The sequence below is a fragment of the Ranitomeya imitator genome, chromosome 5 (assembly GCF_032444005.1).
Source record: "Ranitomeya imitator isolate aRanImi1 chromosome 5, aRanImi1.pri, whole genome shotgun sequence".
NCBI classification, from domain to species: domain Eukaryota; kingdom Metazoa; phylum Chordata; class Amphibia; order Anura; family Dendrobatidae; genus Ranitomeya; species Ranitomeya imitator.
The window spans coordinates 57,300,344-57,444,522 of record NC_091286.1 but is presented as its reverse complement, the minus strand read 5'-3'; the positions used below and the strand labels follow the sequence as shown (position 1 = coordinate 57,444,522).

General features: G+C 42.7%; 1 protein-coding gene across 2 annotated transcripts; it reads left to right on the top strand.

The window, feature by feature from the left end:
* Positions 1-25,416: 25,416 nt before the first annotated feature.
* On the top strand, positions 25,417-111,564 carry SERTAD2 (SERTA domain containing 2). 2 transcript variants are annotated; one of them, XR_011321909.1, is made up of 3 exons: positions 25,428-25,618; positions 102,997-104,273; positions 104,486-111,564. XR_011321909.1 is itself a non-coding variant. In XM_069768712.1 (2 exons), exon 2 carries the CDS (start codon positions 103,001-103,003, stop codon positions 103,934-103,936), a length of 936 nt encoding a protein of 311 aa, XP_069624813.1. In that variant the 5' UTR covers positions 25,417-25,618; positions 102,997-103,000; the 3' UTR covers positions 103,937-111,564. The 2 variants fall into 2 exon arrangements, 1 of the variants encoding a protein (XP_069624813.1); XM_069768712.1 differs by having other exon boundaries at positions 25,417-25,618; positions 102,997-111,564.
* The last annotated feature ends 32,615 nt before the right edge of the window (positions 111,565-144,179 follow it).

Here is a 144,179-nt window from a genome sequence, read left to right as displayed (position 1 = left end):
AAGTGACAGATGCATTTTAAGATATTTACACATTTGAATAAATATGTCCAAACCTACCAATTTTAGTGGGATCTGCCGGCATTCTAATATGGATAGGGGCCTCATGAGTGTCCACCGACAGGTTACCGGAATGTTTGGAAGATTAGGACCAGGTAGTTTGAATTCAAATGTCCAATCCATTTGTTCTCCAGGCAGAACTCTGGCAACAGCATATTCCGCCCTCCCCTTAGAGAAATAGAGGAATCAAGAGTTAAGACTATATATATATATATATATATATATATATATATACACACACTTGGTCAAAATTGCTCGTACCCCTCATTCAATGACAGAAAAACCCATAATGGTAACAGAAATAACTATTAAAAATAAATAAATAAAACTCGTGAAACAGGCCTGGTCAGAAATTGTATATATATAATCTATGGGAATGGACACCTTAAATCCTTAGATCACCTGTCACCAATTTTTGGTGTAAATTATATTTAGTGTACTGGACTCTGGTTGAGCACATTTCCTCCCGCCGTAAAATAAGTGATGAAAACAATTTGAAACTAAAAATAATGTTAAATTCCCAATAAAATTAATAAATTACCGTAATTAATTTAAACATTTATGTTAGCGTATACAATCCATATGATTGAATTAAGAGTGTGCAATGTATACATACTTTTTATTATTATTTTTTTTTATAAGAAACTGGTTAAAGGGAATTTGTCCCCAGGTCTGCAGTAACCCATTTGAGAGTAGCATGCTGTAGGAACAGTGACCCTTATTCCAGCACTGTGTTGCTGCATTTTTTATAAAATCACCATTTTCCCTGCTGCAGATCTAGCAGTGCTCTGAATGTTGAGCTTTGTATAAGCCTACCCACACCACTGATTGGCAGCTTTCGGAAAAACTGTGCATACCACAGCAACTGTCTATATAGGACATTACTGTGCTGTGAGAAGTGATAATATGGTCATTGTATAGATTACATGACTTCAGAAAAACCCCACAACTGGGCACTCTACACTGACCCTTCTCATGTATTTAGCTAACGGTGGTTGTCCCTGGTAGATTTCATGCTTTTTACCCTTTGGACACTGTTGCTGCAAAAAAATATCTGGACGTTGAGTTGATCCAGTCAGTAAATCCCTGGTCTGGAACATACTATGATTATTATATAAGAACATGGCTGAAGGAATGGCATACATATCTGAGAGGGTGGTTAATTAAAGTGAAGGGTCTCATTATAGTGCTAGGCTTCACCCTCCAAGACAGAAGGGCGCCTGTTGTTCATATCAGTGGCGGACACGGACGGGAGAGGGCCCCATGGGCAAAAACAATATATGGGCTCCTCTTTGTGTCTGTGACGGGACCTGTTGGCTGATTTAAAGGTGAAAGTCGACCCTCTTATCTCGTGGGCCCTTGTGTGGTTGAACACGTTGCACCAATGTTATGTCCACCCCCAGTTTGTGTCCAACTCTGGAATCCCAATGAATTTTTTGACCGATTTTTGCACTTCTTCAAGACAGGGGTGTCCTGACCTGCACAGGATCATCCACCCAGTAGCAGACAGGATGGGAGTGATGGGAGCTGTTGTGTGCCCTTGGCCCATACTCGACATCTCTGAGCGCCTCTGACTTTATTCCTTGCATACTCTTCTACATGTCATACAAATCCCATCGAGGCACTATACAGTGGCACATATCCATTATACAAACTCCATACAGGCTACTGCCCACAGCATTGATGTGTTCATGGATCCGTAATACATTTTTGTGACCTTATGAGTCATAATGAATATCTCTGATTTAGGCCTTATTCACATTTTCATGTTTGTTTTCTGTCCCAAATTTTTTTTTACTTTTTTTATTTTGTGACGATCATTTTGTAATTTAGTTGCATTCTGATGTCCAATAATATTTTAATATTTTTACGTCATCTATTTTTAACTTACATTAAAAACAGGTCTTTCAATTGATGCCATGTTCATGCTGTCCATTTTTTTTTTCTGATGATCTAAAAACTAATGGGCTTATTTGATCCACAATTCAGAATACAGAGAACAAGTCTAGAACAGTTTTGTTTCATAAAGACTTTTGGCATCTTTATGCCAGTCTTGGCCAGCTCGGGAAACTTTTTGAAAAGTGGGCATGGCCTTACCTGGAGAAGGTAACATCATAGTTTAAACCAAAAAAAGTGGTGTCAATTACTGAAATTCATTAAAAGAAATTTAGCAACTAAAAAATACACTATTAACCTGCAGATATGGGATTAATCTGCAGGTTAATAGCGTTCTGAAATTGCCAAGCACCTGCACTGAGAGCCCCGCTGCCAGGAGGAAATTATCTTTATTCCCCGTCCCGACAGCTTTGGGGATTTCAGTCATAGGTGTCACCGGCGTGGCTTGACTCACCGCTCAGCGAATACTGACTGACAGCCTAATTTCGACCCTTGAAGAGGTTTCGGTATGTGCACACATATTCTGGTCTAGTGCGGATTTTTCTGCAGCGGATTTGATAAATCCGCAGTGCAAAACCCCTGCGGATTTATCGTGGATTTGCTGCAGTTTTTCTGCGGATTTCACTGCGGTTTTACAACTGCAGTTTTCCATAGGCGCAGCTGTAAAACCGCTGCGTAATCCGCAGAAAGAAGTGACATGCTGCGGAATGTAAACCGCTGCGTTTCCGCGCGGTTTTTAACGCAGCATGTGCACGGCGTTTTTTGTTTCCCATAGGTTTACATTGAACTGTAAACTCATGGGAAACTGCTGCGGACCTGCAGCGTTTTCCGCAGCGTGTGCACATACCCTAAAAGAAGTAAAGGGTGTGCACAGCAATGTCGTTTTTACATCGCTGTGCATTATGTTCACTTTTTGCTGTGATTTTGCTGTGCTTTTTTAGGTGGATTCTACCTTAAAGAGACCTAAATTCCCTAAACAGTGACCCTGGAAAAAATCTTTATGTACCCAAAAAGTGTAATCCTTGCTAATCTTTTAGTTTTTAAGGCTAAGAAGATTGTGAGGCCTTGTTTTTTCAAGGATAAGTTGTACATTTTTTTTGACCAATGATGTTTAGGTACAAATTCTATGATTTTTTTTATTTATTATATGGTTTCTTTTTTTAAAATTTATAATAGTTGAATTTCTCTCATCTTATTTTTCTATCAGAACATCCCTTGGTTTACCCTTCCAGATGTAATAAGTCTATTATTCTAGATAGTGAACATTTGTATTGTACTTATTTTTAGAGTCCATTGACTCTTATTTGATTAATTGTCTTACCTTTAAAATATCTTATTCCTTTTGTTTCACTTGTATATCACCATGCACTGTAATTTTTTTTTACCATAATGTAATTGCCATAAGTTACTATAAGCTGTTGTAGAGCTAGAAGTACACAATACTCCAAAAATATAGTGCCAAACGGCGGCACCACATGGAATCACATGGAACGCCTTCAGCCAAATGTAAAGGGAATCTTTCACCTTTGAAAACTCCTCAAACTATCAAAATAAGTGAATAGCCTAAAAGTCAAAAATTCAGAATAGGTTATATTTATTATTTTACTCTTATGCATTCCTCTCCTGAGAGTCTGGGGGGTGATTCATTAACAGAGTATCCCCATCTCCAAAAGCCTATTCCAATATGTAGTAGGTGTAATAATAACAATAATAGCAAATGCCTCCAATTAGAAATGTGGTAGGCTATGTGCACACGTGGCGGATTACTCTGCAGATTTTTCTGGACTGATTTTGGTAAATCCGCACTGCGGATTTCCTGCGGAATTACTACGGCTTTCACCTGCGGTTTTACATCTGCGGATTCCTATTATGGAGCAGGTGTAAACTGCTGCAGAATCCGCACAAAGAATTGACATGCTGCGGAATAAACGCTACGTTTCCACGCGTTTTTTTCCGCAGCATGTGCACTGCGGATTTTGTTTTCCATAGGTTTACATGGTACTGCAAACTCAGGGAAAACTGCTGCGAATCTGCGGCGGCTAATCCGCTGCGGATCAGCAGCAAAATCCACAGCGTGTGCACATAGCCGTATAGTTCTTCTGATTCGCTATGTTGCTTACCCCATGTGCTGGGCATTGCAGTAGCTTAGGTATCTGTGGCGCCCCTGGGGTCCAGTCACCACAGAGTTACTGCACCTCACCCAGAGGTGTGGTATCCCACTCTCAGGTAAGGAGGGAGCATCTGGGTGTACCCTTGGGGAGGAAAGCCTCATTCCAGACTGGATAGGAAAGGGTGTTGGGGAGTGGGTGGGGTAGGTAGAGTAGGGGAGGAGCTAATTAGGAGGGAAAGTTAGTCAGATTGTGAGAGGACAGGGAAGCAGTAACATGTGCTAAGAAGGAGCTCCCTGTCAGAGGGGGCGAGAGAGCGATTGTGAGAGAAGTGGAGCTGAGCAGACGTGAGGGTCTGCAGCTCCTGACAGCCTGAAGAGAGAACTGAGAGGGAGAGACAGAAGGAAGATCCCAGATGGACAGAAGGGGTCCTAGGGGCACAGGAAGTGAAGAAGATAACCGTGGGGCCCGTATCCAGATGTGGAGTGACCAGGTCGCAGAGGACCGGCCCCAACTTAGCGGAATACTTCAAGTTCAGCTAAGAAACCGGAGACTGTGGCTTTTGCAAGAAGCACAACCACATCCATCCATACTTCGCCAAAAAGGCAGCCGTATAGAATCCAGGGGACTCAGAGAACGTCGCCCGACAAAGTTCGTGGCTGCTGGCTTGGGACAATGTGGGTTAGGCGCTGGGCAGGAGAAGTGGAAGCCCAGCATAGTGAGATGGCCAGAGAAAGGCATATGAAAGGAGTTCTGGAAAGGTGCATCCCAAACTACCTGGGAGTTTGCTGGACCACTGACCTGGAGAACACAGCATCTGGCTAGTGTTTGTGGACTGGAGAACTGTGAGGAAAAGTGGAAACTGCACCTTACTGTGTTTTTGCATTATTTCTACAACACCTGCCCGGCCTACCACAACCACCAATCATCTCATCATTTATTCATACAGTTGCCCTGGGATGTAGCTCTACCTGTAGAGAGCTGTACCAACTCTGCTGCATCCGCATCAGCCCCAGCGGACTCTAAACAGCGTTGGCTAGCACCTTTATTGCCGAGTACCACAGGTGGTGTCATGAACATTATTCCATTCCCCCTTCCCATAAACTTTATTTCATCTTTAATGGATGCCCAGGGCAGTGGGGGTCACTGTTGCCGTGACCACATCCGCTTTAAGAACTGTACAACCAGGCCCGGGTACCCCACGGCCCTTGGGGGTGCTCCATATCCATGGTTATGACCACTCATAGTGATGGCTAATTAGTTGATTAGTTGGTTAGTGGTCATAACCATGGATACCTAAGCTACTGCAATGCCTGCACATGGGTTAAGTGTCATAACAAATCAGAAGAACTATACTACATTTCTAATTAGAGGTATTTGCTAATATTATTGTTATTACACCTACTACATATTGGGATAGGATCTTGGAGATAGGTATACCCCAAGTTTTTTTTGCCATATTTCTGGCAGAAAAAGCTTTGAAAAGTTGCAATTTTTGGCGCAATCGTGAGGTGGTTTTAAATAAAGCTGCTTTCTTTTTGATACATCCTGGTATTTGGCTTTGTCAAAACTTTATTGATCTAGTCATGTGCGGATTACATGTGTTTTTAGAGCTTTTTTTTAGAGCTTTAGCAATGGAAACACTTAAAAAAAACACAAATGCGTTATTTACCTGTGAAATTTCCACATCTAATGCAATCATATGGGGAAAAAAACTCATTGTGGGAACTTAACCATTTAAGGGCCAGGAAATTTTTCACTTTTCCACTCTCATTTTTTCCTCTCTTTCAAGAGCCATAACTTTCTTATTTTTCCACTGACATAGACGTGTGAGGACTTGTTTTTGCAGGACAAGTTGCAGTGCTGAATGGCATTTTACCAAATAATGTACTCAAACACAGTAAAAAAAATGGTGAAAAAAAATTAAATTCCGCCATTATTTTTAGGTCTGTTTTTTTTTTTTTTTACGGGGGTCATTGTGCAATAAAAATGACCTGATTGTCTATATCAATCTAATTACAGTGATTCTGAACCTGTATCGATGTTTTTTTATTTAAGTGATTAAAAAAACCCTGATGATATTGCTTTGTGTCGCTATGTTCTGAGACCCATAATATTTTACATTTTCTCTTGATGGGGCTGATTGAGGGCTTCTTTTTTTGCGTGTTGAACTGATGCTTAGCTTTAACCCAAGTTTTGTACATATGATGCTTTGATTGCTTGTTATTCCATTTTTTTATGAAGGGAGGTCACCAAAAAAAACGCAACTCTGGTGTTTTTTTGGTTCTTTTTTGTTGTCTTTTTGTCATTTATTGAAGGGATTAATTAGTTCATAGCTTAACAGATTTGATTTGACTTTTCTCTCTCTCTATATACAGTATATATTTATTTATATATACATATATATTTTGTTACTTATGTTTTTAATCCCTTCACCCCTGGGCAATTTTCCTCCCCTTCTTCCAAGAGCCATAACTTTTTTATTTTCCCAGCCATATAGCTATATGAGGGCTTGTTTTTTGCAGGATGAATTGTACTTTTAAATGATTCCATTCATTCTGCCACATAGTGTAATGGGAAAAAATTCAAAGTGTGGTGAAATAGCAAAAAAAAAGTTCAATTCCACAATGGTTTTTTTTGGGGGGGGGGGTTGATTTTACCATGTTCAATATATAGTAAAACTGATCAGGCAATATGATTCCCTTGGTCAGTACAAGTAAGCTGATACCAAACATGTAAGGTTTTTTTTTATTATTTAAATGGTAAAAAAAAAAAAGTGAACTTTTGTCAATATTTTTTTTTTTGCTTTTTTTGCCATTTCCAGGACCTGTAGCACTTTCATTTTTTGAAATCTGGGGCTGGGTTATTTCTTACACCCTGAGCTGAATTTTTTACTGATACCATTCTGGGGTTTTGATTTTTTTTTCATGTTACGCCATTTACCGATCAAATAAATTTATTTTACATTTGCCAAGGCAAACAGGATCATGGGGTGCATTAAAAGAGGTCTGGATACACGTGATGAGAGCATTATACTGCCTCTGTACAAATCCCTAGTTAGACCGCACATGGAGTACTGTGTCCAGTTTTGGGCACCGGTGCTCAGGAAGGATATAATGGAACTAGAGAGAGTACAAAGGAGGGCAACAAAATTAATAAAGGGGATGGGAGATCTACAATACCCAGATAGATTAGCGAAATTAGGATTATTTAGTCTAGAAAAAAGACGACTAATAACCATGTATAAGTATATAAGGGGACAATACAAATATCTCGCTGAGGATCTGTTTATACCAAGGAAGGTGACGGGCACAAGGGGGCATTCTTGGCGTCTGGAGGAGAGAAGGTTTTTCCACCAACATAGAAGAGGATTCTTTACTGTTAGGGCAGTGAGAATCTGGAATTGCTTGCCTGAGGAGGTGGTGATGGCGAACTCAGTCAAGGGGTTCAAGAGAGGCCTGGATGTCTTCCTGGAGCAGAACAATATTGTATCATACAATTATTAGGTTCTGTAGAAGGACGTAGATCTGGGGATTAATTATGATGGAATATAGGCTGAACTGGATGGACAAATGTCTTTTTTCGGCCTTACTAACTATGTTACTATGTTACTATGATAGAGCAGACATTTCTGAAAGCAGCAATACCAAATATGGGTATTTTTTTCTTGTTTTATTTTTAATGGACAAAAGGGGATGTTTTGAACTTTTGTGTTTTTTAAACTTTTTTTTTTGTTTACTGTATTTAATAGTCTTCTTAGGAGACTTGAAGCTGCCATCATCCGTTCGCCTGTGCTACACATTAGCACTGCTATGTATAGCAAAAATCCCAATCTTCAGCGGTCCCCTGAAAACCCATCAGCACCCCGCGACCACGTGATAGGCGTGCTGTTGGGCGGGATCAATTAAGCACTTCCTGTCCACGCATATTAACCCCTTAGTGAGAGAGCCAATTTTGTACTTAATGACCGAGCCAATTTTTACAATTCTGACCAATGTCACTTTATGAAGTTATAACTCTGGAACGCTTCAATGGATCCCACTGATTCTGAGTTTGTTTTTTTATGACATATTGTACTTCAAGATATTGGTAAAAATTTGTCGATATGACTTGCATTTATTTCTTTAAAAAACCCGGAAATTTGGCAAATATTTCGAAAATTGTTTAAACCTTTACTTTTTGTGCCCTTAAATCAGAGAGTCATGTCACACGAAATAGTTAATAACATTTCCCACATGTCTACTTTACATCAAAACTATTTTGGAAACAATTTTTTTTTTGTTAGCAGGACATTATAAGGGTTAAAAGTTGACCAGTGATTTGTAATTTTTCCAACAAAATTTACAAAACCATTTGAACCAACTCACATTTGAAGCGACTTTGAGGGGCGTATATGATAGAAAATAAAAAAAATGAGACCATTCTAAAAACTGCACCCCTCAAGGTGCTCAAAACCATATTCAAGAGGTTTATTAACCCTTCAGGAGCTTCGCAGGAATTTTTGGAATGTGGAAAGGAAAAATGAACATTTAACTTTTTTCACAAAAAATGTAATGTAGACCAAAACTTTTTTATTTTCACAAGGGTATCAGGAGAAAATTGACCTTAAAATTTGTTTTGCAATTTCTCCTGAGTACGCCGATACCTGGTATGTGTGGGGAAATCTACTGTTTGGGCGCATGGCAGTGCTCAGAAGGGAGGGAGCACCGTTTGACTTTTGGAACACAAAATTGGCTGGAATCAATGGAGGGCGTCATGTCGTGTTTGAAGACCCCCTGATGTACCTAAACAGTGGAAACCCCCCCAATTCTAACTCCAACCCTAACCCCAACACACCCCTAACCCCAATCCCAGCCCTAAACACAACCCAACCCTAACCACAACTCTAACCCCAACAGCACCATAACCCTAACACCACCATAACCCCAATACCACCCTAACCCCAACACCACAAATGTAAACCCAACACAACCCTAACCCCAACACTAGCCACAACCCAAACCTAGCCCAACCCTAAACCTAGCTTTAACCCAATGGAAAAACATTTTTTTTAAAATTATTTTTACCTAAGGTATGACAAAAAGGGGTTTGATTTACTATTTTTAAATTCTGATTGCTGTGAAAGGGTCGCCGCTAAAAGGCGTATCAGCGGTCATTAAGGGGTTAAATGCCTCTGTCAGTGAATTACAGAGGCAGTTAACTGATTAATAGCTGTAGGTGGATCTTGGATCTACCTGTGGTTGTTAGAGGCACTTGATGTCTGATTAAATCAGCCATCAAGTGCAGGGAAAGATGTGGGCTCAGAGCCAGAGCCTGTATCAAAGGCAAGGACACAGCCGATGATGTAATTATGCGTCATCAGTCATGAAGGGCTTAAAAACTTTTTTCTTTATTCTTTACAAAATCACTGATGAAACACTGATGGTAAAAGGTGACACACAAACTAAATACTGATGACATTTGGATACAAATACTGATGAACGATAGTCCGTTTTTTACGTACAATAAATATCACGTCTGAATGAGGCCATACATGCACTGTGCCATACTTTGATGTGGATTTTGTTGTGAATATCTACAGAAACAACAATACAAATGCACCAGATGTGAACATTACATAAGTAGAGTTTAATTTAAAGGGGTATTCCCAATACAGAATGTTATAAGATATCGCTAAGATATAATTCTAACAGATGTGTTCAGACCCCCTACAGATCCAGAGAACGAAGGTAAAAGCCCATTTAGGCTACGTTCCCATGATGCGTTTTTTTGATGAGTTTTTTATGTTGCATATTTTCAGAAAAATGCAAGTAACCTATTTTACTTAATAGGTGTAAAATGCTGTAAAAAATCTGCATCATCTAAAAATCACCAAAAGCTCTTAGTGGGAATGTAGGATCATCTATGGCCATGAAGGAGAGCTGATCGACTATAGGCAAATCGATTGGTGTTCATTATGGGCTGACGAAATAGTTTGCAGACAGAACGATCGTTAGTATGATCTCCATACAGCTTCATGTTCTCTACAGCACATCCTATGCCTTCCACGAGCAATGTGCTGCTGAGAATGATTTTTCAATAACCTGCATGAACTTTCGAAATTGCTGACTTAGTTCAGTCCCGGGCTGATCGGTGTTACTCGCCGGTGAAAGAAGAAGCCTGATGAATTTACCAATTATTGGCCAATGAAAATGGGCATTTACTGGGGTCTCCATAGCTTTTCTCCTACACAGCAGTTCTCCCCGCCACCTACATTTAATGTGGCCATGTTGTATGTCCCCTGCACAGCAGGTGTCTGATGGAGTCACTATGCAGGGAAACCTCATTGTAAAGGCACACATTCACAATAGACTAATGTCAGCTGAACCTGCCAATTCTGGCTGAGCATCTAATATGTATCGCAATCTCCTAACCTCATGTGTTGTGGGGAGAAAAAGACTTAGGAAGGCTCAGGCTGGCCCGTAGGGGAACAGGAGAATTGCCCTCTGGGCCCTTGTGCAGATCTGGGCCACCAACCCCACTGTATGGGCAGTACTTGGCATAATTCACTTAATTTACTCCGTACATAAAAAAGCAGCATCTAATTCCTTAACCAAACTACCCAGTTTATTATTATATAGAGACATATGAAAATTTGTGAACCAGGGTCATGTAAAACACTGTGTGCAGAATTATTAGGCAAGTTGTATTTTGATCACATGATACTTTTTATACATGTTGTCCTACTCCAAGCTGTTCAGGCTTGAGAGCCAACTACCAATTAAGTAAATCAGGTGATGTGCATCTCTGTAATGAGGAGGGGTGTTGTCTAATGACATCAAAACCCTATATAAGGTGTGCTTAATTATTAGGCAACTTCCTTTCATTTGGCAAAATGGGTCAGAAGAGAGATTTGACGGGTTCTGAAAAGTCCAAAATTGTGAGATGTCTTGCAGAGGGATGCAGCAGTCTCGAAATTGCCAAACTTTTGAAGCGTGATCACCGAACAATCAAGCGTTTCATGGCAAATAGCCAACAGGGTCGCAAGAAGCGTGTTGGGCAAAAAAGGCGCAAAATAACTGCCCATGAATTGAGGAAAATCAAGCGTGAAGCTGCCAAGATGCCATTTGCCACATTTCAGAGCTGCAATGTTACTGGAGTAACAAAAAGCACAAGGTGTGCGATACTCAGGGACATGGCCAAGGTAAGGAAGGCTGGAAAACGACCACCTTTGAACAAGAAACATAAGCTATAACATCAAGCAGGGTCGGACTGGGGCACCGGGACATCGGAGAATCCTCCGGTGGGCCCCGCCCCCAGCTCCTGCCTCCCTCATTTGTGCCTGCCCTGCATCATGCTCGTAGGGTGCACCAGCAGTGCGCACATTATATAGTCAGCAGAGCTGGCAGACTGCACAGGTGATGGGAAGTGCAGGCACAGCTCCTTCACATCACCTGCTGCCGCTGCCATTCCTCTGCCAGAAGAGCTGTGTGTGTGCGGACCCTCACTTCAGCCAGCACAGTCAGAGGAACAGCTGACTGTGAGGCTGAGAGGAGACCCGCACACAACAGCTGTGCCCCGCAGTCACCTGTTTCCTGTGCTGCCTATCTCTGCTCCTCCTCCACAATCCACAAAGCCCTGGACAGCAGTGTAAACGTTGATTGGCTGAATTGCAGCCAATCAGCGTTAGTTTTCTTTGTGTGAGCTCACAGCACAGCTCAGGCAAGGAGCTGTGCTGTGATTGGTCAGCAGTCCTACCCAAGCAGCAGTGGAGCAGAGGGAGTCTGATGGCTGCAGTCAGTGTGACTGTAAGTACATAACTCTATGATGCCGGCACCCTGAGTAGATCTCCGGCCACAGAGGCAGTTAGGGGAGGGGTCCCATGCATCCTAAAGGTGACATGGGGAGGGGGCCCACAGTGATATTCTAATTTTCTTGTGGGTCCCCTCCCCTATTGTGTCAACCACCTCTATTTTACTGTGGCTCCCCTTTCCCTCTCTGACTAGGCCCATAGGAAATCAGAGGTGACATAGTGGGGGAGGGGCCCACAGAATATTGGGTGACACAGTGGGGGAGGGGGCCCACAGGAAAATAGAGGTGACACAGTGGGGGAGGGGGCCCACAGGAAAATAGAGGTGACAGTGGGGGAGGGGGCCCACAGGAAAATAGAGGTGACAATGGGGGAGGGGGCCCACAGGAAAATAGGTGACACAGTGGGGGAGGGCGCCCACAGGAAAATAGAGGCGACACAGTGGGGGAGGGGGCCCACAGGAAAATAGAGGTGACACAGTGGGGGAGGGGGCCCACAGGAAAATAGAGGTGACACAGTGGGGGAGGGGGCCCACAGGAAAATAGAGGTGACGCAGTGGGGGAGGGGGCCCACAGGAAAATAGAGGTGACGCAGTGGGGGAGGGGGTCCACAGGAAAATAGAGGTGACGCAGTGGGGGAGGGGGCCCACAGGAAAATAGAGGTGACGCAGTGGGGGAGGGGGCCCACAGGAAAATAGAGGTGACACAGTGGGGGAGGGGGCCCACAGGAAAATAGAGATGACACAGTGGGGGAGGGGGCCCACAGGAAAATAGAGGTGACGCAGTGGGGGAGGGGGCCCACAGGAAAATAGAGGTGACAGTGGGGGAGGGGGCCCACAGGAAAATAGAGATAGCACAGTGGGGGAGGGGGCCCACAGGATATTGGGTGACACAGTGGGGGAGGGGGCCCACAGGAAAATAGAGGTGACGCAGTGGGGGAGGGGGCCCACAGGAAAATAGAGATAGCACAGTGGGGGAGGGGGCCCACAGGAAAATAGAGATAGCACAGTGGGGGAGGGGGCCCACAGGATATTGGGTGACACAGTGGTGACGGGGTCCTCAGGTAACACCTTTGCGACATCAGCCTTACATGTATGGCGCGTGTTAAATGCCAGTGTCAATCTCTGACAGCAGCATATAACACATGCCAACATGCGTGCGCATCATTCTCTCACCCATTGGCTCCCATGATGTGATCGTGGGTCGCCAATGGGTTGTCATGACAGCCTGGGGGTCTTCTTCCTGTGGCCAGGCGTTAAAGGAGACTGTGATTTCTGCTATCTGCAGTGATGCTGTGGCATCACTGTATTTAATGGCACATGCGATCGGATGATCGCATCCTCATGTCCTCTATGGGGGCTATCTGTACCAGTGAAAGGTAAAAACAAAATTTAAAAAATTCCTAAAAGTTCAAATCACCCCTTTTTATTCAATTGAAAATAAATATATTTCAAAAATAAAAAAACAACACATATTTGGTATTGCTGGGTTCAGAAAAGTCCGATCTATCAAAATATAAAAACAATTAACTCGATCAGTAAACACCGTAAACAGAAACAACTCAAGAATTCCAAATGTCCTTTTTTCGGGTCGCCACAATTCCACAAAAAAAGCTATAACAAGTGATGAAAAAAATCACATCTATACCAAAATCATACTAATAAAAACAATGTCTCGCCCCCAACAGAAACCTTCCCTGTGTGTAATAAAATACGCAGCAGTCGCCGTCTTCTGCCGCTGTGTCGTTGCTTCTGTCTTCATTGCAGTGGAATATGGACACCAGTAAGTATTTTACTACACACACTGGACCTACATTACTACTCTCCTGTGTAATGTAGTATATAGAGGATCTGTCAGCTCTCCCGTGTGGTGTAGTATATAGAGGATCTGTCAGCTCTCCTGTGTAATGTAGTATATAGAGGATCTGTCAGCTCTCCTGTGTGGTGTAGTATATAGAGGATCTGTCTGCTCTCCTGTGTAATGTAGTATATAGAGGATCTGTCAGCTCTCCTGTGTGGTGTAGTATATAGAGGATCTGTCAGCTCTCCCGTGTGGTGTAGTATATAGAGGATCTGTCAGCTCTCCTGTGTGGTGTAGTATATAGAGGATCTGTCAGCTCTCCCGTGTGGTGTAGTATATAGAGGATCTGTCAGCTCTCCTGTGTGGTGTAGTATATAGAGGATCTGTCAGCTCTCCTGTGTGGTGTAGTATATAGAGGATCTGTCAGCTCTCCCGTGTGGTGTAGTATTTAGAGGATCTGTCTGCTCTCCTGTGTAATGTAGTATATAGAGGATCTGTCAGCTCTCCTGTGTGGTGTAGTATATAGAGGATCTGTCAGCTCTCCTGTGTGGTGTAGTATATAGAGGATCTGTCAGCTCTCCCGTGTGGTGTAGTATATAGAGGATCTGTCAGCTCTCCCGTGTGGTGTAGTATATAGAGGATCTGTCAGCTCTCCTGTGTGGTGTAGTATATAGAGGATCTGTCAGCTCTCCCGTGTGGTGTAGTATATAGAGGATCTGTCAGCTCTCCCGTGTGGTGTAGTATATAGAGGATCTGTCAGCTCTCCTGTGTGGTGTAGTATATAGAGGATCTGTCAGCTCTCCCGTGTGGTGTAGTATATAGAGGATCTGTCAGCTCTCCCGTGTGGTGTAGTATATAGAGGATCTGTGAGCTCTCCTGTGTGGTGTAGTATATAGAGGATCTGTCAGTTCTCCCGTGTGGTGTAGTATATAGAGGATCTGTCAGCTCTCCCGTGTGGTGTAGTATATAGAGGATCTGTCAGCTCTCCCGTGTGGTGTAGTATATAGAGGATCTGTCAGCTCTCCTGTGTGGTGTAGTATATAGAGGATCTGTCAGCTCTCCTGTGTGGTGTAGTATATAGAGGATCTGTCAGCTCTCCCGTGTGGTGTAGTATATAGAGGATCTGTCAGCTCTCCCGTGTGGTGTAGTATTTAGAGGATCTGTCTGCTCTCCTGTGTGGTGTAGTATATAGAGGATCTGTGAGCTCTCCCGTGGGGTGTAGTATATAGAGGATCTGTCATCTCTCCTGTGTGGTGTAGTATATAGAGGATCTGTCAGTTCTCCCGTGTGGTGTAGTATATAGAGGATCTGTCAGCTCTCCCGTGTGATTTAGTATATAGAGGATCTGTCAGCTCTCCCGTGTGGTGTAGTATATAGAGGATCTGTCAGCTCTCCTGTGTGGTGTAGTATATAGAGGATCTATCCTGTGTGGTGTAGTATACAGAGGATCTGTCAGCTCTCGTGTGTGGGGTGGTATATAGAGGATCTGTCAGCTCTCGTGTGTGGTGTAGTATATAGAGGATCTGTCAGCTCTCCTGTGTGATGTAGTATATAGAGGATCTGTCAGCTCTCCTGTGTAGTATATAGAGGATCTGTCAGCTCTCCTGTGTGGTGTAGTATATAGAGGATCTGTCAGCTCTCCTGTGTGGTGTATTATATAGAGGATCTGTCAGCTCTCCTGTGTGGTGTAGTATATAGAGGATCTGTCAGCTCTCCCGTGTGGTGTAGTATATAGAGGATCTGTCAGCTCTCGTGTGTGGTGTAGTATATGGAGGATCTGTCAGCTCTCCTGTGTGGTGTAGTATATAGAGGATCTGTCAGCTCTCCTGTGTGGTGTATTATATAGAGGATCTGTCAGCTCTCCTGTGTGGTGTAGTATATAGAGGATCTGTCAGCTCTCCCGTGTGGTGTAGTATATAGAGGATCTGTCAGCTCTCGTGTGTGGTGTAGTATATAGAGGATCTGTCAGTTCTCCTGTGTGGTGTAGTATATAGAGGATCTGTCAGCTCTCCTGTGTGGTGTAGTATATAGAGGATATGTCAGCTCTCGTGTGTGGGGTGGTATATAGAGGATCTGTCAGCTCTCCTGTGTGGTGTAGTATATAGAGGATCTGTCAGCTCTCCTGTGTGGTGTAGTATATAGAGGATCTGTCAGCTCTCGTGTGTGGGGTGGTATATAGAGGATCTGTCAGCTCTCGTGTGTGGTGTAGTATATAGAGGATCTATCCTGTGTGGTGTAGTATATAGAGGATCTGTCAGCTCTCGTGTGTGGGGTGGTATATAGAGGATCTGTCAGCTCTCCTGTGTGGTGTAGTATACAGAGGATCTGTCAGCTCTCCCGTGTGGTGTAGTATATAGAGGATCTGTCAGCTCTCCTGTGTGGTGTAGTATATAGAGGATCTGTCAGCTCTCCTGTGTGGTGTAGTATACAGAGGATCTGTCAGCTCTCGTGTGTGGGGTGGTATATAGAGGATCTGTCAGCTCTCGTGTGTGGTGTAGTATATAGAGGATCTGTCAGCTCTCGTGTGTGGGGTGGTATATAGAGGATCTGTCAGCTCTCGTGTGTGGTGTAGTATATAGAGGATCTATCCTGTGTGGTGTAGTATATAGAGGATCTGTCAGCTCTCGTGTGTGGTGTAGTATATAGAGGATCTGTCAGTTCTCCTGTGTGGTGTAGTATATAGAGGATCTGTCAGCTCTCCTGTGTGGTGTAGTATATAGAGGATCTGTCAGCTCTCCTGTGTGGTGTAGTATATAGAGGATCTGTCAGCTCTCCTGTGTGGTGTAGTATACAGAGGATCTGTCAGCTCTCGTGTGTGGGGTGGTATATAGAGGATCTGTCAGCTCTCGTGTGTGGTGTAGTATATAGAGGATCTGTCAGCTCTCCTGTGTGGTGTAGTATATAGAGGATCTGTCAGCTCTCCTGTGTGGTGTATTATATAGAGGATCTGTCAGCTCTCCTGTGTGGTGTAGTATATAGAGGATCTGTCAGCTCTCCCGTGTGGTGTAGTATATAGAGGATCTGTCAGCTCTCGTGTGTGGTGTAGTATATGGAGGATCTGTCAGCTCTCCTGTGTGGTGTAGTATATAGAGGATCTGTCAGCTCTCCTGTGTGGTGTAGTATATAGAGGATCTGTCAGCTCTCCTGTGTGGTGTAGTATATAGAGGATCTGTCAGCTCTCCCGTGTGGTGTAGTATATAGAGGATCTGTCAGCTCTCGTGTGTGGTGTAGTATATAGAGGATCTGTCAGTTCTCCTGTGTGGTGTAGTATATAGAGGATCTGTCAGCTCTCCTGTGTGGTGTAGTATATAGAGGATATGTCAGCTCTCGTGTGTGGGGTGGTATATAGAGGATCTGTCAGCTCTCCTGTGTGGTGTAGTATATAGAGGATCTGTCAGCTCTCCTGTGTGGTGTAGTATATAGAGGATCTGTCAGCTCTCGTGTGTGGGGTGGTATATAGAGGATCTGTCAGCTCTCGTGTGTGGTGTAGTATATAGAGGATCTATCCTGTGTGGTGTAGTATATAGAGGATCTGTCAGCTCTCGTGTGTGGTGTAGTATATAGAGGATCTGTCAGCTCTCCTGTGTGGTGTATTATATAGAGGATCTGTCAGCTCTCCTGTGTGGTGTAGTATATAGAGGATCTGTCAGCTCTCCCGTGTGGTGTAGTATATAGAGGATCTGTCAGCTCTCGTGTGTGGTGTAGTATATGGAGGATCTGTCAGCTCTCCTGTGTGGTGTAGTATATAGAGGATCTGTCAGCTCTCCTGTGTGGTGTATTATATAGAGGATCTGTCAGCTCTCCTGTGTGGTGTAGTATATAGAGGATCTGTCAGCTCTCCCGTGTGGTGTAGTATATAGAGGATCTGTCAGCTCTCGTGTGTGGTGTAGTATATAGAGGATCTGTCAGTTCTCCTGTGTGGTGTAGTATATAGAGGATCTGTCAGCTCTCCTGTGTGGTGTAGTATATAGAGGATATGTCAGCTCTCGTGTGTGGGGTGGTATATAGAGGATCTGTCAGCTCTCCTGTGTGGTGTAGTATATAGAGGATCTGTCAGCTCTCCTGTGTGGTGTAGTATATAGAGGATCTGTCAGCTCTCGTGTGTGGGGTGGTATATAGAGGATCTGTCAGCTCTCGTGTGTGGTGTAGTATATAGAGGATCTATCCTGTGTGGTGTAGTATATAGAGGATCTGTCAGCTCTCGTGTGTGGGGTGGTATATAGAGGATCTGTCAGCTCTCCTGTGTGGTGTAGTATACAGAGGATCTATCCTGTGTGGTGTAGTATATAGAGGATCTATCCTGTGTGGTGTAGTATATAGAGGATCTGTCAGCTCTCCTGTGTGGTGTAGTATATAGAGGATCTGTCAGCTCTCCTGTGTGGTGTAGTATACAGAGGATCTGTCAGCTCTCCCGTGTGGTGTAGTATATAGAGGATCTGTCAGCTCTCCTGTGTGGTGTAGTATATAGAGGATCTGTCAGCTCTCGTGTGTGGGGTGGTATATAGAGGATCTGTCAGCTCTCGTGTGTGGTGTAGTATATAGAGGATCTATCCTGTGTGGTGTAGTATATAGAGGATCTGTCAGCTCTCCCGTGTGGTGTAGTATATAGAGGATCTGTCAGCTCTCCTGTGTGGTGTAGTATACAGAGGATCTGTCAGCTCTCCCGCGTGGTGTAGTATATAGAGGATCTGTCAGCTCTCGTGTGTGGGGTGGTATATAGAGAATCTGTCAGCTCTCCCATGTGGTGTAGTATATAGAGGATCTGTCAGCTCTCCTGTGTGGTGTAGTATACAGAGGATCTGTCAGCTCTCGTGTGTGGTGTAGTATATAGAGGATCTGTCCTGTGTGGTGTAGTATATAGAGGATCTGTCAGCTCTCCCGTGTGGTGTAGTATATAGAGGATCTGTCAGCTCTCGTGTGTGGTGTAGTATATAGAGGATCTGTCAGCTCTCCCGTGTGGTGTAGTATATAGAGGATCTGCCAGCTCTCCTGTGTGGTGTAGTATACAGAGGATCTGTCAGCTCTCCTGTGTGGTGTAGTATATAGAGGATCTGTCCTGTGTGGTGTAGTATATAGAGGATCTGTCAGCTCTCGTGTGTGGGGTGGTATATAGGATCTATCCTGTGTGGTATTTTTAAACGGCATGGTGGGCCCCAAGAATGATTTTTCTCTGGTGGGCCCAAGGTACTCCAGTCCGACGCTGACATCAAGACTGGGCCAAGAAATATCTTAAGACTGACTTTTCAAAGGTTTTATGGACTGATGAAATGAGAGTGACTCTTGATGGGCCAGATGGATGGGCCAGAGGCTGGATCAGTAAAGGGCAGAGAGCTCCACTCCAACTCAGATGCCAGCAAGGTGGGGTACTGGTATGGACTGGTATCATCAAAGATGAACTTGTGGGACCTTTTCGAATGAGGATGGAGTGAAGCTCAACTCCCAGACCTACTGCCAGCTTCTGGAAGACAACTTCTTCAAGCAGTGGTACAGGAAGAAGTCGGTATCATTCAAGAAAAACATGATTTTCATGAAGGACAATGCTCCATCACATGCCTCCAACTACTCCACATCGTGGCTGGCAGGTAAAAGGTCTCACAGAAGAAAAAATAATGACATAGCCCCCTTGTTCACCTGATCTGAAGCCCATAGAGAACCTGTGGTCCCTCATAAAATGTGAGATCTACAGGGAGGGAAAACAGTCCACCTCTCGGAACAGTGTCTGGAGGCTGTGGTGGCTGCTGCTCACAATGTTGGTCGTAAGCAGATCAAGCAACTGACAGAATCTATGCATGGAGGCTGCTGAGTGTCATCATAAAGAAAGGTGGCTATATTGGTCACTCATTTTTGTGGGTTTTGTTTTTTCATGTCAGAAATGTTTATTTCTACATTTTGTACAGTTATATTGGTTTACCTGGTGAAAATAAACAAGTGAGATGGGAATGTATTTGGTTTTTATTAAAGGGACACTGTCACCTGAATTTGGAGGGAACAATCTTCAGCCATGGAGGCGGGGTTTTTGTGTTTTTGATTCACCCTTTCATTACCAGCTGGCTGCATGCTGGCTGCAATATTGGATTGAAGTTCATTCTCTGTCCTCCGTAGTACATGCCTGCACAAGGCAATCTTACCTTGCGCAGGCGTGTACTATGGAGGACAGAGAATGAACTTCAATCCAATATTGCAGCCAGCGGGTAAGCAAAGGGTGAATCAAACACCCAAAAACCCGGCCTCCATGGCTGAAGATTGTTCCCTCCAAATTCAGGTGACAGTGTCCCTTTAAGTTGCCTAAAAATTCTGCACAGTAATAGTTACCTGCACAACCAGATATCCTCCTAAGATAGCCAAATCTAAAAAAAAACACTCCAACTTCCAAAAATATTAAGCTTTGATATTTATTAGTCTTTTGGGTTGATTGAGAACACAGTTGTTGATCAATAATAAAAATAATCCTCCAAAATACAACTTGCCTAATAATTCTGCACACAGTGTATTTATATGCAGTTGAAAAGTGCCCCCCCCAAAGTCAATGTTACTGGTGGGCCCTTGGCACCCCAGTCTGACACTGGACTTAGGCATAGTATTATTACTCTTTAGGCTTTTGTTTCTTTCAGAGATAAACTGACACCTGAGAGCAGCATAATGTAGAGACGGAGTTCTTGATTCCAGCGATGTGTCACATACTGGGATGTTTGCTGGAGTTTTGATAAAATCGCTGTTTTATCAGCAGGAAATTATCACTGAAGGACTAGTAAACCTGCTGCTATGTATTCTCCACATTCATGAAATCTGCATAACCCGGCTCCAACCATTCATTGGCAACTTTCTGCCTGTGTACACAGAAAACTTCCAATCAGTGGTGTGGGTGGGGTTCTACAGGGCTCAGCATTCAGAGAACTGCTAGATCTGCAGCAGAAAAAACAGTAATTTTATCAAAACTGCAGCAAGCAGCCCAATAAATGACACATTGTTGGAATCAGGGTCTCAGCCCCTACATCATGCTGCTCTCAAATAGGGAAGCAAAACCTTATGACAGATTCCTTTTAAGTGATGGTCTATCCAAGAAGCTAACTATGATAGGAATGCAACTTCAAACTTTTATAATGATGTCCTATCTTTAGGACAGGCCATCAATATCGGTGTGGGGGTGCTACACCGTGCTAATCAGCTGTACCTGATGCCGTTAAGATCAGTTGTGGCACTGGCGGGCACAGACAGAAAAAGGCCCCTGTGCAAACAGTTTGATGGCACACAGATAACCTACAGGTGTGTAATATGGCCCTATAGTCAGGTGCCCATGTGCTGCCCTATGGTGCCTCAGTAAACCTGTACATTAACGGCACACAGAACCTACAAGTGTGTAATATGGCCCTATAGATAGGTGCCCATGTTGTCTTTACATTAGTGGCACACAGACAGGCTACAAGTGTGTAATATGGCCCTTTAGACAGGTGCTCATGTGCCGCCCTATGGTGCCTCTGTAAACCTTTACATTAGTGGCACACAGACAGGCTACAGATGGGTAATATGGCCCTATAGTCAGGAGACCATGTGCTGTCCTATGGTGCCTCTGTAACCTTTTACATTAGAAGCACACAGGTAGCTTACAGGTGTAATATGGCCATAGAGACAGGGGCTCATGTGCCGCCCTATGGTGCCTCTGTAAACCTTTACATTAGTGGCACAGACAGGCTACAGATGTGTAATATGGTCCTATAGACAGGTGCCCATGTGCCGCCCTATGGTGCCTCGGTAAACCTTTACATTAGTGACACTCAGACAGGCTACTGATGTGTAATATGGCCTTATAGTCAAGTGCCTATGGTGCTTCTGTAAGTGGATCGCCCCGTCAGGGCAGCGGGGTACTCGGTACCAGGTCCTTCGGTTCACAGGGGGATGTCACGGTGGCTGACCCGGTCCGTGGCCCTGGGACGTCCGTGTAAAAGGGAAAGGTCTTTAAAGGGATAAAGTTTATGTTTGTGACGCCACCTGTGGTATTCGGTCAGGATGACCAACGCTGCTTTAAAAGGTCCGCTGGGGTGATGTTATGGCAGCTAGATGGTATACCTTCCCACAGGTGAAGTATGTTCCCGGTGTGTAGATGGTGAATGGTGAGAGGCGCACTGAAGAATGAGGACACAGGATTGCAGTCTCTTTACCCTTACTGAAGACTTCAGCATCCACAGTACAGAGCACCAGATCACAGGGCAGGCAGAGTCCGTCCGGTTTGAAGGCAAATCCAGAGTCCCCTTGTCCAGGTGGAAATCAGTAGCCTTCCTCTAGCGCCGTGGTGTTGTAGTTCCTTACTGCCTAAGGCTTCACATAAGGTCCTCAAAGATGTAATGTCTTTCTCTCTGTCCCCCATATAGGATAGGACAAACCCGTATGACTGGTGGCTTGAGGCGGTTTATAGGGACTCTATCATGCCCCAGCCTCTAAGGAGTGCCACCGTGCCTCCTGGGTTTAGGGCGGACAGGTAACGTGAAATTAGCTGTCCTGCCGGTCTCTAGAGCAAGGCATAAAGGTCTTTACTCCCTCAGTGTTCCGGCTACCGGGCTTCTGCGCCTCAGAAGGAGGCAGCCTGTGTAGGGCTGGTATCCTCTCCTTTGCTACGACTTCCTTGCATGCTCGCTGCAATACAGTTCTACCTTCAATGTCTCTTTCTAGGAGCTGCAGCTCTGAGGGCATGCACAGCTCTGTGTCCTTCTCCCTCGATCTCTGACAGGATCCCACCCCTGTCAGGGACCAACTACCTGAGGAAGCTCAGCCAGCAACTAACTTTCCCTACAGGTCACCAGTTTTACCAATGTGGGGAGTGACCCCTGGTGGCCTGGAGTGTGAAATGTGTTGCATGTTTGTGATACCTGGATGCAGTTATCCTTCTTTACCTCCAAACGTAGCATCACTCTTCCTGAGAGGAAAGTAATACCACGGCGACGACCAGGACCCTGGGGTGCCGCACTAGTCTTTACATTAGTGGCACACAGATAACTTACAGGTGTGTAATATGGCCCTGTAGTCAGGTGACGATATGCCGCCCTATGGTGCCTCTATAAACCTTTACATTAGTGACACACAGACAGGCTACAGATACAGTGGGGCAAAAAAGTATTTAGTCAGTCAGCAATAGTGCAAGTTCCACCACTTAAAAAGATGAGAGGCGTCTGTAATTTACATCATAGGTAGACCTCAACTATGGGAGACAAACTGAGAAAAAAAAATCCAGAAAATCACATTGTCTGTTTGTTTAACAATTTATTTGCATATTATGGTGGAAAATAAGTATATGGTCAGAAACAAACAATCAAGATTTCTGGCTCTCACAGACCTGTAACTTCTTCTTTAAGAGTCTCCTCTTTCCTCCACTCATTACCTGTAGTAATGGCACCTGTTTAAACTTGTTATCAGTATAAAAAGACACCTGTGCACACCCTCAAACAGTCTGACTCCAAACTCCACTATGGTGAAGACCAAAGAGCTGTCAAAGGACACCAGAAACAAAATTGTAGCCCTGCACCAGGCTGGGAAGACTGAATCTGCAATAGCCAACCAGCTTGGAGTGAAGAAATCAACAGTGGGAGCAATAATTAGAAAATGGAAGACATACAAGACCACTGATAATCTCCCTCGATCTGGGGCACCACGCAAAATCCCACCCCGTGGGGTCAGAATGATCACAAGAACGGTGAGCAAAAATCCCAGAACCACGAGGGGGGACCTAGTGAATGAACTGCAGAGAGCTGGGACCAATGTAACAAGGCCTACCATAAGTAACACACTACGCCACCATGGACTCAGATCCTGCAGTGCCAGACGTGTCCCACTGCTTAAGCCAGTATATGTCCGGGCCCGTCTGAAGTTTGCTAGAGAGCATTTGGATGATCCAGAGGAGTTTTGGGAGAATGTCCTATGGTCTGATGAAACCAAACTGGAACTGTTTGGTAGAAACACAACTTGTCGTGTTTGGAGGAAAAAGAATACTGAGTTGCATCCATCAAACACCATACCTACTGTAAAGCATGGTGGTGGAAACATCATGCTTTGGGGCTGTTTCTCTGCAAAGGGGCCAGGACGACTGATCCGGGTACATGAAAGAATGAATGGGGCCATGCATCGTGAGATTTTGAGTGCAAACCTCCTCCCATCAGCAAGGGCATTGAAGATGAAACGTGGCTGGGTCTTTCAACATGACAATGATCCAAAGCACACCGCCAGGGCAACGAAGGAGTGGCTTCGTAAGAAGCATTTCAAGGTCCTGGAGTGGCCTAGCCAGTCTCCAGATCTCAGCCCTATAGAAAACCTTTGGAGGGAGTTGAAAGTCCGTGTTGCCAAGCGAAAAGCCAAAAACATCACTGCTCTAGAGGAGATCTGCATGGAGGAATGGGCCAACATACCAACAACAGTGTGTGGCAACCTTGTGAAGACTTACAGAAAACGTTTGACCTCTGTTATTGCCAACAAAGGATATATTACAAAGTATTGAGATGAAATTTTGTTTCTGACCAAATACTTATTTTCCACCATAATATGCAAATAAAATGTTAAAAAAACAGACAATGTGATTTTCTGGATTTTTTTTTCTCAGTTTGTCTCCCATAGTTGAGGTCTACCTATGATGTAAATTACAGACGCCTCTCATCTTTTTAAGTGGTGGAACTTGCACTATTGCTGACTGACTAAATACCTTTTTGCCCCAATGTATGTAATATGGCCCTATAGATGGGTGCCCATGTGCCGCCCTATGGTGCCTCTGTAAACCTTTACATTAGTGACACACAGACAGGCTACAGATGTCTAATATGGCCCTATAGATGGGTGCCCATGTGCCGCCCTATGGTGCCTCTGTAAACCTTTACATTAGTGGCACAGAGATAGGCTACAGATGTCTAATATGGCCCTATAGTCAGGTGGCCATGTGCTGCCCTATGGGGCCTCTGTGCAAACCTTCACATTTGCTACTAGAAAACGCTTCTATCAATCGGAGACACAGGGACATCACACGGCCTGACAGAGGTCACCCCTGCAATACACCGCCCCGGTCAGGCTCGGACACATCTGGTAGCCTCTTGTTACAGCCATACAAGCCGTGACAGACACTTTTTTTTTTTTTACATCTCTCTGGGATTTAGATTTCAAACTCCCCACCTCCCAGATTTCTCATTAAATGGCCATTTTTTCCCCCAGCCTCTGACAGTGATGGGGTATAATGAGGACACAGTGTATTGGGTGAAGAACTGCACCTTTCCCATGAATAATGCAACAAAAATGAAGCTGCCTTCTCCTAAAATAACAGCAGTAGTGGACGAGGAGAAGTTGGTGAGGCAAAAATAAAGCTCTCCATTTTATTTGTAGGTTCTCCCCCCCCTCCCTCATACATTGCAGCAGATGAGGGAGATGTGACAGGTCAGCATGGCCACCTCTGTGTGCAGCCCTCACACTGCCTGCCAGCAGATTTGCATTAACATATCTTCATCTCTTGGGACAAAGACACATGTAAGTGATATGTGAGGCCTCCCCTCCGCCATTGGCCGGTGCCTCCGAGCGGGGCATGTGCTGGGCTGTGGCGGCGAGCTGCTACCTTCTAGCCTCCTAGTCTGGAGCTGCAGATCAGAGGCTGGAGGAGGAGGAGGAGGAGGAAAAAGAGGAGGGGGAGGGGAAGGGAGACAACACAGGAGGAGGGTGACGAGGGCTGTGAGGAGGGAGTTCTGCCAGGGACAGAGGAGGAGCCTTGACGTGAGCTACAGGGCAAGGAGCTTGCGAGAGCTTTTACTTCACGTCATATTGTTTCATGGCAAGTGCTGGGAGCACAGGCAGCCTCATAGCCAGTGGCTTCTTCTCCTCGCCGCCTCCAATGTATTATGCAGAAGGCACCGGCTCCATAACTGGGCAGCACCGAGGAGCCATGGAGCTGCTGCTGGAGTAGGGGACTTTGGCCATCCTGATGCTTTAGACCTCAGGTGCAACTGCATGTGGTAAGTGGCAGTGCTGTCATCCCTGCCCTGGGTTTATCATCTGGGAGCCAACTCTTGGCACAGGCTGGGTGGCACAGGCTGGGTAGCAGGAGAGCTGTAAAGTTCCAGCACTTGTAGTAATGGAGAGGTTTGGGGCTGAGTTGTTGCAGGAGCTTGTACATTGATTTGTGACAGGTCTTCTGCAAGTCTGGTGTGCTGTCCTCTCCTCTGTCTCTGCTGGGTGTAGTTGTACTTGTGTGCATGTTCCTAGTAGGAAATGTATCGCGTCTATTATTTATGGAGATAGGTGTGAACAAGGCGAAATGGGAAACATTGTGGTACAAATATTTACTTTCCACGATACATGATGAAAACTCCACCATGACTCCATCCAGGAGTGCAGGCAGTAGATGGCTACCAGGGCATGTGCCCAGAGTGCTAAAAGCCAGGGTGAGCCAACTAGCCACTTTGGTTTGGGTAGCAAACATAACCTTTGACCCTACACCTACAATTTTCTGTCTGTCCATATATCTATCCGTCCATCCATGAGTTGTAGCTGGGAGATGGCTACTGGGGCATCAGAGTGCTAAGAGCCACCAGGAGATAACAAGCCGCTTCGCCCTGACCGGGGTAGTAAAGTGAACCTTTGCCCCTGGTGAATGGAAGTATATCTATCGATTGATTGATTGATCGATCTATCCAGTAGTGTAGTTGGGAGGGGGCTATGGGCGCTTGTACCCACTGTACTAAGCCAGGGATGGCCACCAGGCCACTTTGCATTGGGTAGTAAAGTCAACCTTTCCCCCCACACTCTATCTATCTATCTATCTATCTATCTATTATCATCATCATCATATTTGCCATCCACCGTCCTGATGACCTGCTCTTCTGGGTGCCACATTCCTTAGGGAGACAATTCTCATTGAACGAAGCGAGAGGATTTTTGCAGTTGTCGTTGACAGACAAGACGTAGGAAAATGTCAGATGACACCGCCGGTGGTAGCTGTGTGACCGTGTCAGCTACTTTAGGCGCTTCCCTGGAGTTAGAGGACAGGGGTTGGCTCTCGGCAATTCCTCGGTTCAGCTACTACAGTCGGTTGTGAGATAGTTGTGACTGCTTGGGAACTTAGTTTCTCTTTCTGATCTTCCTCCTTGTTGAGTTCCATAGGTAATGACTGATGGGGTGTTTAATTAATTAATTTTTTAACGTGGCGTTTGTATCGCAGGCATGAAGAGTTAATGCGGCGTCATCTGTGCACTTTGTCGCTGTAGGTGGACGCAAGGGTTAATAAAGCCGAATGGCTAAACGCTGTGTATTTACATAGTCCTGAATTTTTAAAGTCTTTTTCAGTTTACAGATGAGGAAATAACCGTCCTGTGGATTTGTACAGAGCAGGAAAGGCCATTCTGGTGGTGGTGGTGTGTTTTCATGGAGGCGCAGGCGGACGAGCGCTGGGGATCTGCAGCTGTAGACAGATGGCCAGAAATCCACAATGTGTTCCTGGACCTTTTGTCTCCAGTTAGGATTCTCCAGACAATCACCAGCGTGTAGGCTTCACCAGTATGGCCCCGGCTTACTGCATTTTCTTCTGAGTATCTTCAGTATTTCCTAACTGTAGGGTCAGTCTCGGTAGATTTGTCAGAAGACGTTGCCATCACCCCAGTGACTACATGTTAGAAGACTATAAAACAGGTGGGAATGTTGTGAGTTTTTCCATAGTATGTTCCATATTGATACAATAGTGTATGTAATGTTACATTTTTATTTTTCCTGCTTTTGTTTCATTTACTTTTTTATTTTAATTTAAATATTTTTCTTTCTCCAACTTTGTAATGTAATCACAGCACAATGGAATTAGTTATCTCATTTTTTTTTGTTTTTTTTGTTACAGTGATGCAAAATACTAGTGTCCAACAGATACAGTATATACCGTACCTTATTATTGGGTCACAAAGCACCATCATCATTATCATGCACCCACGGTTATACGCAGTCAATATTTGGATACTGGGGAATTGATAAATAAATATTCAACGAGATTGGACAAGGAATTGTAATTGCCGTCATATCATAATATATTTTATGCAGTTTTACATAGGACTGCGAGCAAATCTATTACATCACTTTAGTGCAGACAGTATTCTTGATACTCAGCCCCCAAAAGTTAGACTGCAAGTTTTGCTGCGCTACTTCTGCACACATCACATTGGGGTTCCATTTTTAAGAAACTATATTCTATAGTCCGGAAACTGGAAAATAACTAAAAATGCAGTGTGTGGACTTAGAGTTTAGTTACATTAGGCAAATGTCGGAGACTTTATGGCTTTCTTTTCATCAAACAGTGCCATGTGCACTGTGAGTGGGCTGAAGCCCCCAGACCTGTAGGGAGCAGGTGGCCGACTATTCTCCCCTAGCAGCCATGCTTCTACAGATCACTGCTTCCACACTATGGCATATGATGGCACATCACACAATTTCTGTTTTCTCCTATATATTAATCCCTAATTTGTAAGAAAAAAAGACTCTGTATATGTGTAGGGAGTTAGTGGCGCATTAATGTACTATATGGGCATATATCAGGCCATCAGCGATGCAGCTTTAGGTGGTGCACAGGACACCGTTTCACCAAGACACTGGTACATGAGGGTCCCTCTGACTTATAAATCAATGGCAGTGTTAGGCCGGGATCACACATACGCGAGATACGGCCGAGTCTCGCAGGTGAAAACCCAGCTCTGGTGCCGGCACTCCAGAGTGGAGCGTGCAGCTCCATGTATTGCTGTGCGGTCGCACGCTCCGCTCCAGAGTGCCGGCGCCAGAGCTGGGCTTTCACCTGCGAGACTCACCCGTATCTCGCTGTGTGTGATCCCGGCCTTATGCATGGTACATTGTAGAGCGGGTTATAGATGTTACGGTTGGGGTTCTGGAAATTTAGGTCTCCATAGTAGAGAGCCATCACAGGAGACTGTGTTGTGCCTTAATGGTAGAATCCGAGTTGAGTCTGTGATGCCGACATATACAGCTGAAGTTTTTTTTTTTTTTTTTCATTGTGCTATGACGGTTGCAATTATGAGTTCATTGCTTTCGAGTGTCATGTGTCTTAAAGGGGTTGTTCAGTCTTAGGCCGGGGTCACACTTGCGAGAAACTCGCATCTCAATACCCGGCACTGTCGCCGGCACTCGGGACCGGAGCGCTCAGCTGCATAGAAATACATGCAGCCGCACACTCCGGTCCCGAGTGCCAGTTATTGAGATGCGAGACTCTTGCGAGTTTCTCGCAAGTGTGATCCCGGCCTTAGGCTACAAGTTTAGTCACTCTATGGGACTGAAGACTTGTGGATCCTCACATCGCCGCACTGCATGCATTCGCAAGGAGCAGGCGGTCAGTGTGACTTCCAAGTCTGCCGTTTGGATATTTCCGGTCACATGCCGACTAGACTGTATCAGGCCTTGCTCAAAACACTTGCATTGCAGACTTGTAGCTTAAGGCCACACAACTCCTGTAAGTCAGCCAAACACCTTCAATACTTGTCAGGTTATTACCATACTCATTTAGCCAACAGCTATTACTCCCGACCTCCCCATACACAGGCATACTCTATACGGCCACATGTGCATGTCTTCTCAATGGAAAGAGCGACATCATTTGCTTATCTGTCTTGAAAACATAGGACTGGGCATGTTGGAATTCAACATGTCCAATTTCTGTTCCCGTCACCTGCGGAAAGAATGTTGGTTGTACACCTAAGGCCGGGGTCACACTTGCGAGTGCAATGCGAGAAACTGTCATCAATACCCGACACTGCCGCCGGCGGTACGGACCAGAGCGTTCAGCTGTATAGAAATGCATACAGATGCACGCTCCGGTCCCGAGTGCCAGGTATTGATGGAGACACTCGCACAAGTTTCTTGCATTGCACTCGCAAGTGTGACCCCGGCCTAATATACATTATATCGTCGGCTGGCTCCTCCAAAATTAGTGGGTCTTGTTGTCTTTAAGACCCCCATACACATTATGCTAACGTCTTCAAAACCCATTGATATCATGATCGGCTAACAGTCTAATCTTAATGGGGGGTCTCCTGACTCTCCTTTGACAGTTGATGTTGGGGAACAGAAGGGTCTGTCACTAGTGATGAGTGAACATGCTGCGATAAGGTGTTATATGAGCATGCTCTTCTGCTAACTGAGTGACTTCGGCATGCTTAAAAATAATATATTCGAGTCCCTGTGGCTGTATGTCTAGCGGCTGTTCGACAGCCGCAACACATGGAGGGATTTCCTGTTGGTTAAGCAATCCCTGCATCCCTGTTGAAGAGCTATGAGACATGAAGCCGCGGGGAATCGAACATAATATTCAAGCACGCCAAAGTCACTCGGTTAGCACCCGAGCATGCTCGTACAACACCTTACCCGAGCACGTTCGCTCATCACGATCTGTCACGTTAGATTTTTCACCACTCGATCCTTTTGTTCTCTGCGTCTTAAGATGTTACCAGAGGTGTCCTGACCGCGGCTTTCGAGCGATCTGTTGTGTATGGGGGCTTTATTCTGATGGGGATGGTTACTTACCAATTATGGCTTCCAGTTTTGGCTCTCTGGAGAGTCCTTCGTTGATTTGAGGAGCGGAGACCAAGTATTCTGATTGCCTGTTGTGCTTGGAACTGTCTGACAACAAGACATCACAAAATATATTTTGGGAATGACTTACTCGTTTCCAAGTAACTTGTAGAGGAGCGGGCAGCTCACAATGCCCAAAGGGGTATTCTCCCATTTCCATCAGTGATGGCCCATGTGCCAGATATGACATAATGTGTGATAGACGAGGTCCAGTCTTGTGCACAGGATGGGGAGGTGGCGGTGCTTGCACGTCTCTCCATCTACTTCTATGGGAAGATCGCTAGTAGGCGCTCAGTATGCCGTAAACGCCCGTATGGATACGAAGCCTTTTCTGTTTCCAGACGGTGCATATTTTATTTCCCTCTGAGGTCTTGACTTTTTACTCCATAAATTGGGAATTGTTGTTTTGTTCATACAAAATAATCAATATGAAAATGTTATATGTCTTAAAGGGGTTGTTCGCGTTCAATTAAGTTTCTCCAATTAAAAAGAAACAAACCGTGCTGTACTCACCTTACCCAGGTTCGCCAAGCAAGTCTCCGATGCTGCTCCTGGTGTCTTTTATTAACTAGTGCTGTGGAGTTGGTAAGCCAAACCTCCGACTCCGAAATTACCATGGCACCGACTCCACCAAAATGGGCTCCGATTTTACGACTCTGACTCCACAGCCCTGGTATTGGCTGCAACGCTGACGTTACCTTGACGACTTGGCGGCCAAACAATGGATTAAGGTGTTTTGCCAGCGTAGATAGGACGCCCCTTTCTGCTCCGCTATGATCACTGATTGGCTGTCGCCAAGGCGTCAGTGCAGCAGCCAATACCATGTAGTGGGGATAGCAGCAGAGACTCATTGCTGGACCTGGGGAAGGTAAGTACAGCACCGTTTGCTATTTTGTAACAAACTGTGCTAAGATGGAAAACAAATTGAAAGGGAAGGACGCCTTTAAAGAAAAATACACGCCACTTCTGCTCTCTTCCTTTGTCAGCTTGTAATGGTGTATTTACAGGGGTCATATGCACAGCAAATTTTCAGTCCAGATTTTCTGGATGAAAAATTAACTACGGTACTTAGTACAGTAGCGGAATTTCCAAAATCTCATCCACATCCTGCAGAAAATATTTAATTGAGTGATGCTGTGTCTTTGACATTTACTGCTGATTTTACTCTTTGCAATTGCCTCTGTGGATTGCATAAAATCTTACAGTGGAAATGTCCCCTTTGGGCGTACCCTCAGGGTATGTTCACACTGTGTGGATTGGCGTGCAGACAGTCTACAGCAATACTATCGGCCCAATAGATGAAATGTCAGCAAATCTCGTGCACACATTGTGGAGAATTTTTACATGGAAAATGACATGTGCTGCAAACTTTCATATAAGCAGTGTCCGGTTTTTTTTTTCTGCAAAAATCAACAAATCCACTACAAAATCTGCAGATGCTAAAATAAACTCTATAAAAACATAAAAAAAAAAAGTGCCAAAAACTTTCCACATATGAAGAAATCTTGCGCTCTTTGAGGACGTCCAGCTGTCCGTCCGTATTTCAAAAGGTCTGGATGTTTTATATCGGCCTCGTTCTCTCTGCGAACTCCGCTGCTCATGAATATTTAGTAAATGCCATATTTGTGGCCTGTGAAAAAGTTGGAAAGTACTTCAAAAACAGCTGGCTTGGCAAAGAAAAGCCTTCATCATTCGTATAAGGCCTAGCAGTGAACATGTGTAACATTCCTGCACTCTCCATAGTCTGTAGTGTGAAATCGTCACAAACTTTTGTCAGAGTCTTTCGATATGGATTTTCAAGCAGATCCACCTTAAAATCTTCATAATAAAAACTCCATGTAAACCCCTAGGGGTCAGTTCACACTGTGACTTTTTCCAATGGTCAAAAAAGTTTTGTTTTTCAATAAAAGACCTTTTAGGAAAAACTCCTTTTTAGTGGTGTTTTGTAAACCTGAAGCTTTTTTTTTTTTTTTTTTTACCCTTTTACTGAGCATTTTTTCATAACTTTCCTTTTTGCTACCATTTTTCAGACTTTTTTTTTTCTTTCAAATCCATTAAACCTTGAAGGAAACATTGACGAAATGTTTAAAAAGACGCGTTTTTTTTTTTTTTTAACCTTCCCATTGACTTTATTGTAAACTATTGAGCGTCTTCACAGCAGAAAAACACCAGAATAAAGTAAATATTTTAAACTCGTGAGTTCTGAATATATGAACGAGTCATGTTCCCATACAAATCTATAGGGCTATGTGCACACGTTCAGGAATTCATGCAGAAAATTTCTGTGAAAATCCGGACATTTCTGCCAGATTTCCGCATGCGTTTTTTTGCGCGTTTTTTGCACGTTTTTTTCCGGACATTTCCCAATGCATTAGACAGTGGGAAAACTGCGAAAAAAACGCAAAATTAATGAGCAGGTTCATTATTTTTCCGCAATGCGTTTTTCATGCGGAAAAACGCACATCATGTGCACAGAAGTTGCGGATTTCATTAAAAATAATAGGATGCTTAATGTATGCAGATTATTTGCGGTTTTATAGCGTTTTTATAGCGCAAAAATGCTAAAAAAAACGCAAATAATCTGCAATGTGTGCACATAGCCGACTGTTCTTTGATCACTTTTTTTAGAGCTTTTCCTGCATTTTTTTTTTGGAACGAGATCTCTCAAAAAAAAAAAAAAAACAACCCAGTGGAAGAAGGTGCAGTGTGAACATACACTTACTGTGACCCCCATCTACTTTACTTTCAGGGCACATTTGTGGCTGTTCTGAACAGCGGCATCATCCATGTGTGTGGCTCTGTAATAAATGGTAGTAAATGACTCTGGATGTGACCTGATAAGTCGCTATTACGCTGCACTCTGGGCTAAGTGGAAGAGCTGCTGATTTCCATATCATCACTGGCATAATTCTTGGCAGAATACTGTTTCGTCTGTCCGAGGTTGCCAGGATTCCTTTTCTCAGATGCAATGATGTCACCAGCTTTTTCAGGCATATTACATCACATTCTTTCATCACACTAGCCAGATGCTGTAATGGCATGCTTGTATTTGTAGTTCCACCACAGCTGCAGAGCTGTAACATTTGAGGGTACTGTGCATTTCTGCTGCAGGGAAAATGTGTTTCCTTGTGGATGGAGTGCAAGTAATTTTCAATCCTATGAGACAGTGAAAATCTGCTTCCCCTCCGTACGCTCAGTGTGCACTTGCCCTAAGGACTTCATGTTATTTTTGCATTCGAGTTGACTTTTTACATCATTGCACCAAATCCAATATCGTTGCATTTTTTTGGCCCATGTGTTAACTTTTACTATCTGTTTTTCTCGTATCCCAAAAAAGTAAAAAAAAAAAAGTCCAATGTGGACAGCTCCATAGATTATACGCAGTAAATGTTCTATCAGTGCAAAACATGGATGAAGCACTCATATGGAAAACAGACGTCTAAATGAGGCCTATACTTAGGGCAGGTCAGGCGACCATAGGAGAGAATCAGGTCGATGATGCTAATCACACTTTGATCAGACTCTGATTCTCTCCGATGAGGAGAAGATGGAGGAAAGAAATATCTCCATCTTCTCCATTCTGTAACTTCATGGAAATTAGACTGCACTCAGATGTCATCCGAGTGCAGTAGATGTTTTCCAAGGAATCATTGACTTGCATGTCCAAATGCAATCCAAATATTGCATCAAACTCCGGCATGCTACACTTTTTTTTTTCTTGGGCTGGCTCGCTCGGAATCAAAAATTGGACTTGTCCACAGCTCAATAGACTAACATTAGTTTGAGTGCGATCCAATGTTTTGACGGGTCACACTCAGACCGAAAATATGCTCGCCTGCCCTTATTATGTGAATTTTCACAATCCTGGAACTCATTAAGGAAATCAGGGGTCAGCTCCCGGCCTATGCCGGATAACAGTCAGAAGGGTATTTATTATCGTGCAGTTTTTGCTGCATCTTTCGCCCTTTGCATACACACGCTGCACATTTCAGATCAATTTCCACTGCAAATTTTCTCCGCAGCACACAGAAGAGATTTCATAAAATCGCATCCCCAGCGCTGGTAGTATAAAGCACAGTGAATTTTTAGCACATACCGATAGTAAACATGTTCTCCACTACACACTGCCGGGACGAGGCATTTGTTGTGTTTTTTTTTTTTTTTTATTGTGGCAATCTATAGGTTTTTGGTGTGATTGCTGACTAAAAGGCAACACATGCCCACCTAAATTGCGCTGGGCACGGGAATCTGACCATGTTTGCAAATGCAATATTGTCTAGAATTTTTTTTTTTTTTTTAAATTCTAGTCTTAGGCTATGTTCACACATTGCGTCTTTTTTATGCAAATTCTTTTCCTGCGTTTTACAGTTCCAGCAAAGTCTGAGATTTCAGAAATCTCATGCACACAGCTTGTTTATTTGTTCTCAGTATTGTGCAAAACCTTGGATTTTGCAGAATGGAGCATGTCACTTCTTTCAGCGTATTTCACAATGGGTGGTGCAAAAAAAGCTGAAAAAAAATTCAAGTATTAGTTTTTGCTGCGTTTTTGGTGCCCAAATCTAATATCTCCAATTAGAAATGTAGTTTAGTTCTTCTGATTTTCTATGTCGCTTACCCCACGTGCAGGGCATTGCAGTAGCTTAGGTATCCAAGGTTACAACCACTCACGTAGCAGTGGTTGTAACCATGGATACCTAAGCTACTGCAATGCCCTGCACATGGGGTAAGCAACATAGCGAATCAGAAGAACTATACTACCTTTTCTAACCGGAGGTATTTGCTAATGTTATTATTACGCCTACCACATCTTTAAAAAACAGACAGCACTCTGATGAAACAAGGATGACAATCATATGCTTTTTATTTATTGCTGTTTTTTTTTGTTTGTTTTTTTAACAGACCCATTAATTTTAATGGTCAAGTTTGATATGTGGCTTGGATCAAAAATGGCTGATGTGTCTTTTTTTTTTTTCTTTGAGGACACTCGGCCTACAAAAACATGTCTCTTTGACTAGTTCTGCAGACTATAATGGGTATGTGTTCTGTTCCTGAAGAATACAGATAGGCCTCTGTTTTTAAGCATTATTTCATGGTCCTGTACTAAAGGTGATGTGACCTATGCCGAGGTACAAAATGCACACTTTCCCCAGCTTGATTGCTGCCGGCATGATATAATTTTGCAGATTATACGCATTACAGATCAGATATTTCTCATGAATATATTTTTAGTTAATTTGTAATGATTGTGTTTTGCATGTGCACTTTATTATTACTTTAGTATGGGCAGATTTTTGTTCTAGGACTGGTCTGGGTGTCATTGATGGAGCGGTGGCCAGTGGCCATGCATGGTAACATTGAATGACGGATTCTAAATAATGGCTGCAGTGATTCTTTGCGGCTCCGCCGCTCTGTTTTCTGTGTGCTGGACACAAGAGGAGATGGCTCCAGTTGCAGCAGCACTTGGCAATACAGAGAGTGTAGTAGAGAAAACTGGCTCATTACCGAGTCCAAAGATCGCACGCTGCACTTCTACAAGCCAGAAGAAAAGGGGCAAGGTCCATTTAAATGGAGACCGGCTGCCGGCATTATGTGCAGGATCCTGAGCGCCGTGCTCGTCCCCTGGGCTGTCAGTAACACATTGCTCGCCAGAGGATCTACAATTTCCTTCCCACTGTATGTCTGCGGGTGTAAAAAAGGCAGAAAGACGATTCGCATCGTTGCTTTCGATTTGATTATTTAAAACCGGAAATAAAATAAATGCAGGATAGACTGGTGCAATGTACTGGGGCCACTGGTTACCATTGTGCGCCGCGATGTATTCTGTATTATAGAGCAATGTTCGCTATTTTGCTATTAGAGAAAATCTACAAAAGTTGCGTTTACCAAACAAAATGGCCATGGCTGTAATAACAGCAGCTGGGGGGTCACACCGGTGGGCCACTGAATTCGGTGGCCGGACCCCATCAGCACTGGGTTCCGGGAGCAGCTGTCGTGGATTCTCTACGACAGCTGCATTGTCGTGACATAAGCTGCGTCCGTTACATGTGGGTGACTGGACCCAAAGAGGCGTCGGGAGGAGCATCCTCGTCGGCACACACTTTTAGGGGAATACAGGAAACAAATGGAAAGCGGCTGGACATTTTCATCAATGTTGAGTAGCTTGAACTAAGAAAAAAAAAAAACCTCGCAACTTACATCTCCGATCATGTTGTACAAGACATCACGTTTTGAGAAGTGATCTGTTATATCCCCCTAGGCTCCCAAATCCAGGTGTGGCTGGAATCCCTGTAACCTTACACTATTTTCAAGGGGAATAAGTATAAATCCAATACGCAAGACTGAGCGATACACAATAGTAATTCGGTGCTTTCGACTATATCGGCATGTATGATGCCGATAAGTTGAATGCAGGGGAGGGGGCGGTGCTGGACCTCGTACTCGGGGCCACTGGCTGAGATTCCCCTGGAGGAGCGGGGCCTCTTGGCAGCTGCCTGGTCTGCCTGCCCCTAACGCCAGCCCTGCTCACAAAGACGTGAATTTTCGTTTTGGGGGTTTCCATTGTACTTGACCTTTTTGGAAATTCCAGACCATGACTGCCAATCTAGACCCAATATTTTTATCCTGACCACTTAACCCTTTGGTCTCTGATCGTAACATGACCAAAGACCTCCGACCTCCTCTTTGTCTAGTCCCCAGGTGACCCAATTAAAAGCTGGGGATAATGACATGGAGGATAAAGTCCAGTGTAGAGAAGTAGGTGACGCTGTTATATGATTTAAAAAAGCAATAATTTGGTATAAAATACCTTTTTATTGTGCATATATTACCGAAGACCTCCACTTTATTGGGTACGGTAACAACCTGACGGATGAGGCTGGGGATGTAAAGATGCCGTTCTTGGCTAGTTTGCAGGTGAATCATTTGAGTAAGAACAAATAACTGATTCATGAGTGAGTCACGTGTTTATTACTGGAGATTCACGCCCGTGCCTTGCAGGAATCGCATGGTGAAATTGTGTAGGGCTTTCGGTGGCCATTGTTAGATCCTCAGCATTTCATGTTCACGTTGGGCCATCGCAGCAGTAAGGAGCAGGCAGCCAGCACAAGGAGGAGGGCTGTTACGTCTCCTTCCAGTAAGTACATCATGTTCTCTCCCTGCTGTCGGCATTCATTCACTCACTTTCAGGGAGATTGCAGACGCCCCAAAATAGACCTGGACCACCGCTCCGCATTCGAAGTACTGCAAACACTCTGTGAAACTTTACAGGTATTAGTGGATTACATTTGCAGCAAATTATTAATATTCATACACAGTATTGAGAATAAAACATTTGGCTTACAACTTGGCATTAATTTTTTTTTTTTTTTTTAAGGAAAAAAAAATCCTAACATAATTCAGATGCTGATTACAGAACCTGTGGTTTGTTAGTAGACGTGAGGATAGATGAATTTGTGGTCCGAGTCCTGATTTTTGAGGACCCCCACTGATGCAGGGTCAGGCACTATGTGTTTGCAAGTTTCTCGCATGTACATCATTATTGGGCACAAATATACGGTATGTATAAAGCATAGATCCACAAAAAAATAAATAAAACTATTCCCCCCACACGCTCCCTCAGATAATTGTTGGGTTCATCGTAGCATTGAGAACCCCAATCATGTTGTATTAGAAGGCATGGCAAAGGGGTGACCCACCCACAGGGATATTATCCATGACCTGTCAATGTTAAATAATTATTTTCAGAATTGTAAGGTTTACCCTATCCATAGGAGAGGGAATGACTTGCTGATCCATGGTGGTGCAACCACAAGGACCCCCAACAATTCTGAAAATGAGGGTCTGGAACCTCAAGAATGGGTCTCTGTACAGTCAATGTGTGGATCAGAAGTTAATCATGCGCATCTCTTCCACATTCAAGACCGAGCTATGCACAGCGCCGTTCTCATGGCTCCAGTCACTCGTTATCGTAATTAGCCTAATGATTCTGAGAAGTGGGGCCTGGAACCATAAGAACTGGCCTCTGAAGGGACAATGAATGGAGTGGAGGTCAAGTATGCACATGTCCCCTCCATTTAAGATGACATTCTCATGGTTCCAAACCCCCATTGTTTTGTGGTTAAGGAATTGCCTTCCGTTCTGGGAATAACCCTTTAAGATCTGTTTACGTCTAGAGGGGATTCATAGGTGTAACTCATACCGACCCACTCACCCGGTAAGGTTCCCAGCCTCGCCAAAGAGTTGGCTTGGCAAACTATAAAACAAAATTGTTCCAGAAGGATTCTAGTCAAAATGTACTAACGAGGAAGGTATATCCATATACAACTAGCCTATGGTATTTATCAGTGTCCTACAGTTTTCACATAGGGGCCTAGAATCTTCAGGTTGCGCCTCTGGGTAGAGTTCAAGGACTGAACATCCATCAGTTTTGTGACGCCCTTCACCTCTTGCACTTCCCCTTTACCTCTGACCAATGTAGGATGCACATCTGCCCCCGATGGCGGGAGGCTGAGTGGTTGGGTGGTCAGTCCGCTTTATCTACTGAGGTTCTATTCACTTTCGCCATGTTACATGTTTGTGTTTCCATATTTCTACACACGTGCGACTGAATTTTTTCACAGTCATCCCAGCACCACTCTCGATGGAAGAAATATGTCATCTGTTCCTGAATATGAATGAACTACTTTCAGACACTTCTGCACACGACTGTCATTTTTCATTCTTTTCCATCTCTCCTCAGATGTACGCTACCTTAATCTTTTCCATCCTCTGTGAATTCATGTGATCGGGTTAGCATATCCTTGATCATTATTCATAGACTTTTACACTGGCCCCTGGCTGTAGGTTTTTTTTTTTTTTTTTTTTTTAGTGAACACGTGCAAGCCTATAGTCTGAAAATTATCAAAATCTGGCAAGTGCAGGGAAAAAAATGTCATGTTTCTGGATAATCCTCTGCTCCGTTTCCTCGTGTATGATGAAATGCATTGGGATGAGTTTGTCGCATGACGTTCTCCGTCCGGGCGTCTGCGGAGGCTTCTTAAAGGAGAGGTCGGAGGAATAAAAAATGGTCCTAAATTGATAAAACGGTAATCTTAGATGTAAAAATAACAATTAAAAAAATTGAATTATTTTTAATTTTTTTTTTAATGTCCTTGTAGCAGTGGGCCGTATTGGGCTACGTTCCTCAGCCTTTACAGAGGAAGATCTGTGCTGCCAAAGAGGTATTCCAAATACGACGTGGTATAAGAAGGACAAAGCAGTTTAATTACAAAGCATATCGAAGTTGGACTAACTTCGAAACACGTTGAGAATAAATCATTATTGGGAATACCTCATCGGCAGCGCAGATCACACTCCCATCCTCTAGCACTTGCTATTCATGTGACCTGGCTCCTTTAAATCTATGTCCCGCCCCTGACCAGCACTGAGAGGAGGCGATCCTCCACCCAATATTCTTATGATATCATCCCAGCTATCTGCGTCACATGAATGATTAACCCACCAGGAGACCTCTGAGTAATGGGATTATTAGGGGTCAGAACAAGAGGAGAGGACCACCTTCCCATAATGAACAGTGCTGGCTAGGGGGCGGAGACTTACAGGTCTCCGCCCCCTAGGATCTGATTTCTCCTGTGTTGAGACTAAGGAAAATGGAGACCTTTTAGGTTGTCTGCTAGTAGGACAGCAATGGTTAAAAATAATGCAGAATTTTTAATAGAAGTGAGTTACAAAAATTATTGTGTTAACAACGGCTGTCAGGTTATAACATATTTTAATTCTGTAGAACACCCCTTTAATTTTCCTGCTAGTGCCCTTTATATATGCTTTATTACAAATAGAGCAATTCTGATAAGTGGTATATAAGTGAATTGCTTGCTTTTTAGGTAATCAAACTCACAGGATAGAGTTCATGTACCCTCTGTGGCGAACAAAGGACCCCAGCGATTTGTAGTGGGGTTCATCATAATGGTGGTTGTTTTAATAGCAAGAATAGTGCTGATAGAGGCCGAGGCATCCCCCTTAGCACCCCAAGGATTGGTTTTATTAATCTTATTGGATATTAATAAACATTGTCTGAATTATTCATTTGAATGTTCGTTTTTTTACATTTTTGGAGCTCCGTGAAGACCGATGTGGTCGATTCCTATTTAGGTTTGGAACTCTTAATAATTTCCACACTAAGTGTTTTTTTTTTTTTTTTCACCAAGCTGCAGCAGTATAGGAACGCCCATGACTGGAGGTAACCTGTGCAGATCACTGTGGGTGGATGCTGGAATACTATGGACGCTACTTCTCTCTCTTTTTCGCTATCCTTCCCATTTTCTGTAGTGCGACACAAGCTTGCCACAGCAGGTCTGACTAGTTCTAATCGCCTGGAGGGAGATCTGCAAAGAGTTGCTAGACTGAAGTATTTCTGCCTGATTCATTACTAAAGTGCCATCTCTTTCTCAGGCTGCAGACCTGGAACGCGTTAGTGCCACCACATTACAAAGGACAGTAAGATGGCTAAATAATAGAATTACACTCAGGAGTGCGATCTGGTTTCCCATGTGCACAATTATTAGAATCAAATACCCAAATTGTTATTAGTCCTGGAGACCGAGTCTGTCCGCACTCTGTTAGGAAGAGAATTTGGGATCTAAATGGCTCCAATTGACATCTATTTAGGATAATTTTCATTACTGCATGGGTTCGTTTTGTCTGTAATGTGCAGTATATTCATAGAAGTAGGGTTATATCCTTATTATTGGGGAGATAACAAGTAAACTAACACTATGGTTCAGTGGTTAGCACTGTATGGTGGCTCGGTGGTTAGCACTGTATGATGGCTCAGTGGGTTCAAATCCCACCAAGGACAACATCTGCAAGGAGTTTGTATGTTCTCCCCATGTTTGCGTAGGTTTCCTCCGGGTTCTCCGGTTTTCTCCTGCACTCCAAAGACATACTGATCGGGAATCTACAGTAGATTGTGAGCCCCAATGGGGACAGTGATGATAATGTCTGTAAAGTGCTGTGGAATATGATAATGCTGTATAAGCAAAGCATAATAAATATACCGTATATCAAATTTAGGGGAAATCTGTCATTAACTAGATGGTGACAGTTCACTCACTACAGAGAAGTGCTGAAAACCCTTTTCTAAACCCCAGAAGTGCTGATTTGAAAGTGTAATGCTGATTATACAAATTTGATGGGAATTGCACAAATACTAGGGAAAAACCACGATTTTTGCCCCCACAAAATGCATTGGAGCTAATATCTTAAAGAAATTTACCATTCAATTTGCCATTAACATGATTTTTTTTTTCTACCTGGTCTAAATGCCGCTGTTCTCCTAAATCTGATGTTTGTTTTGTTTTTTGTTCTTGCGTCATTCTGTTCCTGAGACATGTCCCCTTCTTTCCTGTAAGTATAGCTAGGATTTTTAACCAAGTGGGTGTGGTCATCAGCTGTTCTGTGTGCAACCTCTGGAGGACCATGCCCACTTTGGAAAATAGACTAGATTTAAATACAAGGAAGATGGCGCCATATCTCGGGAATATAAGCGTGTAGGAAGAATAGAAAAACACCAGATTCAGGCGAAGAGCTGCGTTTTATATCAGAGGGAAATACAGTTTTTTTTAAATGGCAAGTAACAGGTCTTTTATAAAGGAAACCTGTCACCAGAGTTTAGCTACCGCTTCTATTAGCAGCAGTGTTGGACTGGGGTGCCAAGGGCGCACCAGTAACACTGACTTTGGGGGCCCACTTGCATACAAATATTACATTACCCTCGTTCACAAATTTACCTTTATCTCTATAAAATAATAAACTGGGTAGTTTGATTAATGAATGATTTTGCCTTTTCTATACAGAATCAATTGAATTATGCCAAGTACTTCTCATACAGGGGGGGATGGGGGCCCAGATCTGCACAGGGGCCCACCAGGGGATTCCCCTGTTACCCTATGGGCCAGTCCGAGCCTGATTAGCAGCATAATTTAGGGCACAAACCATGATTCCAGCAATATATTGCTTACTAGGCAAACTGCTGCGTTTGTGATTAAATCACTGTTCTCGGATATTTTATGGCATTTCCTAAAATTCTAAATAACTTTGATAGGAACCTACAAACCTGCCGATCCTTAATAGATTATATGGGTGACGGGAAGAATGTAGTTAAATGGACACTTGGCTGTCCCGTGCTGCAAACAGACCGGCGTGTGTGTTTGATTACATGGGCTTTGTAGTTGTCTGTAATAGGAGCTCAGCATTCAGAGAACTGCTAGATCTGCAGCAGAGTATGTGTGCACCATAGTTGGCGCGTGTGCAATGAAATCTTCGGTGGCGCACGCGCAGTATGCTTTGCCCAACTGCGGGCAAAGCCGAAAAGCACTATGCCCCGGAAGTATTTCGCTGTCTGATCACTTTTATCACTAGTGGTCTGCATTACAGGAGTCTCTGAGCATTTCCCAATACATACTCTTGGATGTGGGTGTTATAAGGACTCGGTGGGTGTTATTTCTTTATTTATGTATGTGTGGTTCATCCATATTATCTTCTTCATTAATAGGATATATCCTGAGATCTACTTATATATCCTACATCCTAAATTAAGAAATCCAAACTTACCAAACCTCGTTAATTGTGCCAATATGGCCGAGGGTGCCACCGTCTCCTGGTACAGATCAAAGCCCTAGAAACAAATTCCATGGGACCGATTCAGATAGGTCAAGGTTATGATTAAAACCATATTAAAAACATATAAATATTCTTATATTAATGTATCAATTTAAAATATACATACAGTGAAAATGCTCAATGGTTCATCCAGCAAGAGACTTGAAAAGGGCTAAAGAGAGACGCAGACATTCTGCTGCAAGTTCTCCTGAAACGTCAGTTATAGTTCTCCATAGAACATTATGAGCACCAACTGTCACCTCCTATCTCAGTAATGGGAAAATCTGTTTTTACTGAAAACAGATATTACCTGTGAATTGAGAATGAAAGATCAGCTCAGGAGGAGAAGGAATCAGATTTTTGCAATTAAAAATAATAATGGCAGAGTGCTTGTTTCTTAGTATTCAGATTTTGGACAGCGCTAGCAGGATCCCATTTTTCAGTCTGATTTTCTTTCTAATGCTCCCCTTTGAATTTACTGTGGCAGAATTACCTTCTTATTAAGGCAACTATTAATGATTGATGTGTGGAGGAAACTGACCGATTCTTGAATTTCTACTAGTTGTACGGCATCTCTTATCTCTTTTTATTTTATTTTTTTTTATTTACATTTTTCCAAAATATATCTATGATCCTGTCAAGCAGCAGGTGCAGTAGGAAGTGACTATAAATTCCCCTTTCAAAATGCAGCTGACAGGTCCCGCTCCCGGCAAACAGCTGTTTTACATTGGGAAACCCTGGGGAAATATAGTAATATGTGGCGGCCATTGGAATAAAATGGCAGTGCTTGATTTGCAAGAGCACCTGGAGTCCTCCAGGATCAGAGCCCCTCTCTCCGTTCTATCTCATAGAGAAGAACTTTACCGGTGGAAAAGCCAAATAGGACATATGGACAGGGGTTGTCTTCCTGAACTATAACGTAAGCTATTTCCCGTCATTGTAGTTTTGGCTGGATCAGACGTACACGGGTAGATGAGAAGGGACTCTATAGCAAAGTCTCCACAAGTACAATATAAAATATCACATTTTTGGATATTTTCACAGTTCATTACTATGTTACAAACAACGATTTGCAATTTAGGGACCATTACTTGGATTAAAGACAAAATATTCATGACATTTAACTGTTTTCTTATGTTGTCTCAATAAAAAAGGGTAAGAAAAATTATGGTGGATTTTGACCTACTATATATTGTATATGGGGCCTTTTGACTTGATCCTTTTGTTTTCTTGAGAGTATATAGGGCGTTGGTAAAATTAAAAGGAACCTGACATGTGAAAAAAACGCTATTAACCTACAAATATGGCATTAACCTGTAGGGTAATAGCATTCTGAACTTGCCTGGCTCCCGAACATTGAATCCGTCTGCCGGGAGGAAATGAACTGCATTCTCCCCAGCAGCGTTCAGGTTTCAGTCATGGGTTTGGCGCCGGGTTCCATTTATAAAGTGCTGGCTGTAATTGCATTCCTGGCACTGACTGACAGCCGGTCCTAATGCTGAGCTGCTGTCAGTCACTGCCGGGGGTACGGTTACAACCACTGCGCGGTTACAGAGCAGTAACTGAATCTGTGCTGGTGCCACCCCATGACTGAAACCTGAATGCAGCAAGGCTTCAAGTGCCAGTGCTACACGGTGTCAGAATGCTATTAACCCACCGATTAACCCCATATCTGCAGGTTTGGTTTGTTTTTTTTTTTTCTTGTGAAAGGTTCCCTTTAAATGAGTAATATAATGTGTACGGTTAGCTTTATGGACCATATAAAGGCGCCAATAATAGTGTCAAGCCCATTTATGAATATCGGCCCAGCTAAACGAAGCAGCAATTGCCCTATGAACTATGAAAGTACTCATTTGTTGGGTGCGATGGGTTTTAAAAGGACTCTGTCAGCACCAAATGACAGTTCAAACTTCGTCTCGGTGCTTAATGGCGGGGCCACTCATTTATGTACCCCTTCTAACCTACTGTTTTTCCGTCAACCTTCACCCCCTTCTTCTTTGACTGACAGCTCTAGCTTCATAGAACCATAGAAGGTCGGTGATCGAGGGAAACCAAGCAGATGGGAAGGTGTAGCTAAATGATTGGCCCCGGTGTATAACACCGAGTAGCGGGACTTGGACTGTCAGCACAGAATGACTATGCAATGTCACGCCGCTCGGTGTTTTACAACGGGGCCAATCATTTATATACACCATCCCACCTGCTTGGTTTCCCTTGATCACCGACCTTCTATGGTTCTATGAAGTCAGAGCTGCCAGTCAAAGAAGAAGGGGATGAAGATTGAGGGAAAAACAAGCGGGTGGGAAGGTGTAGCTAAATGATGGACCCCGCTGTAAAACATTGAGCGGCGGGACTTAGTTTGACCAGTCATTCTGTGGTGACAGTCCCTTTTTAAACTGGCTTAAAAATCATCATTATTTGCCGCACATATTCGTTTGTCAGCCGTTCCTAAGAGGCCAGTAAGCGACCATCTATTGTCTTGTATATAATGGATCAGTGGCCGTTTAACAGCCAATTGACTAAAGGGCCATTGGACTGCTCCTTGTCTGCCCAGGAAGCTGCTTGCTGCCGCAGGAACCTTCCCCGCTCTGTCTGTAGAACAGTCCAGGTTGGAAGAACAATGTCCCTTTCATTAATCCACATTCATTTTGCAGCAATGCCTGCAGAACGCATAGAAGACTGATTTTTTTTTTTTTTTAGTTTTCTTTCTCTTGCTCACACTTTCTATTTTCTGTCTGGAAGGACAGACATTCATTGTGTAGGTTGATGGATCCTAAATGGTGTCTCTGGAAAGTTCATACAGTCGACTCCAGCCTCATTTGTATGTATAGGTCATATGTAGTTATTTTGTACAGGTACAAGTAGTTTTTAATATCTGTATAGTGATTTATTATACCTCAGTGAATGTTGATCATTATTTTATTTTTTTTTTCATTTTTACTAATGATCTTTTATCTCTGAGTCACTCTGAAACAGATCACTCCAAAATATTAGTCATATTTTCCAATAAATAAAACTAATACAGCATTCATGAAAAGAAAAAACAACAGTTTATAGGAAAGATATGTTAATGTAGCCCTGCCACTGAGTCAAAAGTGACCAGTCTTTCATCCTACTTTATTCTCTCTGCTCCCCTCAGTATGCTGTTTTCTTGTTTCTTAGAAACCCTCCATACTCTTCCCGGGGATATTGGCCTTTATATTTAGTGCTAATTATTATGTTCTTTACCAAGAGGGCATTGCTCACAGGGTGATTATGCACCCCCCCAGAGGAGCACATGAACAGCCTAAAGACACCCCCCCAGGGGAGCACATGAACAGCCTAAAGATACCCCCCCCAGAGGAGCACATGAACAGCCTAAAGACACGCCCCAGAGGAGCACATGAACAGCCTAAAGACACGCCCCAGAGGAGCACATGAACAGCCTAAAGACACCCCCCCCAGAGGAGCACATGAACAGCCTAAAGACACCCCCCCAGAGGAGCACATGAACAGCCTAAAGACACCCCCCCAGAGGAGCACATGAACAGCCTAAAGACACCCCCCCAGAGGAGCACATGAACAGCCTAAAGACACGCCCCAGAGGATACTGTAAGCACAGCCCCTTTGGTGAGGACCAAAAAAAAATTAGTGCTGAATGAAAAGGACCATATCTCTGGAATCGTATGGCAGTTTTTGAAAAAGAAAAAAACAAAATACTCATTCAAGGGAGCAACAAGAATAAAATGAGAACAAACAATGTCCGCTTTTGACCTGTGAAGTCTATGTTAATTGTTAGTAGAAAATCTTGGGAAGCAGGGAAGAAAAAATAGGCCATTATTAATTAATAATGTAGGGTTTTTGTGTATGGATTGCATTTACCTGTTTTAGTCTGTGTTTTTTGTTTTTTTCCTTATGATATGTTACCCTAATGTGGCCTATATTTCCCATTTCATCACATTGCTCAGCTTTGAGTCCTATCTAATGGCAGCTAGTGCTATAACAGTGACCTAGAACTGCTATCTCCTGACTCATCCTGCGGAGTCCTAGTGTATCCTATGTGATGCAGGGAAGATGACATCTGATCGGATACACAGGAAGTTTTGCACACGGTACCTGGGCTGTGTTTGCAGGTATTAAAAATCTTCGATGGTATAAAATGAAAGTTTTTATTACACAATGGCGTTTCGACACGTGGAGTCTGTGTCCATTTTTGGTGGTGTACATTGGGTACAGTAGTACAATGTAGGATGTCCTGTAAATGGTTTTCAGAAAAATTTGGGAAAGTTCTGAAAAGTCCTATAAATGTTTGTTCTGTTCCTGATCTAAGGATCTGGGCATTTAATTGAGATGAATCTGTGCTGCACTTTATATACAGGCTCAGTAGTGACCAGTGCTGTGGGGTCGGAGTTGAGATGAATCTGTGCTGCACTTTATGAACATGCTCAGTAATGTCCAGTGCTGTGGGGTCGTAGCTGAGATGAATCTGTGCTGCACTTTATGTACAGGCTCAGTAGTGACCAGTGCTGTGGGGTCGGAGTTGAGATGAATCTGTGCTGCACTTTATGTACATGCTCAGTAATGTCCAGTGCTGTGGGGTCGTAGCTGAGATGAATCTGTGCTGCACTTTATGTACATGCTCAGTGGTGACCAGTGTTGTGGAGTCGTAGCTGAGATGAATCTGTGCTGCACTTTATGTACATGCTCAGTAGTGACCAGTGCTGTAGGGTCGTAGCTGAGATGAATCTGTGCTGCACTTTATGTACATGCTCAGTGGTGACCAGTGTTGTGGAGTCGTAGCTGAGATGAATCTGTGCTGCACTTTATATGCATGCTCAGTAGTGACCAGTGCTGTGGGGTCGTAGCTGAGATGAATCTGTGCTGCACTTTATGTACAGGCTCAGTAGTGACCAGTGCTGTGGGGTCGGAGGAGTCTGAGTCAGGGAAACAGAGGAGACAAGTTGGAGGTTTGGCTTACCGACTCCTCAGCCCTGGCTAGGCTGGTGCTTTTTTTTTTTTTTCAAGGTAAAAAAACTTGAAAAAGGCACCAGTTCGGCACTGAAATGCGTTGGTGTCAAAAACTTTTTTATTTTTTACACCATCGAAGGTTCTTCATTCCAAGCGCAGCTCAGATGGCATGATATCTCCACTAGAGTTAATTGCTATCTGGAAGAATTTTTCCTCCAGTCACGGGGCTCCAGCAGCAGATTCCAAGGCTATGTTCACACGCTGCAGTTTTGCTACGTTTTAATGCAAATTTTAAGCTGCGTTTTACAGTACCAACAAAAGCTATGAGATTTCAGAAATCTCATTCACACACACTGTTTTTTTATTTTTATTTTTTCCTTTTTTCCTGACTGATTTGGAGAACTGCTGCTTTTTTTTTGCAAACTGCGGCATGTCACTTCTTTTAGCTTTTTTCAGCGTATTTGCAGCTTTTTTTCACCCATAGGAAACAATAGGTAAGTGCAAAAATGCTGAAAAAACTCAGATATCAGGTTTTGCTGCAAAAAACTTAAGGAAGTTGAATCCTGTTTTTTGGGGTGCGCTAAATTTTATTAACATGCACAAGAGACAACAAAAACACAGCAACATCTGCTTTACTGCCAATAGCGTAGGTTTTGACTGCAGGGGAAAAAAACGTAGCAAAAATGCAACATGTGAACATGGCCTAAGGCTCTTCTGTTGTGTCCCCTGCACAATTCCCCAGGTGAGCACGATCATCACTCTCACCCTCTGTTATTTCTCTTGCGGTGTTGCCCTATTATGCGCTTTTGTGCCAACGAGATTTCAGCAGCGCTCACAGTTGACAGAGACCATCAATATTAGTCAGTTGCGGTTAATCCTTGTATAGAAACGCTTACTGTATCCACGCTCTCCTTTATAAAGCCAGAATGAAAGAGTGATGTGAGCTGCCCTGAGGCAAAGGTGATGACACATCCTGTAGTTCACAGGAAGTTAAAGACTGACCTCCTGTCTACACAGAAGAACATGTACCGGAGCGGTGGTCATGGGGCAGAACACATGACCCAACTGCCGATCATGAAAGCATTTAAAATTTATGGATGTAAGGCATCAGTCAGACCTCATTTTCTTGTACATGGGGGGGGGGGGGGGGGGAAAAGAATGATTTCCATCATTGACCTGGATCTGATTTTCAGGACAATTAGTAAAAACTGACAATCAGTGTAAACTGACATAGACACTGGTGAAATTCTGATCCTACACACTGATGGAAAACAGGCTATTTTTTATTTTGAATGATGCTTAAAAAAAAAAAAATAATTACGGTATGCAGGTATCTCAAGCCTCTTTTAGCTAACAGCGTAAATTGGACATTACTAGGATGCAACTAGGATGGCAGCTGTCTGCTGTCCGAGATTTTCTGGAGTCCTCGGTTCACACCCCACCAAGGACAACATCTGCAAAGAGTTTGTATGTTCTCCCCGTGTTTGCGTGGATTTCCTCTGGGTAGTCCAGTTTCCTCCCACATTCCAAAGTCATACTGATAGGGAATTTAGATTGTGAATCCCAACGGGAACAGCAATGATAATGTATGCAAAACTGTAAAGCGCTGCGGAATATGTTAACGCTATATAAAAATAAAGATTATTATTTTCATGGAAACATAGACTTGCACTGGGGAGTTTGACACTCGGATCAAAAATGAGCTTGTCTCCGTAATTTTTTTTTTTTTTTAGGCTCTTGGCGTGTAAAAAACACAGACATATAAGCAGTCCCATAAACTATAATGGGTATGTGTTCTATCCGTGAAAAATGAACTCGTACGTGAAAAACAGCTGAATGAGGCCTTATTTATCTGGGATGAAACCAATCGCACAACTAGAGAAATATATGCGTAAAAGAATTGCAGAAATACTACAGTACTTTAAGGTTTATCTATCTATCTATCTATCTATCTATCTATCTATCTATCTATCTATCTTTGCATTTCACATGCAATGGCTTGTTGTTCTTTACTGGTGATTGCTTCTGACTTTTATAATCCGAGCTTGACACAAACCGAATTTTCAGTACATAGCAGATCCCTTTTGACCTTCAAGGCTCACAAGATAGCCAATTATTCTGTAAGGAGCAGGTTTCCTTCACCCTTATAAATCATGTCTATTTGTCCAAAGAAAGATCTCGAGAAAGACACTTTAGCCAATATGTTACCTCGAAGTTATCATTTCCACTACCTATTCTCTATGTACGCCACTGTGGCATAATTGCTTTTATGTTGTAGGCATTATTTTTATCAATAACTACAAAGTTTATATTTTTATTTTTCCTCTTTTTTTTTTTTCTTTTTACTTAACTGTCCCAAGATCGAGACTGTAATAATCCAGGACGTATCAGATACCATTGCCACTTGCTTTTTTTAAAAAAATTATATTACAATAGAACGACACCATATTTTGTGCAATATGCTATGTAAAGATGTCTCTATGGGTAATCTCCACCTTCCTAAGTGAATCGGATGTATTTTTTTTTTGTATTTATGGTTATCTAATCTATTGAGTTCAATTGGTACTAGAGTTAAAAAAATATATATACATATAGTATATATGTGCTAATTAACCCCTTCCCGACCTTTGACGCCACGTAGGCGTCATGAAAGTCGGTGCCATTCCGACCCATGACGCCTATGCGGCGTCATGGAAAGATCGCGTCCCTGCAGATCGGGTGAAAGGGTTAACTCCCATTTCACCCGATCTGCAGGGACAGGGGGAGTGGTAGTTTAGCCCAGGGGGGGTGGCTTCACCCCCTCGTGGCTACGATCGCTCTGATTGGCTGTTGAAAGTGAAACTGCCAATCAGAGCGATTTGTAATATTTCACCCATTATAACGGGTGAAATATTACAATCCAGCCATGGCCGATGCTGAAATATCATCGGCCATGGCTGGAAATACTAGTGTGCCCCCACCCCACCCCTCCGATCGCCCCCCCACCCCCCGATCTGGCCGGTACACTGCTCCGGCTCCCCTCCGTCCAGTGCTCCGCTCCCCCCCGTGCTCGTGTCCGCTCCCCCCGTGCTCCAATCACCCCCCCGTGCTCCAATCACCCCCCCTGCACTCCGATCCACCCCCCCCCCGTGCTCCGTTCCACCCCCCCGTGCTCCATTCCAGCCCCCCCGTGCTCCGTTCCACGCCCCCGCGCTCCGTTCCACCCCTCCCGCGCTCCGATTCCCCCCCCCGTGCTCCGATCCCCCCTCCGTGGTCCCCCCCCACCCTATCATACTTACCGATCCAGCCGTGGTCCCGTCCGTCTTCTCCCGGGCGCCGCCATCTTCCAAAATGGCGGGCGCCGGCAGATTCGTTCCAAAGTGCATTTTGATCACTGAGATAGATTATATCTCAGTGATCAAAATAAAAAAAATAATAAATGACCCCCCCCCCCCTTTGTCACCCCCATAGGTAGGGACAATAAAAAAATAAAGAAATTTTTTTTTTTCCACTAATGTTAGAATAGGGTTAGGGTTAGGGTTAGGGTTAGGGATAGGGTTAAGGTTAGGGCTAGGGGTAGGGGTAGGGTTAGGGTTAGGGGTAGGGTTAGGGGTAGGGTTAGGGGTAGGGTTAGGGCTAGGGTTAGGGTTAGGAATGTGCACACGTATTCTGGTCCTCTGCGGATTTTTCCGCTGCGGATTTGATAAATCCGCAGTGCTAAACCGCTGCGGATTTATGGCGGATTTACCGCGTTTTTTTCTGCGCATTTCACTGCGGTTTTACAATTGCGATTTTCTATTGGAGCAGTTGTAAAACCGCTGCGGAATCTGCACAAAGAAGTGACATGCTGCGGAATGTAAACCGCTGCGTTTCCGTGCAGTTTTTCCGCAGCATGTGTACAGCGATTTTTGTTTCCCATAGGTTTACATTGAACTGTACACTCATGGGAAACTGCTGCGGATCCGCAGCGTGTGCACATACCTTTAGAATTAGGCTATGTGCACACGGTGCGGATTTGGCTGCGGATTCGCAGCAGTGTTCCATCAGGTTTACAGTACCATGTAAACATATGAAAAACCAAATCCGCTGTGCCCATGGTGCGGAAAATACCGCGCGGGAACGCTGCGTTGTATTTTCCGCAGCATGTCAATTCTTTGTGCGGATTCCGCAGCGTTTTACACCTGTTCCTCAATAGGAATCCGCAGGTGAAATCCGCACAAAAAACACTGGAAATCCGCGGAAAATCCGCAGGTAAAACACAGTGCCTTTTACCCGCAGATTTTTCAAAAATGGTGCGGAAATATCTCACACGAATCCGCAACGTGGGCACATAGCCTTAGGGTTAGGGTTGGAATTAGGGTTGTGGTTAGGGTTAGGGGTGTGTTGGGGTTAGGGTTGTGATTAGGATTATGGCTACAGTTGGGATTAGGGTTAGGGGTGTGTTGGGGTTAGTGTTGGAGTTAGAATTGAGGGGTTACCACTGTTTAGGCACATCAGGGGTCTCCAAACGCAACATGGCGCCACCATTGATTCCAGCCAATCTCGTATTCAAAAAGTCAAATGGTGCTCCCTCACTTCCGAGCCCTGACGTGTGCCCAAACAGTGGTTTACCCCCACATATGGGGTACCAGCATACTCAGGACAAACTGCGCAACAATTACTGGGGTCCAATTTCTCCTGTTACCCTTGTGAATCTAAAAAAATGCTTGCTAAAACATAATTTTTGAGGAAAGAAAAATGATTTTTTATTTTCACGGCTCTGCGTTGTAAACGTCTGTGAAGCACTTGGGGGTTCAAAGTGCTCACCACATATCTAGATAAGTTCCTTGGGGGGTCTAGTTTCTAAAATGGGGTCACTTGTGGGGGGTCTCTACTGTTTAGGCACACCAGGGGCTCTGCAAACGCAACGTGACACCCGCAGACCATTCCATCAAAGTCTGCATTTCAAAAGTCACTACTTCCCTTCTGAGCCCCGACGTGTGCCCAAACAGTGGTTTACCCCCACATATGGGGTATCAGCGTACTCAGGAGAAACTGGACAACAACTTTTGGGGTCCAATTTCTCCTGTAACCCTTGGGAAAATAAAAAATTCTGGGCTAAATAATTATTTTTGAGGAAAGAAAACGTATTTATTATTTTCACGGCTCTGCATTATAAACTTCTATGAAGCACTTGGGGGTTCAAAGTGCTCACCACACATCTAGATAAGTTCCTTTCAGGGTCTAGTTTCCAAAATGGGGTCACTTGTGGGGGGTTTCTACTGTTTAGGCACATCAGGGGCTCTGCAAACGCAACGTGACGCCCGCAGAGCATTCCATCAAAGTCTGCATTTCAAAACGTCACTACTTCAATTCCAAGCCCCGGCATGTGCCCAAACAGTAGTTTACCCCCACATATGGGGTATCACCGTACTCAGGAGAAACTGGACAACAACTTTTGGGGTCAAATTTCTCCTGTTACCCTTGGGAAAATTAAAAAATTCTGGGCTAAATAATTATTTTTGAGGAAAGAAAACGTATTTATTATTTTCACGGCTCTGCATTATAAACTTCTATGAAGCACTTGGGGGTTCAAAGTGCTCACCACACATCTAGATAAGTTCCTTTGGGGGTCTAGTTTCCAAAATGGGGTCACTTGTGGGGGGTTTCTACTGTTAAGCCACATCAGGGGCTCTGCAAACGCAACGTGACGCCCACAGAGCATTCCATCAAAGTCTGCATTTCAAAACGTCACTACTTCACTTCCGAGCCCCGGCATGTGCCCAAACAGTGATTTACCCCCACATATGGGGTATCAGCGTACTCAGGAGAAACTGGACAACAACTTTTGGGGTCAAATTTCTCCTGTTACCCTTGGGAAAATAAAAAATTGCAGGCTAAAAGATCATTTTTGAGAAAATAATTTTTTTTTTTATTTTCATGGCTCTGCGTTATAAACTTCTGTGAAGCACTTGGGGGTTCAAAGTCCTCACCACACATCTAGATTAGTTCCTTTGGGGGTCTAGTTTCCAAAATGGTGTCATTTCTGGGGGATCTCCAATGTTTAAGCACACAGGGGCTCTCCAAACGTGACATGGTGTCCGCTAATGATTGGAGCTAATTTTCCATTTAAAAAGCCAAATGGCGTGCCATCCCTTCCGAGCCCTGCCGTGCGCCCAAACAGTGGTTTACCCCCACATATGGGGTATCAGCGTACTCAGGACAAACTGGACAACAATATTTGGGGTCCAATTTCTCCCATTATCCTTGGCAAAATAGGAAATTCCAGGCTAAAAAATCATTTTTGAGGAAAGAAAAATTATTTTTTATTTTCATGGCTCTGCGTTATAAACTTCTGTGAAGCACCTGGGGGTTTAAAGTGCTCAATATGCATCTAGATAAGTTCCTTGGGGGGTCTAGTTTCCAAAATGGGGTCACTTGTGGGGGAGCTCCAATGTTTAGGCACACAGGGGGCTCTCCAAACGCGACATGGTGTCCGCTAACAATTGGAGCTAATTTTCCATTCAAAAAGTCAAATGGCGCGCCTTCCCTTCCGAGCCCTGCCGTGTGCCCAAACAGTGGTTTACCCCCACATATGAGGTATCGGCGTACTCGGGAGAAATTGCCCAACAAATTTTATGATCCATTTTATCCTACTGCCCATGTGAAAATGAAAAAATTGAGGCGAAAATAATTTTTTTGTGAAAAAAAAGTACTTTTTCATTTTTACAGATCAATTTGTGAAGCACCTGAGGGTTCAAAGTGCTCACTATGCATCTAGATAAGTTCCTTGGGGCGTCTAGTTTCCAAAATGGGGTCACTTGTGGGGGAGCTCCAATTTTTAGGCACACGGGGGCTCTCCAAACGTGACATGGTGTCCGCTAAAGAGTGGAGCCAATTTTTGATTCAAAAAGTCAAATGGCGCTCCTTCCCTTCCAAGCCCTGCCGTGCGCCCAAACAGTGGTTTACCCCCACATATGAGGTATCAGCGTACTCAGGACAAATTGGACAACAACTTTCGTGGTTCAGTTTCTCCTTTTACCATTGGGAAAATAAAAAAATTGTTGCTAAAAGATAATTTTTGTGACTAAAAAGTTAAATGTTCATTTTTTCCTTCCATGTTGCTTCTGCTGCTGTGAAGCACCTGAAGGGTTAATAAACTTCTTGAATGTGGTTTTGAGTACCTTGAGGGGTGCAGTTTTTAGAATGGTGTCACTTTTGGGTATTTTCAGCCATGTAGACCCCTCAAACTGACTTCAAATGTGAGGTGGTCCCTAAAAAAAATGGTTTTGTAAATTTCGTTGTAAAAATGACAAATCGCTGGTCAAATTTTAACCCTTATAACTTCCTAACAAAAAAAAATTTTGTTTCCAAAATTGTGCTGATGTAAAGTAAACATGTGGGAAATGTTATTTATTAACTATTTTGTGTCACATATCTCTCTGGTTTAACAGAATAAAAATTCAAAATGTGAAAATTGCGAAATTTTCAAAATTTTCGCCAAATTTCCGTGTTTATCACAAATAAATGCAGAATTTATTGACCTAAATTTACCACTAACATGAAGCCCAATATGTCACGAAAAAACAATCTCAGAACCGCTAGGATCCGTTGAAGCGTTCCTGAGTTATTACCTCATAAAGGGACACTGGTCAGAATTGCAAAAAACGGCAAGGTCTTTAAGGTCAAAATAGGCTGGGTCTTGAAGGGGTTAATTTATTTATCTACACTGAATGTTTTGTGGCTCCTAATAATAGAAAACTGTTTTTATATAGAGTTGAGTGAATCTCTCGAAATTCAATTGGAGCAGGTTCGCCCAATTTGGAAGCGATAATTTGCATCAAATAAGTTTGGTGCTAATTAAATCTGCTGGAGAAATGGTTAAAAAATTAAACTTTTAGACTCGTCTCTCCTTCGCCCTCCCCAAACCTCAAATCATCGTTGCCACCATATCTGGTGTTCTGATCTGCTCCTCTTTGATCTTTTCCTCTTTCCAAGTCCTTATGCGGCATCGGTGTTGACTAGGCACGTCGTGGTCACGTCATTGACTCGCATGTCAGGACCCAGAGGGAGGAGAAGACAGGAGAGGAGGCGATCCAAAGACCAGGCAGAGAGTAGTGTCAGTGGGATGCTCAAATCTAATCCCTAAAAATCTAATTAATTAGAGCCTGAATTTGTGGAAAAATTTGCAGTGAATTCTCTGAATCAATTTGCTCATATCTAGTTTTTGAACTCTAATTTTCAAATCGAGGAGCATTTCACTGGCGATGGAGACACTGCTCGTGCATAGTTTGATCTCTTCTGTGGTAACATACAGATACAAAACCTTGACGATAAGGAAACAAGACAGAAGAAGATTTGATGCCTTCTAAATGTGGTGCTGGAGAAGGATGTTATCAATGCCATGGATATCAAGTAGAACAAACAAATCAATTTTGGGGAAAAAATCAAGCCAGACATGTCACTCGAAACAAGGATCACCAAGCTGTGACTTGTCTACTTTGGACACATCATATGAAGAGAGAAAACAATGGAGAAGGACATCATGGTTAGAAAATAGAAGGAGCAAGGCAAAGAGGAAGACCAGCAACCCAATGGCTTGATGCTGCCAAGATAATGGCGGCAAAGACCCTGGTTAATCCGTCAAGTAGCCATGTATCGAGATCGAGCCAAAGCCTGTAAAAAACAAAAAACATACCATTGAGGGTCCAGTTTATACTGGGCTCTACATTGACCTCTCCATGAAAAACAGGATTCAGACAGAATGATAGATCTTTTCAGTATAATGAGATAGACGGAGTCACTTTGGATACCATTTGACCTCTGTTCCAGCAGCGTCTTCTTTTAGGTACACACCATAACATGGTAGACTAAAAAAAATGGACTTTCAATGGAGGCCAAGCGGAATCCAAAGTGGCTCCATCAGGGGTTCCAGCTACATAATTTTTTTTTTTTTTGAGGATTCCCTGGTGTAGAACATGGGATAAATGTGAACCCAACCTATCAAGCTCTAGTAGGAGACAGTACTGCCTCTATGAGCTTTCAATGTAACGTTGCCACAGACATCACTGAAATCTCTGGCCGCTTGCAAGAGACAACATGAGCCCCGCTGTGCTCCACGTAGTGTGAACCACTCTACACACACCACTGTGGCACTCGTAGGAGAATAAAAAATATTTTAGCCCTTTTCCAAAGCATTTAAGAGCGTTGTACACATCTGCCAATTCCTCTTTAAGCCAAATAAAAATAGGAAATATCAATAGTTCTTTCTTCTTTAGGAATTTTCGTAAAAGCAAGAACAAGGAGACTTTGTATTTGGTGTTTGGCTGCATGTACATTTTGGAGAACATTTAAGCTTTTTAAATGTGTATCCTTCCCCTGCAGACAGTCACATCTGCCATTTTTGAGTCGTAGCAATAGGCTGCTGAACACTTTCATAAACTTATTAAACTAAGTTGGTGACAGTGGGGTCCACTATGCTGTGTGGTAAAGCTTTATTTCAGAAGGTAATTTCATTAATGCATAAATTCCTTAGGAATATTTGCAAAGACAACAAATTCTCTGCTTTCATTCACAGTTACCAGCTATGGTGGAAAAAATCATATGGGATTCCAGTGATTTAAAGGGGGTTTCCATTCATAATTTCTAAATGTTCACGTTAAAAAAACAAACTCAGCATTAGGGCTGAGATGGCAGTGATTTTTTTTTTTCCTATCACAAAAAAGCTAACCAAATTTTTGATCAAATTTTCACTAGTGCCTGGTTCATGTGTCAGTTTTTTTATCATCAGATTCATTAGTGTTTTTTAAGCTTCTCCTATCAAACAAGCATGGAAATCGGACAGCACTAAGTTGCATGTAGGCTATCGTCGGTATGTTGTCTGATTACAGAAATGAACGTCATAGACTGCAATGTGTATGTGTTCTATGAAAAATATGATGGGATTCGTACATTGAAAACTGACATCTGAATAAGTTCTTACTCACCTGCTCCAACGCTGCCTCTCCGCTGCTGAGCCAGGTCTTTGTTGACAGGCTGCATCAGTGATGTGACGATTACCGTGTACGTGACGGCTGTAGCCAATCACTGGGCTCAGAGGATCATGCCGTCTTTTATATTCCTATTTTGCGTATGTGTTCTCTAAGAAAGCAATTGTAACATCAGCTGATCTTCATGGTGCTATCGAAGGATAAAAGAATCCACACTATCTATAAATGGAGAGATGATGAGGGAACATTTAGCCATCTTAACTGTATTTTAAATCTCATTGTTCAGATGAATTACATCCTTGGGTACTGAAAACGTTAGCAGAGGAAATTACAGAACCGCTGCCAGAATCTTTGAAAAATACTGGAGAACAAGAGAAGTCCCAGAAGATTGGAGAAGGGCAAATGTTGTCCCTATCTTCAAAAAAGGAAAGCAGATGGAGCCATAAAATTACAGGCCAGTGAGCCTTACTTCTATACCAGGAAAGCTCTTTGAACAAATTGTTAATCCGCATGTATGTAAGTACTTGGGTAAAAATACAATAATTTATCAGAGCCACCATAGGTTTGTAGCAAACAAGTAATGCCAGACTAATCTAATTTCCTTCTATGATGGAATCACTGACTGGGTGGATCAAGGAAATGCAGTAGATATACGTAGTATATCTTAACTTCAGTAAAGAATTTGATAAAGCATCACATACTATCCTTTATTAAAAAAAAAAAAAAAAGACCAAATATGGAATTAGGCTATGGTTAGGTGGATTCATAACTGTCTCAGTGATCGTATTCAAAGAGTGGTAAATGATTGCACATTTCAGTGGGAACAGTGTTTCCAGTGGGGTACCACAAGGCTCTGTCCTGGGCCCTGTGATGTTCAACATTTTTATAAATGATCTAGATAAGGGAACTGAAGGTAAACTAATCAAATTTGCAGACGATGCAAAGCTAGGAGGGATAATTAACACTAGAAAAAAAAATCACAAGGATCTAGATAAGCATGAACAATGGACAGTGACTAATAGAATGATATTTGAAAGGGAGAAATGCAAGATTCTACATCTGGGCAAGAAAAATGTAAATTACATCTACAGAATGGGAGGAATAGAACTAAGCAATAGCACGTGTGAAAAAGACTTGGGTATACTACCTGATCAGATTGTACGAGCCAGTAGTGTGATGCATCGGCAAACACAGTTCTAGGATATATTAAGAGAAGCATACAGTCTAGATCACGTGAAGTATTTATCCCCCTCTTCTCCTCCTTGGTCAGGCCACATCTGGAATATTGTGTCCAGTTCTGGGCACATTTTAAAAAAGGACATTGAAAAACTGGAGCAAGTTCAGAGAAGAGCTACCCGGATGGTGAGCGGACTGCAAACTGCGTCCTACGAGGAATGGTTAAAGGACCTGGGAATGTTTAACTTGCAAAAAAAGGCTAAGAGGAGACTTACGGTAATATCTGTCTACAAATATCTGAAGGGATGGCACAGTGTAAAGATATCATTATTCTCATTTGCGCATGGAAACACGAGAAGCACTGTAATGAAACTGAAAGGGAGAAGATGCAGATTCGATATTAGAAAAAAGCTTTTTGACAGTGACCCTCAATGAGTGGAACAAGTTAACACGAGAGATGGTGAGCTCTCTTTCAATGGAAGTCCTCAAACAGAGGTTGGACAGACATCTGTCTGAGATGGTTCAGTGAATCCCGCACTGGAGGTCGCTTCCAAACTAACATACTATGATCTGCAGTAAGAAAAAAAAATTATATATATATATATATATATATATATATATATATATATATATATATATATATATATATATATATATATATATATATATATATATATATATATATATTTATTTATTATTATTAAAATATATTTATTATTATTATTATTAAAATATATATATATATTTATTATTATTATTATTATTAAAATATATATATATTTTAATAATAATAATAAATATATATATATTTATTATTATTAATATATATATATATATATATATATATATATATATATAATTTTTTTTTTTTTTTTTAAACCCTACAAGGAGTGCAAGAGCCCAAGCCCCTGGACCCTACCCAAATGGTCAGTTTTCCTTTGCAGGTATTTTCTAAAGGTGTGCATTTGCCAAGAAGCATTGACTTACTCTTTGGCATGAATGATGAATGATATAGATGTGCTGCAGGCCAGAGCTCCACAGCAGAGATGGTCATATCATTGGTGAAAACTGCGCAACCACATAAGGACCCAAGAGCCAAGGGGGCCACTACGACCTCCAACACAGGTGGAATTGTGCATTATGAGGAGCTGTTGGACTGCAGAGGGCTCAGATATTCTTGCACTGCTCTTACTCTTCTGTCTGCCGCCAGGGCCCCACAGTGTGTATTGTTACACGATGATCTCAAGCGCCCTGCCAATATCGCCTGCAATGATGGGCTATAAAATCACATGAAATTACTTGTGTTTTCACCGTTCAGTGCTGTTTACTACAGCATTCCAATTGATTTTTTTCCCCTACAACTTCCTACGTATGTGTTTATTCTACTGCGTGCAAGTTTGCATGGGATTGTAGTGTAGCATGTTTTTGGCAATGTGCCCCCACAAAATCCCTGAACTTATTACTATCCAACAAGGCCTCATTCAGATGACTATTTTTACCTTACTTCTTGTATCTATGTTTTTCACAAATATTACACATACCCATTATAGTTTATATGAGGATGATCACGTCCTGGTTTTTTTTCTTTTCTTATTTTGCGGACCGATAAAAAACGAGACCTCTTCATAACTGATCCAAGTTATAGATTAAACTTGACCATTCAAATCAATGGGTCTAGGAAAAAATGCACAGCATTATCTGGCATCTGACTGCTGTCATTGGCAAATGAATTTATTTTTTTCTGGATATGAGAAAAAACGGACACACAACTGAATATACATTCGGACACACTGTCCAGGCACTGATAAATTGGATTTGTTTTTAAATATGTAAAAATATATATTATTATTTTAACTAATATAATTAAATGACCGCACTCTCATATACCGTAACTCCAGTAGCTGCTATACTGTGTAATATAAAGTGAGGGTATGAATAATTAAAGTGTTATTTTGGTGGAGTCGGCCATATGCATGTACACTGTACAGTCAAGTATAAGGCATTTAAAGTAACCTCACCTGTTCTACGGGAAGTGATTGATAATGCACTTAGGCTAAAAATAACAAAACTCCAGGCTTATAATTACAGTCTATGAGCTTTCTGTTACCAAAGAGCTATTTATTCCTAAAATCCAAAAAATTTTACAGTAAATTTTTGATTTTTGTGTTGATAATCTGCGTTCAGCTGTTTAAAATATATATATATTTGTCTTGTTATATAACCTTTTCCTAAATGACGGCTTCTTTTCATCTAGCTGATTGACCCCCGCTGCTGGAGATGAAATGGCAGCCATAAGGGTTGTCACCCAGTTGTTTAAAAAAAAAAAAAAAATTATTCCTATTTTAAAAGAAAAATGCAAAATGCAGGGCTTATAAACATGGCTGAATCATGGCACACTTTTGTGCAGATCTGTATTGGGGCTACCATGGAAGTATATGGCCCCTTAATTTCTTACAGAAGTTTACCATAGGAGATTGTCTCCATGCATTCAGCAACTGGTAGACATTAGGAGACGTACAGACTGCGTGAGGACTTGGACGGCTGCTTTTTACATATGTTTTCAATCCATCTTTTTTTCACAGGTAAATCATGTACCCGCTATAGTCTACAGGGCTGTTCACCTATCCAGAGAAAAAAAAAAAGGTGTAGATATGTCCGTTTTTGATCTGATATGCCAATTGCCTCTTCAGTGGACTTGAACGCCACCTTTTGGAAGGTAGCAATCCTAAAAGTCAATACTGACCCTTTAGCAAGCCTTCCCACATGACTTGGGATAAAAGTCATACCAGAATCTCCATTTACAGACATGTGTTTGGGGGTTTTGCCCCTTCACAGTGTAAAGCATGAGCTCTTATTTGGCTATATGAGAAGCTGCAGACTGGAGGTTAAGGAGTAACTCATGGATCAAACATGTAAACCAAACCAGAATCTCAATTTAAAGATGCATGTTGGGAGGTTTTGCCCCTCCTCAGTGCGAAGCATGAGATCTTATTTGGCTGTATGAGAGGCTTCTGAATGGAGGCTAAGAGGTAACTCATGGATCAAACCCGTTCATTCAAGTGAAAAAAATAAATGGCACACAGATACCATCCATGTTTCCATCGGTGTACTGTCCATTTTTATGGTTTAATGGGGAGGGGAAGCATTTTTTTTTTTTTTTTTTGCATATGCGGAAAATTGGTGCCACGTGCAACAGAGTAGGATGAAAATTGTGTCCAGCACCCTGGTGAGAAACAGAAAAACAGTCCGTTTTGCAACAAAAATTAAACCTGATGCCTTATGTGCATGACCTATTACTCCGGAATTGCTACAAATTGCCGATCCAAATGCAAATAAGCGCAAAGATTTGTTCATTATTAGATGCCGACGTAGTAATATCCACCCACGTCTCTTCACCGCTTTATCTTACATGTGTCAGGTTGTGAGACTTTTTGGGAAAGTTTGCAGAATGTGACATCCATAGGTGTAAATGCTATTAGCGGCTCGCTTACATCAGACACTTTTTAGGTCGGTGCCCATGTTAGAGGAGCTCTTTGTGCTTGCTAATGCTGTAAGCAGCTGTCTCCCCCAGCGTCTGGTCGCTATTTGCAGAGAAAATCTTCCGGCTAGTCTGAGAACTTCCTTCCTCTTTTGCCCACTTTCCTCCATATCTTCTGCTAACTATGCAACAATTATCTGGAAGTAAACCATTTTTTACTTTTGTATTTTTCTCGGAGCATTATTATTTAAATTATTTGCTGGTACAATTATTAACGTGTATTTGTTTATTTTAAGGAGGAAATGCACAGCTTTACCCCATTGCTATGTAGACTGAAGGCCAGTTTTGTCCCACCGCACCCTGGAATGTGCAAAAGTAACTTCTGTATGTAAAGATGTAATGTTTACAGTCTGACAGCAAGCAGAGATGTTGAGTAATTGAAACCAATAGGCTTCTAACTTTTTATTCATGCAATGATTTATCTCTGGTTACCGTACTTAAAACGGAAAAACCCTTTAAAGGACAATAGAGAGATTGTTGCCGATCGTCAGGGAATTTTACACTATATGTGGTTCCTGGCAGATCCAATGCCAGACATGAGTTGAATGTTTCTGTGAAAGTGTAAGGGATGCTCGCTTCCTCCAGTCTGGTTGCAGCATTTACTTAGTAGCTTCAGTGATGAGCAAACGTGCTGGGATAAGGTGTTAGCTGAGCATGCTCGGGTGCTAACCAAGTGTCATCGGCGTGCTCTAATAATATGTTCGAGTCCCCATGGCTGCATGTCTCGCGGCTGTAAGGCAACCCCTGCATATGTAACAGCTGTGACACATGCAGCCGCGAGGACTCAAACATATTAGAGGACGTGGAAGACGCTTGGTTAGCACATAGGCATGCTGAGATAACACCTTATCCGAGTACGTTCGCTCATCACTAACTAGCATGGTTTGCGGTGGTTTCAGATAGCATTTTCTGTTAAAAAATAAATACCGTAAATAAAAAATAAAAAAAAACAAAATGTAGTAATTGATTTATTTTTTTGTTGGTGGTCTTTGCCACTTTTTTAGTAGCAAAAACTCTTCTGACAGATGTTGTAAAATATCAATATGCTTTACAAACAAGCAGTGCCATGTGTGGTGTTTTTCAAATTTTTGGTGTATTTATCGGGTTCCTACCTTTTTTTTTTTTTTCTTTTTTTTTCCCCCCTTCCAAATGCTGAATGCCAATTTCAAGCTTTTGCAAACACTGTCTTTACCAAAAGTTTTCAGCTGAAATTTTGCAATAGCAATCTGCTCTGTGAATTGTGATTTTTTTTTTTTTTTTTTTTTTTTTTTTTTCAATTCTGATTGGATGCTGCCATTTTTAAGCCATTAATATAATTTTTTTTTTTTTTTAGTGCAAAAACAGTGCAATTTCATTTTTAAAAATGTAATTGTTGTGCCATGCAGAGTGTACTGATTGTTTTTGGTTACTGCAGCTCAGCTTCTATTCACTTCAATAAGAGCTGAACAGGAGTATCCAGAAATGGCCACTACCATGTACAGAGTCCCTCTGTTATGGCCCTATACACTGTGCACCTGGCGTAGTAGGAGCTGATCAGCGCGGGTGCTAGGTGTCGGACCCCCACCAGTAAGTTATTGATGACCTATAGGTTATCAATATATATCATGGACAACTCCTTTAACAGTTATTACATATAATACTATTTTCAGCTTGTTATGTACGATGTGACCACTTAATGACATTAGGTGACTCGATATCTTGATATTTTGGTTGAATTTATTCAAACCAAATGATCTGTTATAAAAATAGAATTTCCTCTCTAGAAACAGCTGTGTACCCCGTCTATATCAGAATGTTGATCCTAGTTTACAGCCCTTATGTATCGTTATTTTCCCTAAAGATATCTTGTTTTTCCCAATACATTGTAGAATAGTGCTGTGTTAGACTAAATATCCCATAGACACGTGTAGAAATCTGTGCCAAAATACACAGCAGGTTCTTTTCATGATAAAAAAAAAAAAAAAAAGATAAAATTAGAACTATTGCATTTTGCATCTAACCTATCATGTGCTGACATTTTTTAATAGGAAATCTGTCAGCACATTTTTGGCGCTTGAACTCCCGCCTTGCCCTTCTTCCCAAAGACGCCCAAATAACACTTGTCCCCATGTTATTCTATGGAACTATGCACGTGTTCGATTTTCTTTTCCTCACAATACGATCAGATATTCGGCTCGCACTCGGCCACGCAAGCCAATGAGTCCGTGGAAAGCATTGGGAGAAGGCAGTCTGGATGGAATGCTTCTTTCGGCTGTCTCCAAAAGTACACTCAGCCGGAGGTCGGAAATAGAGTAAACGATGATTCGTCTGAGAATATCACATGTTTCCACTGCTCGAGGGACCAATTCTGGAGGTTTCTTCACCACTCTAAACGCTTGTGAACATTTGTCATTGAGAGCAGCGGTTTTCTAATTTCAGCTCTTCCGTAGAATCCAGATTTGTGCAGCTCCCGATGAACAGTTTTCGTGGAAACTGGTTTCTGTAGGTGTTCATTGAGCTCAGCAGTGATTTTCAGAGCCGTGGTCTTGCCATCCTCTCTAACAATTCGTTTTAGAGTCTGACGGTCTCTCTGTCAACTTTGACTTTCGACCGGACCTGTGCTTTGCTGCGGACGTTTTTCCTTCTCTTTCAAACGCAGTCATTACTTTGGAGACAGTACCTCTTGACACGCCAAGCATTCTGGCTCTTTCTGTTACACTAGCGCCTGCCATACGAGCACCAACAATTTGGCCTCTTTGAAAATCCGAGAGCTCTGCCATTGGTATCAGGTTCTCATCAATGTTCTTACAATTATGCAAAACAAACAGTTAATTTACATACACATATCACATAACACAAATAATCAACTACAAAACATTACCGTATGTCACGGTTTGCATGTTTATAACATGTTCAAAGATATATATATATAATTAGCTATTGAACCCGTTCTACGCCCGGGTGGCGAGCATTTATATTGGTATATGGTCTTCATCCTGGTATGTGCTGCTCCATCCTGCATCCCCATCCTGTCATGTGCTGCTCCATCCTGCGTCCCCATCCTGTCATGTGCTGCTCCATCCTACGTCCCCATTCTTTCATGTGCTGCTCCATCCTGCGTCCCCATTCTGTCATGTGCTGCTCCATCCTGCATCCCCATCCTGTCATGTGCTGCTCCCATCCTGCGCCCCCGTTCTGTCATGTGCTGCTCCCATCCTGCACCTCCATTCTGTCATTTGCTGCTCCTATCCTGTCATGTGCTGCTCCCATCCTGCGCCCCCGTTCTGTCATGTGCTGCTCCCATCCTGCGCCCCCATTCTGTCATGTGCTGCTCCCATCCTGCGCCCCCGTTCTGTCATGTGCTGCTGCCATCCTGCACCCGTTCTGTCATGTGCTGCTGCCATCCTGGGCCCGTTCTGTCATGTGCTGCTGCCATCCTGCGCCCGTTCTGTCATGTGCTGCTGCCATCCTGCGCCCGTTCTGTCATGTGCTGCTGCCATCCTGCCCCCGTTCTGTCATGTGCTGCTCCCATCCTGCGCCACCATTGTATGATATGCCCCCCATAAGACGCTCCAGTGTGTATGCCCCCGTATGCTGCTGCCATATAAAAAAAAAAAAAAAATACCATACTCGCCTATCGTCCGGCCCCACTGCAGGTGTGTCTTCAAGAAAATAGCGCCGGAAAGCGCGGACTGCGCAGGCGCCGATTCCGGCAGCAGGAATCGGCCCCTGCGCAGTCCGCGCTTTCCGGCGCCATTTTCTTGAAGACACACTCCGGCTCCTCTGCCTGTGACTGGTAAGTCAGAGGGCGGCGCCGGCGCGCATTAAGCGCGTCATCGCGCCCTCTGAACTGTCACAGCAGAGGAGCCAGGAGACGGAGCCGCACGCAGCGCTAGAATGGGGAAAGGTGAATATACTTACCCTCCTGGCGGTCCCTGACTCTCCGGTGGAGATCGCGGTATGCGTTCAGTGTTTACGCATACCGCGATCTCCTGGGAGCGTCACTCTGTGGGGGCCAGACTGCGCCGGCGCTTGCGCCTGCGCAGTCTATAAAGGCTTCGGACAGAGTGACGCTCCCAGCGTTATATTATTGAGATATATATATATATCTATATATATCTATATATATCTATATATATATATATATATATATATATATATATATATATATATATATATATATATATATATATATATATATATATATATATATATTGCCTTGTGAAAGTATTCGGCCCACTGGAACTTTTAAACCTTTTCCCACATATCATGCTTCAAACATAAAGATACCAAATGTAAATTTTTGTTGAAGAATCGACAAGTGGAACACAATTGTGAAGTTGAACGAAATTTATTTATTTTAATTTTTTTAAATTTTGTGGAAATTCAAAAACTGAAAAGTGGGGCGTGCAATATTATTCGGACCCTTTACTTTCAGTGCAGCAAACTCTCTCCAGAAGTTCATTGTGGATCTCTGAATGATCCAATGTTGTCCTAAATGCCTAATGATGATAAATATAATCCACCTGTGTGTTATCAAGTCTCCGTATAAATGCACCTGCCCTGTGATAGTCTCAGCGTTCTGTTCTGAAGCACAGAGAGCATCATGAAGACCAAGGAACACAACAGGCAGGTCCATGATATTGTTGTGGAGAAGTTTAAAGCCGGATTTAAATACAAAATGATTTCCAAAACTTTAAACATCCCAAGGAGCACTGTGCAAGCGATCATATTGAAATGGAAGGAGTATCATACCACTGCAAATCTACCAAGACCCGGCCGTCCCTCTAAACTTTCATCTCAAACAAGGAGAAGACTGATCAGAGATGCAGCCAAGAGGCCCATGATCACTCTGGATGAACTGCAGAGATCTACAGCTGAGGTGGGACAGTCTGTCCATAGGACAACAATCAGTCGTACACTGCACAAATCTGGCCTTTATGGAAGAGTGGCAAGAAGAAAGCCATTTCTTAAAGATATTCATAAAAAGTGTCGTTTAAAGTTTGCAACAAGCCACCTGGGAGACACCAAACATGTGGAAGAAGGTGCTCTGGTCAGATGAAACCAAAATCGAACTTTTTGGCAACAGTGCCAAACAATATGTTTGACGTAAATGCAACACAGCTCATCACCCTGAACACACCATCCCCATTGTCAAACATGGTGGAGGCAGCATCATGGTTTGGGCCTGCTTTTCTTCAGCAGGGACAGGGAAGATGGTTAAAATTGATAGGAAGATGGATGGAGCCAAATACAGGATCATTTTTGAAGAAAACCTGTTGGAGTCTGCAAAAGACCTGAGACTGGGATGGAGATTTGTCTTCCAACAAGACAATGATCCAAAACATAAAGCAAAATCTACAATGGAATGGTTCACAAATAAACATATCTAGGTGTTAGAATGGCCAAGTCAAAGTCCAGACCTCAATCCAATCGAGAATCTGTGGAAAGAGCTGAAAACTGCTGTTCACAAACGATCTCCATCAAACTTCACTGAGCTCGAGCTGTTTGCCAAGGAACAATGGGCAAGAATTTCAGTCTCTCGATGTACAAAACTGATAGAGACAGACCCCAAGCGACTTGCAGCTGTAATCGCAGCAAAAGGTGGCACAACAAAGTATTAAGTTAAAGGGGCCGAATAATATTGCACGCCCCACTTTTCAGTTTTTGATTTTCCACAAAAATGTAAAATAACCAATACATTTTGATCAACTTCACAATTGTGTTCCACTTGTTGTTGATTCTTCACCAAAAATGTACATTTGGTATCTTTATGTTTGAAGCATGATATGTGGGAAAAGGTTGAACAGTTCCAGGGAGCCGAATACTTTCACAAGGCACTGTATACACGGTGTTGATTCTGTGATGTTTAACTAATTTTGGTTAGCAGCCCTAATCCTATCCATGGATATGGATTATTAATATTATGGTGGTATATTTACTACAATCCCTTGCTGGGGATTGTAACTTGGTTAGGTTTACCCTTGTGCTACTATTATTAAAATGTTTGGATTTTGATGCTCGGCGTCCGCTGTATACAGCATTCCTGCTTTCTTATTTTTGTTCTTTAATATTGTTCAATAAAAGTATTGTTTTATTTTTACCTTGTGGGATCTCTTCTTAGTCTTGTATACATTTTATATGAGATTAGTTGTTGTATTATGCATGAAGTGCCCCTTTAATGTTAGGACACGTGTTGAATTTCTCCATCTTTTCCTTATCTAAAAGAATCAGATCACACTATGGTCGCACTCTCATAATAGGCCCGATGCTCTTGGATGAAAGCTTCTATGGCCGTCTGCCCGTTGCCCTAAGGTTCCCTACGGCAGCGATGCATGCCATATTGTCATAGCGGCTCCAAAATGGGATCTATGATGGCAGTAGTACGGTATGTGACCATTGGGGCAAATGTTCTGTCTCCTCAATTTGCAGGGCAAAGGTGGCACTGGAAGCCATCTCCTCACTATGTGAATTGGGGTTGCCCAAGTTGTCACTCATCTGCCCCTTCCAGTGCAGGTTATTTTGCTTTGTTTGCGATGGAGACCAGTAAAGGAACATTTTGGTAAAATTTCACCATCCGATGTGTGAAGAAAAGGTGGCAGTTGCCTATTCCTGTATGGCTTTTATATCTTACAAATAAATATGTTTTAAAAATCCTTATCTTAGACCTGGTATTAGTTTTTCATTCTATTTGTAGATATTTGGGTGCCCCTATAGGTCTTACACTGGGGGCTGCCAAACTGTAGGAGAGCAGACTTTATTTATTTGATTCCATGTTTTACGAAAACGCCCACCACGTCTCGTCTGGTAAACTGTGTGACAGGACATGTGCTTATCTGTGTGTGTGTGTCTGACACAGTGCGAGGGAGTAGTTCTTCTTCTTCTTTTCTACTAGTAGCCATACAGCGCTCAGTTACGAACACTCAGCAGTGTATTTTCTGGGCCTCCGACCTGCGGTCCTTGCTGCGAAGTCCTAGGAAGCTTTTCGTCTGTTCTTCACTAAGCTTCCAAACCTTATCCAAGAATTTCAGAAATCCAGATGTGGGAATCCAACATGTGTGAGGCTGGGTTTACATGGATGATTCCCCTGTCTCCACCATGGTTGTTGTGAGACCATAAAGATAGGAGGGAAAATGCAGGATTTTTTTGGAGGGTGCAGCAACTAAAGTCGGTGGGAAGAGGCTTAACATTCGCAGCAATGAAAGCGTTACTTGCAAATTCAAGCGCAAATCGTCATTATGCAATTATTTATGTGACCTGTGCCCTCAGTCTCTCATCATTTGGGAAATCTTAATTAGATTGTTTCCCCAGTGGGGACAGAGGAGACAATCTCAGTACAGCACTGCGGAATATGTTGGTGCTATAAAAATGGATAATGCCAATAATAATATTAAACATAAGTCGCCAACCAACACCTCCTCCCTTGTGGAGCTTCGGTTCTTCTCCTTTAATCCCCAGGAGCTGCCCCTTCTTTTTTTTTTTTTTTTTTTTGGTGGCCATCGTAATTTTGGCTATTTGGGCACCTACATCCGGGACGGTCCACATCTTCCTATGAGTCCCACTTTGGGGTCTGCCTCCTGTTATCTGCGGTGACCAAGTAGTGTTTTTTAATACTATTTTAAAGACGTTGCACCATTTTTCTGGCCACTCTTGGTGGCATCAGGTGGGCACTGGCCAAACCGTATAGGACACCTAGAAAATAATTTATATGTCCGTTTTTTAAAATTCGCTTTAAAAGCCGGCGAATTTATACAAGAGGATCCGATGCCTCCTATAATGAAAATTCACTTCTAATTTTTGTACATTTGTGAAAACAGGACATAGAAAGTGTTAGATCGGAGAAATCGGACTTTCATGATCATTTACACTCTTGTTCATTATTGTTGCATGTGTGAAAATTGCAGTGTGTGAACCCTCAGCCAAGTCATAGCATGGTCTTCTTGTGTTTTCTTGGTTCTCCACAGGATTCTCTGGGTTTATCCCACATTATATATTTATTATATTTCTGCTGTGGCATTACTTGAAGCTTGTGGGCCCTAATGAAAAATCTCCAAGAGGTCGCCAACTATCGATGATGTTTAATATTGGTCCTCTCATATGGGCCAAAGAGGGCTTTTGGGCCTCTCTAGCTTGGATGGGGCTACAGCCCTTGTATCCACCATAATTACTGTACACTCCTGCTGATGGGTCCATTAGCTTCTGAAGAAGGTGGTTGTAGTGTATATATGTGTCTCTGAGATAAGGAAATAAAACTGGGAGGAGGCCCAACATCAGTGATTCATTCTGTGTAGTGCTGCAGAATATGCAATCTACTATATAATTGTCTAAGGGTCACTTCCGTCTTTCTGTCTGTCCTTCTGTCTGTCTGTCACGGATATTCATTGGTCGCGGCCTCTGTCTGTCATGGAAATCCAAGTCGCTGATTGGTCTCAGCAAAACAGCCACGACCAATTAGCGACGAGCACAGTCCGGAAGAAAATGGCCGCTCCTTACTCCCCGCAGTCAGTGCCCGGCGCCCGCATACTCCCCTCCAGTCACCGCTCACACAGGGTTAATGTAGGCGGTAACGGACCGCGTTATGCCGCGGGTAACGCACTCCGTAACCGCTGCTATTAACCCTGTGTGTCCCCAACTTTTAACTATTGATGCTGCCTATGCGGCATCAATAGTAAAAAAAAATGTAATGTTAAAAATAATTAAAAAAAAAACAAAAACCTGCTATTCTCACCCTCTGTCGTCACATCCTCTCGTCGGCAGTGCAAGCGGCAGGTTCCGGGGCCAAGGATGGTATGCGAGAAGGACCTTCCATGACGTCACGGTCATGTGACCGCGATGTCATCACATGTCCTGCGCTCATCCCACCCTGGGACCGGAAGCTGCCGCGTGCACCGCACACAGGCGACAGGACTGCAAGGGCTCCCTCGGAAGGTGAGTATATGTTTATTTTTTATTTTAACTTTTTTTTAACCTGTTACATACGTGTCTGGGCAATATACTACGTCACTGGGCAGTATACTACGTGGCTGTGCTGTATACTACGTGGCTGTGCTGTATACTACGTGGCTGTGCTGTATACTACGTGGCTGTGCTGTATACTACGTGGCTGTGCTGTATACTACGTGGCTGTGCTGTATACTACGTGGCTGTGCTGTATACTACGTGGCTGTGCTGTATACTACGTGGCTCTGTGCTGTATACTACGTCGCTGTGCAATATACTACGTCGCTTGGCAATATACTACGTGACTGCAATATACTGCGTGACTGCAATATACTACGTGACTGGACAATATACTACGTGGCTGGGCAATATACTACGTGTCTGTGCTGTATACTACGTGGCTCTGTGCTGTATACTACGTGACTGGGCAATGTACTACGTGGCTGGGCAATATACTACATGGGCTGTGCAATATACTACGTGGGCATGCATAGTCTACAATACCTGATGCATTAGAATCAGGCCACCATCTAGTCCAATATAATCCTATAGAAATTCTCAAAGTAAAGAAATAGAATGAAATGACCTTTTTATATTTGCATACACATGTTACCTGGATGATGAGATTTTTACATAATGCAAAAAAATAAAATCAAATGGCCGCAAGCAGACAAAAATGAGGAAACTCTAGGTTTATTGTCCCTATTCTCCTTTGGGGTTGCTTTCTGTAGTTTTGATTAATCTCCTGCTGGTAAATCAGTTATATTATCACTAAAGAACTACTAAACCGGCTGCCTTGTAATGCTCCATATTCATGAGCATTGTATAACCCCGTTTACAGCACTGATTGGCCGCTTTCTGCCTATGCACTGTATACAGAGAAAGCTGCCAATCAGCAGTGTGGGCGGGGTTACACAGTGCTCAGCATTTAGAGAACTGCTAGATCTGCAGCAGATGAGATAGTGACTTTATTCAAACTGCAGCCCAGTACGTGACACATTGCTTGAATCAGGTCCTCTGCACCTACATCATGCTACATCAGGTGGGGCAGCGAAAACCTAGTGACTCGGGGAGAGCGAGTTCCATCTGGCTTTATTTTACATGACTGCAAGCAATTGACAGAAATACAGAGCAGTATAATAAGCCTTGAGGATTTTTGTCATATTTATTTGGAAGAAACCCTCTGTTCTCCATATGAAATAATGACAGACATCAGGAAGCCAATCTCACGGTTGCTGTATTACATTGCCTTACAAGTCAGAAAACTTGTACATAGTAAATATGGATATAATCAGATATACCAAGAAGCGGTATATTATATCAAGAGGACCTGACATTTGCCATTAAATATGTAGTTTTACCTGGCGGAAATGCCACTATTCTGCTGAATTTAGTGTTTTTCTTTTGTTCTCACTCCTCTCTGTTCCTGACATATAGCTCCCATCTTCCCTGCATGTAAATCTGGTCTTTTAAGCTAAGTGGCATGGTCGTCAGTAGTGATGATCGAATATACTCGTTACTCGAGATTTCCCAAGCACGCTCGGGGGTCCTCCGAGTATTTTTTTAGTGCTCGGAGATTTTAGTTTTCTTGCAGCAGCTGAATGATTTACATTTGTTAGCCAGCATAAGTACATGTGGGGATTCCCTAGCAACCAGGCAACCCCCACATGTACTCATGCTGGCTAACAGATGTAAATCATTCAGCTGCTGCAAGAAAAACTAAATCTCCGAGAACTAAAAAATACTCGGAGGACCCCGAGCATGCTCGAGAAATCTCGAGTAATGAGTATATTCGATCATCACTAGTCGTCAGCTCTCCTCTGTATGTATCTTCTTGAGGACCAAGTTGGTTAAAAAAACTAGATCTGTGGAGATGGAGCCCTATCTCAGGAACACAGAGGGACATGAGGATCCTCTGGGGTGTGTCTGTAGGCTGTTCAGGGTCCTCTAGGGTGTGTCTTTAGGCTGCTTTGGATCCTCTGGGTTGTGTCTTTAGGCTGCTTAGGATCCTCTGGGGTGTGTCTTTAGGCTGCTTAGGATCCTCTGGGGTGTGTCTTTAGGCTGCTTAGGATCCTCTGGGGTGTGTATTTAGGCTGCTTTGGATCCTCTGGGGTGTGTCTTTAGGCTGCTCTGGATAATTACCCTGTGAGCAAAGCCCTCTTGAAAGAGCATAAAAATTAGCTCTAAATAAAAAATCCCATGTCTCTAGAACCACATGGCAGATTTAAAAAAACAAAACAAAAAAACGCAATACTCAGAGCAGCAACACAAATAACATAAGTGTAAATACTGGACACTTTTGACGTGTTGATAGGTCATTTTTAATCTCCATTGATTTCTATAGAGAAAGTATCAAGAGGAATATCGTAAAACTAGCAGATTCTATAAAAGGAACCGCCACCATGAAAACTCAGTCCAATCTAAAGGCATCATTGTTTTGTGGGAGAAGATTCAGTATAGTCAGTAGCGTAGCTACTGGGGGGGGGCAGAGGGGGCCATCGCCCCGGGCCCCGCGCTCTGAGGGGGCCCACTGGGAGCTATGCTACTGTAACTGCATCGGTGTGTGCAGTGCGCCGATGCAGTTACATTTTGCGGAAGAGCAAGGCGAATCGATCTCCCTGCTCTTCCGCTATGGGGCCCCTGAGCAGGCGGGTGGCCCGGTGCAAGCGGTGGGCGCCCCACCCGTCATCGCATGGTGAGCTGTATCGGCATCTAGCCGATACAGCTCACCGCAGTAATGAGGGAAGGAGCGCTGCGCTCCTTCCCCCATCATCTCCCACACAGTCTGACAGCGGGCGCGATGACGTCACCGCCCAGCGCCCGTTGTCAGATGAGCGGGAGCAGGAGCAGGAAGCACCGCTGGAACAAGGAGTTAGAGAGGTGAGTATTTACTTTGTTTTTATGGGGGCTGCCTTATTCTACAGTATCTGCCTATAGGGGAGGGAGTGCTGCCTTATATACAGGATCTGCCTATAGGGGAGGGAGTGCTGCTTTATATACAGGATCAGCCTATAGGGGAGGGAGTGCTGCCTTATACAGGTCCTTCTCAAAAAATTAGCATATAGTGTTAAATTTCATTATTTACCATAATGTAATGATTACAATTAAACTTTCATATATTATAGATTCATTATCCACCAACTGAAATTTGTCAGGTCTTTTGTTGTTTTAATACTGATGATTTTGGCATACAACTCCTGATAACCCAAAAAACCTAATTGATAAATTAGCATATCAAGAAAAGGTTCTCTAAACGACCTATTACCCTAATCTTCTGAATCAACTAATTAACTCTAAACACATGCAAAAGATACCTGAGGCTTTTATAAACTCCCTGCCTGGTTCATTACTCAAAACCCCCATCATGGGTAAGACTAGCGACCTGACAGATGTCAAGAAGGCCATCATTGACACCCTCAAGCAAGAGGGTAAGACACAGAAAGAAATTTCTCAACAAATAGGCTGTTCCCAGAGTGCTGTATCAAGGCACCTCAATGGTAAGTCTGCTGGAAGGAAACAATGTGGCAGAAAACGCTGTACAACGAGAAGAGGAGACCGGACCCTGAGGAAGATTGTGGAGAAGGACCGATTCCAGACCTTGGGGAACCTGAGGAAGCAATGGACTGAGTCTGGTGTGGAAACATCCAGAGCCACCGTGCACAGGCGTGTGCAGGAAATGGGCTACAGGTGCCGCATTCCCCAGGTAAAGCCACTTTTGAGCTACAGAGAAGCAGCACTGGACTGTTGCTAAGTGGTCCCAAGTACTTTTTTCTGATGAAAGCAAATTTTGCATGTCATTCGGAAATCAAGGTGCCAGAGTCTGGAGGAAGACTGGGGAGAAGGAAATGCCAAAATGCCTGAAGTCCAGTGTCAAGTACCCACAGTCAGTGATGGTGTGGGGTGCCATGTCAGCTGCTGGTGTTGGTCCACTGTGTTTCATCAAGGGCAGGGTCAATGCAGCTAGCTATCAGGAGATTTTGGAGCACTTCATGCTTCCATCGGCTGAAATGCTTTATGGAGATGAAGATTTCATTTTTCAGCACGACCTGGCACCTGCTCACAGTGCCAAAACCACTGGTAAATGGTTTACTGACCATGGTATTACTGTGCTCAATTGGCCTGCCAACTCTCCTGACCTGAACCCCATAGAGAATCTGTGGGATATTGTGAAGAGAAAGTTGAGAGACGCAAGACCCAACACTCTGGATGAGCTTAAGGCCGCTATTGAAGCATCCTGGGCCTCCATAACATCTCAGCAGTGTCACAGGCTGATTGCCTCCATGCCACGCCGCATTGAAGCAGTCATTTCTGCCAAAGGATTCCCGACCAAGTATTGAGTGCATAACTGAACATTATTATTTGTTGGTTTTTTTGTTTGTTATTAAAAAACACTTTTATTTGATTGGATGGGTGAAATATGCTAATTTATTGAGACAGGTTTTTTGGGTTGTCAGGAGTTGTATGCCAAAATCATCAGTATTAAAACAATAAAAGACCTGACAAATTTCAGTTGGTGGATAATGAATCTATAATATATGAAAGTTTAATTGTAATCATTACATTATGGTAAATAATGAAATTTAACACTATATGCTAATTTTTTGAGAAGGACCTGTATACAGGATCTGCCTATAGGAGGGAGTGCTGTCTTATATACAGGATCTGCCTATAGGGGGGAGTGCTGCCTTATATACAGGATCTGCCTATGGGTGGAGTGCTGCCTTATATACAGGATCTGCCTATAGTGGGGAGTGCTGCCTTATATACTGTACAAGATCTGCCTCTAGGGGAGGGAGTGCTGCCTTATATACATGATCTGCCTATAGGGGGGGACTGCTGCCTTATATACAGGATCTGCCTATAGGGGGGAGTGCTGTCTTATATATAGGATGTGCCTATAGGGGGGAGTGCTGCCTTATATACAGGATCTGCCTATAGGGGGGGACTGCTGCCTTATTCTGCAGGATCTGCCTATGGGGGGGGGTGCTGCCTTATTCTACAGGATCTGCCTATGGGGGGGTGCTGCCTTATACTACAGGGTCTGCCTATGGGGGGTGCTTTAACCTACAGGGTCTGGCTATAGGGGTGTTGCCTTGTGCTATATTGAGGACTATATTATACTATATACTACATTGCGGTTATCTATGGGGCCATCATACAGTGTGGGGATTACAGTGTTGGAGCCATGAAACAGTTTGAAGGCTACTAAGGGGTCAGTATACTGTGTGGGTGGTACTATACAGTTAGGGGGCATTATACTGTGTATAGGGGAGCTGTACGGGGGAGACTCAGGACATTATTAAATGTAAAGTGGGCACTTATTGTAATAGGGGAACTCAGGTTACTGTGACTATCAAAGGGGCACACAGAGGGCATTATTACTTTCTAGGGGGCAAAATGTGGGCTCTCTTTTTTTAGGGCACTTGCACCCGGCATTACTGTATTATAGAGGGGTGCTTTAGAATTTAGAGGGTACAGAGAACCACAGAGTAGTTGCAGTAATAGGGACACATACAGCAGCAGCGGCTCAGTATTAGGGTATCAGGTGCAGTAATAGGGACACATACGGCAGCAGTGGCTCAGTATCGGGGTGTCAGGTGCAGTAATGGGGTCACATACGGCAGCAGCAGCGGCTCAGTATTGGGGTATCAGGTGCAGTAATAGGGACACATACGGCAGCAGCAGCGGCTCAGTATTGGGGTATCAGGTGCAGTAATAGGGACACATACGGCAGCAGTGGCTCAGTATTGGGGTATCAGGTGTAGTAATAGGGACACATACGGCAGCAGCGGCTCAGTATTGGGGTATCAGGTGTAGTAATAGGGACACATACGGCAGCAGCAGCGGCTCAGTATTGGGGTATCAGGTGCAGTAATAGGGACACATACAGCAGCAGGGGCTCAGTACTGGGGTATCAGCAGGATGAGGGGTTTGTGCAGGTTGGGAATAGATGGTGATGGCTGGAATGTGAGAAGTGAAACGTGTCTTTGTTGTTTTCTCTGCAGACGAGTTGTAGCTGGAAGAAGTTGTCATGTCGGTCTGGGCCAGATGGAAAAGCGACGATTTCATCATAAAGAATGTCAGTGGTAAGTCATTATCTATAACCGTGCTGTGATCTCTTATATGCTCTGTAGGGCTGGTATTTACCACTGACCATATGGCGGTAATATCAATGTTGGTCGTTATGTAGAGATTATCTTCAGTAACAGCGCGGTCATCTGCTGAGGTTCTCCTCCAGTATTAGGGGGCGTCATCGAGTTGTAATCAAGGTTACCTGGTTAGGGGCCCACTCAGAAGCTTCGCCCCCCCCCCTGGACCAAAACCCTAGCTACGCCTCTGAGTATAGTCTTTGTATTAATCATCAATCCTCTCCTCTTATTGGAGCTTATCAGTCCAGTGGGCGGTCCTATCAGTAACTGACAGCTTTCTTTGTATAAGTGTGCCCAGAAGTAGCTCTGTCACTTATAGCTGTGTTAATGAAGATTAAAGGAGTGGCTCAAAAAGAAGCACACTAAGGTCATGGAGTGGCCTAGCCAGTCTCCTGACCTTAATCCCATAGAAAACTTATGGAGGGAGTTGAAGCTCCGAGTTGCCAAGCGACAGCCTCAAAATCTTAATGATTTAGAGATGATCTACAAAGAGGAATGGACCAAAATTCCTCCTGACATGTGCGCACACCTCATCATCAACTACAAAAACCGTCTGACTGCTGTGCTTGACAACAAGGGTTTTGCCACCAAGTATTGAGTCTAGTTTGCCAGAGGGATCAAATACTTATTTCTCACTGCAAAATGCAAATACATTTATATAATGTGATTTTCTGGATTTTACTTTTTTAATTCTCTCGATGTTAAAATTAACCTACCCTACTAAAATTATAGACTGTTCAAATCTTTCTCAGTGGGCAAACTTACAAAATCAGTGAGGGATCAAATACTTATTTCCCCCACTGTAGATATTGCCAGGAATCGCCTATTTGTATGCAGTCGTCTCCTTTAGTGTACATTCATTCACATGAGGCAGATTTGTTGCCAAATTACCGCGCCATCTGAATGGAGTTGTAGCTGCGGCGTATTCATGCATTGCTCTGGATGAATAGGACATTCTGTGAAATTTGCAAAAAAAAAAATCTGCCGTCAGTGAGCAGCGCTCATCATTAACCCTTGCAAAAGTGAACCATGGGAGCTGTCAGGAAGTGCCCGCGTACAGAGTGGCGTGGGTGTACATCGCAGTGTCTGAGCATTAATAAACAGGGCGAGCGGGCGGCTGTGCCCTCTGGGCTCCAAATAGTACAGCATGCAACAAGGGAGAGGGGAGCAGCGCGAGGATGGAAACAGTAGTATCGGATTACACTTTCAAAATATCGCTGGAACACATTAGCTGGCGCTACGCTATTAACTCCCTTTATAATTACATTGCTTATTTGTTAGAGAAGGTCTTGTCTTCCTTCCAATTACCATGGATGTGACTGCTGGGACCGCGCTACTGGCGAACATGTGGTGCCGCTTTAAATTCTGATAATTATTCCTAATTCCTAAAAAGTTCTTCGTGTAATATCCATTCTGCCGAACAAGCTTCTTCTTGTCATTTGTTACATTGTGATTTAGAAATTCTTCTTCTTTGTGCCGCGTTCTCACTTTAAAGTGCAATTTTTAAACTCCATGCAGAATTTTATTCCCGTATTTGGCTACATTAGATTGATCCTTCTTTCCTAAAGAATCTTCACCACCTTTAAAGTCCTGCAGTGCAACATCTGGTTCTCCACGCCCGGTGTCTCTGGTTAAGGACACCTTAGCAGTGCGTCCAGCATCCTGAATAATGAAATACGCCCTCTGCTGGATTCTGTAGGATGTAGCACGGGGAGCCTGTGATATGAGGATGGCGCAGACAATGGCACAGCTTCGTGCCGACAGCCAAGTATCAAGAATACGGGGGGAACGTAGATTATCGCTGACATTGAGGGAGAAGTCATGGGATTTCCATCTTCGCCCAAATTATAAAACCTTTTTCATGTTGTTATTATTATTGCGCCTTTTATTCCATTTAAGATTTATTTTATTGTATTTATCTATATACACCTTACCCTGAAACATTGTACATGGATTGTCATCACTCATATTAGTCTATGTCAATCACAATGCATGCATCCTGCATCCTCCATGCAGGATTTTTTATTCATTTTTTTGTTCTTAGTCGGATGCCACCCCAAGACCCCAGTCAGCAATGATCTCCTGCTCTGTTACCTACTTTATCGGGGACCAAAAGGTTTCTCCCATAGTCCACCACATTGGTGGGATGTATCTTCGTCTTCTGGTCACCCACATGAGTACAGTATAGACAGACCTCCTTCCCCCAGTATACCATACCGCAGATACAGTGTACCAGGTTATTCTATACAAATGCCTTCTTTTTTTATATTGTCATTTTACACCCAAATTTGGCTTCAATTACTTGCTGCATTTGCTTATGAATTTACAACTTTACTGGATATATAAGTGTAAGGATGTAGACCTAACAAGAGAACGGCAGTTAAAGTGAACCTGTCATTTCAGGAGAATTTTCAAAATGAGCTATCATTAGGAACAATGCCATTCCTGGTCATTGTACTACTTGCATCCTGCATTTTTCTTCTCTAGGAGTCTTATTGGCTAATTTTCAGTTTGGTCTGAACTAGTGCGAGGAGACTGGCTGCTCTGAGGTCCCCTATACACACAGACATGAGGAATTCCTGCTTCTTTCAATGGAACACACAGAAGCAGCAGCATGAAGGACATTATATCAGTGCTGAGCTGTGTGGCTGTGAATCCAGCCCTTAAGTTAAATAAATTGCTAGAATCTGCAGTGCCATCTGCCCATGTCTGCTTGGTCGCTCACTATGCTGAGAGCTCCTCACTCGTGCTCTATCTCATGATGAACCTTATTCACCATAGTGTTTTCATTTTCTGTAAAGGTAGCTGATCCATCAGTCATTACAATGGACTGAATCATTTTACATTTTATTACTGCTATGTTTATTATACTTTAAAGTGTATTTGTCCTTTTCACATAAAACCCACATACCCCCGATCTCCATGACTGGCAGGTCTCTCCCTACTTGTGTGTATTGGATGATACCGGTCTGTCTAGAGGAGAGGCTGTCAGGGACGAGCCTCAGACTAGTCCTCCGAAATGCGTCATCTCCTGCCGGCTTTTTAAAGAATGTTTTATCTGGAGCAACAGCGCAGGTATAAAAATGTTTGCAGATTTGCTGAGTTTTTGTTTTGTGTTTTACTGCCTTCCTATGATGCTTCCCACGCTGTCATCTGTGTGACACCGTGGGAAACACTAACGCGGTGGTTCTTATAGTCGGTAACGCTGCCGCCGGTAAAATCGCGTGTCAGACCGCTGCAGGATTATACTGGCAGATGTCAGCGTGACCCCACAGCTGTGACTGTGACCCGCAGGCGTGGGCTGATGAGACTACTGCTCTCTTCGGGCTACGTCTGCTATCCCTGATGAGTGACAGCAGGTGCTGCTAATGGGGATATGTAGTCTCATCTGCCGGCACCTGTGCTCACAGTTAAACAAATAAATAAAATTCCATACACATTGTAATACAAAAAAAAACACATTATACTTGCCTAACACCCAATCTCCGATGCCCTCTTCTCCTAGAGAATATGTAAAATAATAAACCACCATATACATACCTGTCTGCCGTAGTCCATGTAATCCCAAGTGTCCCACGGCAATCTCACATATAGAGCAGTCACATCAGGAGATGTGACTTCTCTACCCAGCCGCCGGCGATACACTGACAGGAGGTAATCGCTCTCGCGTGTATCACTGAGCTGCCGTGAGAGTTCACTGGAGTTCATCAGCTCCGGTGCTCTCACGGCACCACTGCGTGAGAACTTTCCCACGGAGCAGTGGTGCCGTAAGAGAGATCGCCGGAGCTGATCAGCTGATGAACTCCGGTGAACTCTCTCACAGCAGCTCACCGATACACTGCGGGAGTGATTACCTCCTGTCAGTATATCGCCGGCTCTTTGAGAGCAGCAAGTGGGTAGAACAAGCCTAAGCGCCAGATTTGGTGCATCTTATAGATGCGCCTTTTCTGGGTGGCTGAGAGCTGATGTTTTTTGTCTGGGAGAGGCCAATATCCCTGGCCCCTTCCTAGCAGCCTGCATCTGTCTGCCTAGCCTTTGCTGGTTAGATTTTATAGGGGACCCAATGTCAATTTTTTTTCTAGGTTTCCCGCTGTGAACTAGCCAGTAAAGTCTAAGCAAACAGCTGTGAGCTGATATTAATAGCCTGGGAAACTTTATGGCTATTGGCTCATTCCCAGAATAATATCAGCCATCGGTTTTCCCTCTGCTGGTTAATAAAATTACGCCGGAGCCCACAAAATTTTTTTTTTCTTTAAAATTAACAGTTGCTGTCTGGTTACAGCCTATATATGTTCATACTGTTAATGCTCCTACATAGGCTGGTGACCATGTGTGTGTTTTGTTTGTGTTTACTTATCGGCTTAGTAATGAGGGTGTCTGGCTGACAACTTTTTTTATTACCTAGAGCAAGGTGTCAATGACAGCTGCTGACATCAAGCCCTACTACTGCATTAGCATGAAAAAGGTGGTGTTAAACCACAAAATTACATCACAAAACTTTTTTTTTTAAATATCTTTATTTATCTCAAAAACGCATTCATTGCTGTACAAAAGCGCTGCAAAAAACATGCTTTTTTTTCCTGCTAAGAGATGCAGAAACCTTGCAGAAATTTCTGCAAGTAAATACTCAAAGTGCGCACATAGCCTAAAGGTAATCTATCAGCAGTTTTTTGTTATGTAATCTAAGGACAGCATGTGGTAGAGGCTGAGACACAGATTTCAGAAATGTCTGATTGGGCTGGCTGCTGTTTACTTATAATGAAGGTTTTAGTAATAGGAGATTATCACTGCTTGTACCACAGTGCTTGCGAGCCCTGGTCCAACCACGATCCATCCTCTAAAGGTACCTTCACACTCAGCGACGCTGCAGCGATACCGACAACGATGTCGATCGCTGCAGCGTCGCTGTTTGGTCGCTGGAGAGCTGTCACACAGACAGCTCTCCAGCGACCAACGATCCCGAGGTACCCGGGTAACCAGGGTAAACATCGGGTTACTAAGCGCGGCCCTGCGCTTAGTAACCCGATGTTTACCCTGGTTACCAGCGTAAAAGTAAAAAAAACAAACACTACATACTTACCTACCACTGTCTGTCCCCGGCGCTCCGCTTCTCTGCACTCCTCCTGCTCTGACTGTGAGCCCAGCGGCCGGAAAGCAGAGCGGTGACGTCACCGCTCTGCTTTCCGGCTGACCGACGCTCACAGCCAGTGCAGGAGGAGTGCAGAGAAGCAGAGCGCCGGGGACAGACAGTGGTAGGTAAGTATGTAGTGTTTGTTTTTTTTACTTTTACGCTGGTAACCAGGGTAAACATCGGGTTACTAAGCGCAGGGCCGCGCTTAGTAACCCGATGTTTACCCTGGATACCAGTGAAGATATCGCTGGATCGGTGTCACACACGCCGATCCAGCGATGTCAGCAGGAGTCCAGCGACGAAACAAAGTTCTGAACTTTCCTCAGCGACCAACGATCTCCCAGCAGGGGCCTGATCGTTGGTCGCTGTCACACAGAACGATTTCCTTAACGATATCGTTGCTACGTCACAAAAAGCAGTTATGTGTGAAGGCACCTTTACAAGCAGCTTACTATCAACATACAATGTACATAGAGAGCCTGGTGGGGACAGAGTTAGCTTTCTGAGCTCTGCTACATCTAAAAGCTGTGTCACAACTGCTGAACCCAGTAAACAAAGTGATACATCACTAGAATCTGGGTCTCTTTTCCTACATCATGCTGATCACAGATGAGGTAGCAAAAAGATGGTGACAGATTCCATTTAAACAAGGCTAAAACATTATGAACCTGAATTTTTCCTTTTATTTTGTGATCCTGTAGCTAGTACCAAGTCAGTTTGTAACTCTTACTTATATCAAGGGACAGTGACAGATTTAGCAGATTTGTGGGTGGAAATGTATTGCACAGCTGCACACTGTAATTCCTTTTTTTTGTATAATGAAGGTGATTTTTCCTTGCTCTTTATAAGTTGCCATTTGTCCTAGAAGAGTATTAAAATGCAAATAGTAAGAGCTGCACTTCTTGGGAGTGTAATCTTGTTCCAAGGATGCCTATTACAGCTTGGTGCATGTCTTATGCAACTCTACTTGCCCAGCATCATATCTATCTATCTATTTATCTATCTATGCAAATTTATATATTGTACCATGTATTATTCTGTACCAAGGTGTTTGCTTACAATTGAGATACCATTCAATGCTAAAGTTGCGTTTACATATATTGAAAATACAAGCAAAATCTGTGTAATGTTTCCTAAGCATATCATTAGTTGGCAATCGGGTAGCAGGGGTCCTGGAGACTGTAATCGGGTAGCAGGGGTCCTGGGAGACTGTAATCGGGTTGCAGGGGTCCTGGGAGACTGTAATCGGGTTGCAGGGGTCCTGGGAGACTGTAATCGGGTAGCAGGGGTCCTGGAGACTGTAATTGGATAGCAGGGGTCCTGGAGACTGTAATCGGGTAGCATGGGTCCTGGAGACTGTAAACCGGTAGCAGGAATCCTGGAGACTGTAATTGGATAGCAGGGGTCCTGGAGACTGTAATCGGGTAGCAGGGGTCCTGGAGACTGTAAACCGGTAGCAGGAATCCTGGAGACTGTAATTGGATAGCAGGGGTCCTGGAGACTGTAATCGGGTAGCAGGGGTCCTGGAGACTGTAAACCGGTAGCAGGAATCCTGGAGACTGTAATTGGATAGCAGGGGTCCTGGAGACTGTAATCGGGTAGCAGAGGTCCTGGAGACTGTAATTGGATAGCAGGGGTCCTGGAGACTGTAATTGGATAGCAGGGGTCCTGGAGACTGTAATTGGATAGCAGGGGTCCTGGAGACTGTAATCGGGTAGCAGGGGTCCTGGGAGACTGTAATCGGGTAGCAGGGGTCCTGGAGACTGTAAACCGGTAGCAGGAATCCTGGAGACTGTAATTGGATAGCAGGGGTCCTGGAGACTGTAATCGGGTAGCAGGGGTCCTGGAGACTGTAAACCGGTAGCAGGGGTCCTGGAGACTGTAATTGGGTAGCAGGGGTCCTGGGAGACTGTAAACGGGTAGCAGAGGTCCTGGAGACTGTAATTGGATAGCAGGGGTCCTGGAGACTGTAATTGGATAGCAGGGGTCCTGGAGACTGTAATTGGATAGCAGGGGTCCTGGAGACTGTAATCGGGTAGCAGGGGTCCTGGGAGACTGTAAACGGGTAGCAGAGGTCCTGGAGACTGTAATTGGATAGCAGGGGTCCTGGAGACTGTAATTGAATAGCAGGGGTCCTGGAGACTGTAAACGGGTAGCAGGGGTCCTGGAGACTGTAAACGGGTAGCAGGGGTCCTGGAGACTGTAATTGGATAGCAGGGGTCCTGGAGACTGTAAACGGGTAGCAGAGGTCCTGGAGACTGTAATTGGATAGCAGGGGTCCTGGAGACTGTAATTGGATAGCAGGGGTCCTGGAGACTGTAAACGGGTAGCAGAGGTCCTGGAGACTGTAATTGGATAGCAGGGGTCCTGGAGACTGTAATTGGATAGCAGGGGTCCTGGAGACTGTAAACGGGTAGCAGAGGTCCTGGAGACTGTAATTGGATAGCAGGGGTCCTGGAGACTGTAATTGGATAGCAGGGGTCCTGGAGACTGTAAACGGGTAGCAGAGGTCCTGGAGACTGTATTTGGATAGCAGGGGTCCTGGAGGCTGTAAACTGGTATGGAGCAGGTAGTGGTGCACAGTCAAACGATGTCTCGTCTTGCAGAGCCTTACACAGGCTTAGGCCACGTTCAGACGCTCAGTATTTTACATCAGTATTTGAAAGCCTAAACCAGGAGTGGGTGGAAAATACAGAAGTGGTAACTTGTTTCTATTATACTTTTCTTCCTGATTTTGTCTTACAAATTCTGATGTAAAATACTGACCAAATACTGATTTGTGAATGTGGCCTTAGGTAGATAATCACATGGGAGTACGCCGGGCTACTTGCAAAGCCCAACATGGAACACAACAGCGTTTAGTGGACCGGGGTGAAGGGAGCAGAAGCCGGACCCAGGACAGGTGTGTGACATCTGCCTGCAATGAGTGATCAAGTTACACACACTGGCTATTGTGGAGAGGGAAGGAAGAAGAAGAAGCTAGATGGAGACAGGAACAGAGAAGGAAAATGAGAAACTGCACAGGCTTCTAGTGCAGGGGGGGAAACTTCTAAGAAAGCAGGATAAGTCCTACAATGGTCAGAAACAGTGTTACTCCTCATGTACACACACTGAACAGCCTTTTCCGAAAAGTCACCTGATAGGTTCCCTTTAATGAGGAACTGAACTGTCACCCCCAAAATCGAAGATGAGCTAAGCCCACCAGCATCAGGGGCTTATCTACAGCATTCTGGAATGCTGTAGATAAGCCCCCGATGTATCCTGAAAGATGAGAAAAAGAGGTTAGATTATACTCACCCAGGGGCGTTCCGATCCAATGGGAGTCGCGGTCCGGGACCGGCGCCTCCTATCTTCTTACGATGACGTCCTCTTCTGGCCTTCATGCTGCGGCTCCGGTGTACTTTATCTGTCCTGTTGAGGGCAGAGCAAAGTACTGCAGTGCGCAGGCATCGGGAAAGGTCAGAGAGGCCCAGCGCCTGCGCACTGCAGTACTTTGCTCTGCCCTCAACAGGCCAGACAAAGTACACCTACGCCGGAGCCGCAGCGTGAAGACAAGAAGAGGACGTCCTCTGATGAAGATAGGAGGCCCGGGACTGGGACCGCCCCTGGGTGAGTATAATCTAACCTCTTTTTCTCATCTTTCAGGATACATCGGGGGCTTATCTACAGCATTACAGAATACTATAGATAAGCCCCTGATGCTGGTGGGCTTAGCTCATCTTCGATTTTGGGGGTGACAGGTTCCCTTTAAAGCTGCCCATGTGCATTAGGTAATTGCTAGTTACAAGGTGGGAGCTATGATGCCAGTAGTATGGATCGTGAACACTGCTGCCACTGATTGGCTGCAGTGGTTACATGCTGAAATCTTATAAAAGGAACAAATAAAACCGAGGCGGACCGTCTGAGCGTCAGCACTAAATTCTTGGGGGTGTAAGAAAAGGCAAGTATTATTTTTTTTTTATTTTTTTTTTGTAACCCTAAAAACACTATGCCGATACATGAAGAGAAACCTGTTTTTGGAAAATGACGACAATTTCATGAAAGTTTTTTTTTTTTTGCAAAGTGGAGAAAAAAAAAAGTTGACCTTTTGCCCATATGTACTTATGAATAGGCTCTTGTGCTCTCATTTAAAACGACGGCCCTGCTTATTAAACAACAACCCTGGAACACTTCACTCCGTAAGCACAGTATGTTCATTCAGTCCCTGAAGAAAATAAAATGAGGCCGAGATTTAAACATAGTAATTAATTATAAAGGTAATGTATTTCTATCCAGTCATAGGAGATATGTAAGATCACGGAATAACGCGAGGATGCAGAGGAATAAATATAATGTCACCCACAGTCCCAGCCGACGTGTAAGATCCAGACCTCAGGATGATTTATTCTACAGTTTTTCTATAGATTTTTGTTACATCTCGTTCACTTTGCTGATATTTGTATTTTCTGTTCACAAAGACAAAGTGTATTCGCGATATGAGACGTACACCAATGCAGGTATGACGGAAGTCCACACTCACTGTATGGAGTGCGCTGGCTCCGTACAACATGGCTGCCTTCTGTGTTATACAGCCAGCACCCTACAGTAACTGCTTGTAACAGGAGACAATTAAGCCTTATAGACGCCACTGTCAAACGTGCATTTAAGAAGTTAGGACTGGGAGGCAGTTTCTTCTGGGTTCTTCATGGGTTCTCATGGCAGCCGAGGGCCTAAGGAAAGCACTTGTGCATCATAAGAGATTAATTTAAGGAATTGCAGGGTAATCTATTGGCGATCAGTCGATTGCAGGTTCGCGTGGTTATGAGGTGGAAGATTTACAAGTGTAAAAAATATATTTTTTAATTAAAATTTAGAGGTGGGAAAAACAATTAAATCACCCATCTGCTTCAAAACATAAATAGTGAAATGTAAGCAATAAAAAAAAAATTTGGGATCGCTGAGCGCTTCCGTCTCCGAACTTATAAAATATAACATTTATCCCGTACACTTAACGGTGAACACTTTAATGCTGATTGACTTGTTTTTTTATGTTTTTTTTTGGGGGGGGGTTGTCACCTTTCAGAAAAAAAAATTAAAGAAAGAGATCAGAAAGCGCAAAAATTAAAACTGGCCGTACACCCAAGGGGGTTTAAGTTCTTTCTCCTACAATGAGGCACTTGCGCTTTTCTCCTGGAATAGGTGATTCTCTGTGCACGCAGCCCCCCGTTGATGTAGGCACCACCCGCGATTGTCTAGTCAGCTGCTTTTTCTCCAGTTTTCTCCATAATTTGCATCTGTATTACAGTACTGGAGGATTTGGTATGTTACATACTGGCGAGCAGTCGCAGATCCATTATGTTTAGTCTCCATCTTGTCGCGTAGATTTATGAGCCAATTTATTGTATGCAAATGCGGGAATAAACATGCAGATTAATATCACCACCACTGTAGGTAATCTGGGGAATATTGTATCAATTAATCTCCTTCACTTGAGGGATAAGTACATTGTGACACTGACGCGTAGTCATTGCCTTAGGACGTTACCACAGGAAAATTAGGAGAAGACCCCGGAATAGGAGGAGGAGGGGTGCTATAGTGGAGATCACTCTAGGGATTTATGGCATTTATTTTATTCCAATGTTTTCTAATAGGGCCGTCATCTGTTATGGTTCCTTATTAAAATTGGTCTGCTAATATGGGCCAAAGGGACCTTTTAGACCCCTCTGGACTCAAAGGGCCAGGGAGTGACTTCAACCCCTGCACCTAAATTACACCTGTGCTATGCGCTTCCAGTTGAGGATTATCTTCCATGAGAACAAAAAGGTTGGGTGTATGAATCTCAACTGCCCAGTTCTTCTGTTTCCGACAAATGAATCCTAGTTAAGATTTTTAGGCTATGTTCACACACACACTATTTTTTTTTTTTTTAATGCAGCCGAAACCTGCTCTCTTGGCAGTAAAGACACTACATTCAAAACACCCATTTTGTTGAATTTTTTTTTTTTTTTTTGCAGTGTGCTTTGTTTATAGTACATGTTTAATATAGTTAGCTTTATTCTTCAAAGAATGCTACAATAAACGCCAAAAAAAAAACGTTTATTGCTGGTTGTTTTTCAACATCCTTTCACTTTCTAATTAGAACTTTTTGGGCACAATGCTGTGTGTGGCAGAAAACTAACACTCAGTATCACTCTGAAAACACCATCCCCACCATCCAACATGGTGGTGGTGGTGTCACGAGCAGCGCACTGTGGTGAGGATTTTCTTCAGCAGGGATAGGGAAGCAGTTTAGATTTGATGGGAAGATGGATAGAGCTAAATACAGGGCAATCCTTGAGAAAAACCTGTTAGAGGCTGCAAAAGACCTTACAGCAGGAAGACTGTAACATACTGCCAGAGCTATAATGGATAGTTCACACATTCATGTGTGTTAGGCCATGTTCACACAGTGCGTTTTTTACCACGGAACCGCGGCGGTTTTGCCGCTGCGGTTCCGCAGCTGTTTTCCATGCAGGGTACAGTACACTGTACCCTATGGAAAACAGGACACACTGTGCACATGGTCCGGAAATTGTTAAAAAAAAGACGCGCTGAATAGCTCCCGGAAAAAAGAAGGAGCATGTCAATTCTTCTTCCTGAACCGCAGCGGTTCTGCACCCATAGACCTCCATTGTGAGGTCAAAATCGCAGTAAAACCCGCAGATCAAAAATATATCTGCGGGTTTTACTGCGATTTGATGTGCAGAACCGCTGCAGCAGGAAGTGCGGGGGAGCGGGCGGAAGTGCGTGGGCGGAGTGTGGCTGCCCCTCCGTGCTCCGATCCCGCCCCCCCGTGCTCCGATGCCCCCCCCCCCCGTGCTCCGATGCCCCCCCCAGTGCTCCGATGCCCCCCCTGTGCCCTAATCTCCCCCCCCCTTATACTTACCCGGCGTCCCGGTGTCCGTCCGGCCGTCTTCTCCCTGGGCGCCGCCATCTTGCAAAATGGCGGGCACATGCGCAGTGCGCCCGCCGAATCTGCCGGCCGGCAGATTCGCTCCAAAGTGCATTTTGATCACTGAGATATAACCTATCTCAGTGATCAAAATAAAAAAATAGTAAATGACACCCCCCCACTTTGTCACCCCCATTGGTAGGGACAATAAAAAAAATTAAGAATTTTTTTTTTTTTTTTTTTCACTAAGGTTAGAATAGGGGTAGGGTTAGGGGTAGGGTTAGGGTTAGGGGTAGGGGTAGGGTTAGGGGTAGGGTTAGGGTTAGGGGTAGGGTTAGGGGTAGGGTTAGGGTTAGGGGTAGGGTTAGGGGTAGGGTTAGGGGTAGGGTTAGGTATTTTCAGCCATTTTAGCCCTAAAAAGCTTCCTAGGAAACACACAGTAAAAAAAGGATAAAAAAACGCATCAAAAAACGCATCAAAAAACGCATCAAAAACGCATCAAAAACGGACAAAAAAAGGACCTGCGTTTTCTGCCAAGAGCTGCAGTTTTTAAAAAAAACTGTCCTGAAAAAAAAAGGATGGAAATCCTGAACGTGTGAACATACCCTTAGGCTGGTTTCACACTTGCGTTTCAAAACGCATGCGTTTTTTTTTTTTAAAAACGCATGGTGAAAAACCGCATGTAAACGCGTGCAAACGCTGCGTTTTTTTGACGCATGCGTTTTTGCATGTGGTGAAAAAAACGCGGCGTTTTGACGCGTTTACATGCGTTTTTTCATGCGTTTGCGTTTTTTAAACGCATGCAGATAAATGTGTGACAGCTGCCAATCATCAAAATAAAGTAAAAAACCCACTATAAACAGAAAGAGCTAGGGTTAGGGGTAGGGTTAGGGATCCTAACCCTAACCCTAAAGGGATCCTAACCCTACCCCTAATTCTACCCCTAACCCTACCCTTAAAGGGATTAGGGGTAGGGGTAGGGTTACGGGTATGGTTAGTGGTAGGATCCCTTTATCAATTTTATGGTGTGGGGTGGTTTATCAGTGTGTTTTTATGTTTTTTTTTTTTTTTTTTTTTTAAAACGCATGCGTTTTTAATGCATGCAAACGCATGTGGTTAAAAACGCATGCGTTTACATAGACAGCAATGCATTTTTTGCCACAAAAAAAACGCCGCTAAAAATACTACATGTTGCATTTCTGCAACACAACGCATGCAGAAAAAAAACGCATGCGTTGCAAAAACGCGTCAAAACGCATACCAAAAAAGCATGCGTTTTTAATGTTAAATATATGGGAAAAAAACACATGCGTTTTTTTTGCGTTTTTTTTGCGTTTTTTGACGCAAAAACAAAACGCAAATGTGAAACCACCCTTAATGGCCCAGTTACAGTTCAGACCTAAATCCCATTGAAAATCTGTGGCAAGGCTTGAAACTTGCTAAACTTGCTATTCAGACGCCTAGTTTGCAAAGAAGAATGGGCAAACATTTCAGCTTCTAGATGTGCAAAGTTGGTAGAGACAGAACCCAAAAAAACTTGCCAAAGTAATTGCAGCGAAAGGTGGTTTTTCAAAGACTACAGGGAATGATAAATTCATGTCACAATTTTCAGATTTATATTTTTAAAATAGAGAACCCGATATCATTTCCTTTACATTTCACAAATACTTTCTACTTGGTGTTGGTACATCAAAGAAAATACTTTTAAATTTGTGGGTGAAATAAATGAAAAAGTTTCAGTGGGTATGAATACTTTTTCAAGGCACTGTGTATATCCCCTTATAAGTGTAATGCTTATATATTTGTACCTGAGCAATAGGCTGACTGGACCACCACCATTGTGAGAATGGGGCTCTTTAAAAGCCTCATTGGAATAGAGACATGGTCGCCACTACAATCATTCTCCATGGAATTTTCAAGAAAATGTCAAGCAATGACCTCGGCGATGTACAGCAGTTTTGGACAGGAAGTGGCCACTCCATTCCCATGTGGCATTTTAGAGCCCCATTCTTGGGATCAATGCGGAACCCAGGGGTTGAACTCTTACTGGTCTTTGTTATCATCTATTCTGTTGATATGTGACACTGATAATCATTAATGGTGAAAATAACCTTTTATATAGATGTATTATGCCTGAGAAGGCTGGTATGCTTACTTTGAAAATCTGGCTTAATAATCTGATATTAAAATAACCCTAGCTAAACAAGGCAAGAACTCATAAGTCCAAATGTATATAGCAGGGGTGTCAAACTGCATTCCTCAAGGGCTGCAAACAGGTCATGTTTTCAGGATTTCCTTGTACTGCACAGGTGATGATTTAATCACCTACACACATAATGATTACAGCACCTTGTGCAAAGCTAAGGAAATCTTGAAAACAGGCATGGTTTGTGGCCCTCGAGGAATGCAGTTTGACACCCCTGGTATATAGTGCCTGCCTACTCAGCCTGATTGACAGCTGTAGCTTGTACTGAGCAGTGTGAGCTCTTAGCAGGGAGGAGGGTCACTGAGGAGCTGTCAATCAGGCTAGGTGGGTGGAGATTTAGAATTAGAACTTTCAAAAAGAATTATACAGCTTTTCAAAGTGAGTACATTAGTCTCATTATGTCTAAGAGATTGTTCTAATTGTTTGTATTGTCAAATCTATTGGATAATCCGTTTTCAGGTAAGTCTTTTTTTATTTTTTCTCGAATTTTAGGTGCAGAAAATGAAACTTAATATAATCCTGCTCGCTTTCTGGTCTTTGTTGTGTGCTCTGTATCTTGGAGAATCCTGGCTATGTTTTATTAAGATCCTAAAATTTCATAAGTCAGTTTGTTGGTAATCTTTATTCGTTCGTCAAAGACAGCAAAGGGAAAGACATGCTTCTGTGCAATTGGTAAATGGCCGTGTTGTGAAAATATATAGGACTAGTAAACAATATGAGGGAGGGTCAAATTGGGAACGGTGAAGGAAAGGATGAGAAAAATATTTGTTTCCGTTTCAATTAGAATAAGCCTTGGCCCCACTCTATCTTCTGATGAACTTCAGCAAAACACTTGACCTTTCTGTGTGACAGTTACAATGGTGCCACTTCAGAGCAGGGAGTCGTTTTATGGAGTGATTATTTACACATGAATTGTTTTCCCAGTATTTAATTTGCCTAAACAAAATTAAACGGATACATTGACTGTCTCATTATATGTAATTCATGCTGCACCGCCATACGCCGCAGCACGGTACAGAGGGCACTCTCGCCAATCCCTTCTCCAGTGTGGTTCATGGTCTATTGGCTCATCAGGAGAACATCTCACACGTGAGGGTCGAGCACTAAAATCAGTTTTTATACCATAGTACTTAATGGCGTAGTAGCACATTCCCAAGGTGAAATCCTAAATGAAAGCACTTACAGGGTCACTGGCCACCTATCCTCTCCATGGCAAGCCCCTTTTTAATGATCTTTCACTTTATCTTGTAACTGAGGTTTTGTTCAAATCTGCAAATTCAGGCAAAAACATGAGATGTAATTTTGTCTGTTAAAATGACACTATGACGGAAACCTGCCTGACGCCATTATCTTCGTCAAGGTCTGTCGGGCCCCGCTGGTGTCCATCACGTGATGGATCTGATCTGGCACTACTGTTCATTTTCTTATTCTACTAGCGTTATATAAGCAATAAATAGTTAAAAAAATAATAATAAATACTAAAATATTCCGCAGCGCTTGGCATACATTATCATCGCTGTCCCCATTGGGGCTCACAGTCTACATTCCTGATCAGTATATCTTTGGAGTGTGGGAGAAGACCGGAGAACCTGGAGGAAACTCATACAAACATGGGGAGAACATACAAACTCCTTGTGGATGTTGTCTTTGGTGGGATTTGAACCCAGGACCTCAAAACAGCAGTGCTATCCACTGAGCCACCGTACAGTGCTAACCACTGAGCCACTGTGCTTCCCACAGTATGACAGAGCAAAACAAAAGCCTAAAAAAATTAACTGAACTATAACTTGGTATACATGGAAAGTGTAGGCGAATGTTCACACTGCTCACTAAACAGACAAAACCCAAGATAAAAACAAAATTGGCAAATACCCTGCAGTAAGTAAATGGCAGTAGTGCATTAAAATAATATAGAGTACTTGGTTAACATAATTTTGATTAAAAAAAAAAAGTAAAAGCCATCCCACCACGTCAAGGTGACCATATTCTGGACGGTCCTGATCTCTAGTATTAAAACCTTACCATATGTCAAATGACGTAAATGGGGTCTCTGTCCTTCTCGGCCCTTATTCACGACTAATGGACACCCAGCCATGGGAAGCTATATAAACGTAATATCCAGCTCAAGGAAAAGGGAGGCCACGCCGTAATTTGCATAGAGTGCTAAAGCCTGCAGCAAAACAAAAACCTAAAGAAATGAACTGTAATATAAGTTGGTATACAGGCACACCCCGCACCGGAACCTCCCTTAATCATGGGGAAGACTGCTGACTTGACAGATTTCCAGAAGGCAGTCACTGACACACTCCACAAGGAGGGTAAGCCACAAAAGGTCATTGCTAAAAAAGCTGGCTGTTCACAGAGTGCTGTATCCAAGCATATTAATGGAAAGTTGAGTGTAAGGAAAAAGTGTGGTAGGAAAAGGTGCACAAGCAACCGGAACAACCTCAGCCTTGAAAGGATTGCTAAGAAAAGGCCGTTCAAAATTTTGAGGGAGATTCACAAGGAGTGGACTGCTGCTGGAGTCATTGCTTCAAGGGCCACCACACACAGACGTTTCCAGGACATAGGCTACAAGTGTCGCATTCCTTGTGTCAAGCCACTCATGACCAATAGACAGCGCCAGAAGCGTCTTACCTGGGCCAAGGAGAAAAAGAACTGGACTGTTGATTTCAGATGAATGTAAATTTTCCATTTCATTTGGAAATCAAGGTCCCAGAGTCTGGAGGAAGAGTGGAGAGGCCACAATCCAAGCTGCTTGAGGTCTAGTGTGAAGTTTCCACAATCAGTGATGGTTTGGGGAGCCATGTCATCTGCTGGTGTAGGTCCACTGTGTTTTATCAAGACCAAAGTCAGCACAGCCGTCTACCAGGACATTTTAGAGCACTTCATGCTTCCCTCTGCCGACAAGCTTTTTGGAGGTGGAAATTTCATTCTCCAGCAGGACTTGGCACCTGTCTACACTGCCAAAAATACCAATACCTGGTTTAAAAAACAGTATCACTGTGCTTGATTGGCCAGCAAACTCGCCTGACCATAACCTCATAGACAATCTATGAGGTATTGTCAAGAGGAAGATGAGAGACACCAGAACCATCAATGCAGACGAGCTGAAGGCTGCTATCAAAGCAACCTGGGCTTTCATAACACCTCAGCAGTGCCACAGACTGATCTCCTTCATGCCACGCCGCATTGATGCAGTAATGCAGAAGGAGCCCCGACCAAGTACTGAGTGCATTTACTGAACATACATTTCAGTAGGCCAACATTTCGGATTTAAAAATCATTTTTCAAGCTGGTGTTATAAAGTATTCGAATTTACTAAAATATCTATTGGGATTTCATTGGCTGTAAGCCATAATCATCAACATTAACAGAAATAAATAGATCACTCTCTGTTTCCAATGACGCTATATGATATGAGTTTCACATTTTGTATTGAAGAACTGAAATAAATTCATTTTAATTTTGTGAGAAACACCTGTGTGTGTGTGTTTGCATGTATATACAGTATATATAGAGAGAGAACACTAGCACACATGCACTTGCACTTTGTATAAAGTAAACCCTAATACTAAGAATATATAATCAGTTATATTCCACATCATAATGCCAATATCTATTTCTCATCCCTATAAATTGCATTTTTATAACTTTGTTCTCCTCTCCAGACATTGTCCCTGGGATGCTGATTTTGTGTCCATTGTGACTTTGTTTTTAATCATCCCGATCTTAATTTAATCATATCTGTATTTAATAAAATACGTACAATTTTCTTACTTTTGCTCTATCGGTTATTAAGTTGAACCTCATATAAATTTTTCTTCTCTTGGGGAACTTTTTAAACTCTCCCATCTCTGTTGCAAAAAGTTCAAGGCGCTGCTGTATTCTGGGGAACCCCTGACCACAGAACCCTGGGTGAGGAAATAGTGCTGCCCTAATTTTCAGCAGAGGTCTTTTGCTGGTGAACGGTCTAAACAGAGATTAGCAAATCAAGTTGAAGTGAATTGAATTTACAATAAATTTCACAAAAACTGGGATTTTTTTGTTTGTTATTTTTTACTTCAATTTTCTGCAATCTAGCAAAATGGGAATCTGCTGCCATATTACTGGGTTGTTTTTAGGCCATGAAGGTTTTAAAAAATTTTTAAACAAATATTATACTCACCCGCTGACTCTCTCCCTCCAGCTCTGATCTTCTTCTCTTCAGTCCATCTTTGGCCCAAGGCAAGTGAAGGAAAAATTGTCTGAGTTTTCTTGATGCAATTTTGACTGTTTTTCTTCTTTTTTTACATGCTCGCGTTCACCTACCCTAAGGCACGCAGCTTCTTTTAGATGCCGGTATAATTTTTGAGGCAGAAGACGCTTCAGGAAAACGTCAGGGGTATGTTCCCTGAAGTCTCTTGTCTTTTTTTTTTTTGTTGTTTTTGTTTTGTTTGTTTTTTTGTCTGTCAAAATGTCTTTCACCCAGCGGGTTTTTTTTTTTGTTTGTTTTTGTTTTTTTAATTTCATATGTAACGTAATGTTGGATTTGAAGTGGAGGAAGCCACAATATTGGTCCGGTCACTTCTTATAGCTGCTTCTGAAAGCAATAAAAAATGTTCTGAAAGAAGGAACATGTGCACAGCATGTTGTTTTGACATTGTAGTGTATAATGTTCATGATTTCTTTTTTTTTTTTTTTTTAGCACTTTTTTTAGGCAGGTTCCAGCCGGAATCTTCCCAGAAGACATTCTGTGCATATACCGTACCTTTTTAGGTTAAATTCCCACGATGAGTATTTGTATTTAGTTTTTGATGTTGCATATTTTGGAAGAAAAAAAGATCATGAAACCTATTTTACTTAATGGGTGCAGAAATGTTGCAGAAAATCTACAACTTAAACTCCTCAGCATCTCATGGTGGCAGCGTAGTCTTAGGGCTCGCTCACACATGCGATGAAATCGGACGAGTGCAATCCGATAAAAATGTGCATATCCTTCAAGCAAATGATCTCAGTTGTCGGACTACAGACTGACCATTATGGCTTGTGCTTCTTTCCTGTTCCTAATATGCAAGTAACACAATACATTTTGGAGTACTTTAATCCCTGTTTTAGGATTTTGTCACTGACTGATAACCACAGTTATTAGTAATAATTCCGGAAGGTGCTGTCCGCCTTAGATATTAGACGGTCCTTCCAAAATAAGCAGTGTTTCCCTGTTAGGATCTCCACCAATCACCTGTAATGGATTGGGACTCCCTGGCAGTAAGCATTCAATTTCCCTGCAGCGCCATCACAGGTGATGTTAGGGATTACACCTACCTGCTGAAATCAAATGCTCTCCAATCTAATAGTTGTAGATCTTCCCTTTACTCAGATTTTACTCATCAGGAAGATGAAAATGATTTTTTTAAACTAGACATCACTTTGAGCTAAAATAGTAAGGGTGATATGGTTGGTAGCACTAAATCTGTTGGTACCGGCAGTGAATTTTTGTACTTGCAAGATCAGAATCACAGTAGGCAATTACCGGTTTCGATGGAACTTCAGACTCCTTTTCAGTCATTTTTTTTTGGTACAGCTATGGGGAAAAAAACTTGTGCATTAGGGCTAGAAATCATACTGTGCTGACTAAGACTGAATGTAACCTTGGTAGGGACCACTATGTCTTGTGAAGATATTAGTCGCTTTTCTACAGAACATTTAATGTTAACCTTTTACATTCCACGCTTGTGTAACAATCACTGCATAAATAGATTAATTCCTTCTCCTCCTTTCCTCACTACGGACTTGATTAAAAAAAATCTAAAAAAAAAAAAAAAAAAGTAAGTTATCAGACTATATTCTCAGAAAGAAGTGGCGTGGTATTAGATTTGGAAAGTGTCATGTAGATTACAAAATAGATAAATATGAAAAAAAAAGCATATGACCAATGTGTACAGAGATAAAATGAAGATTGTTTTTTCCTAAAGCTTTGATGTTCCATTGCAAGTAGTTTCTTGAACAAACATTGCTTTTTGAGTTAATGCGCATAAATTGACACGTCCCTTTCCAGACATGACATGGTTTGTGTCCATCGCACAGGTGATGGATGATGATGACATGCATGGCTTTCCTTTTTGATTATCTTGCCTGGTGTGACATAATCGCGCCAGGCCTACTAATCAAAAGAAGTGCCACGGTCAACAGCCGCGTCAGCAGGTAAGAAGCGGCACTCATTCTTCTCTGCAGTGCCCACAGATTACTGTCGTGGCCGATGGAATGAGACGTGCAAATACATTTTCTCCAAGACTAATTTCTTTTTGGTGAAAATATGGTGTCCAGAATTGAAAAAATGATCGAACCATAATAAAATAAGCAACAGTTTTATTTTGGCTGCATGCTGTATATGCTGTGACCACTGCAGCCAATCACTGGCTTCAGCTGTCTTGGTATCCTGCTCCTCCTTAAAGGTCATCACTGGCATCACATGACCGGGACCTTCAAAAGATCATCACTGGCATCACATGACCAGGACCTACAAAAGGTCATCACTGGCACCACATGACCGGGACCTACAAAAGGTCGTCACTGGCACCACATGACAGGGACCTACAAAGGTCATCACTGGCACCACATGACCGGGACCTACGAAAGGTCGTCACTGGCACCACATGACCAGGACCTACAAAAGGTCATCACTGGCACCACATGACCGGGACCTACGAAAGGTTGTCACTGGCACCACATGACAGGGACCTACAAAGGTCATCACTGGCACCACATGACCGGGACCTACAAAAGGTCGTCACTGGCACCACATGACAGGGACCTACAAAAGGTCATCACTGGCACCACATGACTGGGAACTACAAAAGGTCGTCACTGGCACCACATGACAGGGACCTACAATGGGTTATCACTGGCACCACATGACCGGCACCTACAAAAGGTTGTCACTGGCACCACATGACCAGGACCTACAAAAGGGTAAACGCAGTAATGTATTAAAATATGATAACAAACGACATGTTGGTTGTATAAAAGACCACAGTACGCTTATACGCCCCCGGAAGAAGAACTGGCGAAACGCGCGTCGGGGTGGGTCGCACATTAGGACGTGGGCACTATACAGGTAATACACCTTTATATACTCGCTATTGGAATACTTTTACACTATGCAGGCAGCCTATTAAGCACATGGACAGTTTCCCTCGGCTTGTTTTGCCACTTAGGCGTGCGCCAGTGGCTTAAACTAAGTATGGCATAGGGAGGTACCATGTGTATGTGATATGTTATACTGTACGGTTCTATCTCTTATTATTTACAAATATAGCAGTTGTGGTTATTTGTGCCCTACGCCTAGTGGCTTCTAGTTGTGGTTTGAGGTACCTAGGTAATTATGATGTATGTTTAATTGTTGGTTTATCAAAATAAAATTTGTTAAATTTTACATTCCTTGTGCCAATCATTTATTTCTCTATGGGTTGGTACTGTGGTCTTTTGTACTAGTACGGAATGTGACCAAGCTTTGTGCTTAGGTCATTTGGATTTAAATGTATGCATGTTGGTTGTATAGTAGTGCAGGGGAATGGAGAGAAATTTTGGGTAACTCTTTTGAGATGGATATAGAAAAATGCCTTGTAGATCACTTTCTTTTAGTAGAATTGGCTGTAAGGGATAACTGACTGACTAAAGTTCCAGAGGGTCATCCAGTGGGCCCAGACCCTGACAGTAGAGGTGCAGGGGTCCTGTGGAAGACAACCCCATTTAGAGTTGACTTTGGAACCAATCATTTGCCATTTTTCTAAGTGTTAAGTCATAAATACCTATTAGTATTATCTTGTATGTATGTAAAAATAGAAAGCGGGGCCCAATAATAATATATTCTGATTGAAAAAAAGGACACCCCAATCTAATGTATTTCATATATGAAGGGAAAACATTTCTGTGGTACTCACCAAATCTTCTCGAGCCTTTATTGTCCATAGAGAACGCACAGCTGATGAGCAGAATAGTGCTCGCACCCAGGAGCTGTGTGTTTTAATGTGGACAAAACTATGATGGACTTTGTTTTTCAGGTTTGAAATTTTTTTAAACGAACTGGTCATGTCGGATAACACCATATTAACGTGCAGGTATAGAGTTAATCTGCAGGTTGTTAGAAAGGTGCCTGTGCGTCTGCTCTGCTGAAAGTGAAAATGAAATTTATTCCTACTGAGAGTATCTTCTTTCAGACATATAGGCAACGTGCACTGTGATGAAGCTGAGCACTACCTGGGCCTTCTAACAGCCCCTCTGGGGTCCAAGGCCACGAAGGGGCACTGCTGATTGGATAAACCCACATCAGATACCAGTTGTTTGTAGATAACTGTATTCTTATTGTTTTGTTTGGGTTTTTTGTGTGTGCATTGAGACGGCGCCAAAGGCCTCATTCAGACGTCCGTTTTCGACTTACCGTACATGTAATTTATGGGGATGTTCACATGTCCGTGTTTTTTATTTTTGTGGACCCAGACATTCCCACCTTTTGATCTAAGTCGTGGATTAAACCAAGGCTATGGAGTCGTCGTCCCTTTTGGTGCAGTCTGTATAAAATGTACTGACTCTGACTCCTAAAATATATAATGCATTGGGTACAGTAGTACCATGCAAGATGTGCTGTCAATGTTTTTCATAAGAATTTGGGAATGTTCTGAAATGTTCTATAAATGTTATATGTTATGTTTATGTTATTATTTATTATTATTATTATTATTATTATTATTATTATTATTATTATTAATGTCTGTTCTGTTCCTGGTCTAAGAATCTCCGCTTTTAGTTGAGATGAATCTGTGCTGCACTTTATGTACATGCTCAGTAGTGACCAGTGCTGTGGAGTCGTGGCTGAGATGAATCTGTGCTGCACTTTATGTGCATGCTCAGTAGTGACCAGTGCTGTGGAGTCGTGGCTGAGATGAATCTGTGCTGCACTTTATGTACATGCTCAGTAGTGACCAGTGCTGTGGAGTCGGAGTTGGGATGAATCTGCACTGCACTTTATGTACATGCTCAGTAGTGACCAGTGCTGTGGGGTCGTGGCTGAGATGAATCTGTGCTGCACTTTATGTATATGCTCAGTAGTGACCAGTGCTGTGGAGTCGTGGCTGAGATGAATCTGTGCTGCACTTTATGCACATGCCCAGTAGTGACCAGTGCTGTGGAGTCGTGGCTGAGATGAATCTGTGCTGCACTTTATGCACATGCCCAGTAGTGACCAGTGCTGTGGAGTCGTGGCTTAGATGAATCTGTGCTGCACTTTATGTATATGCTCAGTAGTGACCAGTGCTGTGGAGTCGGAGTTGAGATGAATCTGTGCTGCACTTTATGTACATGCTCAGTAGTGACCAGTGCTGTGGAGTCGTAGATGAGATGAATCTGTGCTGCACTTTGTCCATGCTCAGTAGTGACCAGTGCTGGATTAAACAAACCCCCCAAAAAAACAGCAGCACACAGCTGTTATCTGAGTACATTTTTTACTATTTATTTGGCAGAAGAGTGGATTTTTTTTATGCTAACGAGACAAGCTGACATACTGATGGCAATAATGTACACACACATTTTTATATGTGCATCACTGTAAATCCAAAAAAACAGTGAAAACAAAAATTAATGTCCTGTTCAGTCCCTGCATATTAATCTCTTTGTTAGGGTAGGTTAACAGGAGCGATTTCTCCACATGCATAAAAAACGCATGATTAGACTTTGATTAGGGTTTGATCAGAATGGCATCAGTTTGTTCTTGTATGTGGCGGGAACACACAAAAAAAGGTTTCTCCACCTTCTCCATTACTTTCTGTCCATGAAAATTGGACCACACTCAGATTTCATCTGAGTGCGGTCAGATTTTTTTTCACAGTCCTATAGACCTGCATTACTGATTTTGATTAGATCCCCCAAGATCAAAATCAGACATGACTCCGATGTTTTTCCACTGACCACTCAGTTCTATGAAAAAAATCAGACATGTGCACAGCCCCATAGAATATCATATGTATGAGTGCTATCCGTGAAAATCATGGATAGCACTCATACGAGATAAGAAAAGGTCATGTTCAGTGACTGCAGGCTGCTTTACAGCTTTGAGGTAGACTGCTTGCTATTGTTTAGCAGTCCGAAAGGGAAGATGGAAACGCTTGCCCTGTTGACACCAGAAGAGCCTGTCCCCGCAAACATTTTGCATACAGATACTTTTGCTGACATATCACTGGGTTCAGATTATAGAACAAACAAGCTCACTACTAAATTGTATTACATTACATAACCAGATCATCAGCAGATCAAGTCATCGGGTAATTATTCAGTCTTTTTCTTGGATTTTGAGTATTATCACACCCTTGGAATTTTTAGTCATAGAACAAAAAAGAACAACACTTTTTTGTTTTAACACATTTTAACCTGTTCAGCTGTACAATTAAAACCACCTGCCTAATATTGTGATGGTCCCCCTTATGGGGCTGAAAAAGTTTTGACCTATCAAGGCATTGACGCCACAAGACCTGTAAACGTGTCCAACAAAAGAACTATGTCAGAAATTTATATTACACTAGCTCTTATGTGGACTTTTATTAGGTAAGCTAGCCTTCATCCATTACATGCGTCAGCTAGCTTTGGGTTATCATTCCTCTGAGTGGTTTAAAGGGGTTGTCCACTACTCGCACACTACCCTATTTTTAATAACACCTATACGCGCCACCTCTTCTGGGACGTGTGTGGCACGGTTATGTGATGCGATCCCTGTGGCCAATCGGCACTGGCTTCACTCTTCTCTCCTACGGATAAAATTGACATCCCGAAGAAGTGAATGATGCAGCGGCTCTCTGAATTCCTCCAGATAACTTGATTTGTCTGAAGGAGGGGAGGGTGAAGCCAGCGCTAATTGATCACAGGGATCTTGCGACATAACAATGTCATGCAATCACCGGGAGAGCCAGTGCCGACACCGCTCGAATAGCGTCAGCATCGGAGATGAGTATAGGTGTTGTTATTTTACTGTGGGGAAACAAAAGGATTCCGAAGGGAGTTGTTATAGTAGTGGAAAACCCCTTTTAATGTCTTGGCCGATTGTTTTCTGTATTATAATAATATGCTGTTATTCATTTCACTAAATTAAGGATACATTTGGCTCTTTTCAGACGACACTCACAATTTGACAATCGTCACAACTTAATTTTTCCTCTGCCCTTGTCTTTTAGATATATGTTGGCTAAACCGGGAAAGCGAAAGTTTGACGAGCATGAAGATGGGCTGGAAGGCAAAGTGGTGTCTCCAACAGACGGGCCATCGAAAGTATCCTACACTTTACAGCGCCAGACTATCTTCAACATTTCCATTATGAAACTCTACAACCACAGGCCACTGACGGAGCCAAGCTTGCAGAAAACAGTTTTAATTAATAACATGTTGAGACGGATACAGGAGGAGCTTAAACAAGAAGGCAGCTTGAAGCCTGTTTTTATTAGCACTTCACAGACTTCTGATCCTCTTGGTGACACGTACCAGGAGGCTCAGCCTGCTTTTAGCCATCTCAACTCCCAGCCTCTTCAACCCACTGACTTAATAAGCACTACACCACTAGAGTCTTGCCTCACTCCTGCCTCTCTGCTTGAGGAGGACACATATTGCACTTCCCAAACAGTCCAGCAGAATATTTCTAGCAGCAAATTAACACCACCGCCTCTTGTCCAGCCAGTAAAAGACAGTTTCTCCTCAGCATTGGATGAAATTGAGGAGCTATGTCCATCGTCTACCTCCATAGAGGCCACTGCAGAAGCAGCCGTCCATCTAAAAGTTGAACCTGTTGCAGCAGGAACCCTTAAGCCTGAGGGAACACATGAGAATAGAACAAGTGAGCCAAAACTAATGGATTCTCTTCCAGGGAATTTTGAATTAACGACCTCCACCGGCTTTCTTACTGACCTAACTTTAGATGACATCCTTTTTTCTGACATTGACACGTCCATGTACGATTTTGATCCTTGCACATCCAATACTGGAGCAGCCTCAAAAATGGCACCAGATGAACTCCTCAAAACGTTGTCTCCTTATAGCAACCAACCGGTAACCCCAAATCAGCCTTTTAAGATGGACCTCACAGAATTAGATCACATAATGGAGGTTTTGGTTGGGTCGTAAAAAAGCTCTACATACTCTTCAACTCCTTACCCCACATTCACAGCACTGTGCATGCATACTTTTGCCTTTTTTTTTTTTGGAAATCAAGGATCCTGTTTAGATATTGCATTACGCTGTATTGGAGTGCCTTCCATATGACCACTTTGGAGATCCTTTATAAGTTCGTCTCCAAGGAGGGTCATACCACAGTCCACTGAAGATTTCATACAAAACTGTCAAGCGACTACTTAAAACGTCAATTAAGTTGTCCGTATATAAGCACAAGAAGTATGTTGGGGAACGCTGTAGATTGCATGTGCAGAACTGTCTATTTTTTCAATTAGGGTTATTGCAAGAGGTAAATTTTATTATTTTGGTAACCTATACCCTTCCCCCACCCCCACCCCTTTTGGCATTTTAGGTTGGGAGGAAAAATTGGAGGCATCAATTACTGCTTTTTCAGTAAGAATTGCATATACCTGGCTGCTTAGATCCCACTTGTCCAAATGTTTTTTTAATATATATTTTTGTACAGATTCTGTCATTTTATTATATTGATTTTTTTTTTAGAAAAGAAGAAAAGCGAAAAAAAAATGTGCCGAGACAAGTAATGTATGAAACGACAAAGTAATTTTGATAGGATTTGCGTATGAATTTCCTTCCCAATTGAAATGTACTATATCGGTCCATACCTTTTTAGCTCTAGGTTCTACGGTTCAGCACAAATTTAAAAAGTAGGATCTTACTTAAGCTGTATTTTAAAGAAATTGAGGTAGTTGCTAAAATGGCATGTAATTGGTAAATATTCTGCTCACCCTGTGAAAAGTGTTATTTTCTCACTTACGTGACTCCACTTGACTGCGTCACAGACTTCCACCAGTTTCTCTAATATCATTAGAAAATGACCTATTGTTTAAATCATGTTTTTGTGTTCTTTTTTTATGTTAGCATGTATTTTTTATTTTTTTTAAAAAGAGATCTTGCAGCTTTCACACTGGCCACTGGGGCTTTTTTTAGGCTCTAACTTCCTATAGTTTCAGGAAACAACACATGTACATAGCCAAAATGGTCAGACTCAGACCCTATCTTTTTTGTGTTGAAGTGTCTAATAAACGCGAGCAAAGGTCATTGTGAAGGCAGGGTGAGCTGTGACATCGCTTATTGTGAATGGTGGATCCTGTGTTATCAGCTGTGCATAGAGCTGTTTCCTGTCATTGTAATCCTGCCTCTGATGATAAAGAGCCTTTGCTGAAAACTCTTCCTGATAGGACAGGAAATAGGAGTCTAAAAAAAGCCCCAGTGGTCATTGTGAAAATTGCAAGATTATTAAAAAATAAATAAATTAAAATAATATTTAAAAAAAAAATGCTAAATTTAAAAAGAAACACACGATTTAAACAATAGTTAATTTTTTGATGATGGCTTCCCTTTAAAATGAACAAAAAGTTAAAATTCTCTCCGGTTTATAGCTGCATGAATGTATACTCAAGAAATATTGTCACCATTACACTCTTGATAATCATTTGGTGACTGAATCAACGTCAATATATTCAATATAATTATCAAGTTACTAGAAAACTGAAAATTTTCATGAACAATATGTAGAGGCAGTCATGATACGCAATGTGGTTCTGCTATTAAATAGGGTTGTCCATTTTAATCAACTTCACAACAGATCTCGAAACCTGCAAGTGCTGAGACCACTAGCCGCCAGTAGCAATCAGCGAACAAGCCTGGTGATAAATGATCACTTTCCCTACAGCTCCTCCACAGGGGACTTTAAAAATTACACCATGCCTATTCAAAGCAATGGGTTGCCTTTGTGACGCAGAAGCGGACAGGTCCTCCAGACAGACACTCTGTGTCTTTGGGTTTTTGAAACAGGACCACCCTTTTAATATTGTGTTTAGGTAAACTGATATTAAAGTAGGGCGAGGCTTTCTGGCAAGGTTTGTTCATTTAAGAAATAGAGTCCACGACCTTTACTGTTATCACAACCCATTTTTTGTTTCTCCACCTTCATTGAATGCCTGACAGAATAAAATACTTTCTTATAAAGTCCAGCGCCATATTGCAGAACTAAACTACAATTACTTGCCTTGATCTTGTAAAGCCTGAACAGCTATACAACGCAGGGGAAATGCAGCCATGTCCTCCATGTGTTGTGTCCAACTTTTTATCGATCAGACATGTGCCTTCCCGTTCATGTCCAAAGTGAACAAATGTGTTACCAGCGACACAAACCAAGCTGTAACCAGTCAAGTATCCTCTGAATTAGGACCAAAGACCATCTGTATCTGCAGTTCTGATGAGGCATACGTCCCAAGTAATGGGGAGCATGTATGACCTAAAATACTGCCCCTCCATGTTTGTGGCTTGCCATTGGCGACTCTTTATCAGTGTTTTCTTAATATATACATTTTCATTGTATGTGAGCTCCAAACATGGCTTGAGACTTTAAATCTCCATTAGAAACATTAGACTAATATTGGTCGAACCTGTCAATATTGGCGAGCTTGGTCGACAATCAAATTTGTATGGAGGTCTCCCGATTCTAACATGACAGATGATGTTGGGAGGAGTCTGCAGAGTGAGTGCGCCTGTGGACGGGCAGTCGGGAGAAGACAGCTGTCAGATGAACCATCTGATTGGCTGAGCCATCATCTGACTGACAGTTATCGATTGAAGCTGGCCAGAGATTTAATTGTGTCTGTAATCATGGGGAAAAGGTTTCAGCAAGTCCTATTCCATTGCTGTTCCTTCTCAACAACCTTTCAAAAGGTACTGATATGCTATAGGGATTTCCAGCTAAAGATAGAGGGTCATTCAGGCAATGATCCTTGGGAAAAGTATGCAAAATATCTCTCCTTAATGCAATATTCATCCTTTTGACCTATATAGGTATGATTATGGTGGAGTTAGGGAATATATCTGCCCTCTTATGTTTATTGCCACTGTTGGTAAATTTAGATGTGGTTATTCACGCACCACCGCTCCTTTCATTGTCGATGAGACTGCCGGTGATCGTTGAGTGCAGTGCTTCAGCAGCCCCATAGACAATGGAGCGGTGGCGTGCACACATGGCCACCCCTAGGATTCTTTAAACGAAGCATTTCAGAATGCCATTCTTGGCATCTTCAGGCCCCCACCAAGAAGCTTATTATCACTTACCCAGTGGATTGATGATATCTTGCCAGTTGAGAATAACCCTTTTAAGTCCCCCACACGCACACACACTTCATAACGGAGATTGATTTACTTCTAAATTGTGGAGAACTCATTTACTGTAAAGCAAATTCTTCAAAGACAGGTCCACTTAGATGTTTCTTCATCAAAATTTTGGGTTTTCTATTCGCTTTTTTTTTTGCATATAAACGCATCCCAGCTACCTCATAAGAACCATTGCTGAGCTAATTCTATAGGGAAACCCTTATATATTTCTATCAGTCTTCACTATGGCTCATTCACATTTTTGTAGGGGGAAAAAGTGGCACAGATGAACTTTAGCAGCCAACATTCTTCTCAACAAAAGACATTGTATTCCATGTCCTCCATGTCTTAGAGGCATTGTACTTCTGTAACCATTGTCAGAATCATAAATTGCCCATAACTGGGTTTGTATGCAATTTTTATACAACTTATCGTCCTTATTAGTGATAAAATGGGCTTACGCGATCAAAAGCTTTCTTCTTTTGGTTCCCGCCAAATTTATGAAGCGACTCCAAATCTGATGCTAAAAGGATTGGTGGTAAATTTTAAACAGGAAAATGCTGTATGAACCCAGTGGTTAATTGTGGTCAAAATAAAAAGTGAAAAAAATTGTATTGGTTGTTTTAAGGTAACACATTACTTTTCAGCACACTATTACCATTGCAGTACATGACTTGCCTTCATTTGAGTCACTTTGCTTTTATCCATTGTATGAGATTCCTTAGATTGTCTGGAAGTAGTCAAATCGTCCCATATTTAATGGGTTTGTCAAGCGTGACATCATCACTTATCTTTTGCTGTTTCAGTACTTTTACATCAGTTTGTTGTATATTTGTTCACTCTTACCAATACTTCGTGTAAACAAAAAATGTTAATTTCTTTCTTTTTAATTTATCCTTCCTATTTAATTTTGAAAATTATGTCGTCTTGTATGTTTGTAAGGTGGATGCAAGTCAAAAATGTCATTAGGTGGCTGTCTTGAATGGGTCACCTTACTACAAGATCTTAAAGGGGATCGTTCACTGAGTCGAAAGTGACCTGTTATCACACCTGTTTTATTCCCGCTGTTCTCCTGAGTATTCCAGTTTTTGTATTTTTGAAATCCATCTTACGGTTCCAGAGAAATGGGCCTTTTTATTTACCGCTGTTTATGGTCTTTACTAGGTGGGAGTGTCTCACAGGATGCTATGGAGGTGTGTCTTTAGAGTGCTCTGCATAATTATCCCGTGAGACACGCCCCTTTAGAAGATCATCAAAAGTAGCACTAACTAAAAAGGCCATATCTCTGGAACCGTATGTCGGATTTGAACAAAACTAAAAATGGCATACTCCGAAGAGTAGTGAGAATAAAACCAGAGCAAAAACTGATCTGGTGTCACGTCCTCTTTAAGACTTATGTATCAGAAACAACTTTTGATTTATCATGGGTTTTATAAGGGTGTTGCTGATTTTAAGGAAAAAAAAATGAAAAATGTTTCAAGACCTTTCTCTAGACTCTGCAGTATTTCTTTGCTTTCTGTATGGTACTGTTAGCTGTTAACTACAGATCGCAACCTACTATTTTAAATGTGTATTGCTTCTTTAGAAATTACTTTTTATATTAATTTATTTAAGAAATTTTAAATTAAGTTTTTATGTCATCTGGCGATTTATAAAGCGGTCTCTGCTCACTTCTTGCCGTTGATCAGCTTGGGTTTTGTCTGTGATAGTCACTTTAAGGCACCACACTGACCACATTTACAAAGGAGTCCATGAAATGGCTGTGGTCGCGGGGAGTATATGATTGTGAAAGGCTTGTATTTACGTTTGCCTGATAAATATATATATACCGTATATACGAATACGTATATACGGAAATGTGAAATTACTCAGTTGCAGATGATTTGCTAAACAAAACGTATAGATTTCTTTTAACTTTATTTATTTTATAGCATGTATGATTTCATTCTATAAGGGACATATTTTAAGTTACAAAATGAGTTTACAATCGGGCAACACCATGCTGAAATATGTAAATATATAATAAAGATGATATGATTATGTATTTTATATTATGTATAATTTTTTTTTCAACAGAGGCCCGGAAAGATAGCCATTTTGTATAGATGATTTAATTTTTAATACTATTTTAAATTTTAAGTAGTGTTTTTATTTTTTTTTTTCAAGGCAATTACATTTATAATTTATAATATTTATTTTCCAAATTTTCTAACAATGGTGTGATATAAACTGGAGAGGGCTCAACATTTATGGCAATATGCAATAATGGATGGATGGGTGTTTAAGCTTCATATTTAGAGCCAGTTAAACTATTCTATAAACAAATTGCAATACCCTATCGTGTCTTCTCGATCAGTCCCATTACAGGTGGGAGATTTACCACTACAGAGGAAATAACATTTTTCTACACTTACCTGAAGCCACCACCAGGGGGAGTTCATATCTTGCTGGAGTTCACTGGGAGCAGTATGCAGTAAGCTCCTTATCTCCCTCTAGTGGTGGCTGAAGGTAGTATCATTTAAAACAACTGCGTAAAGGTGAATGGGTGTAACAGAGAAAAACAACTTTGATCCTGTTTATTTGCACAAAATTAAGATAAGAAAAAACTAAATTGATGGATATTTTGCCCACCTTGTACCGAATAAAAAAGCATTTCTCAAAAAATATACTATGTGAAAACTTAATAAAATAGTAAAAACTACAAAAATAAATACAAATTGGCTACTCTTCTGATACTTAGCAAATTCTAATTATTTTATTTATTTTTTTTAATTAAATTTGATTTATTGTTTTTGGAAAACCTGCATGCCACATGAACGAATCCAGTCCTTTTTAAGAGCATCTTACTTTAATATACTTTTTTTTAATGTAAAATTATTTGGGGAGAAAAAAGTCAGTTTGAGGGTTAAAACCCCAATAGAAAGATGTTATACACACTCATGTGCAATGAGATGACAAGAACTGAGCAGAGCCGATCAGCTATGATTTTGAAGTGATGTTTCCTTAAGTTATTTTTTATTTGTTGTTTTTTTTTTCGTTTTTTTTTTTTTGTAAATATATTTATTTTATTGTGAAGCTAACATCTGGATTGTAACATGTACAGAATGTATGGTAGGAATGTACTCTGTTTAGGAATGTATGTCCATTTCAAACGTGGGTGTGAGGCAAGGATAGGAAAATGTTTGCCATACCCTTCCATTCTAAAATTAAAAAAAGAAACAAACAAAAAAAAAAAGTTTGGTGTTCTAGTATTCGAAATCCCAAAGATAAAGTGGTTGTCTTGTATCATAAAAACCATAGCTGCTGTCAAAAACGGCTCCACACCTGTCTACTAAACATTACTTTAATAGAGCTGGGGTGCAATACCAGACACAGTCAATGGACAGGGGTGGCGCTGTTTCTGCAAGAAAGCAGAACGGTTTTGTTTATTTTGGACAAGCCCTTTAAGTTTTTTTGTTTTTTTTCTTGACCGCTGGATTTTCCAAATGTGTACACAAATTGATTTAAAACTATTAAACTTTTTCAAAGTATTAAAAAAGTTCTCATACCTGTTGCTTATTGTCCAACCCAGCTCTGCCATTAAAATTATTCTTGTTAAGTATAATATTAACACTATTTACGATTTCGGCTTTTGTACCTTTTTATTGTATTTTAATCAGTCTTTTACTAAAATACTCTACCCAAATATATGTTAAAAAAAGAAATCCCATTAATAATGCAGATTGGAATCTGGAATACCACGGCTTGACTTCTGCTAATTTATTATTTTGGTTTTTTTTTTAGTGACTTTTTATGTTCATATTGCTGAAGGCTAAAGTATTCTACACAATAAACTGTTAATTAGTAATAGAAAAATATCTTATAACATTTCTATACACGATCTATGAAATAAATCAAACTTCGTTGTGCCTGCCCTCTAATGGATTTTAGTTTTATTTCCACAACCGCTTACAGATTTATCCCAAAAATGAAAATATTTCTAAGTTTACCCTTTATATGTATTTTATATAACAAACCTCAAATTTATAATTTGTGCCTTTTTTTTCTTATGCCATCTTCATTGCATGACATATCCCTCAATAGACAAACTAAAAAAAAATTCTTCTTTCACATGTTTTTTGAATTCTAGAACACCAAACTTCTGACTATTATGCAAAATTTTATTATTTTTTCATTGCAGAAAATGTACAATTTTTTTTTTTATTTTTTTTTAGAATTGGGCAATGCATGAAACTTTCACTGTCTAAATGAAGGCCGCATTTTCCTCCTACAGACCTTACAGCTGTGCCTTTTCTATGCAATACGACAGACACGACTGATATCAAATTACTGTATTCACTTGTAGGTATGGGCTGTAGAGCAAAACGATTGGGCAAATGTACATGGAAATGAGCAGTCTTTTTGTAGTTTTATATTATACAATAAACATTTAAAAGAAACATTTCTGTAAGTTGTATTATTGTTTTGTTGTTTGTGTGTTTTGTTTTTTTTATGCTTGAGCTTTTTAGAAGCACATTTTTTTTTCTTTGGTTGAAAGGACACTTTTTCAGATCTGGCTTCTGTTCTCCAGTATGTAAGATAAATGTTATCTCAGGAGTGGAGGCTGAGCTAGGCTGCAGCTGTCACCTTTGCGGGCGTTCCCTCTCACAGACTCCTAAATGTGGCGATGGGGATGTAAACAGTCATTGGCAGCGCTGGCATCATTCCTGGCTGTTACTACAGGGGCTCGGGCCATTAGCAGCGCCGAGCTCCTGCGACGATTGTCCAGGAAGTGCTGATACTTCAGCATCTCCTGCACGATCATGCTGTGATCAGTCGGTCAGAATGACTGATCGATCACAGCGCTCTGAGTGCGCGGACTGATGGCGCGGATCTCCACACCTCTTCCTGTGCCGCTCAGCTGTCGGCACTGAACTGTTACTTCGTCCTTACACGTACTGACAGTTATAAAATCATGACGGATATAGCACATCATGATGCGGGAACTGACACCTACTCATGACGTGCTGAGTCCGTCATTGGTCGTAAAGGAGTTAAATTCAAAATCGCAGTTAAAGATTAAATTTGTCAACAGGGTTTTGTTATCCCATCTGAGAGCAATTTGATGTAGAGGCAGATACACTCATTCTAATAATGCTGCTTCTGCAGTTTTGATAAAAATCACTTTTATCTGCTGCAGATCTAGCAGTTCTCTGAATACTGAGCTCTGTATAACCCCGCCCACACCACTGATTGGCAGCTTTCAGTGTACACTGTGCATAGGCAAAAAACTGTCTATCAGTGGTGGGGATAAGGTTTGACAGAGCTCAAGAAAATGGAGGACTACATGGCAGCAGGATTACTAGTCGTCTAGTGATAAACTCCTCTTGATAAAACAGTGATTGTATCAAAACTACAGCAAATAGTCCAGTAAGTGACACATTGTTGGAATCAGGATATCTGGCTCTACAATATGCTGTTCTCAGATTAGGTTGGCAAAGACCTGGTGACAGATTCCCTTTGAGGGTATGTGCACACATCCGGATTTTTAGCGTTTTTTTTGGCGGAATTTCGCCATAAAAACGCTATAAATCCGCTAAAAAAACGCTAACATTATGCATCCTATCATTTTATAATGCATTCCGCATTTTTTGTGCATATGTTAGCGTTTTTTTCCGCAAAAAAAACGCATACCACAAAAAATCCGGACATGCTCTATCTTTTTGCGGATTTTCTGTGGATTTCCTATCAAAAATGGACATTCCGGAAAAATCAGCAAAAAATCCACGCAAAAAAACGTTTCAAAAACGCGTAAATTCCACGAGAAATCCGCGCGAAAAAAGCACGCGGATTTCTGGCAGAATTCTCCGGATTTTGTCAGGAAAAAATCCTGACGTGTGCACATACCCTAAAGGTCCTCTTTAAAAAGGAGGTGTAGCTAGGGACATGGGCAGTAAGGATTAATATTACAAGGCTGCCTAGTTCACACAAAAAGACAACGCAATTTGTAGTAAAGCTCAACAATGAGTGAATTGCTCTGTGAAATTTAATGTAACTTGTTCAAAAAAGTTCTATTCTGCCAAAACTCAAGACAGCAAACCGTGCCCAGATGTGCAACCACAAATCATACAGTATTGGCAACATGAAGGGTGTCACAGGAATTTCTTCAGAACTTTTAACCACTGAAGTGACAAACTAGGGCAACTCTGTTTTGCATAGTCTCTGTACATGTGTTCCTAAGGATTGAGCCGCAGCTTGTGTAAAGAGGGATGTCATTTACAAAATTTAAGACTGATGACACCTGAACCTTAAGGTTTCTAGTTAGCAGCATTATACCTAAAAAAAAATAAGTAAAATAAATTGCAATATGTTGTGTGTGCTGTAAAAAAAAAATGCAAAGGGTATTTGGAATGTTAGATACGACATGCCGAATGGTTTACGCGAGTGAGCAGCGATGTCCGAATGATTAAGAAGATACTTCCCAGGTCAAGAAACACCTATTGCATAGTGTCACTAGTAGATGTACGAGACCTGAAGAATGGTTCTGCACTCTGTCCTTTAAACCTGTCATCATGTCCCAAAGCACCATTTGCCTGCATGCCATTATGCCTGCCTGCTTTAATGAAGCTGAGATTACAAGGATAAAATTAAAGGGAACCTGTCACCAGAAAACAAACGCTGTTAATCTGCATGCTAATAGCGCTCTGAACCTGCCCGTCACCCGAAATTAGCCAAACGCTGCTGGAGGGTTAGATAATGAACTTTATTCCCCCAGCAGCGTTGGGCTCAGTACGGGTGTTGGGCAGGTTCAGAGCGCTATGACCCTGCAGATAATCTCAATATCTGCAGGTTAGTAGCATTTTTTTCTGGTGACGGGTTTCCTTTACGTTACATCCTGCAGCTGCTCACTTCCAATGATCGGGGCGGTGCAGGGAGCCGCTATAGTCGCAGCTCACGCCACAGTCCGCTTGCTGTAGTCACTCCCCAGCACTTTGATTGACAGCCCCTGTTGCACATACTGTACATGCTGCTGAGCATTCTGTCAATCAGTGTTTGGGAGTGATCAATAAACGATCGCCGATCATAACAGATTTACTGTTGGTTGTTTAATAACCTGTCTGCACAGGCAGCGCCCTTCAGATGCCACTGAATGATTTGTGACATATAGCGTCCAGTGCACAAAGGCTTACATTGTTTTCAGCAGCGCTCGACATTTTCACAGGATGATGCGAAGAACAATTGTGCAGCCCATTTAGATTGTTGGGTTATTGGCAGCCTGTTTAAAACGCTGGATTATTGTGAACGAGAATTCCCGTTCACCATGATCTTACAGTGTTAACGAGGACCTTCCATCAAATTTATCAACAATGAGCACTGGCTGCATCATTGACCTAAAAATGGGTAACATGACCCCGATGCCGAGTCTGAGATGCTTTTTTTTTTTACCGTAGACGAACTTGTAGGACCATCTTTGTCTTGCATATATAGGGGCCACTACTTGGACAACTCCTCATTTTCCTCGCTTGGCCCCGATTTAAAATAATAAAGCCTATACTCGCCTCCCGTGCCAGTGTCGTCGTACCAGCGGTGTCAACACTCGTGGTCCTGGGCTCCTGTGCGGTTGTGACACGTGACCCTGGCCCCCAATGAGCGCTGGCGTCACTGTCTCCGCCTTCTGTCGAATCGAACATGAGGAAATGCATTCTGCAGCCGATCTCCGACTTCATGTTGAATTCGACAGAAGGCGGGGAAGGTGACGCCAGCGCTGATTGGGGGCCGGGGTCACGTGTCACAACCACATGGGAGCCCCGGGGAGAGCGAGCGCCGACACCACGGGTATGACGCCGACACAGGAAGTGAGATTAGGCTTTTTTATTGTTTCGGGGCCAAGCGTGGGATATAAGTGGTTGTCCAAGTAGTGGGCAACTTGTTTATGTCCCGTCATACACGTTAGATACTTTTTCAGCCGACCAGATAGCTGGTCCTTTTATAAATATAGAAGCTGCTGCACATCTCGGCGTTACATCTCCATGTCGTCCCTTGTTGACTTCTTTTTTGCAATATATTATGTATTAATAAAAGATACGTATGTATTTCAGAGCTAAGTAAAGATGAGCATCAGTGCCACGTGCACTCTAATGGGGGCGTTATATTCTGCATTGACCCGTCTTGCATGTTCTTTAGTGACGGCACCGTGGTCAGGGTCTCAGAATTTACAGCCGGCTATAGCCGGAGCTGCATTTAGAAATCTTGCAGCAGCTGCTAACAGTGTAACTGTTGCTCAGCACTGGGAACAAATGGCTGGAGATATGTAGGGCACAGATTGAGGAAAGGAAAATGTGGCAGCGGTCCTGGAATAGATCACCTGCTAATTCACGAGGCGCTGCTTCAAAATGTATTTGACATCAGTTTTTAAATGAAGTCTCGGGGGTGGGATGCCCCTTAAATAAAGGGCAGATTGCTGAAATGGAAACCGCATGGAAAAGGAAAGGTTTAGTTTAGCTGGTTTTCAACCTAGGTTTTAAGGAAAGTGTGTCATCACAAAATGACTAGTCAAACCAAGCGCAGACACTTGGTGCACCCCTGGTGTAGCCAAACAGTCCAGTGCACCTTCCCTCCTACTTGTTTCCCATTTATTCTTACCATTCTCTGGTTCCTGTGTAAATCCAAGAAGAAAAAGGGCAAAGAGTAATGCAAAACAAGTGGATTGGACGGTGCACTGAACTGTCGGTCACACTGAGGATGCGCTGAACTGTCGGTCGCACCGAGGGTGCACTGGACTGTAGGTCACACCAAGGGTGCAGTGAACTGTCGGTCGCTAGATGGTGCACTGAACTGTCGGTCACACCGAGGGTGTCTTCACTCAACACTTTTACATAAATCGGATAAGTGCAATCCAATAAAAAAAAAATCAGGTTGCACTTGAACCAATGTTATTCAATAAGGACGTGCAGATCTGTGTATTTTGTCTTAGCTATATGACATTAAAAAAAATTGGGGTATGCTGCGATTTCACTCAAAAATCGGACAGTACAAGAAAAAAATCGGATGCCATATGGACCATCAGTACAGCATCCGATTATTACCGATACATTACAGTTCTGTAAGGTGGGAAACTGTAAGTGGTCCTGTACAAGATTAATAGCTGCTCATTAAAAAAAAACGGATTGCACTCGGACAGCACGCAGATGACAAGTGAGATAAAATCGCCCCACTCTCCTGAATGAAAATGAGACTTAGTGTTTGCTCACATGTGTGTATAAAAAACATCAAGGCCACATTCACACTATCAGTATTTTACATCAGCATTTGTAAACCACAACCAGGAGTGGCTGAAAAATACAGAAGTGGTGCATATGATTCTATTATACTTTTCGGGTATGTGCACACGTTCAGGTTTTTTCGCGATAAAAACGCTATAAAAACTCATTAAAAATGCATACATATGCATCCTATCATTTAGAATGCATTCTGAATGTTTTGTGCACATGATGCATTTTTTTCCGCGAAAAAAAAAACCCATTGCGGTAAAAAAAAATCAGCATGTTCATTCATTTTGCGGATTTTCTGCGTTTTTCCCGCTATTCTATTGAAAAAAAATGCGTAAAAAATGCATGAAAAAACGCGAAAAAAACGCATGCGGATTTTTGGCAGAAATGTCCGGTTTTTGTCAGGAAAATTTCTGCAAGAAATCCTGACGTGTGCACATAGCCTTCGGCCATGTTCACACCATCCTTTTTTTCATGCGGAATTGCCGCGATTTTCCCGCTGCGGGTCCGCAGCTGTTTTCCATGCAGGGTACATTACAATGTACCCTATGGAAAACAGGAACTGCTGTGCCCACATTGCGGAAAATCGCGAAAAAAGCCGCACTGAATTGCCGCGGTAAAAAAGAAGTACCATGTCACTTCTTTTTGTGGAACTGCAGCGGTTCTGCACCCATAGACCTCCATTGTGAGGTCAAACCCGCAGTAAAACCCGCAGATGAAAAATATATCTGCGGGTTTTACTGCGGTTTGTGGTGCAGAACCGCTGCAGTGTGGCTGCCCCCCGTGCCCCAATCCCACCCCCCCATGCTCCGATGCCACCCCCCGTGCTCCGACGCCACCCCCCCGTGCTCTAATCTCCCCCCCTTATACTTACCCGGCCTCCCGGTGTCCGTCCGGCCGTCTTCTCCCTGGGCGCCGCCATCTTGCAAAATGGCGGGCGCATGCGCAGTGCGCCCGCTGAATCTGCCGGCCGGCAGATTCGTTCCAAAGTGCATTTTGATCACTGAGATATAACCTATCTCAGTGATCAAAATAAAAAAAATAGTAAATGACCCCCACCCCTTTGTCACCCCCATAGGTAGGGACAATAAAAAATTTTTTTTTTTTTTCCCCACTAAGGTTAGAATAGGGTTAGGGGTAGGGTAGGGTTAGGGGTAGGGTTAGGGTATTTTCAGCCATTTTAACCCTAAAAAACTTCCTAGAAAACACACAGACTCTGCATAGAAAACTGCATAAAAAAACGCATCAAAAAAAGCACCAAAAAAGGACCTGCGTTTTCTGCCAAGAGCTGCGGTTTTTAGTCCTGAAAAAAAAGGAGGGAAATCAGGAACGTGTGAACATACATTTCCTCTGATTGTTCCTCTCCTGGTTTTGGCTTACAAATACTGTGGTAAGATACTGACCAAATACTGATCATGTGAATGTGGCCTAAGGCTGGGGTCACGAGCAAATAAAAAAATCAGACCCATTTTTTTCTCGCTTTTCATCTGTGTGCTGTCCGTATACAATCCGTTTTTATACTCGGCAGCTCTTAATGTTTTACAGGACCATTTATAGTTTCCTATCTTAAAGAATTGTAATGCATCTGTAAAAATCTGATGCCATACTGGTGGTCCGGATACCGATGGTCCAGATACCGATGGTCTGTATTCACTGTGAACTTCTGCTATTTATCTTTTTTTCATTTTGTATACATCTAACTTTATTGATTCTTTGCCAACTTTTGCAATTTTATATAGAATTCTTCTAATAAAGAAGTTGTATTTAAATTTTTTGGAGGTTGTTACTTCACATTTTTGTAAGTTATATATTAACGGGGTCTTCTCTCAATTGTTACTATTATGGTCCAGATACAGTATATTCTTTTCTCAGATGTATATACAGAACCTGGTGTGGGCGGGGTTAGCTGTGGTGTGGGCGTGGTTAGCTGTGGGGGCGGGGTTAGCTGTGGTGTGGGTGGGATTAGCTGTGGTGTGGCAGAGGTTAGCTGTGGTGTTAGCTGTGGTGTGGGCAAGGTTAGCTGTAATGTGGGCTGGATTAGCTGTGTGGGCGGTGTTAGCTGTGGTGTGGGAGGAGGCAGCTGTGGTGTGGGTGGGATTAGCTGTGGTGTGGGCGAGGTTAGCTGTGGGGGGCGGGGTTAGCTGTGGTGTGGGTGAGGTTAGCTGTGGGGGCGGGATTAGCTGTGGTGTGGGCGAGGTTAGCTGTGGTGTGGGCGGGATTTGCTGTGGTGTGGGTGGGATTAGCTGTGGTGTGGCAGAGGTTAGCTGTGGTGTGGGCGGGATTTGCTGTGGTGTGGGTGGGATTAGCTGTGGTGTGGCAGAGGTTAGCTGTGGTGTGGGCGGGATTAGCTGTGGTGTGGGTGGGATTAGCTGTGGTGTGGCAGAGGTTAGCTGTGGTGTTAGCTGTGGTGTGGGCAAGGTTAGCTGTAATGTGGGCTGGATTAGCTGTGTGGGCGGTGTTAGCTGTGGTGTGGGAGGAGGCAGCTGTGGTGTGGGTGGGATTAGCTGTGGTGTGAGCGAAGGCAGCTGTGGTGTGGGTGGGGTTAGCTGAGGTATGGGAGGAGGCAGCTGTGGTGTGGGCGGGGTTAGCTGTGGTATGGGAGGAGGCAGCTGTGGTGTGGGCAGGGTTAGCTGTGGTGTGGGCGGGGTTAGCTGTGGTGTGGGAGGGGCAGCTTTATCCTCTGCTGTATCCTACATCTAAAACCTCTGATTGTGTCAGATCTGCTGCAACCAGTAAACTAAGTGATACATCGCTGGATTCAGGGTCTCTTTGCCTACATCAGGCTGATCTCAGATGAGGTAGCAAAAACCTGCTGGCAGATTCACTTTAAATAGCTATTGGTAGCTGGGGGCTATCTTTTTCACATACACATGAACACTCAGTTCGATTAGGCGTGCATGTGTTTTTCAATGGAGGATGGGAAGAGGCCACTATTGAATCTCTGGCAATAGGGAGAGGAGAGGAATCAGAGGACAGACACCTCTGACATTGGCTTAGGCAGAACAAAAGGATTTGGGATTTAATCATCTGGAGACCCCATGGATGCATTAGATTAGGTCCTATCTATATCACTGAGATTGCAAAATTCACTCCAAGGTGTATGGGGAACTTTTCGAAAGACTTTTTGCCTACAATTGATCTTTATTTGCAACAATTTTCTTCTTTCTTGATTGTTCAACCATCAATCTACTTTAATCTGATGTATATGGCCACCTTTAAGAACCCTAGCACTCTTTCAAGTAAAGTTGGCCATTCTCAGGCATTTCACCCCATAATGTGTATGGAAACCTCCCAACTCCTCCCAACTGATGATGATGGCGAAGACGTGGGTCGGAAGGATACACAGATGATACAAAGTACCAAATTTTCACAGATAATACATTATTAAAGATATTAAACGACTGTTGGAATTGCATCATCTATATACAGTTTCTTAATATGGATTATTCACCGTGTACAACATTTATTTGAATGACTTTTTTTAGTGGTTTTTTTTAACTTGTATTATTAAAAAAAAAGCAAAAATCATGTACATTTTTCGGCTTGTTATCCGTGCAGTTTTTATTCTTTTTTTTTTTTTTTTTTAACAGGTTTATTTAAATGGGATAACACCCTTGTGATGTAAATGTCGCAAGTTTTTTTTTTCTGTGCATTTTTAATGGGTGTTAAAAAAAATTCATCATGTCAATTCCTATGTGTATTTTTGGTGTTTTTCCATTGGAAAAAAACAGTGGTGAGAGAATATGCTGGGATGAGGTGTTATCTGAGCATGCTCGGGTGCTAATCGAGCATCTTCGGCGCGCTCGAATACTATGTTCGAGTCCCGCAGCTGCTGTCAGACAGCCGCAACACATGCAAGTATTGACTAAAAGCAGGCAATAAAGGCATGGGCTGCGGCTGTCGAACATCCACGAGATATGCAGGCGTGGGGACTCAAACATAGTATTCAAGCCCCCCGAAGATACTCGCTCATCACTAGAAACAAACCAAATAAAGACATACTATTGATATTCTCCATATTATAATTAAAAATACATAATAAAAAAGTAGAAAAAAAAATAACATGTTCTTACTAAACTGCACCCAAAAACACTACTACATACATTGTGGAAATTAGATGTAAATTTTTAAGGATGAAGAATTAAAGTAAAAAAACTCAGGCGTGAACATTCACTATGGAAGCAGCGAGCGACCATGGTTGGGTTGTGCGGAGGAAGACGTTGTACCGGCACACGACAACTGGGCGAGCCGCCATATCAGCGGAAGATACATATGAAGCGCACACAACACATTTTTTCCTGAACTGAATGCTGACTGATTTGCTTAGCACTTTTACAAATGTTTGCCCTTTTCTCTTATGGAACAAATTCTTGACTGCACAAGGAAATACTTATTACATGACCTTCAAGAAGAGTGAAAATGTGGCTCTATTTATAGACGGAGCTGATCAGAAACAGGAAACGGAGCAAAGAAAATAGAGAAGACAAACTCCGATCTGCAGCTCAGACCTGAGCGATATTCCATGTTTTCTTACGTAGCCGTCATAAAGCAAAGATCTACATAACATAACAATATGCCGAGGTTCAAAAATAAACAACCCAAAATAGGACTCACACAGCCAGTCATCTCAACTACAGTATGTCAGCATTAAAGGGAATCTGTCCGGACGATCTGCAGCAGATAAAACTGTAATCAAAACTGCAGAAAGCACACCAGTAAGGCTACTTTCACACTAGCGTCGTGCACTGCACGTCGCAATGCGTCGTTTTTGAGAAAAAACGCATCCTGCAAAATTGCTTGCAGAATGCGTTTTTTCTCCATTGACTAACATTAGCGACGCATTGACACACGTCGCAACAGTCGTGCGACGGTCGCGTCGTGTTGTGGCGGACTGTTGGCAGCAAAAAACGTTACATGTAACGTTTTTTGCTGCGTTGTGTCCGCCATTTCCGACCGCGCATGCGCGGCCGGAACTCCGCCCCCACCTCCCCGCAACTCACAATGGGGCAGTGGATGCGCTGGAAAAATGCATCCGCTGCCCCCGTTGTGCGGCGCTTGCACAGTATGCGTCGGTACGTCGGGCCGACGCTAATGTGAAAGTAGCCTAAGTAGCTCATTGCTGGAATCCGGGTCTGTGCCTGTACGTAATGCTGCTCTCAAATGAGGGAGCAGAAAACTGCTAACAGATTTCCTGTAAAGAAAAAAGGAACAAGAAGCCTTAAGCAGAAACATTTAACATTTCTATCTTGCGTATTGTCTGATTAATGCCCAGTGTGAACATGCTCCCACATGTTGTATGTATACCAAGTTATACTCCAATTCATTGTTTGGGGTTTTGCTTTAGGTTCTGAGACTCGTGCTATGGCGTGGCCTCCTTTTCTTTGAGCTAGGCATTATGTTTATATACAGTGGCTTGTGAAAGTATTCGCCTCCCATGGCCTTTTACCTATTATATTACATTACAACCTGTGTTTAAATATTTTGTTTAAATAATTGACATGTGCATATGTATTCACCCCTTTTGCTATAAAGCCCCTAAAAAAATTCGGATGCAAGCAGTTATCTTCAGAAGTCCCATGCTTAGTGACAGGACGTCCCCCTGTGTGCAATCTAAGTGTCACATGTCTGTCAGTTATACACTTTACTTTTCCTGAAAGTCCACAGAGGCTGCAACACCATTACGCAAGAGGCACCACTAACCAAACACCACCATGAAGAACAAGGAGGTCTCCAAACAAGTCAGGGACAAAGTTGTTGAGAAGTACAAGTCAGTGTTGGGTTATAGAAAAAAAATCCCAATCTCTGATGATCTCCCAGAGCACCATCAAATCCATTATCATGAAATGGAAAAACCATGGTACCACAACAAACCTGCCAATAGAGGGCGCCCACCAAAACTCTCAGCCTGGGCAAGGAGGGCAATAATCAGAAAGGGAGCACAGAGACCAAAGGTAACCCTGAAGGAGGCTGCAGAGTTCCCAAGCAGAGACTGGAGATTCTATCCATACCACCACAATAAACCGTACACACCACTGAGGTGGCCTTTATAGAACAGTGGGCAGAAAAAAAATTCTTTACTTACACAAAAATTGTAAGGCTCATTTTGAGTTTGCCAAAAGACATGTGGGAGACTCCCCCAAATGTATGGTGGAAGGTGATCTGGTCAGATAAGACCAAAATTGAACTTTTTGGCAACCAAGGTAAACGCTAAGTCTGGTGCCAAACCAACACAGTTCATCACGCCAAGAACATCATCCCCACTGTGAAATGTGGTGGCAGTATCATGCTGTGGGGATGTTTTTCAGCAGCAGGAACAGTGAAAATGGTCCGTGTCAGGAAGATGGATGGTCAAAATACAGAGATATTCTTGATCAAAACTTAGAATCATAGAATGGTAGAGTTGGAAGGGACCTCCAGGGTCATCAGGTCCAACCCCCTGCTCAAAGCAGGATTCACTAAATCATCCCAGACAGATGTCTGTCCAGCCTATGTTTGAAGACTTCCATGGAATTAGAACTCACCACCTCTCGTGGCAGCCTGTTATGCTCATTGATCATCTAACTGTCAAAAAGTTTTTTCTACTATCTAACGGTATCTTCTCCCTTTCCGTTTCATTCTGACTTGTAGCAGTCTGTCAGTGACTTGAGACTGTGATGGAGCTTCACCTTCCAACAAGACAATGAGCCAAAGTATACCGCTAAAGCAACACTTGAGTGATTTAAGGGGAAACATAAATGTTTTGGAGCAGCCTAGTCAAAGACTAGACCTTAATCCAATTGATAATCTGTGGTTGTACTTGAAGATTGGTGTTCACCAGAGGAAGCCATCTAACTTGATGGAGCTGGAGCAGTTTTGCCTTGAGAAATAGGCATAAATTCCAGTGGCAAGGTGTGGAAAACTCATAGAGACTTATCCAAAGCAACTCTACAAAGTACTGACTTTAGGGGGGTGAATAGTTATGCACACTGAAGTTTTTACTTTGTCCTATTTGTTGTTTGCTTCACAATAAAAAGAAAATCAAATGTTCACAGTTGTAGGAATGTTCTTTAGAAGAATTGATGCAAACGCTCAAAAAACAGTGAAGTTCCCAGGTTGTGAAGTAGTAAAACAGGAAAAATGCCACATGGAGAATACTTTAGCATGCCACTGTAGCTTCTCGTTGCTTGGAGTCCATAGTTGATTCCCAGCCCTGCTTGGCCCTCATTCACATTGAGGTAATTTTTTGACTCATGGAAAGGTTTTGATACTAGAGGTTAGGACCGTCCCAAATAGGTACACCTTGTCATGGTGGAACGGCTAATATGCTTTTTTTCTTTTTATCAAAACAGTGTTTACTAAGTACTCTATGTTACTTTTGTGCACTATTGCTTTTCACTTACATCAGGGTATATGTTCATTTTGTTTCTATTTTAGGTTTTGTCTCAAATGAGGTAGAAAACACCTGCTAGCAGCTTTCCTTTAAAGGGGGTTTCCCAAAAGCTAATTTAAAAAAACAAACATTTTAATCAATAGATCTTGGAATAATAATAACTTCCACAATTGGATGTGTTTAAAAAAACATTCCTGTGCTGAGATGTGTCTGACCGTGCAGGAACATGGTCTGATCATACCACAGCTCCTGGGCAGGGGAGGAAGCAAAAGAGTAAACAGCCAGGACCACATGGGTCTCCTGGGCAGGGAGCAAAAGAGTATACAGACAGGACCGCATGGGATCACAGCTGATTCTTTCTTTGAGTTAAACATTGCTTAAAAACAGGCAGGGATATTTTGTATTTTAATTTTCAAACTTTCTTGTATTTACATGCAATTTTACCCACAGAGAATAACAGCTATATACACCATTGTGTCATGTCTCCTATGCTGCATTTGAATTTCCGGCTTTAAAGTGAATGGAGATGTTTGAAGAATCATCGGAAAGAAGAACAAAAATGTCCTAAAATGGCTCCATGTACCCTTGCTCTGTAATGCATTGCTTTCTGCTAAAGGTATATGAATATATAATGTGTTTTCCATTGTCAATCACAGGTTTAAAGAAAAAGATGATGAAAAGAAAAGATCCTGACTGTTCTGTGTTGCAGCCATGCCATTTACAAGACCGCCTTTAATAAAGAAAAAACAGGATTTCACAAATTCTCACAAATATTTGGTTACCATGGAAACATTAAACTCCGTATTTACAAAACTCTCTTGTGTTACCAGACATCTTGCAGCAGTGGATAACGTCTAGTTCATTCAAAAGCTGCAAGATCGATGCCTGATCTTAAGGCCGGGGTCAGACCTAATGTATAAAAATACAGTCCGTTTTTTAAGGCCGAGATACGCAGAAAAGTTCCTGAACAGTGATCCATATTCAATGCTTGGATGCAATTTTTTCTCCAAAAAAATATCCATGTGTCATCCATATTGCATCTGTATGGCGAGATTTTGTCGCCGGCTTGCACAATTGACATAGAATGGATCCATGGACTCAAATATTTGTGAAAACATATATACAGTCATATATATATATATATATATATATATATATATATATACAGTTAGGTCCATATATATTTGGACAGAGACAAAAAAAATTCTAATTTTGGTTATAGACATTACCACAATGAATTTTAAAGAAAACAATTCAGATGCAGTTGAAGTTCAGACTTTCAGCTTTCATTTGAGGGTATCCACATTAAAATTGGATGAAGGGTTTAGGAGTTTCAGCTCCTTAACATGTGCCACCCTGTTTTTAAAGGGACCAAAAGTAATTGGACAGATTCAATAATTATAAATAAAATGTTCATTTTTAGTACTTGGTTGAAAACCCTTTGTTGGCAATGACTGCCTTAAGTCTTGAACTCATGGACATCACCAGACGCTGTGTTTCCTCCTTTTTGATGCTCTGCCAGGCCTTCACTGCGGTGGTTTTCAGTTGCTGTTTGTTTGTGGCCTTTCTGTCTGAAGTTTAGTCTTTAACAAGTGAAATGCTGCTCAATTGGGTTGAGATCAGGTGACTGACTTGTCCATTCAAGAATATTACACTTCTTTGCTTTAATAAACTCCTGGGTTGCTTTGGCTTTATGTTTTGGGTCATTGTCCATCTGTAGTATGAATCGACGACCAATCAGTTTGGCTGCATTTGGCTGGATCTGAGCACACAGTATGTCTCTGAATACCTCAGAATTCATTTGGCTGCTTCTGTCCTGTGTCACATCATCAATAAACACTAGTGACCCAGTGCCACTGGCAGCCATGCATGCCCAAGCCATCACACTGCCTCTACCATGTTTTACAGATGATGTGGTATGCTTTGGATCATGAGCTGTACCACGACTTCACCATACTTTTCTCTTTCCATCATTCTGGTAGAGGTTGATCTTGGTTTCATCTGTCCAAAGAATGTTCTTCCAGAACTGTGCAGCTTTTTTAGATGTTTTTTAGCAAAGTTCAGTCTCGCCTTTTTCTTCTTGATGCTTATGAGTGGCTTGCACCGTGCAGTGAACCCTCTGTATTTACTTTCATGCAGTCTTCTCTTTATGGTAGATTTGGATATTGATACGCCGACCTCCTGGAGAGTGTTGTTCACCTGGTTGGCTGTTGTGAAGGGGTTTCTCTTCACCATGGAGATTATTCTGCGATCATCAACCACTGTTGTCTTCCGTGGGCGCCCAGGTCTTTTTGCATTGATGAGTTCACCAGTGCTTTCTTTCTTTCTCAGGATGTACCAAACTGTAGATTTTGCCACTCCTAATATTGTAGCAATTTCTCGGATGGGTTTTTTCTGTTTTTGCAGCTTAAGGATGGCTTGTTTCACTTGCTTGGAGAGCTCCTTTGACCGCATGTTTAAAGGGACTCTGTCACCTGAATTTGGCGGGACTGGTTTTGGGTCATATGGGCGGAGTTTTCGGGTGTTTGATTCACCCTTTCCTTACCCGCTGGCTGCATGCTGGCTGTAATATTGGATTGAAGTTCATTCTCTGTCCTCCATAGTACATGCCTGCGCAAAGCAATCTTGCCTTGCGCAGGTGTGTCCTATGGAGGACAGAGAATGAACTTCAATCCAATATTGCAGCCAGCATGCAGCCAGCGGGTAAGGAAAGGGTGAATCAAACACCCAAAAACTCCGCCCATATGACCCAAAACCAGTCCCGCCAAATTCAGGTGACAGGTTCCCTTTAATTCACAGCAAAACCTTCCAAATGCAAGCACCACACCTCAAATCAACTCCAGGCCTTTTATCTGCTTAATTGAGAATGACATAACGAAGGGATTGCCCACACCTGTCCATGAAATAGCCTTGGAGTCAATTGTCCAATTACTTTTGGTCCCTTTCAAAACAGGGTGGCACATGTTAAGGAGCTGAAACTCCTAAACCCTTCATCCAATTTTAACGTGGATACCTTCAAATGAAAGCTGAAAGTCTGAACTTCAACTGCATCTGAGTTGTTTTGTTTAAAATTCATTGTGGGTAATGTCTGTAACCATAATGAGAAAAATGTTGTCTCTGTCCAAATATATATGGACCTAACTGTATATATATATATATATATATATATATATATATATACACACACACACACACACATATATGTCAGTGAGACACATATATACAGTACAGAGCAAAAGTTTGGACACACCTCATTTAAAGATTTTTCTGTATTTTCATGAATATGAAAATTGTAAATTCACACTGAAGGCATCAAAACTATGAATTAATGCATGTGGAATTATATACTCAACAAAAAAGTGTGAAACAACTGAAATTATGTCTTATATTCTAGGTTCTTCAAAGTAGCCACCCTTTGCTTTGATGACTGCTTTGCCCACTCTTGGCATTCTCTTGATGTATGTGCTCAGTGTAGAGCGCCGGATAAATGTGACCATAAATGTTATGTAAAATGTTCTCAATAAAAGATTCTACTCAATCCACAGAAACAGCAAGTCCCCACTCAGGTCCATCATCTGTTAATGGACATATAGGGGCTTCCACATTATCGGAAGCACTGCGGAATATGTTGGCGCTATATAAAATTATTATTATCGGTAGTACAAAGGCTCTGGAAAAGCAAAATAGCTCCTCGCCCCTTGCCCCCCAAAAATCAGCAAATTCTCCCCTCCCAAATCCATATCCACTTCCTTCTGAGCCCCAGTGTGCCTAAACCACATTTAGCGCCCACATGTTTGGCATTTCTGTAGTGATGAGAACCCGCCTAATTAACAGGTGCGTGTCTCCAGAGGCATGAGCTGGGCATAATGTACTTGTCACTACAACGGCAGTTTACAATTTTCACTTAGCAACATCCACATATGGGGTATTTCTACATTCAGCAGAAAGTGTAGGACAAAGTTTGGTGCCATTTTTACCCATTTCCAGGCATGAAAACATAACATTTGGGGCTAATACAGTTTTGGTGGTAAAATTGTAAATTATTTTTTCTTCACTGCCCAATAGTATAAAAGTCTGTGACACTCCTGCACCCCTAGATGAATTCATTGAGAGGTTTAGTTTGTAAAATGGGGTCACTTATGGGAGTTCTGCTCTTCTGGCACCTCATGGGCTCTGTCACTGTAACATGGCACCCTCAAACAAGTGCAGCAAAATCTGCACTATAATATGGCGCTACTTCCCTTCTGAGCTTTGCACTGTGCCTCAAAAGTAGTTTTTGACCACATATGGGGTATCGGTGAACTCAGGAGAAATTGCAAAACATTTTCTCCTGTTGCCTTTGTGAAAATACAAAATTTGGAGATAAAAAAGATTTTTGCAGGAAAAATGTGATTTTTTTTTAAAATTTTCACGGCTCTACGTTATAAACTTCTGTGAAGCACCTGTGGGTTCAAGGTGCTCAATACACATCTAAATAAGTTCCCAAAGGTGTCTAGTTTCCAAAATGGTGTCACTTGTTGGGGGTTTCCACTGTTTAGGCACATCAGGGGCTCTGCAAACGTGACATGGCATCCGCTATTTATTCCATCAAATTTTACATTCAAAAAGTCAAATGGTGCTCCTTCCCTTCCAAGCCCTGCCGTGCGCTCAAACAGTGGTTTTCCCCCACATATTCGGTATCTGTGCAGTCAGGAGAAATTGCACAACAAAATGGATGGAACAATTTATCCTTTAAGGCCAAAGTCACACTACAGTAGAATACGGGTGAGTGCTATGCAAGAAAACATCGCATAGCACTCGGACCAGTGTTAATCTATGGGGCAGCTCACATCACCGTATTTTTTCTCAGGCGTATTCGACGTGCGTGTAAAATTGCAGCATGCTGCGATTGTACGCGTATATCGCCAATGCAAGTCTATGGGTGCGAGAAAAACTCGGACGCCACACGGACCATCTGTACAGCTTGCGACAAATACGCATACATTTTCCTCATTTCAGCCCATTAAGCAATATAATTCAATAGGGAAAATCAGTGAAAAATGTAAAGTCATAGGCATGTCACACGGATACATGCGCATCATCGCATTGCAAACGCATTACACACGGATTACCATATGGAGAACACTCATACTACTCTCGGCAAGGAGACTCAGACCTATATAAAAATATTTATCTGGGAAAAATGTAATTTTTTTTTATTTTCACAGTGCTACATTATAAACTTCTGAGAAGCACTTGGGGGTTTAAGGTGCTCAATACACATCTAGATATGCTCCCTATGGGGTCTAGTTTCCAAAATGGTGTCACATGTGGGGGGTTTCCACTGTTTAGACACATCAGGGGCTCTCCAAACGCAACATGGCGTCCGCTAATTATGCCAGCAAATTTTACATTCAAAAAGTGAAATGGCGCTCTTTCCCTTCCGAGCCCTTCCGTGTGCTGAAAGAGTAGATTTCCCCCACATATGGGCTATCAGCATCGTCAGGAGAAATTGCACAACAAATTGTATGGTCCATTTTCTCCTGTTGCCCTTGCGCCGAAGTCCACATCAAAGGGAGGGTGTCCGACATCAGCGTACTATTCCGCCTGATGTCGGAAAGGGGTTAAAGTAATTGCCATAAATATTTTCATTGCGAGACATCATTTCTTATTACGGTACCTTATTTCCAATAAATTTAAGGGTGGGTTATACTGTTTACATGAGGGTTGAAAAACTTATCTTCGTTCTCCTACACTACAATGTGCTAGACCTCACTCGTACACAATTTCGACTGCTTAAATTCTTATTTCTTACACCCAATAGACTATTGCATATTCCTGAAAAAAAAAAGATTTATTCTACAAGAAAGCAATTCATGAATGGACAGATTTATGATAAATGTAAAATTATTCAGCATTTTTATAGATAAAAATGACAAAGTTGTTAAAATCTGGACACCATGATTGAATATGCTTATGCAAGTTCGTCTATATTCCAAGCTGCCCTGACATGACGTGACATCCATTCATATTTTCCTTTATATAAATACTCTTTATCTTATTGTCAGGGGGCTACCGCAGAGGTTCCAGAGAACCGCAGCGCTCTGGGCCTCGTTCACACACAGTGAACAGAAGCTCTTCACCTGTATTCTGACCTGGCTGCTTTGTGCCAGCAGTGCAGAAGTTAACCTTATTGCTGAGTTGCTGAGAGCTGGGTCTCTCTCAGCTGAAGTGGATTTTGTAATCTGATCCTCTATATAGACCCAGTCCTGACTTCAGCTATTGTCAGTGATCAGTTCTACTGCCTGGCTTGGAGGTTGAAGGAGCGTAGTGTTGGTGTTGGAGGTTTATTTACAGAGATTGGTGTCTGCTGTTTTGGTTGCATGTTAAACCTGTTTTCCTTCCTAGTTTTCTCCTTCTCTTCCCTTCTATGTGTACCCTCTGTGGTTGTGTGAGCATTTGGTGAGTTTGAGACTTTTAGTTACCTTGTCTGTATACCCTGTTATTTGTTGTATTATTACACTGGTGCAGTCCACCTCCTTTGGGGGGAGAGGGGGCCACTGATAGGGCCTGCACAGGAGACAGGGATACGCTGGCGGCTCAGGACTCCTAACCATCATAGGTACCCCTGAGATAAGGGAAAGCCAGGGCCCCATTATAGTGGTAGGGACAGGTGCGGGTCCCAGTACGGCGTCCTGCCCCTTTATCGCCGCTTATGGCGTGATACTTATGATCCCTCTCCATGATCTTCGTCTTCTTCTACTCCTTTGCTTTCTTCTTCTTCATCCTCTGGGTTTTTTTTTACTCTCCCTTCCTCCATCCATTATTTTTATTACATCTCACTATAGAGATGAGCGAATGAACTCATGATCCAGCAGACATGTAACTTGATCAAGGCTGCCGGACGGGATCCTGCAAACCGCCTTCTACCTTCCAAGATCCACACTCCTCTTTTGATTAACTGGCCTGGCACAACATCGTCATTGAGGCGTTGATGTTGTGCCAGGCTGATTAATCAAAAGAGGAGCTGGGGATGCCGGGAGGGCTCCTGTTTGGCAGCCACGGAATACTGTAGTGGCCAATGGACCAGGGTCCTACAAATCGATCTGCTCACCCCTACTTACTATGTTTCTGGAAGAAGCGGCCTTGTTATAACCTCATAACACTTTACAGATATCGTGGACTGGGGCCAATAGCAGGTCTGGGGCTGTATCATATCATTTATTTTGGTGGACTTTCGCATAAAACGGAGTGTATATGACTCATTCCCTATACTATATGAGAATTTACTTGTACATCTCAGTATAAGGCATCATTTAAAGATAAACTATAGCCATTAAATGTTTAAAGCTTTTCAAGGTATTACATTATGTATTTTAAATGATCCCAAATGGATATATTATAATGCTCCTCTCCCTGCACTTGTCACATAAATGCTTCATAAATCATTGTGTTTTATAAAGCAGTCACGAGAGGACCGTTTTACAATCTGACAATCCTACAAATATTAAATTCATCATCCACAACCCTTCTTTCATTAAAAAAAAAATATTATGCCTAGCTAATATACAGCTCTGGCAAAAATTAAGAGACCACTGCAAAATGTTCAGTTTGTCTGGGTCTGATTTTTCTCTTTATAGGTATGTTTTTGAGTAAAATGTAAATTGTTTTTTTATTCTATAAACTACTGACAACATGTCTCCGAATTTCCAAGCAATAAATTTTATATTTTTTTTTCCGAAAAGGAGAAATGGTCAAAATTAAAAAAAAAAAATGACCAGTGCTTTCAGACCTCAAATAATGCAAAGAAAACAAGTTCATAATCATTTAGAAACAACAATACTAATGTTTAACTCAGGAAAAGTTCAGAAATCAATATTTTGTGGAATAACCATGATTTTTAATCACAGCTGTCATGTGTCTTGGCATGCTTTCCACCAGTCATTCACACTGCTCCTGGCGCAAAAATGTAAGCAGCTCTTCTTTGTTTGATGGCTTGTGACTATTCAGTATCCTGTTGATTACATTCCAGAGGTTTTCAATGGGGTTCAGGTCTGGAGATTGGGCTGCCCACGACAGGATTTTGATGCGGTGGTCTCTTAATTTTTGCCAGAGCTGTATGTAAAAAAATGGTGGAAAACATGATGAACCATTGGTTATGATGTGATAGAAAATAACTGCCTAAACTCCATATATATATAGAGTGGGTAGTTCTGGTGTGTAATTAATTTAGAAATATTTTCTACTTAAGTTTGACCTTATATTATTTTTAATCCATGCTACATTCATCAATGAAGAGCGATCCTGCCAGACCACCTTGTGTTAGGAGTGTATAGATGAATCAGCCCTGAAGTGTTCTCCCATTCTCATTCCAGCAGAGATCAATTCTTTGGCACAGAAGGTATATTGGAAAACTATAACTTTTTATTAAAAAAAAACTTGTATAATATCTTATTAAGCATTTAATATTACATGTTTGCGAGGGGCTAAAGTATGTAACCATTTGCTCTCCGGCCCTTGTGCACCTATTTTTGGTAATTGTCGATTAGTCCTGTATATTGGCTTGGAGGAATTTTAGCCTATACCTCTCTATAAAACAGCTACATCTGTGTGACGTTGGTGGGTTTTCTCCGCTGAACTGCTCACCTCAGTTACTTCCAACATTTTTATAGGTCAAAACTTTTACTTAGCCGATTCCAAAACTTTAACTTTGGTCTCCTTTAACCGTTCTTTATAGGCCGACTTGATTGAGATTCAGCTCATGGACAGATGTCTTTACATTTTCCTTTAGCATTTACTGATAAAATTCAGAATTCATTGATCCATTAACATTGATAAGCCATCCTGGGCCAGGATCAACAAAATGGGCCTAAACCATGATGTTACCACCACCATGTTTGACAGTGAGAGAGCAGAAAGAAGCCAGCGCCGAGTGGTCGCATGAATCACGTGACATTGTTATCACTGGGAGAGCCAGTACTGGCACCGCTGGAATGGTGCCATCACCGGAAGTGAGTATAGGCGTTACTATTTTATAATGGGCAAACATAGGGATTGAGAAGGGGGCTGACCGAGACCCTTTTAAATAGAGATAGTTTGGGCTACAGCCATATTTATTAAAGATTAATTTAATACAACCATAAATCTTAAATAACTAATATCAACCAGTAAAATAAATATGTAGTCCAGCCAAAGTTTCAGACAAATTGTCAATTGAAATTTTTATATCTACTAACATACCACCAGTGACTTACCCCTCTTTCCAATAAGGTGGCAGCAAAGTAAAAATAGATAATAACACTAAAATTAGGAGAAGGAAAGCAGGATCCTATATTTCAGCTGACAAACCCAACAGATGACAGAACCCCTACTTATACACAATTTGGTGGGTCATCTGGATGTCTTCATTCAATGATTCTCCAGCTACCAGGCAAAAAGACGACTCGGCAACTGTAAAAACACAGGTCAAACAGTTGACCCAATCAATGCATATGACTCCACTAACCCAAAGCTGAGTAGAAGCCAACAAACTCCGGGTGGGAAAATTTCCTGAAAAATCCTCCAGATAACCGAAGAAGAGATCCACAGGGAGATGTCTATAACCCCATCTGGATCCCTCCATTTTGTCTGGGATTTCTCCATTCTATGCCGACAGGTTCCGCATTTATAAATCCGGTACCGGTCATAATGGAGAGTCTGATTCATGGAGGAACAGAAATCAGCAGCTCCCAGTTTCCTATTTCTCCCCTCATGTGCATTTTGGTGAGACGTCACTTGGGAATCAAACTGTGAAGAGAAAAAATGGTTTCCAATGTGAAAAACCAGCCCAGTGCACTGAAACTTTTGACTGTCAGGATGAACATGATATAAAATACAAAGATGATTATTATAAGATGCTAAACCTTCTGGGATTCCAATCAGATGCTATAATAAGAGTGAAGAGCACAGAGATTTCTGTATATAAGATCGAGACAATTGCATTGGGATATGGAAATGCACAGCCTATTATTACATGCCAGACTCTGCCACAAAGGCTTTATGTGATTACCGCATCTTCGAAGAGGTGGTAAACAGATCAAACGAGTTCCTGAACATCTTACTTATGCAACCTAATGGCTTTCTAGGAATATATGAGCTGAATGTAATAAATGAGGAGGCCATGTTTCTGACTATTATAAAGCAGATGGCCTAAACTCCATAACAGCAGATGCAGTATAGCTTGATGCTGCTTCCCGAGGTTCGTTTGGGCTGGATAAGTGTGGAATATTTAATGAGGAATACCGTAGGTAATAACAATGTGAATGACAAAAATGAATCCAAACCTAATATTACGCATGTCCTCAATGGCTCCTCAGGGGATGATTTCACAACTCCTGTTGTAGATTTCAGCTTTCAGCAGAATGATCAGCACTCAGGAACAGTGTAAGAATTAGCTATTTTACTTAGGTACCTTTATGTTATACAGCAACCATTATGTGCATCATCACAGCATCACGGCTTACAGTAGAGGACAATGTTAAACCAACTGCTAGGACTCTCTTACAAAGCAAGCTCAGTCATGCATCTGAATCCACATCTTAGGAATATATATCACAGTTCTCAGAAGGGGAAGACAATAAATAGATAATGGATGCAGGAGAAGAAGAAATTAATTCCATGCATGGCTACCAAGGTTGCAGAGATGGTAAGAGTTAACCAACATTTTTGAATTGTAGAATTGTAAGGAGATGGAAATGCTGCCCATGTTCCCTGTTGAAGACTATGTGTATTCTTGATGTTTAATGTGAATTGAACTGCGAAATGCGTTATGGTGTTGGTATTGTATTCTACCCAGCAACAGGTAATTGACAGGGACAATTAGAGTTAATGGTTGGGACTGGCCCAGAGTGGGAGAGACAATGCTGAAGGGACAAGAGACAGTTCCTGTAAGAATGTCAGATAGAACCCGGAGTGCAGAGAAAGCAGACCTAAAGTCTGATGTGAGCAGTGCCGCATTTCATGGGTGTCCTTAGTAGTGAAAGGAGACCGGGAGAAAGAGATAGCGTGATCCAAAGCAAAAAAGAGGAGGAGTGACTGAGAGACAGAATGATTTACTGGAGAAGCATCATGGGAGATGACACCTAGCAGTATGGCCCAGAAATTATAACTCCTAAAGGTAAAGGGCTTAGACAGGATGGAGTACGCCACATGAAGAGAGTGCCTCAGGTCGGCGTTCCAGAGCATCCGTTCAGTAGAAGAGACGGTACCGGCAATACTGGCACCATAATTACCCATAGGGGAAAGAAGACGCGGAACTGTGGTTTGAGTGAATGACTCTTGCTATCTTAACTGTAGTGTTGAGCAAGGTTGTGATGAAATACGGAAAAATAGTGAAGACAGAGAACAAGTAAGGAGAGAGAATAGAAAGGAATTGAATTTGTGTGATGAAAATATTACATATTATGTAGGAAACATTTGAGAAGATATATACCTGCTATCTACTGTGTAGAACCCTCCCCAAGTTAATATTCAGTAGCAGGTTTCTTTTGAACTGCTGGTTTCCCTCATTGAACTGTCAAACATCTGATCCTGATCCTGATCCTGGCCAACCAGCAACATCGGTTACATGCGGCCTGCAAGGGCGTAGTGCCCCCATAGCACGAATCTACACTCCCAGCCAGGCCCCCATTTTCATGTAAAGTGCCAGGGCGATAGAGATGAGTACCTCGCCCACGGCTACCACCCCGCACCACGTTAGGGAATTTTCATGAATAAGGATGTTTGGATTTACAGTTCTGACCATTTGAGGACAAGACTGCGAATATTTTTGCAAACAATTGCCTGTAGAGAGAGATGTCCCTGGCTGAGGGTGAGGCTGGGCCTTACGGACTGAGCCTTAGATGTTGAGAAAGAAGCAAGAAGAATACTACAACTGTAGGGACTATCTTGAGCAGACATCAGATTTTCTGTGTGAACCATTAAAGTTTGTTAATAAGTGCTTCGCTCCTCACTTGACTGAATTGTTTAATCTTTTTGGTTGTGTCAGTTCTCTTCTGTAATCCTCCATGTTGTTTGATGATGTAGGTAATGGTTGCTGTATGCTTTAAGTAAATCAGATCAGAGTGCTGAATGATTTTGCTGAAAGATGAAATCTGAAAAAGTCCATCATCAGACTAAATCTCCCACTTACCACTTTATTTGTGATTGGTATCAGGACAGGAGCTAAGCCTACTAATTCTATTAAAGGGGTTGTCCAGTCCAAATCGTGAAGTCTGCAGCCACTCTGGTTGACTGCAGACTTATGAATCCCCCAGTGCACACACTTTGCGCTGCGAGGATTGGCTATTTTTTGAGCCGAAGGGTATGTATGAGTTATACATACTCCCGGCCAGAGCCTGTCTAGTGGGCTCTATACCTGTATGGAGCGAGGTGGTCCCTCTAGTCAGCCACACCCACTTGATGGCCGCATCACTAGTCAGGGTGCGTCCTTAATCAATACAAGTGTATGGAGCAAAGTCTCGCCCACTGGACGGACTCTACCCGGGAGTATGTATAACTCATATATACCCTCCAATCAAGGCTCAGAACCCGGTGAATCCACAAAGAAGACGGTGTGACTGCAGACTTATCGATTTGGACCAGGCAACCCTTTTAAGTCTTTTGCCCCTGGACAGAACAGTGGCTTAATGTAACATCTATGGGGAAGAGTCCCCCAGCAGATCATGGAGCTACATACTTTAAGGTCTATGTGTATGTTTCAGGGGAATAGGATACTAAATACTTGTCAGGAAATTAATTTTGCTTTTTATAAGAGGACATGTAACGGATAACTACATATAATCTATAGGAAGTCATTTAAAGAACTGCTGAGCATTATGATCGCGAGATAAGTATCATTACTAATGTCCATGTATTGGGAGGTGCAGGCTTGGGCTGGCCTACTGGACTCAACCACCCAAAGAAGGTTTTTTTCCTAAATGTGCGAACGTGCGTTGGGGCATCAGGGTGAACACTGTGGGACATGGGAAGATATTACAAATCTTACTATAGGTTTGGTCTGTGTGCACATGGATATGGATGATACAAGTAATATACCGTGCACATGCATACAATTGGTAATAGTGTGTTTTATATATATATATATATATATATATATACATATATATATATATATACATATATATATATATGTATATATATATATATATATATATATATAGAACCAAAAAACACATGGGCTACTTGCACAGTGAACAAGTCTGTAGAAACCTGTTCACACCACCAAGAAACCTGAAGACACAAAAAGAGCACAGCGAGGTCAAAAATACTCTGTTGTAAAGTCATCACAGTAAATGAGCAAGTGCTAGTCAAACAATGAAAAAAATACAGGGTATTTAGTTAATACGTTTTTTTGCAAATATATATATATATGCTTTTTTGGCTTCATGACCATATAACTACTAGTTTTATTGTGCTTGATAAACCCATTCTGCGTTCCCCCCCCTTTTTTTTTTTTTTTTTAGCTCATTCTGGTAACTGCAACCTATTCATATATGGAAAGCAGTTTCCCGATATGCTGGTGCTAATAACATGGCCTTTTTTAGTGTTTAATGTTAATTCAATAAAATTCTAATTCTTCTATTAACTTCTTGGAGATACATTGACTCATTTGGTTTTGGTAGGAAGCAGTGATCGGGGTAGAGGACCTTCCCTGATCACTGCATGTTGCTGTTTACCAGGAGGCCTCTCCTTCCCATGATGGACAGATTAGGGCACCAGTGGCTGTGAGTGATTTCAGGACAAGGACAGCTAATCAGGAGAGGGGGGCTGAGCCTGTCTATTGTGGGTGAAGAAAAACTGAGCAAGAAGTGAACAGTGCAGGAAGTAGGTGAGGAAGGAACAGAAATCAGAGCAAACAATAATCAGAGGGGAGGAACAGAGTGCAGAGAAAACATCAAGAAGCGTCAAAGAGGAAGGGAGAGAAAGCAGATCAAACAGAAAGAGGAAGACGCGCATTGGTAAATGGAACCCTGCATTATGCGGTCTACCAAAAAAACCTGATTGCGATAGCTGGCAATGAGTCTTTTACAATGCTCTGGAGGAATTTTAGCCCACTCATCTTTGCAGAATTGTTGTAATTCAGCCATATTCCTGACAAGTATTTAGTATCCTATTCCCCTGAAACATACACATAGAGTAAATAAAGTATGTAGCTCCATGATCTGCTGTGGGACTCTTCCCTATAGATGTTACATTAAGCCACTGCTCTGTCCAGGGGCAAAAGACTTAAAAGGGTGGCCTGGTCCAAATCGATAAGTCTGCAGTCACACTGTCTTCTTTGTGGATTCACCGGGTTCTGGGCCTTGATTGGATGGTATACGAGTTATACATACTCGCGGGTCCAGTGGGCGTGGCCTTGCTCCATACACTTGTATTGATTGAGGACGCGCCCTGACTAGTGATGCGGCCATCAAGTGGGTGTGGCTCACTAGAGTGCCCATAGAATTGCTATTATTAAGAACATTTGTTTGTTCGAAAAGCATCAAATGAATTTCTTTCTTATCTAAGCTGGATTTTAATTTGTGGATAATAAAGCAGTAAATCTGTTATCTTCGGAAGAGTCAGGATTACCAACCTTATTTTTTTATTTTTTTCTGGACAGCTTCTCAAAAAAAACTTAAGATACTTTTTAACGGACACATTAGAAAACCATAATAAACCATTAAGATTATAATTGATCCATGTCTACAGCCCATAATTCTGATATGAAGACATCAGCTGCATTCACTGTTAACTGTAAAAGGATGATAATTACAGTCATAATGATCTGTATGAGTTTTTCTAGCTTAAAAAAAAAAATCACTGTCACTACTAATTTTTTTTTTTTTTTTACAGGCTGGGAAAAAAGATTCCTATTTTTACGGACTGTCCAGGAAATTCACCCTGCATAGAGTGGTGCATCTCCCTTTCTTTTTCTGCATGCTGTATGGAATGGAGAATCTTGTCTGTGCACTTACTCCAAGGAAGCATAATAGGAGGTCCAAGGAAACATTAGCAGTGGTGTCTGGGCCAGAAAACCCTTTTTTTCACATAAGACACCAGTATTATAAAGGTATATGGTAGGTGTGGGACTATTCTGGGACAGCAGACTTTCAAGGTTTAATGCAGACTTCAGACATCCATGTTTCATGCTCCAAGTGTGGACAGACCGAGGGTCTATTGCCCAAAACTCAACAGCCTCACATAAGCCTACGGATTTTGGTTTGGAGACCCGCGGTCACACTGTACCTGAACATCACACACAAGTTGTAAAACACAGATGTAGTAGGTCTTACTTGTAGGTTTGATCTCTGCAAATTGAGACATTTGCATATTGTATCGATATGAAAAACATTACTAACTACAGTTATGAAAAAAATATCAAAGTATTGGAAATTAGTTCCAGATTTGTTTCTCTTCCCTAATAGCTCAGCTTAGTTGGAGTTGTTCATGGCGGATTACACGTCTTTGTGTTTGGATCCTTGCACTGTTCTTACAGAGCGAGTAAAGTACAAGTGAGGATTGTAATACGACTCGCTCCATTAGGAAGGAATTTATTCAGAGACTTTTGTGAGTTGGGGAAATGTTTGTGGCACTTGTGTACAACCTCGAGATCGTACAGTGAAGTTTTTACAAGGCTCTCAAGTTCCCGGGCACGTGCTACTCATGACAGGGAACCTGATGATGGGACTGGATAGACCTCGAACGCGGCTGGTGGTTCTGATAGTGTCTATTTATAAATCTTCTCTGGGTATGCCGTGCTGTATTCACATGTGAAGTTTAGTTACGGGTCATGTAGGATACCTTTATTTTAGTTTATACGACTATAAATACAAACTGTTCACAATGTGACAGCTGAAAATAGTTTAACACATTCATCCCTGACAGTAAGCGGGTACAAACTGCACCCCAGGGATCAACTTCATATTCTAAAAATGCAGGGGAAATCATCTGACCAAGGGTAGATACTAACAGCAAAGAGCCCTCTGAGCTAAATATCTGTGAGGGTCCTCATACAAAACCACACAACAAAATATTCTAGCCGTAGTGATGACTGAACCCAAACGGTAAAGTTCTGGGTCTGTACCGAGCTCCTAGCATCCATGCATGGACCTCAAACACAGAGTTTTTCCTGGAAGTCCGTCATAATGTTCGGGTTCATGTTCGAATAAAGCAGGACTTGGATGTGGTCATGGTGCTGCTGGTGTAGCTGATGCAGGGAGAAGACATGGTTGATCTGTGCCAACTACAAAACCTTCCTCAGGTGCATGGAGGCGACAGGACATTTGTCATTATTTAGTAGGCCCCAGTACCGCAGAACAAATAGCGAGGCCAGAACATGTTGAGGCCATGTTAGATTGGATGGATGAGAGTGCCTCCAGATCCTTCGTATATTCTTCCACCCTGTCCCCTGCAGAAAGTTTTCAGGTGGCACCTGAGGATCTTAGTAATCGTTCTTCCACCTCAACCCATTGCAAATCTTCCCAGCAGCCTGACCCCCAAGTGATGCAGTAGTCTCTTCTGCTGTTTGATTAGTCCACTGGCTGGGGTTCCGTGGCCCATCCACCTCGCCCTGCCCCAGAAATGAAAGAGACTAAACACACTGATGCCCAACCACTCGTTCTGTCGGAGGATGAATATGTGGGAGTGCCAGTGCACACAGTGAGCGTACCACAGCCGCACATCTCTGGGGATGAGGAAACAGTTGCCAATAGTTGCTGCGGCTTTCTGCAGTATGCTGACAGTCAAGCAGGGCAGATGCCAGGACAGGGTGGAAGATGATGGGGGGGAATGATGAGGTCCTTGACCCCACATAGATCAAAGGGTCTCACAGTGATGTATGCAGTTTGGAGGAACAGTAGGTGGTCATGCTTCTCGATCTGCACAGCAAAAGAGAAGGATGGAAAAGAACAGTAGCCGGCCCATAGCTAGTACGTCATGCTACTGCCCCTGCGCTAAGGGAATAAGCCTCCAAAAGCCAGCTCAAAGGAGCTCTCTGGAGTGGGACTTCACCCAATGTAGGGAAGACAAGTGGCAGTCATTTACACGCTGTGCCATCAGAGCTTCAAGCGAGGCGCAAATATTTTAAGCCTGAACACCATCTGCATGATCAGGCATCTCAAATCCAAGCACAAGGTGCAGTGGAGTACATATCTTAAAAAGCATGACAAATCTAAGCCTCGTCCTGCTCCCTCTTTTGCTGCACTCTAGACCTCTTCCTCTTGGTCACATTCAACAGGGCCTCCTGCCTCCCCCACGAAGAGAGGATGTGACAGCAACACCACCAACAGTGTCACCGACCATGTCTACACCGTTTCATGGAAGTTTTCAGCTCTCCATCCCCCAAACCCTTGAAAGAAAGAGGACATTAAACCCTAACCATCCATGAGCCATGTGCCTGAATGTCAACATTTCTAAATTACTGCCATTTTAAATGCTGTCATTCCGGCTGATGGAGACTGCCAGTTTAAAAAAAACTGATGTTGGTGGCTATCCTGCAGTATGTTGTTCCTAGCCGCCACTACTTTGCCAGGCGGGCCATCCCTGCCCTGCACACACATTTCTGACCAGACGAGATGTGCACCGTGCAACGCCATCACTGGCAAAGTCCATTTTACAACAGATACGTGGACCAGTAAGCATGGGCAGGGATGTTACATCTCTCTAACTGCCCAATGAATCAATGTAGTGGTGGCTGTGACAGAGGCGGAAGGTGTTCCAGCAAATGTTCTACCACTACCAAGGATTGCTGGACTTTCCTCGGTACATGTTGACTCCTCCTCTGCTTCCTACAACACCTTGTCATCCGGTCACAGTGAGCCCTGCACCACCAATTTCAGCACAGCCAGGGCGAAATGCCAGAAGAGTGTTCCGCAATTTGTTTGGGGGACAGATCCCACTCCGCGCAGGAGCTGTGGACAGGATCAAACAGCAGACAGATAAGTGGTTGGTGCTCATGAATCTCAATCCCGGCCTGGTGGTTTGCGATAATGGGCTTAATCTAGTAGCAGCTCTGGACCTAGCTGGTTTGACGCACATACCTTGCCTGGCACATGTGCTGAACTTAGTGGTGCAGAGCTTCCTGAAGAAATACCAAAAAAATGTCCGATTTGCTGAAAATTTGCGCAGTGTGTGCGCTTTCGGCATTTTCCCCTTGCTACTTGCTTACTTGCCTGCGCTGCAGAATTACTTCTGCCTTCTAGCTCACCGCCTCATATATAAAATACCAACAAGGTGGAACTCCACCTTTAATTACGCTGGAAAGACTGTGCAAGCAGGAGCAGGCAATAGTGGAGTTTCAGCTGCAGCACGCACCAGTTGCCCGGTGGAACACCACAGCACCACGAATGAGTGGGCCTCCATGCCGGACATGTGTGCCCTGTTGCTCTGCTTTGAATATTCCACCAACATGGCCAGTGCTGATGACATCAGCGTTACTATCCCACTTCTGTGTCTGCTTGAAAAAACCTCTTGGGCAATGATGATTTGTCAGGTGGTAGCACGGGAAGAAGAGGAGCAGGAGGACCAGGCAACATTCACACCTTTATCAGGCCTGTCATCCACCCATGGCTTAGATGGTGGGTTACTGTACCCATAGCGGCCTGGTACAATTTGGGGGATGATAACGAGGACGTTGAGGAAATGTGTTTCCAGTAGGGTGGCATCCCAAGCTGTTCATGGGTATCACTTGAGTGTGGCTGAGGGAATACAGAGAACCCAGACCATACACCTCCCACATAGGACAACCTGTCATTGAATCTGGGTAGCCTGGCACACATGAGCCAACACATGCTTCAGTGCCTATACAATGACCGCTGAGTTGCCCGTATTATTACCAGTTCTGATTACTTCCACGCTACAAGGACGTGATATCCTTTCTTCTGTCCTTGGATCAAGATTGCAAAATGCGTGAATACGAGCATACGCTGGTAGAGAAACTACTGATGGCTTTCCCGCCTGACAGCGGGAATTCAATGGAAGAACAAGGCAGAGGCGAAGGAGGAAGTCGCCAACGCAGCTGGGGCACCCCCAACACCTCGGCAGGCAGGGTTAGCATGGCTGAAATATGGAAACAACTCCTCCATCCTCCACAACATCTGGCACGACCATCTAATACGGTCCATATCAGCAGGAGGCAGAGTTTCCACAATGTGGTGGAAGAGTACCTGTCCTCATGTCATTACTGATGGGTCTGCCCCATTTAAATTTTGGGTCTCCAAATTAGATACGTGGCCCGAGCTTGCCTTTCACGCCTTGGAGTTGCTGGCCATCCCAGCCAGTGTTCTGACTGAACATGTGTTTAGCACGGCAGGGGGTGTCATCTCATACAGGCATATCCCCCTGTCCACAGCCAACATTGGCAAGCTCACATTCATTAAAATGAGCCAGGCCTAGATCACAAAGGATTTGTCAGTACCTTTGGCTGACTAGACATCTATACCAGCCGCATCCAGCCATGGTTAGACTTTGTTTGTTGTTTAATTGTGTGGCTACCCCCACCCAAAACATTTTTTTTAAAATAAAGGTGTTGGCTATCTCCTCCTCCGCCACGTCCACCTCCACTTGGGCCTTTGCCTCCTGGCTCAAGATAATACTTTGTTTTGTATTTAATTTCTGATATTTTCATTAGTTCCCTATTGTTGGCCATTTCCTACTTGGACCATTATACGTGTACCCCAACCTCGACTTGGACCTAGGTCTCCTGACTCAAGATAATGGTTTGGTGTTGTATTTAGAAAAATAATAATTAAAAAAAAACTGTGTTGGCTATCTCCTACTTACACGTACATCACCACATCCACCTTTACTTGGACCTCGGCCTCCTGGTTCAAGATTTTTCGTTTTTCCTTTAAGTCAGTGCCCTATCCTTATTTGTAGAGGGATGCAAGAACCTTCATCCATCCCCTCACAACAGAACCCCCTATAAGTAATTTCTAGTGATGAGCTAGTGTACTCGTTGTTCGGGTGGTCTCCGAGTATATGTTAGTGTTCGGAGATTTAGTTTTCATCGCAGCTGAATGATTTACAGCTAGTAGACAGCTTGATTACATGTGGGGATTCCCTAGCAACCAGGCAACCCCCACATGTACTCAGGCTGGCTAGTAGCTGTAAATCTTTCAGCTGCCACGATGAAAACTAAATCTTCGAACACTAACAAATACTCGGAGACACCTGAGCGTGCTCGAGAAAACCCGAGCAACGTGTATACTCGCTCATCACTAGTAATTTACCTATCCACATTTGTTTGCTGGGCAATTGTCCTGCTCTAACCCCCATTTGCTTCTTTTTTGGAGCACACTACCCCTTATTACTACCATTTTACAGCACAAAATTTCTGTCACATTCTGGCATTTTCTTGCAAACTCTTGTGATAACAATTTGCAGGCACTGCTGTCGAATAACCCATTATGAGGAGATTCTTTAGGAAATATAAAGTAAA

Coding starts and splice junctions, on each gene's coding strand:
- SERTAD2 (XM_069768712.1), top strand. CDS start 103,001: ATGTTGGCTAAACCGGGAAAGCGAAAGTTTGACGAGCATGAAGATGGG.